Below are 116,495 nucleotides of genomic sequence, written 5' to 3'. Positions count from 1 at the left end.
TTGTGGTGGACATTCTTGTCAGAATTCTATTTTTGCCATGGACATGAAAATGAGGGGACAAAAATATTACCAGAAACACATAAAGAGCTAGCCCTGAATGACCATTGCAGGTCTGTAACGCTGAGTGTACAAATGGACCCAATTGGTTCCATTCGTACACTCTCAGAGTTATCTAAAAAAAAAATATCCCACGATTTTGTAACCCCATTTTTTACACCCAGTGCCAATTGTCTATGTAATCCTGGGCACTACCTTCCCTCTGCCAACCTAGGGAGGCCAGGGACTCTCAGAGTTACAGTATGGTGGTCCTTGAAAATAAAAAAAAGTTTGTGAAACCACTGTACTAGTGAACTCCTAATGTGCCATAGTGTCATAGTGAATCAGTGCCATACATGTTCTGAATAAAACCTGGAGACTGACATTCAGTAATGGGGTCTTGTGATCAAAATAAGAACATTATGTTATGTAAAAACATAATCTATTATTTGCCAGGGACAAGGACAAGTCTTACCACGGACACATTTGTCCGACATATTGATGGACTGGGATGGATACAGTGTTCCTCCACATGGATTACGGCCTCTCTGTGAAACTCCTCCAGCGGCTGACGACTCCATGTGTGTCATTGGAGACATGGGGTTGTCTACCTCAAGACCAAACAGTAGGGGCTGTTAGTAGCAGGGACTGTACACATAGGGTGAATTGGCAATGACTAAATTGTGGAGAAAATGAAATAAATAAATGCATATACAGCAGGCCTATCTACATAAATGTATGAATTAAAAAATAAATCCTTTCTCCAAGACTGTTTATAGTCCTCAAACAGTCCTTATTTCACAGAAAAAACAAATAAATCTAAAAAAAAATGCAGCCCTACTTTGGACCCGACACACTGCGGACGACCTGCCTGGAGATTAGAAAATTTCACAGAACAAATGAATAAACCTACAAAAAAAATACAGCCGTGGTTGTTCTTGTGTAGCTACTTTGGAACTGAAACACTGCAGACCAACCCGCCTGGAGATTAGAAAGATCCATGATGGTGCAGCAGTCCTCTGTGAGGGCAGGGGACGCTCCCGTGCAATGTTGATGAGGCAGCAGGGCAAAGCCAAGAAAGGAACTGTGTGCCTGCCTGCTCCTCAGGGCTCTACACCCTCTCTGAGCTGTCCAGCGTGCCAGATTATATTCTGGGCTCAGATTGGTCTTTTCAGTCATATATGCGCACTTACCAAAACTCAACAAATTGAGATTGCGCCATGGTCAACTTTGGATGGAAGAACAAGAAGTGGAAAAGGCTGCATCAACTGGCATCCTGAGGGGGGGGGGGGGGGGGGAGAAGACAAGAGATCAATTCTAGATTCAGTATCCTATCCTCTAGTTCAGGAGTTCTTTTTCGTGCCAAGGACCCCCAGAATGATATATATTTGGCCGTGGAACCCCATCTGAAAACGTTTTGTGCCAAGGATTCCAAGAAGACAGTTAAAAAATTCAAAATTATTCAATATTTTTCAACAATATTCAAAAATAGCATATGTACAAGCTCACAGCGCGTCACTTTGTGCCGCGCTGTGAGCTTGTATATCTGCTATTTTTGAGGGGATGTATTGTATGTATTTTTGAGTGGCAAAAGTATAAAATGTGGTTAAAATGATTGTGACACCATATTAACACATTTTGCTGGGGACACCTGGGGGTCCCCGGACTCCAACTTGAGAACCGCTGCTCTAGATAGAAAATGTAAGCAGAGTTGCATCAGTTGCATCGATTGTAAAGTCACTACTCACTAAACAAACAAGACAGTTTAAAAAGAGCTTATCTATGCATTCTGTGGCAATTTTGGGTTCGCTGGACATCTCGCTTTGGTTTTACAACAAATGCACGACTTTTTAAATCACTTGAAAAGAAGGCAGTTGCACCGACAGCGTTGCCTGGAGGCTTGGGAGGCACGCCTGAGCAAGTTGCTAGGCAAGGGAGTGCCCAAGTCCCGTGGACAAGCACACCGTCTGAGTCTGAAAAGGAAGGGATAGGTTCATTAAACTAAACCCTAGTCTCTCAGCCATCACAGGGCGTCTGAGTTTTTTTTAATATATATATATATATATATATATATATATATATATATATATATATATATATACATATATATATACACACACACACAGTTGGAATGATTTTTAATTGGTGAAAAATTGTTTAAACTCGTTTTTAAATCTTTTGAAATATTGTTTTCATATATTTACTCGCGACCCGTAAAAACGGTCCGCGACCCAAACATTGGCCATAGGGAATAAATGTTACATCAAGTAATTTCCAAATGAACACTTATGTTCGGTACTGTTGTTGCGGTGCGTTCTATCCAGTGGTGTAAAGTAACTAAGTACATTTACTTAAGTACTGTACTTAAGTACAATTTTGAGGTATTTATACTTTACTTGAGTATTTCCAATACTTTTACTCCACTACATCTCAGAGGCAAATATTGTACTACTCCACTACATTTATTTGAAAACTTTAGTTTCTAGTTACATTGCAGATATAAATTGTGATATAATGAAACATACATTAACCACTTTAGCTCTACTTTGTACCTAGGCTATTCGAAAATAGCCGATCTACAAGCTCACGGTGTGAACGCGGTGTGAGCTTGTAGATCTGCTATTTTCAAATATTTTGTACTTTTGGTACTTAAAGTACATTTTGATGCCAATACTTTTGTACTTTTACTCAAGTAAAAGTTGAATTCTGGACTTTTACTTGTAACAGAGTATTTTTTATATTGCAGTATTGGTACTTTTACTTAAGTAAAGAATTTGATTACTTTTTCCACCACTGGTTCTATCCCTCCAGATGCTGTAACTGCAGATGTTACGTGTCCACTGAACCTGGTCCGCCGGGTCCAAACCCCAGGAAGGTTAAAGGACGCAGGACCTGGAGTGACCATTCTGCAACGTGGTAAAGCTCCCGTTTACTGTTTATAGCACGGTGTGCACACGCACCCACACATTGCCAAACATTTTCAAAAACAATAAATCAAAAATAGCTTGATCTACAAGCTCACAGCATGTCACACCATGATTGACGTGTTGCGAGCTTGTGGATCTGCAATTTTCGTTTGGAAAAGTATTTAAACCCCCGAATGGCCGCTTGGTAATCAAAAGGTTCCCAGTTCGAATCCCCGGCTCCCTGTGGGTATGTGTCAAAGTGTCCCTGAGCAATACACTGAACCTCTAACTGTGTGAGAATGTGATGCAGATTGTAAAGCACTTTGGATAAACCATAGTGTGTAGTTACTCAGTAGGACAAAGTACTGCTGTCCCATCAATAGCAGAAAAGTGTGGATTATGTAGATCATTAAAAAGGCACCGACTGTCCATTTCACTTACAAAGGAAGTCCATAGCATAAAGTGGCACTCAAAGAGGTATAGTATAAAGTCCTTTATTAATACACTCTGGGACAAACAATTAAATCTAGTAATAAAAATAAAAAAAAGTTGGCCTTCATTCTTTTCCATTTTGGAGTAAGTCTGAAAGATAAAGAAAAAACAATTAAAACATTTACACATGAGATCAGTGCATATACCTTCTATGAATGCAGAATACTTATGGCATATTCCCAGGGCAATTTAGGTGGCAGTATTTGGGAATTAAATAAAACAGAATAGTTTTATATTAAATAATGAGATTTCTAAAGAACGAAAGCCAGAGCCAAGATTTAGGCCAAATTAAAGAACATCTAAATTCATTTTATTTTTAAGAGAAATATCAATCAGGTGATCAATGGCGATAAAAAAAGAAATTAAAAATGCAGATTGGCGCTTATAGGATCAACGGGAACCATGACTTGAAAAAGAAAAGACCTGAGCACTCAAAAATGAACGGATGAGGGCATAAAATAATGAATAAAAATTACAAAAGTCTTTTTTCTTGTAATGACATTAAAACCGTTTTAATTTTGTGTTGCAGATTTTCAAATTGCCATATTTGTTCAACGTTTTATAAAAGCAATAACTCACTTAAGACAAACCCCTTAGCCGAGATGTAATGGCCTGTTGAGAGTTATTGCTTAAATGAGCATGCAATTCTGCCATCATGTCACTAGTAAGTAAACAGAACCAGAAGAGGTTTGGGTTGTGAGGTTACCATGTCATGAAGTAATTACCGTAGTCCAATTTAAAGCACAAGACATGTACTTTAAAGCGCATGTCTTGTGCTTTAAACTAGGGATGCCAGAAACTGATCAAAATCAAATTTTAATATTCTACTGCCCTGGGGAAGATCTTTCAACTATTCTGTGCATCACTCTCTGCTCTCGTCTGTGACCCATTGCAGTGCTTTGAAATCACTGCTACAGTCTGTGCGTTCTTGGCGAGATGGCTCAACTAGTGCCTCTGTTTTCGCTTTGTGTCACGCAGCAAACACAGCTGACCTACAAGCCCACACTGTGTTGCATACGCATGGGCTTGCGCTCTGCGTGCAACACCGTCATACAACAAAGTATAATCGAATTTAGGGACAAGAGATGCGGAGCTACCACATGTTGAGGGCCTGGGACTGCTGTTGTGCGAGAAGAGCTCTTCTACTTTAGGCTACAGTTTATACTACTGTAATATCAAATAGCAGACAGTGTGAACAATAAATTAATGGCAATTTACTGTACATATTAGCCTTCATTTTGGCTATAAATGAACCATCCAATATTTTGGGAGACCGCCACGAATATTTAAAAATTTGGCAGGATCTCTACTTTAAACCAGTGAGTTGCAAACCAAATTTGTGATTTTATTCATTAGAATAATTGCTACAAACCATACCTCGTAGCCGTCTGATTTCTTGCCGAGCCTCTTCCAGTTGTCTCTGGACTACAGCGCAGTTGGCACAGTCTGCAAAAACATTTATGACACTTTTATGAGTCCTCTGCAGAAAGATTTGACTAGATGTGAATAAAACAAGACTCTGAAACGATAAATGTGGCTGTTAGATGTCAATAAAGGTCTTCTGCAGAAAAATGATTTGAATCAGAACAGGTTTAGGCTTCCATTATTTGCTGCTAGATTTGGCTGGTATAATTTCCCAAAACCGCAGCAAAAGAGAAAAAGAAAAAAAAAGCGAATTTGCAAGCGAATCGTAAGGGAAAAGACAGGGATACTTTCAACACTTAAGTATTGTCATTGTTTTAATTTAAACCATACCTGGAAGCCTTCCAATTTCACCTAGACACTCTGCGATTTCTTGCTGAGCCTCTCCCAGTTGTCTCTGGGCTACGGCGCAGTCTGCAAAAACATTTGACACTTGTATGAGTCCTCTGCAGAAAGATTTGACTAGATGTGAACAAAAGAAGAAGACTTGAAATATGAAAAGTATAAATGAGGACGTTAGACGTCAATAAAGGCCTTCTGGAGGAAAAACTGATATTTCTAGAAAATGTGTAATCAAAATATCGATTTGCTGCAAAAAAAGAGAATTACATAATACAAAATGGATATACATTTCAGAACGAAAAGCACAACCCTGACTTCAGCTAGTTAAAGGTTAACTGTAACTATTAGCCCATTTTATTTAAAAATAAATAAAAAAACAAGCCATCATTTTCGCTATCAGCCACTATACTATTGTGCTGGTGCGTTTCCCTAGCCTGACTCCAGCCCCTGAATCACAAGCCACGGCCATAAAAATAAATAAAAATGTTCTGGTGACAGTCAAACAAAATGAAAATTCAGGCTGAGTGCCAGGCTAGTGTTTCCCTGCAGGAAGACATCCCTCTAGCTGTATTTTGGTTTTGTGCCACCGTTTGTTGACATTTGTCCCTGTGCAGGGACACCTGTCTGTGGGGGGGGGGGGGGGGGGGGCTTGTGCTAAAAATTAACAAGTTTAACTTCATCTAAAATGCTCCAGAGTAGACATCAGTGAAGAATGCCGGTTCGCCATTAACATTGAATAACAAATGGTCTAACTGATTATGTTTTTGACATATTCTGTTGATGCAGGCATTGAAATGCTAGTAAAAGGAAGACTCCATGCCGGGTCCATTTGTATACGGTCAGAGTTCAGGGGAGACCTTGAAATGTAAAAGTCTAGATTAACACTTCAGGAACCAGTCACACTACCAACTCACCTTGGACTTTGGGAGGCGGCGCTCTCTGGTTGGCTGTAGGTGGCTGCAGGCCTCTACTAGCTGCCCTTCCTGGCTGAGATGGAGCTGAGGAGGTTTTAGGCAGCACTGGATCATCTAATAGCCCAGGGAGAGAAGGAAAAGTTAAGCTCAAGCAGCTTTTTTGTTGTGCAGGCAGATAGATACACAGGGACACTCAAGCGTTAATTTACTGCTGTTAACTTAACTCTGAGAGTGTACAAATGCATGGAGCCAAATGGCAGTAGAAGGGTCCAACCGTCAGTTACAAAAACATCCAAAACAGCTCTTTTAAGAGCCACGCGCTCATTACTATTGAATACAATTCTGGCTGCCATTATTACTGTATCATTTATGGGCAGCAAAATCTGTTGCTGGCTGTGCCTCATCAAGGGCGTATGCGTCGTCGGTTGGAGCTGGATGAATCAAGGCGTGAGTGGCCGTCTTCAACGTCCTCTAAGACATCGGACGTGACCACACTTTTTCGCTTTTATAAAAACTCAGCTTCAGTTGCCAATGCCCACCTGCCCCCTTTCCACGGTGCGACCCATAGTTTGAGAACCGCTGTTCTAGAAAAATAAGGCAAGTAGCCGAGTACCTGAGTACCTATGCAGTAAAGTAGAATCTGGGACAACCCTCCATAACCTGATATGTCTAGCCTGGCAGAATACCTTTTCTTTTGTTTCTAGCATGCCAGTTCCATCCTTGGCTAAATCAGTTTGTGACATTAGTCCATTTTAACAGGAACCAGTCACGAAGACTGCACTTTCTGATTGGCTATAGGTGGCTTCAGGCCTCAAGCTGGACTGAGTCACATGGTCCACAGCATTAGCTATACATGGCTGTGTTTTGAGTGCAACATTTTAGGTTGCTATAATAGAACCTCTAAGATGCTTCAGGCATGAGGTGGAAGGGTGTTAAATAGCAGACAAACCTCTGAAAAAGTTCTCATAAATTGTTGCGTTTTAGCAATGTAGTCATTATGCCAATTCCAAGTTATTAATTTCTCGTATCATTCCTCCCCACAAACACAGCCAATTGGGTTTGTTAAAGCCCATGCAACCGTGGATTAAAACCCCTAGTCTCTGCAGTGGCGGGCAGGAACTTTATCCCTAGGACCCTAATTTGAAACTTTAAACAAACCCTTTATTTACCAATTTTCTTCTGTTTTGCTCCAGGCAAAGCCAGTCTGCCGCCAGGCCTCTTCAGGGTTTGTGATTGGCCAGTCTTCACTGAAGGCAAGGAAAAAGCAAATATGCAGGATTTAAAAGAAAACATGGACAAAAAGGCCCCCTGGTCTCCCACTGATTTAATTCTGAAACTTAATTAAAAACGTTAACCATTCTGATCCCGACATGCCTAATTGGTCCATGTCCGGCTAAGCAAAATGTTATGTGAGGTTGTAGATCAGCCATTTTTGAAATAGGGCTTAATTGGGAAAATGGTCATTGGGTTCTGCACCACCAATGACGGCACCTTTCCACATTTTGCCGTCTCTGTGATATCACAACTTTTCTATGTTCCAAGAGCTCAAAATGAAGCTGTAATTGATGAGGTATGATGACACAGACTTTAGACCTCCAGCGCCTCCTACCTGTCTGGGAAGGCCCTGCAGCACTAGAAGAGGGCACCGGAACATCTAAAAATCACAGGGACAGAAATGAAGTAGGGTTAAGCTCATGAACCCTATTCATCTGAGCATGTGATAAGCTAAGTAGCTTGGCTATTGTGGGCAAAGAGATTTTATTTAGAGGCACAAAAGGAGGCGACCAAATAGGGATCATTGGGGGATCCAGGTGAACAAAGTATATAGGGTTTTAGTGGTTAATTATAATAGTCACTAAGATTCTTGACACATGAGTTGGAAGGGTGTTCAATGCCAGAACTAAAGCTCTACCAGACTGGAACAATTCATGAGACTTTTAACAAAATACTTTATTTACCAATCTTCTTTTTTGCTAACAAAGCAGCCTCCCCACTTGAGGAGCCACTCCTCAAGTCCCTCCTGTTTGGTGGCTGGCCAATCCTCAATAATGGGACGGCAGGGGCTGCATTTGTGTGAACTTTAGATGGAGAAAAAAGCAAATACGCTGGATTTAGAGACAACATGAAGAAAGGTGACCCCACAGACCATATAATTCACTGTTTACAGAACTCAGTGAGAATTCTGACCAGACAAAGACCGGCGCAATTTATTTTTCCCGTTCTCAAAAATCAAAATGAAGCTTAAAGTGAAGAGGTTTGATGGAACATCCCACAAAAACGTGGAACATTCCAACAAGCCATAACAGCTGTGTGTAAAATATTCTTAGAAAGTGTACATTTTTGAACACCACTCACACAATTGTAGCTAGAAATTATATTATTGCAATATTGTCCTTGAAAAAGAACATCATAAACAGACAGGAATGGGTGAGTGTTCGTGCTGGCCAATATAGCTATACGAGTGGTTCTCAACATGTGGGTCGGGACCCCCAAGGGGATCCTCACATGATTTTGGGGGGTCCCCAGATGACAGTAAAGAGACAATTTAAGGAATTTTAATACCCCAAAATGAAAGAAAAAAAAGACCATTACGACATCAAAAGTAATCAACACTATACTTAAAAAAATTGTCAAATATTGGCCAAATAATATAATCTACTATTGATATAATCTGATCTCCAAACTCACGCCTCGCAATTTGTAGATTGGCTATTTTCACAATATTTATCTGTGGAACAGAGTGAGTCAAACTAAATGTAATGCCCCAACTCGTACAATTCCAAGTGCTTGTTAGGGAGGGGGGTCCCCAGTTCAAATGTGATTATTTATTGGGGTCACAGCCTGAAAAGGTTGAGAACCACTGATATATAGATATACATTATATCAATATTGTGAAATGAGACTAGATATTGCATGGTGTTTTAGATATTGTGTACCTGCCAATCCTGCCATGCTTCTTGTCAAAGGGGGTCTGAGAGCTGGCATGGCTCTCTGAGTGGGTAAAGGTAGACCACCGCCCTGACGTTTCCTTAAACCAGCCCCAGGTAGCACAGCTCCTACAGAAGGCCCAAATGGGAAGATGGAGGAGATGGATCAATTCCAGTTTAGGCATTTTGCAAGTGCAAACTCAGAATAAATGGTATGAACCCTGGTCGACCAACAACAGGGTAAACAACGGTCAAGTAGCAGTGCAAAGAGAACAATGTGGTGTTTCAAAGAAACTAAGGATACCAGGTAAATCCAACATCTGACATGCCATCTCAACATTAACATTAGCAAAACAAATAACCATGATTGTGTGAACACGCTAAATTTACTATTTGACTGAGATTTGGGACATAGTGGATACAAACTACTGCTATGCCCGTCAAAACACTTTTTTTTCAAAGCACAGAACTAAATTGAATATTAAGTAATTCTTACCTGTGTCGCTACGTGTGACCATGGTCTTGGGGGTTTCCATGGCTTTGGGGATTCCTATGGCCTTAGGAATTCCTTTGGCTTCGGGGACAACGGACCTGGGGATTCCCGTGGCCTGAGGTAGTCAGCGTTAAGGAGACAAAAAGCACACATTTTAAGGGCCAGGTGTTTTTTGTGTGTACACTTTATCTATAGCCAGATCAAAGGAGAGATTAAACATTCCACTCATACCTCCTTGGGGAGAGCAGCAGTACCGTCAGTCTGGGCCCTCCTCATCATAGGTAGGCCAGTGTGTTTCTTTGAATTGCCACCAGGAATCATTGAGACTGAAGGAGGCAGCAGGTGTTTAACTCTGGGGTTGTTCGGGTTCATGAACATCTTCCGGTCACTCACAAGGTTTGTTGGGGGAACAAACTGCGAGTCCGACTCAACAGTGTTTGTTGGGGGAACAAACTGTGAGTGTGACTGATAAAGTTTCCGTGGCACCACAGAGGCTTTATCCCATACGGTTTCAGTTGGGTGGGAGTGAGGCATGGGTGTAGATTTTAGATTTGCGGGAAATTCTTGCCTCAATTCTAAAGAGTCATCCAGATAATTATTGCAAGCTTCATTAGATGAATACAATACAAGAGCCGGGCTGTCAGATAATCCATCCATCTTTAAAGTGCTTGACTGTGAATTGTCCTTACTGTTACCAGGTCCAGTAACTGCCACGTCCTCAGTTTCAGCTTCAGAGACTGCCCTTACAACAGGCTCAGCTACAGAGACTGGCACTACACCCGACTCAGCTTGAGAGACCACCACTACACCTGACTCAGCTTGAGAGACCCCCACTTGACCTGAATCAGTCTCTGAAGCTGAGCCGGATGTAGTGGCATTCTCTGAAGATGCCACTACATCCGGCTCAGCTTCAGAGAGCGCCACCACACCCAGCTCGGCTTGAGAGAGCGCCACCACACCCAGCTCGGCTTCAGAGACCGCCACTACACCTGGCTCATCTTCAGCGACCGCAACTACACCCGGCTCATCTTCAGTGACTGCCACTACAACCTGCTCAGCTTCAGAGACCACAACTACACCCGGCTCATCTTCAGAGACCGCCACTACAACGACCTCATCTTCAGACACTGCAACTACACCCGGCTCATATTCAGAGACTGCCACTACAACCGGCTCAGCTTCAGAGACTGCCACTACACCGGGCTCATCTTCAGACACTGCCACTACAACCGGCTCATCTTCAGACACTGCCACTACAACCGGCTCAGCTTCAGAGACCGCCACTACACCGGGCTCATCTTCAGAGACTGCCACTACAACCGGCTCATCTTCAGACACTGCCACTATACCGACCTCATCTTCAGACACTGCCACTACACCGGGTTCATCTTTAGAGACTGACACTACACCCAGCTCATCTTGAGAGACTGCCACCACAACTGGCTCATTTTCCTCACAGTCTGCCACTACAACCTGCTCCTCATCAAAAGTCATGTGCAGATCAACCATTTTGGCGTTAAGTTCTGCATCAACTGTTGTATCTTTACATTTTGCAGGGCCAGGTGGGTGGACATCAAATGTGTCGTTTTCAGGGCTAGTGGTCTGGTTAGTTGGCATTGCTGAACTGTCCATGTCAAAGGTGTTCTGTGGGTTAACTCTCACAGGCCTAGTTGAACCGCTAATGTCAAAAGTGTTCTGTGGGTTAACTCTCATAGGCCTAGTTGAACCGCTACTGTCAAATGTGTTCTGTGGGTTAACACCGATAGGGCTGGTAGTGGTCTGGTTAGGGAGACTGGTTGAACTGTCCATGTTAAAGGTGTTCTGTGGGTTAACTCTCGTAGGGCTGGTAGTAGTCTGGTTAGGGAGACTGGTTGAACTGTCCATATCAATGGTGTTCTGAGGGCTAACACTCGTACGGCTTTCAAACAAAGAATGTGTGCTGCAGAGTGCAGAAACAGATTCAGTTTCAAAGGTACTGCCTCGAGCCTCCGATTCAGAGACTGCCCCTTCAGCAGGGTCAGCTTCAGCATCTGTCACTGCATCAAAGGTGTTCTGCAGAGCAACCATTTTGCCAGTAGGGTCTGCATCAGCTGTCACGTTATTACACTTTGAGGGGCCAGGTGGGTGGTCATCAAATGTGTCATTTATAGAGATAGTAGTAGTCTGGTTAGTGAGCTTGGCTGGACTCTCCATGGTGTTCTCCAAAGACACGGTAATGTTCTCGAGATGACTGCATGAACCAATAGCCTGTGCTGCAGCACCATCTTGATTGAAAACAGGGCTGCTGATCGCAGTTCCATCCGCCACACCCTCTATGGTGGACACATCAAATGAGACTTGTGGCAAAGTCTCATCCCTTATAGAAACAAAGTCAGGACAAGGGCTATTGCTATTGGTCAGAACTCTCCGTCTCGAAAGTAGGTATCGTGAAACTGGGGTGATATCGGGTAGCAAACAGGGGGTCTGTGATTTTGATTTGACTCCACCATTGCGGCTATACTGAGCTGGGGTAGTGAAGTGGAAGGCCTCAGGGAGTGGGTTAGCCTCTACACATCGGGGGACCCCATCACGGTGTGGCGAAGGACATTCTGTGGGAGGAATGTTTTCACGGCCTTCATCCATTTTTGCTTCTTTCAGAAAGGGACGTGACGTCTTATTTTCCAGTCTTTATCTGCAGCCTCCTGTGAATGTAGATTAAAAGATTATTTGTAAAGACCGTTTCTTCTTTATAGACAACAGCAAAGCTTTTTAGACCAATCAATGAGTAACTTTAACAAGGCTACCTTTGTATAGCCTTTTGATCCTTGTCTACCTCCAATTTCAAACTGTAGTTTTGCCACTGGGTTATAGTAATGTTAACTACAAGGTGAAGTATAAATAATTAGGGATAGTTAGAATAGAATCATCACAAAAATCTGGAAAGGTATAGACTGTTTTACACAAGGGCTTTCCCTATCTTGCAAATATTGATATGCAGGTATAAGTTGGAACTGAACATTTTTGCACTAAAAAATCCTACACTACATTATGACAGCTCCACACACACACAAGCCTTTATTCAGCCTACATCATGTAACCGTAAGGGTGATTTATAGATGTACGCCAGCATTTGCATATTGAATTTAATATTAGCAGCTACATGCAGCTGATAGATGGAGTAGAGAAAAAAGGCCAATATGGGACTGAATTATTATTTTTTTGGCTGATGACTAAACATGAAAAATCAAATGCATGATCTAAATCTAGCTTTCACAATTCCCTAGCTCTGGTCCATAGCATTAGAAGGACCAGAGCAAACAATTCCCGCTTGCCTGGAAAAAACAAAACAAATGGAATATTTCACAACACAAGCAGTCTGTTTGACTGGTAAGCAAGCACTTGTACATGTTATGGGGATGTAGGGCCATGACACACGCTTCCAATGGATATTGGTACAAATATCAGAATCTATAAACAAAAAAAATCGTCCGAGGATACAATCCAGGGTAATCAAATGTGGACAAAAAAGCCAGGACCCGGAAGTCGCCGTCAACATAGCCATGGATCACACGTCTGTCACGACCGTCATGGATGATCTTCAAAATAATGTTTACACTGTCTCCCTTTTTGGCCCGTACCTCTACATAAACGTTCAAATTTAAAATATAAAGCACGTAACCATGGCCACAGATGTTACAATTCACTTCGGGTGGGTATAAGTACCCGTATTTTCCGTATTGTTCAATGAAAAGCACTTTAATCAGACTGGTGGACATTTTCTCATAAGAGTTATCATGCATCAGGGTGCAATACACCTCCCTACCGATAAGGTCGCGTAGTTGAAGGCATATGGAGAAAATGGCCAAGGATCGGATTAAAATGATTTTTATTGAACAATAATAAATATACGGGTACTTCTGAGTGCCCGAACAAAATTGTAACATCCGTGGCCATGGGGTAAGCACTTAATATTTGAAATCTGAACATTTATGTAGGTGTACGGGTTGTAAATGGAGAAAGTGTAAACACCAGGTCGAAGTTCATCCATGACGGTCATGATATGACAGTCATGTTTCAGGGCTACCGTTAACAGGGCTATACCATTTAGCAGCTAAGCTAACAGCTAAAGCTGTTGCACAACAAACGGTATAGTTTTACTGCCTGCCAGGTTGTTGTTTTTCATATATATTCAAGGCAGTTGCAAAGATTTATGGCACTACGTGTCTAGAAGCTAATGTTAACTCGGTAGCTACATGTCACGAAAACAAACAAATTATGTTACTGACGGAGGCTAATGGATGTGTTGGTCTCTCGGTCATAAAAAACACATTACTGATACATCATAGAAGTGTTGTTGGATAGGTTATAGTATGGATTTAGAGAGAGTTCAGAACACTTACCCAAACACACCAGAATCGCATAGACGACAGACACAGCTGAGCTCAAGGAGCCGAGCCCTCCTCTCTCTCTGTTTAAATCTGCTGCTCCTCATTGGATGGATAGAAAGCAACCAATCACAGGGTAGAAGAAGTCTTCTTCGTTGGTAGCTTAGACCCGCAATACCGCCACCAACTGGACTGGAGTGTGAAATAGGAGATCACATAGCAGGGGTAGGCAACCTTAGGCACGGGTGCCACCAGTGGCACAGGGGAGGGTGATCACTGGCAGTCTGTCACACTGGCATAAGTGTGAGAGAGAGGTTTTTCTTTTAAAATTAAATATTCAAAATAAAAAGTTTAGTCAGTTAAATTAAGTCCCCTCACATCTATATACAAATTACATTAATTAAATGCACAACATTCTACATTCATTCAAACTCCTAACTCTGACTGACTGGGGAGGGAGATATTGCTCTGAGTCTAATGATCATTACATCCTGATGTGAAAGAAATATTTCTAAAATTAAGGTTATGTATAGCCTATGGACTTAATGTTGATATGGCACACTGACTATCAAGAAAATAAAAACTTTGCACTTCATGTCAAAAAGGTTGCCGACCCCTGATATATATATATATATATAGATAGATAGATAGATAGATAGATAGATAGATAGATAGATAGATAATGTACACATACATGTACATGTATATAGATAGATATAGTATGAGATAGAGATACACTGTATCAGAATCAGAATCACATTACAAGGTGGGTTCATTGCAGTTAAAAGATAGTCAACTCATAAAAAGAGAGGAGAGGCATTAAGTGCATAATATATGACTAATCTGCATAATACAATTAATGTGACCAAAGTGCATATTAAATGCATCATGAATGTACGTATATAAATGGAGTCCCTTTCAAACACATTTCATTTCAGTCTGTGCAGTGTCACCAGACTTAGCTCTTGTTCAGCAGTGTAATTGCTGCTAGGTAATTGTTCAAGAGTCTGGTGGTATTGCTACCTATTGCTATATAGATGTAAATATATATTCATTTATTTTTCAAAAATAAATCTACAAGCTCACAACGCGTCCCAATGTTCAATAATTAACAATCTTCTCTCACAGGGGTCCCTGGCACAAAATCTTTTCAGATGAGGTCCATGGCCAAATGCTGGGCTTCTTGGCATGAAAATGTTTGAGAACCACTCATATGTAGCCTACTATTAAAAAGAAGGGGGAAATAAACCATTTAGATTAATTTAACTAAATCATTTTATATTCTTTTTTAATAATGTGACATTATATCTTTCCTGTTGTTTCCTCCAAAAGACCTTGATATCTACACAGTGATATTAGTCTGGCCATGCCAGGCTAGTGTCATATCCCACCAGGAAAATGCCTGGGCAATAACTTAAGTACTCAAACTATCTATTTATTTGGATACTTTCCTAATAATAATAATAATAATAATAACAATAATTTTAACATAACCTTTGACTGTACTACCTATACTGTTAGCAAACTGATGAATAAAGTATTCATTCAATCAATCAATAATTCTAGTTACTAATTCTAGTTACTAATAGGCTCCCTTGTACTTACTGTAAATAACAACAAACTTAGTGCTTCCTATGGATTTCATTTCCCTAACATCTGTACTTTTCCCATGCACTTACCTATAGCAGGTTCCCGTGGAAAACAAAATGACAACATAGCCAAATGAGACATTTTTATTAAAAGCACGGGTAACATTGTCACATCCTCAAAAGGAACATAAATACAAAAAAATATATATGTACATATCATGGCAGTGACAAAGAGGGTCGTACCGGCTAGTTCTGAAGCATGTTCTTCTGTGAGGTGTAACAGGTGTTTTCATAGCAGGGACCTGTTCTTTATCATGTCTCTTTTCGACTATGAAGGGTTAACCTAGAACAAGGGTTCCCAAACCTTTCAGGCCGCGTCCCCCCCAAAATAATCATATTTGAACTGGAGACCCCCCACCCTGACAAGCACTTGGGATTGTAGGCATTATATTTAGTTTGACTCGGTTCCACAGATAAATGTCAAAATAGATCGGCTATCACAATGTTGGCCTTTTTCTTAAGTAATATTTGACAAATTGGCCAATTTGGTATTACAAAGGTCTTAACAGTCGTTAAATTGTAACTTTAGAAATGCGCAGATACTTCACTGTTTACTGTAAACAGTAAAGTTACTGTTTGCTGTTGAGTGACAAAACAATGTTGCACATTAAGCTAATCATCCGGGGACCCCCAAAAAATCCCGACCCCCAGTTTGGGAACCACTGACCTAGAAGAACCTTCCATAACCTGAAACCTTCCAGAACCTGTGAAGTTCTGTGATGTTTTTTTGTTTCTTTGTTGACGTTTACATTATAACCACAACCAGCCCTGAAGGGGGAGGTATCAACTCTTGTAATTCTGCTATTTTTAGCGATTTTAGGAAAAAACATTCTGAAAGTACAGTATATAAGTTCTGACTTCTGGGTTCCCAGAACTCAAGGTTAGTACAGTATGTATCTTCAGCTCCAGGCGTAGTGTGTGGAAAAACACATCTACAACCCGTGAAATAGGTTTCACGGCACGCCGCACGGTTCACTTAGTTTGTGTAGTCGAAAACAGCCGTAAGAGAAATACAGTATATGATCACCACCATGTACTTGTTCACGGAATATTTCTTAGGCTGACCTTTGAGGTACAAAAAGGAGGTGTACACTATAATATTTAATTAACAGTGAGCCCCAAAGAGAGGACAGTACATTTTAAAGATATGTACAGTGAAATGATCATACTTATGTTTCAAACTCACTTGGCGCCAAAAACGGCATTTAATTGAAAGTTTTAGTCTGCACCTCTCTTTGGTGAACTTGGCTGTGCTGTAAGGGACTCGGAAATGAATAGAAATGTACACTATTAGGCACTAATTGCATTTATGATAACACTCTAATCTTTACAAAAAATATTCGCAAAAATATGCAAAGGATATGGTACAGTTAAGAAAAGCTTGTCAATGAAATATGATAAAAGTGCTTAAAATCATTATACTTTGAGCGCGATATCATTATTACAACTTTCTCCTTCAAAATATTCAAGATCAAAGGCTGACTTATATCCCCAAGGGCTAAATTAACTGTAATTTATTAATCAGTGGTAATGTTTGTTTGTTTGATTTTTTTTTACCACAGGGGGGCAGTGTGTCAGCATAGCATTGTTGCTGGCAGCACTCTTCCAGAAGTAAGTCATACACCATCTTAAGTGTCTTCATTTTGACAAAATTGCCCCGAACAGGGTTGCCAGGGTTAATGTGGTTAACATACATTTTTTTAAATACATTTGTTAAAATTGTGATATTATGAAACATAAACATATCATACAATCTGCATTTTCCCAAAAGAAAATGCATGTATTTAACTCAGTCGGACCAGACACAGGCATAAAACATATCCCCACCGGCGATAAAAAATGAATGACTAGAGATGGGGATATCAAAAGCAGAGGCATAGATTCCCCCGATAACCCTAGCAAATCGAACCCTGATTCTGGTCATCAGATTGATGAAAATACCTAGCAATTTATTTAACACTGGACTCCACTTGTCTACTGTTGGCCATCCTTAATACTGTTTATACAACTAACACCAGTGTTCCACATCAATCCATCGTGGTAAATACTCATCATGCACTTATCAACCACAAGACGTGTGACACTTGGGGAATACAATCTGAGAGTCTGAGAAAAATGTTGATTAAGGCATTCGACGGGGTAAACGTCTTGTCTTTTTATGTTAACGTCCCAAAATTACAAAGTCAAACCGTATAGCTCTTCTGTCCCACATGTTCTGGCTCAAATTCTCCTTGATTTCTCATTTTATGTACAGACATTTAAAACGTAATACAACGAGTGACAGCTGGCAGGGCACCACCTATTGCACATGGGATTTACCTCTTCATCGAGAAGGACCGACGCATTCTCACTCCCAACTCGTCACACACACTGACGCTTCGGTCAGGACCCCGTTGCATCACCAGTGAACCCACTGGGTACTGCTTTAACGTCACCTTTCAACATTCGGGATGGTCTGCGTTTACAAAAATAGTAAATAATGATCCGTCCGCGTCAATATGGGACACGAACAGGGCACCGCTCGCGTACGGACGTACCGGACGTGAAAGAAGTCTTGACCAAGCGTCTATATATATATATATATGACGACTTAGGAGTGAGAAACGTGTTGCAAAAACATAGTTAATTTCAAACCCTTCACCTATAGGGTACTTTATTTTCCACTGTATTCCTATTTCTTCAGAGCTTCAAGTCCTAGCTGGAATCTCCGCCGGGGGCCTCGGGATCGGGGCTGTCCGGATCGTCGGAGGGCAGCTGGACGCGCTGCTCGTCCATGCGTTTGGCCTGCACCCTCTGGATGAGGCTGAAGAAGTCCTCGTCAGGCACTGTGGGCGCATGAGGACCGGCTTCCGGCGGGGAGCAGCGCTGGTCGTCGATCCGTGAGGACTGCCAGACAGATGAGGAGAGAGTGACCGAGTGAGAGAGGGTTAAAACGACAAAGACATGAACGTGCAATCAGACATTTTAACCCATTCGATCCGGGAACGCATCTCTGTCATTTTAGATTTCTTTGGCTTTCAAAAATAGTAGATCTACAAGTTTTAATCGAACATTTGTAAAATATTTTGTTCCAGGCCAGAAACCCGCCAGAAGCAAAGATTTGAGTTAGAAATGTTCGCTTTAGAAATATATATATATTCAAAGATTTGCACACATTTTTACGATTTTCTTTTCAAAAATAGCAGATCTACAAGCTCATAGCGCGGCATAGCTCATAGTGTGCCGCACTATGAGCTTGTATATATATATATATATATGTATGTATGTATGTATGTATGTATGTATGTATGTATGTATGTATGTATGTATGTATGTATGTATGTATGTATATATGTATATATATATATATATATATATATATATATATATATATATATATATATATATATATATATATATATATATATATGTATAAATCTAAAGTGACACAGATGCGTTCCCGGATTGAATGGGTTAAAAGTAGTTCAAAGGGCCCCAGTTCTAGAAAAGATCTATGAAATGAATTATTCATTTTAGGCATTCAAGTGTAGCCTAGCGTTAACAACGTAAGCCCTGTATACGACATACGACAAATAGGGAAAATTACAATCTACAAGCTCACAGCTCATTGCGATGTGCTGCAGGTCTGCTATATGTGTACGTATTTATTTATAGAAAATATTTAAAAAAGGAACATTTGGAAAATCTGTGAAAACCTGAAAAAAGGTTGAAAGTGGTTAAGCAAGCTTTTCAGAGGACATTGCTGATCTACCATCAGTTTTCCTTTCAGATGCTAATGGCTGGATGAGAATGCAGCCCTGTCCGTGACCTCACACTTTGCTGTAGCGGGATGAGGTCCTGTTGCGTAACATTCCGCCGCTCTAAGGGCAGGAACAGCGAAAATTACCTTTTTCTGAACATTGTATGCAACATGTAAAAGTCCTGGCTTTCCGTCCATTCCGTCTGAACTACAGACATCTGTTGGATACCAGGACTACCTTTACATAATGGATGTTCACAAACATCGGATCGGACATTTTCCTCAGCCGGAACGTAACGCAGTGGGATCTCATCCGAGAGGTAGAGGGACCACTGGTGGGATGTGAAGAGGGCCCCCAAATAATTGGCAAAACACTGAGATTTGAATGATATAAAATAACATTAATATAACCTTTTTATCTTTTTAAATGTGATACCGAATTCTTGAGATAGCGAAAACTTAAAGCTGCACTATGTAACTTTCCTCTTCCACCCCGGATGTGAACCCGGTTTCCTAGGCAAGTGCTGAAATGTTAACCATAGGCCTAATAGTGCCTACCTGCTTGCTCAGAGGACACATTTAATATTGGTAAAAAAAAATCATATCAGATCCTGTGTCTAGGTGAGACACAATCTAAATGTCTCAATAGAAGAGCAGGGATACAAAATACAACCACCCCAATATATATATATATTATATGCGTATTGTATTAATATACTCTCCCAAACGGATTGGACAAAATGACATTTTATTAATAAAAAAAAGTTACATAGTGCTGCTTTAAAGTATATTACGTTCATTCTATTGATAAATACACATGTTCTGAAAATGTACACAGCACACCCATCGGACCACAAACCACTTTCGAGATTTTCAAGTGGGCCGTGATCCAGAAAAGGTTGGGAATCACTGCTCTAATGAGAAGATACAACCTTTTTCTTTTTACCTTTCAGCCCCCTTTTCTCTAAAAAGCGAGTCTCTTGCACACCTACAAAGGCGACAGGTGTGTAGGAGAAGACCAAACGAGGACCTCAACGCACAGAAAGAAATAACTCCCGCACACGATCTTCAAATGCAATTAAAAAGTTTTAATGAGAATAACAGACCGAAACTTTGCTATTCCCATTCAAACTTTTTAATTGCTTTTGAAGACAGTGTGCAGGATTTATTTTTTCTTTCAACCCTCTTTTCACCCCAATTTAGTCGTTATGCCAATTGATTCCTTGAAGATACAACCCTTTAACCCATTCAATCCGGGAGCGCATCTGTGTAATTTTAGATCTCTTTGGCTTTGGATTTTTGAAAAATCGTGAAAATGTGTGCAACTCTTTGAATATATAATTTTTTTTAAGCGAACATTTGTAACTCAAATCTTTGTTTCTGGGGGGTCCCTGGAACAAAATGTTTTGAGATGGGGGTCCACGGCCGAATACATACTTTTCCATGTCAAAGACCACAAAATGATATGTATTTAGCCACGGACCCCCATCTCAAAATATGTTGTTCCAGGGAAGATTTGCACAAATTTCCCATGATTTAAAAAAGAAATAGCAGATCTACAAGCTCATAGCGCAGCACAGCTTGTATATCTGCTATTTTTGAATAGCCAAAGAAATCTTAAAATGACACATATGCGTTCCCGGTCTTAATGGATTAACTTTGAGTGCCTGTTATTTATGAAGTGTGTTCCCACCTGGCACTTAATGAGCATGTTGAAGAAATCGTCGCTGGGCTCCTGGGGGTCACCTTCGCCCACCAGGCTCCCTAGGTTGTTGTGGGTGATCCGCAGGCCCGGCAGGTTGCCCACGTTAACCCGCTGGTCATCAAGGCGGCGACTCTGAGAGCTGGCGATCAAATCAAACAGCTCCTCTGTCTGGGGCGACGTGGTGAGCGCGGGATCTGAGGGACACATGGGGAGTCCATTTGAGTCAATCTTTGCACAGACAGACTTAAAGACTGGGAAGCATTTCTTCCCTCCCTAGTCCCACTCCCACTTATCCTTTGTTAAAAGAATATTAACCGTGCACCTTATCCGTGGTGGAAAGTAACTGTGTACATTTACTTTAAGTACAATGTCAAGGTACTTTTACTTTAGTTGATTTCCATGTCTTGATGCTTTATACTTCACTACACGTCAGATGCAAATGTACTTTTTACTCCACTGCATTTATTTGACAGCTTTAGTTACTAGTTACTTTACAAATTTAGATGACTAATACTTAAATCAAAGCATTCATTAAATCAAAACCTTTTTCTAAAATAAAATCTATTTTTGAATGGCTAAAGTATAAAATAGAGATTAAGTGGTTCATGATCAATAATTCTAATCCAATAGCGATATATGACTCTGAAATGGACATTCTGCATAATGAATACTTTTTTACTTTGGCTATTTGAAGTATTTTGATACTAATACTTTTGCATTAGCATTATTTTGAATGCAGGACTTTAGCTTGTAACAGAATATGTTCAAACTGTGGTATTGCCACGTTTTGTTAAATCCAAAATCTTCCACCGCTGCATACGATGCAATTATAAGTCTCATGACAGATTAAGTACAGAGTAATTACAATTTGATCACAGTGTCGAGTCAAAGAACACTCCACAGAAGCGGAAGGAATTGTCTTGAGGCTCAGCTGTTCTAAATAATTGTCTACTAAATGTCAGAAACAAAGAGAACACTGTTTCTTATCATTCTGCTTCAAGGCAGTGAATTACAACTATGGCTACAACTATTGACTATTTCCTTAGTGATTAATCTATTGATTCACTTTTTCGATTAATCGCATAATCTAGAAGCAATTTTCTTTGATAATTTGTTTTACTTCTTGACACGACATTGAAAAATTCCAATAGTTTTTTTTTATAATTGACAAAATCGATGAGTCTGATTAACCATTTAAGCCCTATTTTATACTTTGTTGAACAACAGTGTTTCACAAACACTACAAGCTCAGTTGTGAGCTTGCAGATCTGCTATTTTTGCTATTAAAAAAATATATATATACACCGGTATATATATTAAAGGGAAAAAAAGCTAAATGTAATATTTTACCCCAAATCGATATTTAAAAAAAAATCTAAATAGATTGATATTTTTGGCAAATCAATAAAATCGATTAGTTCGATTAAAGGAAGAAAAAAAAGCTAAATGTCAATATTTTCCCCAAAATCCATATTTATTCATTTTCTAAATAGATTAAATAGATTTTTTTTGTAAATCAATTAAATCGATTAGTTTGATTAACTGTTGCACCTGTATTTCCAACTTACCTATCATGTCATTTAGTGACGGGATGGAGTCAGCAGCACCCTCTCCGTTTTGTGTCTCATCAAGATTGCAGCGCTGGTCATCCATGCGGCTGCTCTGGAACTTGCTGAGGAGGTCAAAGAAGCAGTCTTCATCTGAGGGGTCACGACCCAGTTTCTGAAAAACAAAAGAAAAAGAGAAAAAGAAGGTCAAATCAAAGATCACAATCCACCCAAGTGATAAACATTGTTGCTGTCGGGCAAGAAGCCTTGCGTATTATAGTTACTTTTCAGTGAATGGGCTTTTCAAGGAATGGGCTTATCAGGGAATGGGAAAAAAGGACCTGTGTTCGAATGGATCCAATGTAGTTATTATTTAGTCACAAGCTCTCGTTAATCTTCAAGAGTAGTGAAAACGGCATCGCAACGCTTTGTGAGCTTCTTCTATTTTCACTACTTTTGTGTGACAGAGACAAAATGCATTTGACTGGAGAAAAAAATGAATACAGGCTGTTTTTATATCCATGCCAAACAAATACATTGCTAAAAGCATTTTTAAGAGTATTCACAAGAATGGATCAAAATGAGTTGTTGGCAGAATAGAAACTAGGCTGGGTCTCATAGCAGCATAACTTCACATGGATCTCAGACTTCATGTGGCCAGTCTATGACACTTTGATTGATTGATAGATTGGTTGATTGATCGATTGATTGATTGATTGAATACTTTATTAGCAGGTTTGGGAAACAGTAGGGCAGTACAGTTACAAAAGCTATGCTTAAAGGATAACACTATTATTATACTATAGGGTATTTATGGATTTTATTTTGTATTTATTTTTTATGAAATTATTTTGAAAAATGTTTGAGTTTGTTTTTAATTCATGAAAAATGTTGACAAAATTTAGGAAACAAAAAATAAAGGGATATTTACTCGCAACCCATGAAAACCCAAATGGGCCAGTGAAACAGTGTTTGGGAAACAGTGATCTATGCATAGAGTTAAAAAATAATAGAGAGGGCACCCGAAATCCCCTCCCATCCACTTGCATGGAGTTGCTCACCCAGCGCATGAAGCGAATTCACCCCTTCTTCCGGGTTGTGAAATGTGATGGGCGTAGCCTATTTGGGGCCACTGTGACACGTTCTGCGTCACAGAAGTGACGCGTTTTACGTCACAGAGGTGCGCGGCCCCGTGCGCAAGCTTGTGCGCAAGCTCGTGAGTCGAGCCCATTGGTCGAAACCATTTTCGCTCGTACATTGTGCAGTGGCCCCGTCCGTTTAAGCTGCAGTACCTACGAATGGCCAGCATGTCCATTTCGCTTCAATGCAACCACTGGGTTCTGGGGGCTTGGATCTATGGCATACAGTATCTCTTGTATGACTCCATATTTGGGCCTGGTTTCAGCCCGATTCAACCACCATTCACTTCCTTATGGACGGACTGGCTCTTAAAAGAGTCTAGCCAATGACGTCATCCGTGCCCAAATTATGTTTTTTTTTACCTCTTTTTTAGAGGTAATACATACATGGCCAGCTCACATGGGATGGCTTTCTTAGAAGGAGCGCCGTGACCTAGATGTTCAAGGTGGTAATGCAGACCATCTCCCATGATTAATATAATCCATTATAAAAATAAACTACCCATTTCCAGTCCAGTACAAAGGCCCCAGCAGTGATGACCTCCAAAGACGTCTTGGGAATATAATAGGAAATTGCCTTTTGTCAGCTTCACACTTACACCTACTGTAGAGCATTGGTTCTCAAAGTAGGGTCCGGGGACCCCCAGGGGTCCTTGAGGGAGTTCCAGGGGGTCCCCAGCTAAATGATGGATTGTTAGGAACCAAATGCACCCTTATGGGTCTGTAACTCTGAGAGTGTACAAATGGAACCAAATGGACCCGACATTTGTACACCCTCAGAGTTAAATTAACATTGATTTTACAATATGAATTGGGGTCCCAGAGATAGAAATAACATTAAATGGGGGTCCGTGTAGACTAATGCAAAATTGAAATTAAACTGGTTGAGAATCACTGCCGTAAAAATCTTCTCTTATGGGGGTCCCTGGCATTTTTTTGTTTCTAAAGTGTAGTTGCTTATTTGGGCTTGCGCCTAATGTTATCGGTTATCAAACATGTTCATGTCAAGGATAGCAGATCTACACACTCACAACATAGTGAGCTTGTAGATCTGCTATTATTTTTATTTTTTTTCAATAGGGCTAGTGGTTCAACTGATTTTTATGCTATATTCAGTCATTTTTCTGGGGAGTGGGGACCTCCATTCTTTTGGGCTTGTTTTTGTAGACCTGGTTGCTTATTTCTCTCGCAAAATCTGCCAACACTGCGGGGGTGGATGACTGACATGCAGCAGGCCAGGAATCAAACTAAGGATGTTGAACTTATTTGCGTGATACATTAAAGAGGTGATTCTCACCAGTTCTTTTTCATTTTGAGGAGACCCAGATGGATATCATTACTGTCGAACAGAAACCTCATATCTCAATTTTTTCAACTTTTTATGTTTTTTTTCATAAACTAATGCCCTACTACTTGCGAAACGGGGATAGACTCCTGCACTCTGGCCGATACTAGACTGAAAGAACGAGCCCAATCAATGGTCTTGAAGGGCGGAGCCAAACCCAGGCGCTGGATTCCAGCGCCTGGGTTTGGAGCACTCTGATCGGTTAGGAGATAACAAGGTCCTAAGACCAGCGTTCCTGCAAGGTTCTCCCAGGCTTTTTTTCTTTTGAAACAAAAAAAAAGGCATGGGTTTCCGAGGCTAGGCCGATACAGACAATAAGCCTCTCCGACCTACTTCCTCACTACAGTGTCACACAAAATCAATCAATCAATCTCTCTATCCATCTGTTTATCTATCTGTAACTTTGGCAACGCTGGGCAAGCTATTGATAACACAGAGTTAAGCGATGTGTTTCTGCTTGTGAATAATAATGATCAAATGTCTAAAGATGACATTAAAAAAACAATCACGCTCCTTGGAACAAAGGTTTCAGTAAAATCAGCACAGAACCACAGCAGTCCAAGAACTTGTGATTCTGTTAAATGAATGACTTCCTTCGCTTAGCTAATTCTCTTAAAAAGCATGCTGGTTCTCAACATGGGGTCCTGTCCCACTAGGACACTCTCTGAGATAAATTAACACTTTTTACAGGATTTTACAGTGTAAATTGGGGCCCCAGAGATGAAAATAAAATGGGAGCCCGTGGCCTTAATGCAGTGGTTCTCAACCTGTGATTGACACATTATTTTGGGGTGGGGGGGTCCCCAGATGACAGTGAAGAGACAATTGAAGTAAGGACTTTTAAGACCTTTTTAATAACTAGGAAAAAAAAACACAATATTTATCTGTGGCGCCGACTCAAACTAAATGTAATACCTCAAATCCTACAATTTCAAGTGTTTGTCAGGGTGGGGGTGGGGTCCCCACATATGATTATTTCGGGGGTCAAGGCCTGAAAAAGAACCACTGACCCAATGTATATAAAAACTGTGGGTCCTTGACATACATTTCTTTTGAGAATCCCTGTCTTAGCACAACCAGTGCAGTAGTCATTTTTCACATCCTGCACAATGTCTCTCCAACCACAACAACACCAGCAACCACAGGTGAAATAAACAATGCCCCCCTGTGTTGTAAAAGCATCATGTGATGATCTCACATCATCACGGACAAAGAAAATACAATCAAGGTTAATGGAAAACAGAACAGAAGAGAGCCTCACAGATCAATAGAGTCTGATGCCATCCTCCATTATAGAAGCTCTTTGATTACGGCCCCTGAAACAATAATGCTGCTCAGCTCCCTAAAGTGCAACACTAGCAGCTTACAGTACTGTATAGTCAACAATACGTCTACTGTAGTATGTGCCATCATAGCAAGAATAAGAATAATTAAGCACATTCATCCGAGTGTCCCTCTCCTGGGGTGAACATTCGGCCGAAAATAGCCGAAAGACAAACTCAAAGATTGTAGATTGAGCTTGAAGATCAGCTATTTTCAGCACGCAACACCAGCGTTTTTTTTTCTTCATGTGATTCATTTGCACAATTTTTTCTTTTTAAACTGTTGTTTGTGTCATGAGTACATTCACACAGAACACAGCAAAATAAAAATATATTTTTTCACCGCAAATAAAGGCGTCAGCGTGTATAGTTTTAATGCGAAATAGTTGCGTGTGAAAACACCAATATGTAAATCAGGCTTAACATTGCTCACGCTTTGATGCACTACCAACACTTACTAGATCCAAGCAAAATTCCAACCTTCAAGTTTATGCTTCTATACAGTATGGAGCAGCATAATTATGAAGTAGGTCAGCAAAAAACAATGTACTCGTTCAGTCACATTATTGGGAAGAACTTTTAACCACCCTAGTGATCCCTATTCGGCATTCGGCGAAAATTGTCAAACATTTGGCGAAAAGATCTACAAGCTCCTGACGTGTCACAGTGCGTTGTAGATCTTGTAGATCACGATATTTTCAGTGAAGAGATTTGGTCTAGAGGGCAAAAAGGATGGGGCCAAGTATAGCTCCGCTATAGCTTTTTATACACTTAAACTCTCTAGCCTAACTTGCTAAACTGGACCTGAGTTGGCTCTGTACTGAGAGAGCAGTCTTTTCGGTCTACACCAAATCTCGCGCCAAAAATAGCCAATCTACAAGCTCACAATGCGTCGCAATGTGCAATTTCTTTGGCTAATGTTCCCCCCAGAACACGGATGCTGGGGTTCAAGTGCTTAAACTAATTAGCAGTTTTCCTCCTTATCAGACAAAAAGAAACGCAAACAAACTGTGACAAGCTGATAGACTACTAAAACAGCAAGCAGAGACAAAAGTTAGGCGGCTGACATGCAGGGTCACAAACCCACACACGAGTCGCAAAGTCATTATTTAAGCATCACTCCAGTCAGTCACGTTCTTATTAAAGCATGAAGCATCTTACCACCCCGGTTCTTCTACTCTATCCTGCTGCTCTCCGTTCCGTTCGCTCTCCCTTCTCATCCGTCTGCACGGCTGCTTCACACAAACCCTCGATCCCCCTCCTCAATCACCATTTCCCACTGCTCTCTCAGTCCGTCTCTCTAGTGCCCCCTCCCTTCAACATCCCACAATCTATCCCTCCCCTCTCTCTCACTCTCCCTCCCTCCCTCCCCCTCTGTCTCTCACTCTCTCTCCCTCCCCCCTCCTTCCCCCTCTCTCTCTCTCTCTCTCACACCCTCCCTCTCTCTTTATCTTTCTCTCTCTCCCTCGTTCTGTGTGTCACTCCTTGCAGGCCATCATTGTGCCCCAGCTGTAGCCCTGCTCTCCGCAGTGTGGGAAAACAACTCATTATGGGGAACAGGGGCGCGAGGGGTGGGGGTATGGGAGGGGGTCCCTCCGATCAAGGTCACACTGTCGGCGGAGCGAAGGCCGAGGGGACAAACGAGGGGTGACAGTGTACTGGGCTGAGAGGCATTGCAGCCACAGCTACATTCATTCATTAGCATGCCATCATCATCAGTATCTATCTGGCACAGACGCCCGACAACCAGGCAGCACGCTTTAAATGTATGGACCGTTGAGGGAAAACAAAACTGTTCCTATAATAATACTGAAAATAGCAAATCTACAAGCTCACGCTTTGTGAGCCACTGTATCAGATTTGGTTTTTTTAAACTTGTTTCTTACAATTACATGCCCCAAACACGGGACAATTGTGAATAGATTATTTTATTACATTGGCTTATTTTCTTATAATCAATTAAATTGATTAGTTTGATTACACTTACTTCTTTACGATGTTGCATATCACCCGCATTATTACTGCAAGCCCACAAAAAAAAATCAGTATCTCACCAGCAAATCCCCCAATCGATAACGATTATCATTAGCTTGCCCTCTTGATTACCACTGTGCTGTGACTTCTATGCCTGTGTCCTCTACCACCCTTTGTCTCTGATTGAATCTCTGCTTCCCGTGTCGTGACTGAAAAGAGGAAAACCTTGTACAGTACGTCCAAATCCCTTCCTTTTTCATTATAAAAAAAAATTCAAGTAAAATAGTGAAAATAGACGATCTACAAGCTCTATGATCGATGAGCTTGTAGATCGGCTATTGTCATTACTCTCGTGCGACACTCTTGTATGACAAAGCAGGGCATTAACGTACTGGGGAAGAAAACATAAAAAGTTGAAATGTGGAGATACGAGGTTTCTGCCCGACCGCAGCGATGCTTCCTGTCCAGATACTCAATTAGGGCACTGGGACAGAGCACCTCAGAGAGGAGAAGAGATGAAGAGTGAGATATTGTGTGTGAGAGAGAGGGGGGGAGAGAGAGAGAGAGAGAGAGAGAGGGGGGGGGGGGGGTTCTGTGAAAGAAAGAGAAGGAAAGACAGTGAATGTGGGAGGGGCAAAAGGTTCTTCCTAAATTACATCACCGTTGCTATAGGAACCGGCATTCCGGTTCGCACCCTCGACCCTTATTATGGACCCTCTCTTCTACAGCAGTGGTTCTCAAACCTTTTCATTTGAGGGTCTCCCCTTAACTCTGACAGTGTACAAATGGAACCAAATGGACCCGTTACAGACTTGTAAGGGTCAATTTAGAACCCCTAAATGGAACCCAGAGAGTCACTAGAACCCACTTTGAGAACCACTGTTCTACAGACACATTCTCTATCAACTCTGACATAATAAGATGAAAACAATAAATATACGCTGACAGCGCATTTAATGTCAGATTATGCTGATTACTTCATACAAAGATCAAGAGAGGTGCAAAGCCTCGACATGCCTTCCTGTTCAAATCAATATATGAATCTCCAAAGCACTCTCAGGCTTTAAATAATATTCATTTTCATAAACCTTGCATGTCCAGGATCAATTGTAACACAACAGGTGCAGTAATACAGTATATTCCTAATGAAGATTGGAAAAGAAAAACGAACGAAAATTGTGGAAGTGGATCTTGGACTTCATGTGTCCAGCCTATGATGACATCATCATCGTCTATGGCATATCTATGATGTATCACTCCAAATTTGTGCACGGTTCCGAGCCCAATCACAGCACCCTTTGACTTCCATTCTAAAATTAAGTTAAAATATTTCAAAAGGTATAAAATGTGTGTTTTAAAAAAAAAAGGTAATAATGTGGCCTACTGGCAGTAGTGTGCAAAAGAAGTATGCCATTGATCAGTGGTTTGATTAGGTCCAGAGACAGATACACACAGAGACCCTTTTCTAGACCGCTCGGCTCTGAGGAACCAGGCTGTAAAAAAAAAAGAACAAGGTGGCTTTTACAAACATTATGCTTTATCATATTCATATTAAAAGGAAATAACCTGGGGATTTTAAATACTTAGTAATCACTGATCGCATCAGCTGTCCATATTTCTTCCCCTGGCTCTTCAGGTATAAATCAGACTCCTCAGCAGATGCTGTATAATGAGATCTTGTCTCCTGGCCACCTACTGCACCAGCTCACTAAAATCCATTAAACATCTCGGATTTGTCAGGTGGGCGCTTATCGATCGACCGCGTGTCTAAAAGGCATGGAGGGAGTGAGAGGTGGAGGATGAGGATAATGCATTTAGGTGATACACTTTATACTCTGAAGGAACTGGGATTTAACTTGGGGTTTAAGCGATCGCAAGACACTCAGACATCGCTGTTGTCAGCAACAAGCCATGTCTCTGATTACCTTTCCAACCATCAGTCTATGTCTATATAATGCATTATAAACTAATCATAATAGTCTGCTTAAAACACTGTATAATTATAATTATAAGCAATCATGAAAAAATAAAGGTCCATGCGTGTCAAGTAATTATGAAAAAGTAATTCATTCTAAAATGCTTTATACTGTTATTGTTCTAATCTAAAGCACTATGAATATATTTACACAGTGTTTTCTTGTTTTTTTAAAGATTTATTTTGGGGCATTTTATTCCTTTATTATTGATAGGGCAGTAGGCTGACAGGAAATGGAGAGAGAGAGATGGGGAGTGACATGCAGCAAAGGCCGTCGGGATCGGGACTCGAACTCGCTGTCAGGTTACATTGTAGCCTAGGTGCCCGGACCGCTACGACACAGACACAACAGCTTGTACATCTTCTATTTTAGATTTTTTTTTATTATCTTGAAAGTGTTTGAAAAATCTTGAATAATTTTGAATTACGAAAAAGTTTGTGAACTACTGATTCAGAGGGTATTTGTAGAATCGGCCTCAGGTCTTAATGGGTTAATATAACTAATGACTTACTGGCACTGGAGCCGCGACTTGCACAGTGATGTCATCGGCGTCTACGGGAGAGTCCAGCCACTGCCGTTCGTCTGATGACTGGCTGTCAGGATAGCCCTTCCTCTTACCCGGCTGGGACAGCTGGCTCTTGGATCTCCTGGATATACTGTCCATGTCCTGACTGTCTCCATTCTACAGCACAAGCAGTGGTGGAAAGAAGAACTCAGCCTCAGTACATGAGTCAAAGTAGAGATCACTTTTTGCGAAAAGGTTAAAGCTCTATATTCTGATAGTAATTGTTGCTATAGAGTGTTTGTTCAGTCACATGAGTCTCCCCGTCTCTCCATCTCTTTCTAATAAACAGAAAATACACTTGCAGGCAGGTGGGTTGCTAATTTCTTCCAATTAGGAGAGATTCCCCATTTATCAGCTTCAATTGTATAGTGTTCCAGTTTCTATTTTGTCTTCTCATTTCTTTGTGTCATCACTTCAAATCATTACACTTGTTTATCTTGTATCCTGCATGAGTTCTCTCTCCTGATTGGATATGATTGCTACCCTGATACGAAAATTGATTTTCTGTTCACTAAAGAGCTGGAGAGCTCTATATTAATGAATGACATCAGAATATAGAGCTTAAAAACACTTATTTTAACAAAAGAAAAATCACGTAAATTACCTTTAAAAAAACTAATTTTAGAACAAATAAATCACCTTATCTGACGAGTACTTCCACAGTTCCACACTGTCCATGCTGTTTCTCTTGGTAAATTTGGGTCTTGCTCCTATAAAAAAGGGGGGGAGAAAAACTAAATTTGTCACTTTCAACGTAAAAGTTTTCAGTATCTCTTATACACTTTAGTTTGAAACCCTCTCATGAACTGACTCATGTGTATGGGTTTCCCTCGTTTCATTTTTGTGTTGTTCTTTTTTTCTGCGACAGAATGCTATATCAATGGCGCTGGTGGTCCCATGATGTTTGGTAAAGATGGGAGACTTAACTTAGACAGTCAACCGGAGACACAGACTGAATAAGGGACTCTTTGCCTACTCTTCACCCAAGGGAGAATTTTCTAATCTGGGTGTGAATCAGTCCAGGAGAGAACCATCGTGCAACAGCCTTATGTGAGGTAGCAGACAATTTCCTTATCATTGTGTTGCCTTCATGTGTGTACTACTTCCATCCATGTGACTAGAGGGGGACAATGTCAGCCTTTTGTTAGCAAAAGGCCAACTTCTTCTCACCATTTATCTCACCACTTAGGGGTGATCACCTCAAGACGCATGAGAAAACACCATGGGTAAGACAGAGTGGTTCCCCTATTCGCAGGTACAAGGCTGTGGCGTCACTGTAGCTAAAAGAATATTCTGTCGAAGAGGAATAAAGCTTTGTTTCTCATCAAATTTCACATCAAATCACATGGTTGAGAGCACAGCCAGGTGACCAGGTTTCTTTCTAGACCGTGACAATAATGGCTGCTACTAAAATGTGACCAAGCTAATTTAACTGCCAAGAATAACCCATCTAAGAAGCACTTCAATGGCAAATCAATCACAATACAAATCCCACAATACAAGGTCAACAACTCTGTTCCCTTTCTGAACAAGTACACTTTCAATCAAATTATATCAATGCCATCCATTAACATTGATTACTGCAGAACTGTAATTGATATCAATCAACTGAAATGCTGTGCAAATAATAATAATAATAATAATTGGTCTCCAGGACATTTCTAGCATCCAATACATGTTTTAGCAGTCAATCTCATGCACATAATATGGACTCCCACACTGAAAAGAGAGTCGTTAAAGGACAGGTGTGGTATTTCCCCCTGTGTGTGTGTGTGTGCGTGTGCGTGTGCGTGTGCGTGTGCGTGTGTGTGTTGCCAGGAGGCTGTGATGTGAGGAGAGGTGAGGTGAGGTCACAACGCATTGCATTGTAAGCTTGAGTTATTGATCTGCAATTTTTTTTTTCTATTTTTGAACTTCAGCCTATTCTCACCTTGCATCTCAAACTCTGACCCACAGGGTGAAAGGTCACTCTCACTGACTCCCAGAGCATCCATCAGCTGCTCCACGTTCATCCTGGCTGTCAGCTCCCCGTTCCTGTCCCCAATCTGATTGGTACAAACACACATTTTAAGGTTAACATAATATATTACTCTATTCTATCTATTACTTTTTAGATTGATCAAATACTTTTTTGTGTTTTTTTCTAAATCAACGAATCGACACACAAAATTCCTAACAGATTTTTTAAAATAATCAACTAAATCGATTTGTCTGATTAACCACATATGGCCTATCAAGTGTCAAGCATGTTTAATAATTGATAGCTTTTTATCATCAATCAAATTGTTTAGTTTGATTAACTGTCACTGCCCTACACTGTACCATTGGTATTGGTATATCCATGTGAAAATGTCGTACCTCTTTGGAGATGTCCAGATGCTTTCGGGCGTAGTGGAGAGCTTGTCTATGGTTCCCTAAAGACACATATGCATTTCCCAGACTCCAGCAGGCACGGCCCTCTCCAACCCTTTGGATAGATGCAAAAATACTGCATGTAAATACTCGAATGTCTTTAGCAAAATTGTTAAGTTGCAAATAAGAGTGAGTGAGTGAGTGAGTGAGTGAGTGATGGGGCTGTCACGATTATGACATTTTACATGACGATTAATTGTCACACAAATAATTGTGATTAACGATTTAATAGTGTTTTTTGTCATTGAACACTGGAACATAATATTACACATTTCTGTCTGGTTTCTAGGCCTTGAAGTTGCACAGGGCAGATATGACAAATAACTTAAAAACATTAATAGTGGAAATAGCCAATCTACAAGCTCACAGCGCGTCGTGACGCGTTTGAAAATATATGAACATTTTTGAACATGGAAACGATTATGACGATTAAGCAAAAATAATTGCGATTATCTCAAAAAATTGCTATTAGGCGATTATGTAATAATTGTGACAGGCCTAGTGAGTGAGTGAGTGTGTGTCTGAGAGAGAGGGGGGAGGTGCGTGCGTGCCTGTGCGCGCGCGTGTGTGTGTGTGTGTGTGTGCGTGCGTGCGTGCGTGCGTGCGTGCGTGCGTGCGTGCGTGCGTGCGTGCGTGCGTGCGTGCGTGTGTAGTGAGCGAGTGAGTGAGTCTGTGCGTGTGTGGGTGCGTGGGTGAGCGGGTGCGAGCATGCGTGCCCACCTGTCAGTGAGTTCTTGAGCGATGAGCAGGTGTTTGAGGTGGTAGTCTATAGCCCTCTCATATTGTTGTAGCAGAGTGTAAGTGTTTCCCAGGCTGTAGCAGGCCTGAGCCTCCATCACCTGGTCTCTGAGCTGCCTGGACAACTGCAAGGTTTTCCTACAGGTAAACGACATGAAGGGATAACATTGATACAGAAAGAAGGGAGGAGAGAGAAGATTTGAAATAATTAACCACTTGGTGTTTGCCATTTTCAATCTGACGTTTGTCGCGGAATTCGGGATCAATCAGCAATTGACGAGGCAATAGGAGTCGAGACAGTGGTCCGGGGACCACCAGTGGGTGTCCATTTGGTTTCATTTTACGCTCTCAAGAGTTACTTAAATTATTGTTAAACATCTGCATTACAGTTATAATAATTGAAGAATTGTTATTTTGATCAACGTTTGCCTGTTATCTCTCCTATGGTACCAACATCAATACAGCATGGAATTGTGGACAAAATCCTATCCAACGATAATAAATAATGGACCTTGATATGAAAAGGGTTGAAAACCACTGTTCTAGGTGGTGATGGTTATGCTTTAATTTACATGATATCATGGGGAGAAGTACGTTGACACAGATTGGTGGTATGGTAGTTCTTCCAACAAGCACACAGGGCTCAGACCATTATTAATACTAGCTGGACAAGCTAAACCATAACAGACAGGCTGTAACAAAACAAAAAACAATAGCTATCAGGCCTAGCGGCGACATGTTGGCTCCTACAGGCAACCAAATATCATGTCATATCATAATGTATTAAATAAGTACAATAAGTGATCATCAAATATGAAGGTTAGATATAACAACCATAAAAAAGATATAGTATAATGTATAATTCTTCCTCACGTCCCAATTTTTGGCATGTCATAATAGGCAGAATTTTCAAAAAATAAATACATTTAAAAAATATATATTTTAAATAGCACATCTACAAGCTTACTATGTGTCATGATCTGACACCTTATGAACTTTTACATTGGGCTATTTTCAACATTTTTGAAATGTTTTGATAAAATATGGCATCAGAATCCGAATCAATTTATTGTCACTTCCATAAAACACACTCAGCATACATGGGAGAAAAATACTGTTCTCAGTAAACTGATGGTGCTTGTCACAGTAAAAACAGCAGACAAACTTAAGTGGATAAGTGGATCAATTTTAGAATGTAAGAGGAAAATAAAGTAAAAATAAATATTCTTATAATTATTCAATATTGTTGAATTAAAAAAAAGGTTTTCTAAACAATCTGATAGATACAGGCTCAGTCATAAATTCCTTTTGACTACATAGGTGCACCTCTATCATTCCTCCACTAGATGTCAGAACATCCTCTATTCTCACCTGTAGTATTCTGTGGCTGTGTTGAACTGGCCCAGGAATATCAGAGCGTTACCAAGGTTACTGTACGCTCGGCGCTCCGCTGCTTTGTCACCAAATTCTTTGGCAATGGACAGTCGCTGTGAAATGACACAATATCAGTTTCAGTCCTATGTGAATGCAGAGCAGCCTGAAAGGTCATGAACCCATTAAGACCTGAGCCCGATTCTACAAATGTAAATCCTAACCCTAAACGTATGTTGCTATCAGTGGTTCTCAAACATTTTCATGTATTTGGCCGCGGACACCCATCTCAAAATATTTTGTTCCAGGGACCCCCAGAAGCAAAGATTTGAGTAAAGCATTAAAATAATGTATATATTCTATTTGCACACATAAAAAAAACAAATTTAAAATAGCAGATCTACAAGCTCATAAAGTGAGCGGCAAAAAGTGACTTAAATCTAAAATGACACAGATGCTTTCGCGGTCGTGCTCACTGCATCGCTTCATTAACCATAATCACACAGTGTCCATTTTGCTCTTCTGTCATACTAGGGTTGCGGGGGATTTGTTTTTCCTGTATTGATCTGGTGATCAATATACTGATCAATATATTTCATCCATGTTACGTCAGAACCCTAGTCGCATTCTCTGGCGAATGGCTAGTCCTTCTGGATCCTTGTGCCATCTATGGGCCATTTTAGGAATGCACTTAATAACCGTTCATTACCTGTATGCAACTGTTTTAACTGATTGCTTTCAACATGCGAATGTTGTTTTTTCTATGTGTAATCTCAGCATCATTTTAAATGAGGGTCTCCCTCAATGATCTCTCAGAGAATTTTAAATAAAAGGTTGAATGAATGAATGAATATATATATATATATATATATATATATATATATATATATATATATATATATATATATATATATATATATATATAAACAGCAATGGATAGAATAATCATAATAAGGAGATAATCAATAGCTGCGGCCCTGAATACAAGTCGCTTGTTCATGATGTCTGATTCTTCATACATTAAACTTGTGTGACTATAAATCCTGTAATTAACTCACCTGGCGGTGGAACTTGATGGCCTCAACAAAGTTTCCCAGGAGGTAGTGCGTGTTGCCGAGATTACCAAAGGCTCTCCCCTGGGCAGCTCGATCCCCGAGCTCTTTGACCAAACACAGATTCATTCTACAAACAGATGAGCACATTCCTGTTTAGATCAGTGGTTCCTGAACATTTTCATGTCAACGACCCCCAAAATCTATATGCATTTGACCGCAGACGCTCATCTGGAGAGATTTTGTGCCAGGGACCCCCATAAGACAAGATTTGTTGACAAAATGTCAACACTTTAAAAAAAGTAACCAATCTACAAGCTGTCAGCTTGTAGATCGGTTGATTTAGATTATTTCCTAAATAGCCTCGATCTCCAGGCTTTTATTGTTTCGTTTTGCTAAAAAATAAACAATTTCCTAAATAACTAGCCAGTGAAATATAAAAGCTATTACATTTCTTTGACAAAGTCAATTACTGACTGCAAAACTCCTGTCACAACATCTGTGGGATGTGTAATTTTCACCAATGTAAATTGTGAAATTATTAGCAACATGTAGAGACAAAAATATTCTACACAGCAACCGTTGCAGCACTGTGATACCGAACACTTAAGCTTCGTGTGCATCTGTGAATCCACAGGGACGTGTGTATGCTTCTAATGTCCTTTTAATGTAACAACAATTGCAGTTTAATCAGACACTTTGATACAGGCCTGCTCTGAATCATAGCAGGCACTTTCACCTGTACTGTGCCCGTTAATTGCCTTCAGCTGGTAGTGTGTGGGTTTAATAGGCGATAATGGCCCCAGTATGAAGTGTTTATTTAGTGTGAGTGTGTGTGTGTGTGTGTGTGTGTGTGTGTGTGTGTGTGTGTGTGTGTGTGTGTGTGTGTGTGTGTGTGTGTGTGTGTGTGCGTGTACCACTGCTTCTTAACATGGGGTCCGGGGACCCCCACGGGTCCTTGAGGTGGTTCCTGGGGGTCCCCAGCTAAATGATCGATACCGGTAAGATAGGAACCAAATGGACCTTGTTTTGGTTATTGTTTTGGGTACAGCTTGGTGCCGTTCTACAGTACCTGCTCAGAACGTGTTGCGATGCGACAAATGTTTCAAAAATATTTAAAATGTGTCACTTTTTCCCCCCAGATGTTTTTTTGAAAATAGCAGATCTATAAGCTTACAACGCGTCGAATCGAGACGCGTTGTGAGCTTGTAGAAATAGCCGATGTATACAGGTTTAAAGTGATCATGTGTTAGTCGCTTCTTTTGGGCTTGTTTTCATACACCTGGTTGCTTATTTCTCTCGCTAAATCTGGCAACACAGACAGTATATTGTCATACTTACTCGTAGTAGCCAGTAGCCCTTTGCAGGGTGTCTCTGACATCAGGAGGGAGGTCTCCAGGTTCTTGCGTACAGCCCCATAGCTGCTGCTTGCCCTTGGCATGGAACACGTTCCCAACGTTGTACAAGGCTCTAGCCTCTCCCACCTAAAGCCACAAACATTAACAAGACATGCGTTAACATCCTGCAATAGGAGAATCACAAACTGCAACTGAACGTCCATCGACGGTCAACCAGCTGTTCTGTGGCCAGTACAGTAAATGTTGTCCATTTGGCTGTATTGTGTTATATATGTCTGCAACCTTAAGCCGGAAACTGTGTTTCCACTGTTAGCTTGCAAGTTAATGGCTAACCAAAACAGCTGACTCCAAATTTGCATATCATTGATGTCGGGTGCATCATTGCTGTGTGTGTGTGTGTGTGTGTGTGTGTGTGTGTGTGTGTGTGTGTGTGTGTGTGTGTGTGTGTGTGTGTGTGTGTGTGTGTGTGTGTGTGTGTGTGTGTGTGTGAGCGTGTGTCATACCTTGTCACCCTGCTCTTGAGAGATGTCTAGGTGCCTCTCACAGCACACAGCTGCCTCATCAAAGCGCCCCAGCACCTTTAGCGTATTGCCAAGGTTACCGCTGGCCTTTCCCTCACCTATTCTGTCTCCTATTGTCCTGAAAGTGAAAGGAAAATGGTGCAAAAGTAAGGACACTGAACTGTCTTGTTATGTCACTGCCTCTCAACTATGGTGGCTATCAAAAAAATGCATCGCAACACGCTGTGAGCGTGTAGAACGCCTATTTTAGAAAACAATTTGACAAATGTTGACAAATCTCTTATGAGAGTCCCTGGTACAAACTATTTTCAAATGGGGTCGTATACATGTCAATTTGGTGGTCCTTGACAATATTCGGATATCAATTGTCTATGTTATAATTAATTAATCATTATTTATTCTATTACATAATAATAATCTGATGATGAGCAATTTTTTTTAAATTCTGTCAGCTAAAAGGTTGCTTCATTCCACAGAGCAGGTACGAGTGATCCTGCTGGGAATGTGATGTAACAAGTTAAATGCTCCTGCTGGCTCTAATCGCTACCCTGCTGGAACACCAAATGCACACCTCTCGGCAGGGGAAGGGATTACCGAGGTCACAAAATATCAAGCCGGTGGTTGGTCAGCGTAAACTGTTTCAAATCCCCCGTCACCTTTTCTGGGACACCGGGGGGCATAATTCATACTTTGTCGCACATCTGTGTCGTTGATTTACATCTGTGTCGTCGATTTCCAACAGAAATGTTAATACATTTGGAAACATTGTATATCTGCATATAATTTTAATAGCAGATATACAAGCTCATAGTGCGTCACTTCATGCCGCACTATGAGCTTGTAGATCTGCTATTTTTGAAAAATCGTGAAAATGTGTGCAAATCTTTGAATATATATTGTTCAAAGCAAACCTTTTTTACTCAAATCTTTGCTTCTGGACAAAATGTTTTTGGGATGGGGGTCCGCAGCCAAATACATATAATTGTGGGGGTCCTTGGCATGGAAACGATTGAGCACCACTGACATAGACATTTTTTTTTTACTGTTACGGTTACTGTGAAAAGTGTTACTCAAGAGAATCAAGAGGGATTTATTAGTCAGTACAGAGTCATACAGGTACAAGCAGTGAAATGTTGTTGGGACATGTTCCACAGACTGTGCTAACACAAGAATACAATAGGCTATAACAACCAGATAATAATAAAAAATGGTAAAGACAGAAACAAAGTTAAAAGTACAGGTAGAACGACAGGTCTGATAAACCTCTTATGGCAGGTATATCTTTCACTGAAGACAAGTTATTTTCGTGACATCGCCATATGACGAAGTATACATTATTAAGAATGTTGCAATTCAGCTTCCATTTCCCCTAATTTCTAGTAATTATTTTTGCTATAATTCAATACACAAAAATGTGGAGATTTGGACTTGAAATCAAACCGGCTTGCCTTCAGAGCAATAAATCACAACATGCATCATGCACACAGTGTTCAGTTATGCACATTATGCGCATATCTTTTAACTGCAAAATATGCATCACATTCTTTCGGTTGAAAATGTGTTATCTGCGGCATGCCACATGGCCATGTATGAAAAATAAATGAGCCTTAGAAATCGTGTCCTCACCTGGCCAGTGTGAGGTCATGTTTGTGGTACTCCAGGGCTTTGCCGTACTCCTTCAGGTAGAAGTAGGCGTTGCCCAGTTGGCTGTAGATGGCACTGAGGGTCTTCAGGTCTTCTGTGCCCACCTGAACGGCTGCCTCGAAGAACACTGTTCCGCCTTTAAAGTCCCCCGCTTTACACAGCCTCTCTCCTTCCAAGGCCAACTCCAAACACGACGCCTCCATCCTGTATATACACACACACACACACACACACGCGCACACACAGAAGTGGGAGACAGAAAGTAGCTTGAATAGGGTATCTTCTTGGCAAGATCACCATAGCAACAGGGTCTGTAGTGTAGACATGTCAATGTTTCCTTGACAACAGAGTCAGACATCATTCTGACACGATGAGCATCATGAAGTTGCACTTCCAGCTCATTCTACCTTTTTTTTTTAATGGTATGAATCTGTAGGAGAGCCATCTATAAGAGTGTCTGTCTGTCTGTCTCTCTGTCTGTAAGGCGCTAATCTCGAAACCCGCTGGACCGATCAGCGCTCGGTTTCTTGTTCACACTGCCAGTGGATCAACACGTTTAATATTTTTGTTGAATATTTAACTTTTATTTGATAAGAGAAGTCAATGGCGGTCAGATAAGGCTGAAACCGTGTGTCATACATGATAGATATGTAATGATATTAGAAGGTATTAAGATTTCTTCCCGAGATCTAAAAGGGCAAGTCGACCCATTTTTGTCCACCTTTAAAATAGGCTTGCATTTTGTGTAAAAGACAAGGATAATACAATTGATTAGAATACAAGTTAACCTGCAGTTGTAGATACAGTATGTTACTATCCCTGCTGAATTAAAATAGAAGGCATGTACAGTATGCATGCCAGAAATAACTTAACAAAAGAGCAGGATCAGACTGCTTCAAGGGAGAGGTCACTGTGTATATATATATGCGTACAGTATAAACTCTTCCACCCACCTCTAGAATGGCTTGGTTACCATGGCAATGCCTTGATCAGCAAAGCCAAGTTAGTGTGTGTAAAAGCCTTAAGGGGCTATCTACTCTCTAGTCCTGCGACAAAGTCTCTATACTGTTAGATGTCGGCATTATTTAGTTTAGTTTACTTGAAAAGCAACAACGTCACAGTTAAAACCATCCGAGGGTGCGACACAATAATGTCCAGGACTTATTTCCATTGTGGTCCTCATACACTTACACAAAAACATATCCGACAGGGTGACAGTCATGTACAATAGAAAAGCCATTGTACAATACAAAGGAATTTGGTTTCACAACTTTCTCTCCAGGCAACTCTTATGGACAATCAGCACAAAAACGATCATCTGAAATCATGTTTACAGCTTAAGTAGTAAGAATATGATCTCCAACATTACCTGGGCTTTAGCTTGACTCGTGTTTTCTCCACATATACCTGTAGCTCCAGCCGCAAAGGCTTGAGCACAGCTTGGGGCCGAGGCCCATGGTGAACTAATCTACACACTGCCCTTTCTGCCCCCGTCAGGGGGCAAGACTCAGAGTCCATGGGGGGCACAAGCTCAAAAAGATCAATATCAAACTAGACTTAGTATTAAATCCATTCCATCACCATGCCTATCACTGATTAAGGTATGTATAGTGAAGCACTGCTTTAGATAAATCAAACAACAGAAAAATAGAAGAAGAAGACAAATAAACTTATCAATTGACTTTTTGCTTTCTGGTTAGAAGCTAAACACAGAGTCCCACGACAAGGACCACATCTGCCTTTCACGTTTCTTCCAAAATATATTCCAAATATTGAACTTCAACAGCCAAAGGAGCCTGAAACCTGAAACTCCCACACAAGGATGTACGCTATCCAGGCGTTGCGAAAAGCCACATTTAAACCAGAATCCCAACGTTTATGTTTCCAGCAAGTTGAGTTCCGTCCAAGTAAACAATTCAGTTGTCAAAATCTGGGAAAATGACCAGCTCTCACAGCCCTTCAGTAACACTTTATTCTCCTCGCTGCATGTGGATCCTCTCCATCCTTCCAAATGTCATTTGAGGTGAATTGCCCACCAAGGAAAGATCCTGGGTGACAGCGGGGGAGATGTGTGACAACAGAATGACGCCGGCACCTCACACACGCACGAACAAGACAGTGATGGGTGAGGGCGGGGGTGGGGCGGAAAGGCATCTGGCCAATCACTAATCCAGAGATCTGAACCTTCTCAGAGGACAGTGGGTGAATATCCCAGACTAATCCATCTGTCTGCTGACTCCGCCACTGACATTATTATGTTACCAAGAAAGGCACAAGACTGGCCCCGTAAACCACCTTCAACCTGCCCGTCTCTATTTTGGGCCGTGTCAACCGTCAAAAATTGACGATCTACAAGCTCACAACATGTCACATCGTGATGCGTTGTGAGATTGTAGATCGGCTATGTTCGCTATAAGGCATATATGACAATTAGTATATCTCCTATATAACTCCTATATAACTAACTTTCTGTATCTTTGTCCGGATGGCATGCGTGAAAAGTGACGATAGAGAGGATGATCAGTGTCATTTGCCATTGTGAGTGCTAAACATGTGATGGCTTTATCGTTCATATCAGAAAGTGCGGGTGTGGGAAAGCCCACAATCTTAGAAGCAATATGGGTAATACACCAACATGTTCCGACCACAAGCGGTCTTCATCAGGGCTAAATTTAGCCCTGATGAAGACCGCTTGTGGTCGAAACATGTTCGAAATAAAGGCTGCTCCCTCCTTTAACTCCAGTGCCCGGATCTCCCATTTTTTATCTGTTGTCTTTTCCCGTCTGATCCAAGAGCACCTTCTTCTATTTTAACTCTGTTGACTTTTACGTCTCCGGTGAGCATCTGGTTGCCTTGCTCTCAATGCGGGTAATACTGGAAGGTTTGTTTTTGTTAGACATGGTCAGTATATTGAAAAAAACACGAGGGGGGGGGGGCAATACAACAGAACAGGCATAAATATAAGGACAGACGGGTACAACCGGTACTCTGACAACTCGTACAATGCATATTACATAACAGCATGTTTAATAATGGACTGTACCGAAGCTGAAGTGACAAGCAACAGAAAAGTTTAGTTTCTCCAGAAGCCCTTGAACCTTGGATGGAAGACAGTCGGTGATGTTAACAAAACAAACTGCTTGTGTCAGGACAAACTCCAGATTCATGCTGTTGACAGGCACTATTCATTCTCTCTCTCCCCCCCTCTCTCTCACGCACACACACACACACACACACACACACACACACACACACACACACACACACACACACACACACACACACACACACACACACACACACACACACACACACACACACACACACACACACACACACACACACACACACACAGCTATGTCACCAAACTCTGAAAGAGTATTCTCTTTGATCACGATGCAACTATATCGCCTCTAGTGAAGGCTTTGAAGTCCACAAATGAGATCATAACAACTGAGAGACATTTCCCTGTTTCATGTGACCTAAAACTACCTAGCCTTGTCACTCATTTCAGCTCATTTAAACTTCATGGGCTACCAACCTAGGGAGGATTAGCAGCATTTCAGTATTGTATTTGATTGGTATTATTTAAGTCAGGTTCCGAAAATCTGACTTTAGGTGACAACCACAATATAAATCACTAGTAGCAGCAAAATAATTAATGTACAATATCAATTATAACAAACGTACAAATATTGTATCTCTGTATATCTATCTTCCTATTGCTGTGTCATATGGATTTAGCATCTATAAATAGTTCCTAATCTATGATTAAAAAAACTTTTTTTGGAATCCTGTAGGATTGAGATAACTAGCCATTACTTAGACCAGAGTAGAACATGAGTAGAACATTTCATAGTGGAGATGAAGGTGAGGACAGGATAGTGAAGCCATGACCTAAAGCTACTGTACAGTATACTATGTTCATGACAGAGTGCGGAGGCCCCATTTACTGTACAGCTGACATAATAATACTGTAATACCAGCCAAAAGGCAGGCAAGGCAGATCCATGTGATCGAGTCACAATAAATCTGGAAAAACGTAAATCTGTTATACTCAAACAACTGTACAACCTGCTGAACATGTTGTCTGCAGGTTTTCTGACAAGCACATGGCAACAACAACAAACAAAAAATCTGAAATCCTGGCAAGAAACATTTCAAAATGTTCAACTATTTGGTACCAATTCACTAAAAAACAGGATCAAACAGTAATGCCCGAAATTGCACAAGATTAATTCTGATGACCCTGCGCAATGCGCATTATACTGCATCACAAATTGTACATGAAAGTCGATGTCTTCATCTGCAAATGGATCATGACTCTAGCCTAATCCCTCCCTTGAAGCAGAAAACATGCTGCAGCTGCCATTGAATTCCGTTTGGGTTAAACAACTCAGGATGGTCTGGGATCTGAGAGTCAACAGCCAAATCTGTGAGAAATGCCAATGCTCATCAAGGAGGCAGTAGTTCAAGAAATTGGCAGACTAAAAAGACAGTTGTCATAGTTGGCCAGTTCCACGTGGGAAGACAAGAACTTGGATGAAGGAGAGCTGTAAACAGACATGAAAGACATTGGATCAGACAAAAATGAGAATATATTTTGACAATGGCCTCTATTTTGAGGGCAGTAAGTAACGTTAATGTTTATCTGCAGCGCAATTGATGGGTTTGCAAGTCTGACACAGCACCACAATCGGTACATTAAAACCACTTAAAACCCTACATACTTTAGTTGACTGGGGTCCCCCAGCGCTCTATACTAGCCCCCTCCTTTTTCCCCTCTATATAGCAAATCTATTCGCCGAAAATAGCCAATCTATAAGCTCACAGTGGGTCCCATTGAGACGCGTTGTGAGCTTGTAGATTTGCTATTTTCTGCAAACGTTCACCTATTATGACATGCCCAGAAAAGGGACGCTAGGGGTAAAGTAGTTCAAGGACACAAAAGTTGGTCTAACCCTAAAAAGGACTAACCTGACCCTGCCAGAGGTGGCGGTATTGAGTAACCAGGTTCCTCAAACAATGTGTGGAGCAAGCTGTTTGGATCTGGTAGCGTCAGGTTAAAAAAGGACAACCCACCACAAGATCAGTGGCTGTTATTGCATTTTATTTCGCACTTATTATCAGTTTGTGCACTGTATCCAGTCTGAATGGTTCTCTAAAGGGCTTATAATAATCATTATATTATAGTTAGGTATGACTGCAAGGACTATCTTCAACACATTAATCACGTTAATCCTAGCATCCCTATTCTGCGCATGTCATAATAGGCGAGCATTTGGCAAAAATAGGCACTATTTGAGGTATGACAAATATATAGGGATCAACATACACAGCTTTTGACATGGGATTCTCAGCACTGTTGGGAGATTTAATGCATGCCTGCTTGGAACCCGGAGAAAACACTGCGATGGGTAGTTGTCATCCCAGTGTGTCCGTTTACGGCCCTCAAACTGGAGGCCAATGGGACAACGCTTATCCAACAAAGCCATTAGCTTCTTTGATTACAATGACAGATCCTATAGCCCAGAATCGGCGTCTTAATTACAACCACACGTGATGATACCCTTCCCAGACCATACGACTTACTCACAATTTATCACCATGTAGTTAGTTATGTGACAATGTTATGTCACTGTCACCTTACAACATCCTGAAATGTATGTATGTACACATCATATTAGACAGGAAAACTCTCTTAGTTTGCAGTACATATGGCAGCTGCCGTCTATGAGCCGATTCACAGTGCCGTAGGCTGTGACAGAGCAGCTTCTGCAAGTGTCAGACAAGTCTTCCGGACAAACAATCACAATGTGTTTCATAAAACACTGCCACTGAGCCGCAAACAATGCAAAACATTTAGTCTAAGGGAAGCCTGGAGACCGTATTTGAAGATTTTGAACATGAAGCTGTATAATTCAAAACAGCAGAGTCCATTTTCTCACTAGTAGGAATAGCGGCCAATGGCCAATTTGGCCATAGTAGTCAAGAGGATGTACATCAATTTAATCATGTATGAATATGAGTATATGCAATTCTATATCCCATATGCATACATAACCTTTCCTCTGAAAAAGGTGGTCTTTGGGAACAGTTCAGTTAAAAAAGAAAAAGAAGTTAAGAAAGAAGTTAAAGGGATATTTCACTTTCCCAAAAAGTTTGGGACATTTTATCATCTACTCAGACTTTTGTGAACACCCCTGACAGTTTTTAAGTTGCTCGATTCAGTATTTAGATATTTGATATTCATTTTTCACACGCCCCTTCCTATACAAACCCATTGTAACTTCAAACTCTATTTTAACCATGAAAGAGTCATCGAAAATCGAGCAACTTAAAAACTGTCCGGGGTGCTCCCAAAAGCCTGAGTAGACTAGACGATAAAATGACCAAACATTTTTCTTTTAAGTGAAATATCTTGTGATAATATCCCTTTAAGAAAGGGATATTAGTTCAAACTATAGTCAACAGAAACATAAGAAACAAAGCTAAATAACATAACAAAAAACAAAGCAATACGGAAGTGAAGTGGGACAGAAAAAAGTTTTCATCTGCCAGACATTTAAAATAAATTAAAGACGACAAGAGACAACAGCAGAAAGACACAAAGGAATTAGTCTCTGCAGCAAGATTCTTCTTTTTTTTTTAAAGTTTACTTTTATTCTTGCCATCGTTGTGGCTGACCCAAAGAATGCCTCTGTGTGGTACAGTCTGCCATTCTCTCCTCTGCTTACCACTCTAATTGGTCTGTTTGGGAGACATTCATCCCATAATAGGCTGCCTGTGGTCTAAAGGAGACAGTTCTTCCAATACAGTCACCATGGCAGTACGGGGGGAAGTACACCCGTATTGGACAGGTTTCAGGAACCAAAGTTAAAGTGAAGTTCTCAGTGAGGTCTGACAGTTAAGCTGAACTTTACCATGAGCCATAATGTATGCCCTTTCAATGAAAACAGCTTAGTGTGGACTGTGAGCACACACACAGCCCCGCCAGATGAGGAAGATTAGTCATTGTTATTTCGTAATAACTAGTACTTGAGTCGGACAACATACTTTCTTATAGCATACCAGCCACAATAACTGACTTTACTCTGACAATTTAATAAAGTGTGTGCTCTTGTCAGTGGTGTAAAGCAACTAAGAACATTTACTCAAGTCCTGTACTTAAGTAGTAAGTACAACTTTGAGGTCCTTTTGCTTTACTGGAGCATTTCCAATTATCAGTACTTTTACTTCTACTCCACTACATCTCAGAGGCAAATATTGTACTAAATACTGCACTACAATTATTTGAAAACTTTAGTTACTAGTTACTTTGCAGATATAAAGTATTACATTATAAAACATACATTTACCACTTTAGCCCTATTTTATACATAGGCTATTTGAAAATAGCCGATCTACAACCTCACAACTTTTGTGAGCTTGTAGATCTGCTATTTTCAAACATTTTTGTACTTATACTTTTGGTACTTTAAGTACATTTTTATGCCAAAACTTTTGTACTTTTACTCAGGTAACACAATGAACAGAGGGCTTTAACTTGTAATAGAGTATGTTTATATTGTGGTATTGCTACTTTTACTTAAGTGAAATATGTGAGTACTTCTTCCACCACTGGTTATTTTGTAATAATAGTACTTGAGTCGGACAACATACTTGAAAATAATGTAGCATTCTTATAGCATACCAGCCACAATAACTGACTTTAACTCTGACAATTTAATAAAGTGTGTGCGTGTATAACTATTTACAGAGCAAGACTAAAAATGCCTATGTAAGCGACTTTTTTATATTATGGTATTGTGAAAAAAACAAAGCAAAGCAAAGAAAAAGAAGAGAGAAACATGAATCCAATGTGGAAAGTGAAAGGCCCCAACAAAAGGAATGCTTTTAACCATAGCTGTTTGCGGTCCCACTCCACACACCACTGGGACAAGAGTGTGAGTTGATGTTGACAACAACAATCATTTTAAAGCCTTCACACTTTTTTTCCACAGTGGTTTGATAAACTCTTACAGCACATAATGTGATACACATTTCTAATCACTTTGTTTTGAGCAGAGCTAGTAAACAAAATTGTATTGTTAAATAGCTGCAAACAGGAAAGTCATCAATATTAAAAGCAAAGGCCGCAATGCCTCATTTATACTTGGCCCACGCCGAAAATAGCAGATCTATAAGCTACAAGCTCAAAATAGCAGATCTACAAGCTCATATCTGCAGATCTATAAGCTTGCTTGATGTTCTGTGAAAAGCACATTGAATTGCCTTGTTGTTGAAATGTGCTATCCAAATCAAATTGCCTTGCCTCATAACGTATCGCAATGTGACGCGTTGAGAGCTTGTAGATCTGTTTTTGTCTTTATTTTCGGCTCAGTCAGAAGGCGTGCCACAAGCGGACGGACGCCCTTTTCCGCCAGCACCCAAATGCGTCAGTGCCCTTATTATTTTCTCAGTGCATGATAATAAGGTCATATACAATGTGAGCATGAGCCTGTAATATCAGCCTTAACCCATTAAGGCCTGAAGTCGATTCTACAAAATGTCTTCTAAATCCTGTTGCTATATCAGTGGTTCTCAAACCTTTTCATGTCAAAGACCCCCAAAATGATATGCATTTGGCCACGGACCCCCATCTCAAAATATTTTGTTCCCGGGACACCCAGGAGCAAAGATTTGAGTTACAAATGTTAGCTTTAAAAATATATGTATATGTTCAAAGATTTACAAAAATAGCGGATTTACAAGCTCGTAGCCGCTATGAGCTTGTATATCTGCTATTTTTGAATAGCCAAAGATATCTAAAATGACACAGATGCGTTCCCGGTGTTAATGGGTTAACTAATCGCCACAGAATTAGCACTGTCAGAAATGAATGTGTTACTTCATGCAATGTCAATCCTGGCCATACTGATTATGGCTGAGTGTGTTCTGTTGCCCCTCTAGGAATACCTTCATCACGTGATATGGTATTTCGTTTCAGTTGTCCTTGATAGGGGTGATCGGGACAGGTGAAGCATTGTAGTTGATTTAGACACTTGGGAGAGAGTGCCCTTGTACCAGAGAGGATAGAAAATAATTGACTCACAAATTTTACCTAAGGCCCTGTCTCCTTACCTTCAGAATTATAACAGTATGTTCATTGATTTATCAGATCTCTCTTGTAAAAATAAAAACAATTCTCCAAAATAGATATTCTATTCTGTTGTTTTTGGTCATTTTCATTGTCAGGAGTGGATGGACTGCACGTTCTCACCCTGGCGTCCCTATAATTATAAAAGAAAATGTAAACTTTTTCAGGAATCGCGAAAATAGCCGATCAACAAGCTCAACAATGTGTCGCGATACAACACATGCTAAGCTTGTAGATCGGCTATATTTGCGTGACATCATCCCACCAGGAAGTATAAAATAGGGCTTAAGTGGTGATATTGCCCTACAGTATATTCAGTACATGTACAGCTCTGTTGGAGCTCTTCTTTCATTAGGGATTCTGTACTGCTGTTCCCTTTGGCGGAGTCCTGGCTTAGCCCAGGAACTATGTCCTCAGAGTACTAATCCAGCCCATAATTACAGAGCGCCAAGGCTAGTTGTCAGGGAAACCAAAGAGAAACTCTCTAGGAATGTTTTTTGCCGTGTTGTATGTCTATGTCAATCCAGGCAGAACCTCTATTGCTCTATTCTCTCTTTCTGTTATATTGCATTTTTTTCATTCTCATATCTGCCTGTCTTTTCTTCTATATGGTGAAGAAAAGATAAATGGTGCATTTATATAGTGCCTTCCTCCAAAGCGCTGTACAATGGATTACATACATTCACACACATGCACACACACACACACGCACGCGCACACACACACACACACACACACACACACACACATACACACACACACACACAGTGGAGGAAAGCACTTGCAACTTGCAACTTGCTTATCAGGAGCAGTTATAATGGAGTTCAGGTCTTAAGGACATTTTCGACACAAAGTCAGGAGGAGCTGGGAATCAAACCGGCAACCTTCCAATTCCAAGACGGCCACGCTACCCCCTGAGCCACTGCCCCTTCGCCCTTACTGCCTCGATTAACCACTTAAGCCTTATTCCGACATTTTCAAGCTACTGCTCAACAAACAAGTCATACGAGTTCAAAAGGTTAACGAGTGGAGCGTTACCAAGAAATACAGACATTTAAGGGGACTATGTCATCAACACCCATAATTGGGTCATTACATAATTATATTTTCCCCTGCCTCACAAAATGAATTGTGAAATTTAAAGACAACACACAATGGTGATTTTGCGTTTGTCCTAAACCGAGAAGTTCACTGAATTAAAATGTGCTCTTTTGATTTGTAATAAACGCGGTAATAACAACCTGGTTATTCCAGTGCAGAGTCTTGAGTACAACTCATCCTCTAGTCCTGCTGCTATTAGACTTTAACCACAATACCCTAGCATCCCTATTCTTAGGGCGAACATTCAGCGAAAATAGCCAGCGTTGTGGGTTGGCCTGTCACAATTATTACATAATCATCTAATCACAATCATAATCGTCATAATCGTTTCCATGTTGAAAAATTTTCATATAGTTAACCCAAGTCAACTAAGTGTATAGGGTGTACGTGGTTTTTATCACATTTAGACATGGTGAACACAGTTACTTCAAAGTCAAATGTTCTCCTTGTTGTTGAAATTGAGCTTCTACCTCAAAGACAATAAAGAGTTTCTGTTTCTGATTCCTGTGTTCATAGAGAGAAAGGTGGCTTTCTCTGCTGGACTGACAGACTATGGTAATGTGGGACCCTTCGGCAATGACACCACACTGGTTTTCAAAAACATTTTGGAGCAATATGTTGACATTACGCAAACTACCTTTAAGTTGAGGCTGTTTTGTTTCTTCATCTAGCAAGGGTTTTGATACTAAAATATGTCTAAGATACAAGTTACGGCATGTTATTTATGTAGGTACAAAGGGACTTGGAAGTTGTTCAATCAATCATGCCTGATATTGTCATAACTGTGAGAGCAGTGTAAACAAAGCTAAGTAAGTACATACTCAACATACTCTATGAAGAAGCTGAACATACAAAGTGGAAAAATAAAAACATTAGAGGCCCTACATGGTAAATAAATCCTTGGAAAGACAAAGAAGACAGCCATTGCACTAAAAAGGTTATGGATTGACACTGCGTGGGCTGGGAAGTATAGAGGGAATGCTGTGACAGTAGGCAGGCCTCTATGGCCATATGATGGAAACAAAGCAAAATACAGTAAGTGTGTGCATGATGTGCACGCGTGCGTGCGTCTGTCTGTTTGTCCCAGGGGCATGATGACCTCACGGGGCTTGTGAATGTCAATTCACAACTCAGCAGCCATTAACATTCCCAGCAGCCCCTTCTGTGTACACAGCCTGTCCCTCAAGTGGCGTGGGGTAGTAATTTCTACAATAGCAAGACATTGACAGTGTTTAACTTCGATATAAATGTTTGTCCAAAAGTGGATAGGTTTTTGTAATGCTGAGTAGTGAGTACACATCAGGTCACGTCAAAGTGCTGGCTGAGTGTGTCACATTTTACCCGTAAGAGCCAGTGCACACACACACCCACACTCACTGTCTGTCACCATAAGCGAGATTTGTGAAAGACAAAAAAAACAAAATCACATCACACAAAACAGATATGACTCATCAACTTAAAGCAGTGTTAAAATGTTTTAAATGAAAATAATTTTCACATCAATTATTTTAGAGTATTATGCCCGATGGAAACAAAAACAAATATTTGCCAGCCCAAAACTATTAAATGTACGTACAGTAAATATAATGTTCCTACAGTTTCATGATGTGCAAACAGGCAGCAGGGAAATGCAAGAATATTATGCAGACAAGGCGATTAAGAAACCTTTTGCTATTTCCTGTTATATTATTATATACTAATAACCCATTTGTGTCACTGCCTGTTATATACACGTCTGTCAAATCACAGCAGTCAGGTGTGTAGTAGGTCTGTATATATATCTCCATCATCCTCACGTGTGTGTTCTTCTGCACTGTATTTACACGTGGTCGTGGTGTGATAGTTCACCCATATGGTGTGTTTTAAAAGAACAAGCCATGTGTGAGTGAGTCTGTCTCTTCCCATTCCCAGCCAGACAGACAGCCAGCCAGCCAGAGACACTCCTTGCTACATCCCACCCATCATGTCAGTCCACGTCTTATACGTGGCTCCCTCCAGTCTGCACATTCCAGCCACCACAGTCAGACCAGCAGCAGTTCAGTTCACCCAGAGCTAGGCTGAGATCTCAGGGAGCCAAGCCAGGAATGAGGCTTAGAACTGGGGCTGCTTTGGGCTGAAGGGAACGGAAGCTGTGCCTGGGTCTTTCTTTCTTGGTGGCTGAGTGGCTCTACAGCACAGGGAGAGCTGGTTGGGCCAGCTTTCCTTGCCTTGCTCCTCCTCAGTCAGTCATGCATAGAGCCGGGAGACAGTCCTCGTCTGCCTCCTCCTTCTCCTCCCCACCCTGTGTCTTTCTCTTCCTTCTATCCTTTGACCCCCTCCTCCACCGGTAACAACAACAGTTAACCCAAGATCAGGCTACAATTAAAGCTGTGTCTCCCAAAAGTCTCCCCATAAGGTCATACAAAGCTAAAATCTCTGTCTCCCCCATAGGATCCTAGAAAGCTAAACATCTGTGTGTCTCCCAAATTTCTCCCCCATAGGGTCTTACAAAGCTAAAAAAAATCCGTGTGTCTCCCCCACAGGGTCCTACCCATAGAGTTAGGTCCTACCTTGAGTGGAGCCTCTTGCTTGCCAGATCCTGGTCCATTATAGTACCGTTAGCAACGGACTGAGCCATGGAAGGAGCTGCTCTATCTTAACTGGCAGCCTCCTACCTGCCTCTTCCGTCTGGTTCTGAGGACCCTTCAGATTACCTTCCTCCTCCGCTAACTATTCACCACGTCTTTTCTTTTGTATGCCTCTCTCAGCTGCCTGTCTCTCCCATTGGTCTCTCTCTCTCACTCTCTCACTCTGTCTATATACACACACACACGCACAGTAATGGCAGCTGCTGCTGTGCTGAGGAAGTGAGGTATTGTGCAAACACAAGCCATATAAAAGACAGCCCCTCCCCCAACGTGACATCATCAGAGGCTGGGGAGTAAAAGAGAGAGTGAGTGTGTGTGTGTGTGTGTGTGTGTGTGTGTGTGTGTGTGTGTGTGCGTGCGTGCGTGCGTGCGTGCGTGCGTGCGTGCGTGCGTGCGTGCGTGCGTGCGTGCGTGCGTGCGTGCGTGTGTGAGTGAGAGAGAGTGGCTTTAGGAGTAGGACAGTGGTGAAACCCAGTGGTGGAAAGTAACTAAGTACATGTACTCAAGTACTGTACTTAAGTACAATTTTGACATCTGATCTACAAGCTCACAATGCATCGTGATGCGACGCATTGCTTGCTTGTAGATCTGCTATTTTCAACAACAAAAAATTACTTGTGAAATGGGACATTCTGCATAATGAGTACTTTCTACTTTTGGTACTTGTCTTTAAGTACATTTTGATACCAATATTTTTGTACTTTTACTCAAGTATTTTTTGAATTCCGGACCTTTACTTGTAACAGAGTATTTCCGTAAGAAAAACATTTGAGTACTTTTTCCACCACTGGTGAAACCATACTGTCTTCTTTCACTTCATATGAAAAGCACACATGCATGTGAAGAGGACGGTATGATGGGTTACATACAGTACATAGCCAACTACGCCACCTATAGGGAATTGCACCCTAGGAAATAGTTATAATAATATATGAAGACATGGCTGAACCACATGAACCCTATTGTCCCTATTCTGGAATTCTGAACATTCAGCAAACAGCATTAATATCTCACAAGCTTTTTAGCGAAGAGATTTGGTGTAGATGGAAAAAAGGAGGGGGCCAAGTAGCCTATATTTAGACCCCGATCAACAAAGGATAGGGTTGAAACTTTAAACTACAAAGAAAGGGCACTTGAGTGCATAATGGAACTTGCCACAAGGTTTGTACAGAGAGGCAGATCTGTGTGTCAATTGCAAGAATATAAACTTGCTTTATTTTTGTACAATTTTACAAACACGTATTAAAAGGCCACCCGATAAGTCACAGTGGCACAGTCATACATGTGTCCAAATTGGGGGGTGGGGGGCCGGGTGTACCAGTGAGTGGACATGGGCTGACCAGCGCAGGTCTGGGTCAGCCTAATTATTGTTTTCAGATAACACAATAATAAGTATCTTGGGCAATGGTTCTCAATTTTTTTCATGTCAAGGACCCCCAAATTCAAATTTATTTGGCCACGGACCCACATCTGAAAATATTTTGTGCCAGGGACCCCCACACAAGATTTGTGTTCCAAAAATATGCCATTTTCCTTTTTTAAATAGGAGATCTACAAGCTCACTTATAGATATATTTCAAATAGTCAATGTACTGTAGGCCTATAGTGGTTGAACTGATTTTTATGCTATATTATAATATTAACTACCTTTGTTCAGGACCCCTAAGGACCCCTGGGCGTCCCCGGAACCACTGATCTTGGGCACAAGGTAGGCCTAACCAAGGGTGAACAGGCCTACTGGCCCAGGCCCAGGGGCCCAAGATCTCAGGCTTAAAGTGACATGTTATTATCTACACCAGGCCAAAGGTTTATGTTTTCAGGACTAATGAAGTCCAAGATTCACATGGGAACCACGCCGTTAGACTGTGTGCACTATGAATAGCCTGTGCACACAATGTCAGCCCACACATGATGTTGTTGTCACCTTGTCGGGCAAAAACCTTGTATCTCATGGTATATCATGAACGATGTGTCTCTCAGAAGGTAGGAAATCATGTAGACATCCTGCAGTACTTTAATGAGAGCTGTGTCTAGGCCAAATAAGATGTATTGTACGTTCCTGCTTCACAATAGTACTTTCCAGGATACTCTTATTTAGTTGCTTGTTTTAGAAGAGAATGCACTTAATACTTCTGGTGATAAGTAGTTTCGTTCCCTACCTATGTTGAATGCACTTATTGTAAGTCGCTTTGGATAAAAGCGTCTGCTAAATGACTGTAATGTAAGGACTACTAGTTGTATACAACATCCTGAAAAGTGTCCTTTTTACCCACCTATTTAAGTACAATATATCAATTCATCATCAAGGGAGGAGAAAAGGTCAACAGTAGGTTACTGTGTACCTGTTCTTCTCAGCTTTTCTTAGTATTGCGAGCAGCTTCTGGAACCTAATCTGACCACAATGTCACATACAGTACAGTGAGTATACTGTACTATTAGGCATGTGCACATATAAGGTCACTTTGGTCCCTCTAGCCTCTTCTAAGTAAGGTGTTAAATCCACACTGCTCAAGTAAAGCACACGCCTTTCACACATCCATCATGTCAACATGTTTAGAGCTGAGCAGAACTTTCCAAACATAAATGTAGGTGGGTTGATGTCAATTAGAGAGACCTGAGAGATCAGGTATTACCTTGTGTTGTCCTTGCTTATTGTAAATCGCTCTGGATTAAGAGCGTCTGCTAAATGCCTAAATTGTAAATTGGACACGTGAGATCCCTTTCATGAACATAAACTATTTAGAAATGTTTATTGTCTCCACCAGGAGACTATGTTTTCGTTCTCGTCCTTCCGTGTGTCCACCAAGCTAACATTGGTCAAGCTTCACGTGACACGTGACAATATGTTGAAAGGGTGTGCTTTGATTGGCTAGCGAGACGCATGATGAAATAGAGACCTATAAATAGGTGTGTCACTTCAAAAGATCATTTATATCTTTTGAAGTGAGGTAAGACAGGATTAATCAGGAACAGTACTGGCGGAGACCTGAGGAGCACATTTTCTAGTTCTTATTGTATTCATTTTTCAAGAAAGGGAGGCTTGTGTCAGCTACAAAGTGATTTTAGAAACTGGTCGATTGAGGTCACAATTCAAGAACAAGGAGACGGGTCTCACATGTGAGGTCAAGATTAGCTCAATCTGTGTATAGTAATAACTATATGTTTCTTTAAGTTAACTGTGTTAAGTGCTTTCTTCTGTCACAAGCACACTACTGCTGCTGCTCTGGCTCGCGCACGTCAAGTGGATTAATTGTGTTTCCGGTATAATAATTTCATCTGGGCATTATTCCAAAATGCCTGCCGCAAAAGCAATAAGGACTCTGAATGTATTTGTCCCCAACAGTTGGGGGACATTTAAGTGAATCAATGTCCATCCATGATACCTTTTAGCCAGAAGCAAATTTTCATCTGTAGTCCCTGAGCAGGCAGTTAAAAAGTGGGGATAAAACTATCCATAGAAAAACAGACATATCAATACAAGACAAGACAAGACAAGACAAGAAGACATAGTACATGAGACAATTACAGTAAAGTATGAGAAATGACACCAGTGACAACATCATGATCATGACCCAAGCAATCTACAGTATCCAATGTAAACTTTACAGTGCCACCTTGAGGTCAATGAGCGTCATTTAATGTGCCTGAGTGGGCGGAATTTGCAAACCAACTGCCAATTGTGGTGTAATTTTAGGCCATACTTCTTTATTTTTTCTTTTAGTGGATAGAAATAATGAGAACAAAAACAGTGGGGTTTGGAGGGCTTCCCTACTGGGACCCCTAATGAGTATGCAAGAGAACAGGAGTGTTGTTGTTAAAGAAACCTCTCATTTATAAAATATAAGGGTACAGTATAAAAGTGCAGATTCAAGTGCCAGGAAGTTTATAAACCTCTACCCATCTGATTTATGTCATACAACATCTATATATGAGTGGTGATTTGATCACGGATTGACAGTCCTAAATACGATACAGCTGTGGACACAAAAAACTGCCACACCAGTCTCTTATAGACATGGCATGACCTATTTTTGCAATTCTTATCCAACAGAAGGAAAAGTTTCAGCAGGCGCCATTCATCCAAGATGAACCCAGAAGCAACACAATAAAGACAGAAAATAATATTTATCTGAGTTAAAAGTAGTATAGGCTAGTACTGGTGAAGTACTCGTGTCCAGGGTTGATGCTAATAGAAATGTGCTGTTTCACATCCTGAAAGGTTGGCCTTACAGTTTCAGCTGAAGAAAAGATGTGTGCAAAGTTATTTATAGTGATATCATTGATAGCGATGATGAGGATGTATCAATGCAAATGAAGCATTATTCAGCTTGTACAAACACGGTTGCTGACCAAACGTCCATCTGAATTGTAGGCTATATGACACATTTGTTTGAAAGATGCCCCCCAGGGCAAGCTGTACATGCCATGTAATTCAACCTTTGGTCACTAGATGGTAGCAAACTTAATCTATGAATGTTTTCTACATGCAGTAACCTCTTTTTTTTCCTTCCTGATTGCTAGTGATGTTTTGGCAGAGACCGTTTTATTCCCCCCCCCCTTTTTTGCTCAAGTAGACATGTTGGGCATTAGCAATATGATATAATAGTAAATATAAAATACACTGTATATAATAAAAAAAATATGGTGCTAAAAGCCTCCAAAACATTCCTCCCTCAAAATGTTTCTCTTAATTTTTACATCAAACATAGATGTGTATCTTGTGTTGTTGAGCATGAAGTGTGAATTGTAAAATGAAATTCATAAGACAGAAGCAGGTCCATATTTTCATGATGTTTGACAATTCATAGCTTTTTTTCTTTTAAACACACCAGAAGCCAGAAATGGTGCATGAAAGGTTGGGCATGGGGCTAGCAACCCCAACCCGTAAAAACCTAAAACACTGCCCAGGCAGGGTGAGCTTGAGGCCCCATGCTCCACCTAGGATACAGGATAAGTCAAGTATTTTATTAAAGCATGTACTTTTGAATATTTTTAAAAGCAAGTACTCCAGTACATTAACCCTATAAATTTGACTGAGCAACTTTCACTTGTAGTTGAGTCACATTTGATCAGGAGTATCTATACTTTGACTTCAAGTAGACTACTGGGTTGAGTATTTTTTGTTGATTTGTAAAACTAGGGGAAAAAAAGAAGCCTTTGGGTCTTTGGACCCCTATGTAAGCATAGCCCTGTCCTGTTGTTCCCCTGCCGCTGAGCCTGGACCTCATGTGACTGCTGTCCTTCTCCCACCTCCCCCCGTCACCTTTGGGTGTCACATTGATGACAGGGGTTTTTTAGTCTTGCCCAAATACATGGAGGGACTTACAGTGGTTTTGCAAATTATTCCAAATACGAATTAAAAAAAGAAATTGGCCTGTAAGCAACGTTCACAAGAAACGTTGCGCTGATATGAATGCACACGCACTCCTGACCTAAAGGACCTCTGGGGGGTCCCGGACCCCACTTTGAGAACCACTAAAGGCCTTGTCAGAGATGTCATGGTTCCCAAACACCATCATGCTGTCCCACAGGTTCTTGACAATGTCTGCTGGCAACTTGTGGGATTAGCAGAGAGATAAATACATGATGGATGGTCTAGGCAGCGCACTTTGTCCACTCCACTAAGCTTTCAGATCTCTGATTCATAGCTGACAGGGCTTAGCTGAGGAAATAATCTCAACTGTTCTCTACTACTCTCTGTAGACCACTTCTACCACAATAAGACAATAGATGTCTCCTGTTAATGATCAGGTCTACTGCTCTGCTCACTGGCACAAATTGAGCCAACTGTTTTTTTGTTTTTTGTTTTTTGCTGTCATGTTTAAAGCAACGATGAAGATGAAATACAGTGTAAACAACTGAAGCAACTGGGCGTTATATGGGGATCCTTGTGCTCAGACAAAACACATTTTTAAAGGTGATTGTTGTGACTGTTCTTTGACATTTTTTATTTTTGTGACTCAAAAGCATTGAGAGTCAGCGGAAAATGGCATTCTAACATGCCATTTTCCGCTATTTCCTTTTTTTTCTTTTTCTTTTTTTCTTTAGAAAGTCTCCTTCACCATGTGTTTGTTGACAATAGCTTGGTTCAGTGAGTTCAGCTGGTTTGTCCATTTGTCCAAAGCAGTGTAGCGAGACTGTCTCTTCTTATGGTCCAGTAACATTAGCTGGTTAAGCTGGTCAATGCGGCCCTGGATTGTATTTGCCAGTATGCAATGCACCAGCAAACTCTCCACATCACATACATCAATGTTCAGCTCCTTGGAGATAAAGGGGATGCGTATTCTTGTGTATGGTTTGATGAGTTTGATAAGTACTTGAGTTCTGATGTTCCGCAGGAGTTCCTCAATGTGCTCTTTGATGAAAGTGTCCTCCATTATGTTACTGCGATTTAAGATTTTCTCGAATCCAGCGATGTCATTATTCTGGTAGGCGCCTAACAAGTTTGTCATCACTAGGATCTCGGTGTCATTCTTATAGGGTTTGGCCTCCTGAGAGTCAAAGGGGTTGATTCCTGACTTCATCAGCATACTGGCAAGGACCAGGTACTTCAGGCATGTGGTTCTCCTTGGGCTCCCAGACTCGTCGTAGTTTTTGAAGGCCTCAAAGAAGTCTGTGTGAGACTTCTCAAACTCGCCCTCCCTCAGGTGCATCTTCCCCCCACATTCTCTGATGAGTCCCATGATGAGCGGGTGAGGGATGGCTGACTTGATGTTAAGAGATAGCTTGTACAGGGCCTTCAGTTTCTTGTTGTTCTTCTGTGCGGTGTACATCTGGATCTCCAGAGCGTATATCTCTAAGAGCTGTGTGCCTTTCTTTAGGTCATCCTTTCCACTGTCTGTATGACATGACTGGTGCAGTTGTTGGACTACCTTCTGTAGTTTTCCATATTCCTCACTCTCCAAGTACAGTTTCCCCAGCTTTGAGTTAGTCTTAAACCATGATCTGTCATTCTTTGCATCTTTCAAAGCCTCGAGAGTAGTTTCATAGAACTTCTGTAGCAGGTCCATCTGTTTGGCGGTGGAGATGTAGTCCAGAATGGAGTTGATGGACCTCTCTGAGTAGTTGCTGGTGACGGCACTCCTGATATATGTCAGCAGTTGCTTGTATCTGTTCATCATTTCTGGAAAGTTGTTCAGCTTGAAGTGTATTTTGACCATCTGTTTGAGTGCTTTGAATCCCCATTCTCCTTTCTCTCCTTCTAGTTCCAGCACCTTTTCAAAACTGCCGAGTGCTGCTTTGGGGTCATCCTCCTTGAGACCTTTGGAGTTATAGTACTGGTTCTCCAGGCCCACATTGGGTCCAGACGTGCTGTCATCCGATTCCATTTCATAGTCTTCTTCATCGTCGCACATGAAGTCATCTTCCATGTCAGACATCGTGATGGTTTTCCTTGCTTATATCAAAAGAAAGCAAAACTGTAGCTTAGATTGAATCACAAAAGTTAGAGATTGTTGGAATGACTCAGAAACTACGATACCTGTTGCATGCTATATATATATATACCACTGCAATGACGTATGAGTATACATCACTAGCGCGTCATGAGTGCCACGCCTGTTAAAGCTGCAAAGATTCCCAAAAGTAGTGTTGGGAACTGCAGAGGCAACAAATTGTATTTATTTATTTTCCTATCTCTATAATTGTTTGCCCAAATATGGAAATAACTGATAGTAGTCATAGTACTGATGTCATAGATGACTAACGTCATAGACTGGCTACAGCACTAGACTAGCCTTCAGGTCCTTCGATAAGGTGCTGCACAGGTATTGGGGGAAAAGCACAAATTGTGTTTTATCATGTTTGTCATGTTGGCTAGTATATGGCCACAGTTCCATACAGAGGAAAGAATATCCCCTCCAATACAGTATGTTACAGTAATTCTATTCAATCATCATCATTTATTTAATCTAATTCAAATGCGATACCCGTTAAGAGAGTTCTTGGACGCCAGGTTATTACGTCATGTGTGAAGCACAACAACTTGGGACAGTTCAGGGATCTCCATATATAGGCAACGCGTGGACACAGCCACACACACAGACAGACAAATTCCTGAATTTATAGGTAGATTGATTATTCAGAAGCTCATCTCCAGTTTCTTGGAGTGGTACCAGATGAGCTCTGCATGAAAATGTAACTGAAAAAGGTTACTGTCTGTGCTTATGCTTTGTTTATTATGGTTCTACTGTTTTAAAACACTGCACAGAAACCTCAGAATAACACTAGTGTGTATACTGTACTTTATTAGCCTGGCATGGCCAGACTAATATTTTGTGTATGTTTTTTTAGCACTGGCAGATTCGTCTGATTTCCAGGCTATATAGTACTTTATTGCCTTTGCATGGTCATGCAAATTAATGGTATAGAATGAATTGCTACGGATAGCTTGAAGTCAATATAAAAAGTGCAGAAATGTAAATTCTGCACCTCTCTGAACCTTGTTTATGAATTTGTCCTGGCTAATGCCCTAGTTTCACGTTAGTGATCATTTAAAACCAGACTACGATATTTCCCCATCAATGGGGATGCTGTGAGAAGATTTGACCATGAAAAAGATGTTTCCTCCCAGATCAACCCATAAACACGAGTTGGCAAAAAAAAAAAGAAAGAAAGAAAAAAGAAGAAAAGGAAAACCGTTTAGTTTTTCCTCAGATGTGAGCATAGTTTGCAGATAAGACTTCATATCACCTGTCTAACACCATATTGGGGTCCGCTGACCCTTACAGTTATAGATGGATGACACATCCTGCATTAAGTCTGCCAACTTGTTACATGTCACATCCATGTCTCAGTCCTGCATGTTTCTGTCCTTGCTTCCTCATTTCTTTGTCTCCTCGTCCTTTTTAGCATCTGGCTTGTTTCCTGGCTGGGAAGCCAGCGCGCTGATGGCGTTACGGATGGCCTCGTCGTCGAGGTCCACGCCGGGCAGGCTCTCCACGACACTCTGAAGGTACTCTGGACTCACGTCATTGTCATCCTCCTCCCTGGTAGACTCCGCAGTAGTGTCCATGGGGGCTCCTGTGTCCATGTCCCCGAATTCTCCTCCTGAAAGAGACATCTGCAGGGCATAGGCTATCTGCTCCTCCTCTGTCATGTTGTTAAAGTCGGGCTGAGAGTCTGGCTGAGAAACAGACATCTGAGACGAGGCCTCCTCGGATTCGCCTGCATTGGGTGCGGGCATGCCTGCCTCGGCAGCAGAGGCAGCAGCTGCTCTTTGCTCCTCCATTGACACGCGTAGGGCCAGGGCCAGCTCTGGATCGTTACTGGGGTCCACGCCGAACTCAAAGTCATTGGCTCCCATGCCCATCATTGAGCCTCCTTCGCCGTCCAAGATGTGTGACGAGACCAGGGCATCGGCAAGGTTGGCTCCAGGTGGGACAGTGGCCAAGTGGGAGCCTGTCCCTTCATTGCCATTCAGAGTGTTCATGAAGGCAGTAAGCTTTTCTGTGTTCAGCTCCTCTTCTCCAAAACTGATAATATCCACATTCACCTTCTCTTTTTTCAAGCGCTTTGCCAACTTAACAAGGTCTTTCTCGTTATCCTCCACAGGACTCCCCACGAAGGCAATGATTCTCATCTTGTGGTTTTTCCCTTGCCTGTGCTTTAGGGCAAGATGAGCCACTCTAATGGCTGTGCAAAAGGAGATCTTGCCACGGGGCTGGACAGCATGTAGTTTGGACTGGAAGCGGCCAGTATCAGGATTATTCTGTAGGGTCATCAGGACCTCACAGTTATTTGCCATTGTGAGGAGGCCCACGTTGTTCTCTGGGTTACTGCGAGTTTTGGACTTGCAGACAATGACGACGGCATCTTGCTGAGCCTGTAGCCTCATTGGCAGAAAGTCTCCATTTCTCATATATTCACTGTTGTCCACACAGAACATAGTACTTTCAAGGACCATTTTGAAAACCTGATGCTCGACTGAGGGATCACCTGTCTACTATATATATTATACTGCCACAGTGACGTATGACCCACATACAGTCACATACATCAGTGCAACGTCATGAATACCACGCCCGTTGTGGGGGAAGACCGGAATAAGTCATCATGGTTACAAGACGGGGTCTAATAAAGTCTAATAACGCAGTGGCTTCCCTGATGTCACGTTAATGATGTCATACATTGATGACATCAGTGTGGAACTCCATATTTGGGCAAGACTGATCGGTGGATCGGCAGGGCAGAGGACCTGAGATTATGTATTCCAAAAAGGCTCTGCTCTGGATGTCAGTTTTTATTCATTTTATATAAATTGAAATCATTCAATTGGCTCTCAATTTCCTTCTAATAATCTTGAACTGATTGGATTATTACCTACTAATGCACATCTGCTTTTATGATGGTTGCTGTGTCTTTCTTATAGGGCCATTTCACAGATTTTGAACCTGAATCCCCCTTTTATGATGTTGAAGACATTACATGATGTGATATAAACTTGGACTAGTGGATTACAGTCATACATACAGTCCATGCTTCCTGTAGTTCCAGTCTGACTGGCCCCATGCCCAGCCCATGTTATACTGTCTGAGTGTCTGTCTGCATCTGTATCTACTGTATGACCCAGCCCCAAATCCAAATTGGACTACATAAGATGTAGTTCAGCCTCTACCAACACCTCCACTAGGGCACGTGACACTCTCACATTACCTTTGGAAGATATCTACAGCAAAAATATTTGCAGACACAATACAAATGACTATTTACCTAATACAGGTTAAAACAAATGCACAATAAACTAATGACATACATACCAAACAAAAGCCAAACCTTCAACAACAAAAAACTCCAACCGCACCCCGGCACTCTTTCTTCCCTGCATTACCACTTGATGCAGCCTGAAAAGTAATTGACATCAGCTGGAGTCACAGGCTGCATTCTCATGTGAGTAGCCTAAATCACACTCCATTACACAGCTCCCAGAAATAGACCACATAAAGAGAGTGATTATTCCCCAAAATAAAAGCACAATTGTAACCAAAATTAAGTTTCTATTAGCCGGTTTAAGGGGGATGTTCTCACCTCCCCGCTAGTTGTGGTTTTGGAGGGGAGTTGCGCAAGGCATGCATGATGCTGATAGTTGGAGTAATAGACAGTGGAAAGCAATCCAGCGGAACACATACTTATACGCTATTGTTATTCTATTTCGGTAATAGGGTGCCAATTTCAAATATGAATACTCTTTCCCACTATGTTGCAGCTTCTTCCAGCGGTGAAATGCTCCTTTAGTCGTGCTAAACAAGCGGCTAGTAACTAAATAACCACTAGATGGTGCACGTGTGCTCAGGCCCCAATATTGCTTTTCTGGACCTGCTGCAATTAGATAATGTTGGCATGGTTGGCAGATCATTCAGAGCTCATTTGCTGGCCAGAAGGAGAGGCAGGTGCTGTCATGGTGGAGGCAGTAGAGGAAAGCTCACTGTTTGACAAGGATGCTGTAGTACTAAAAGAGGCTTCCCTATGATTACGTGCCAAAGAAACACTTTTAGTGCTATTTAGCACCATTTTTATAGTGTGACTTAATGTCTGAGAAATTGCATACCTTTTTTTTTACTTAAGCCAACAAGGGGATTAGTCATTTTGAGAAATGACACAGATTGGGGCTTTAACTAGTGGCATTGCCTAACCAACCTACTAAACTAAAACACAAAGTTTGGAAATTTGTGTTCGGTAGATTTACAGTATACTGTCTCTGTTGCTTCTTGTCTTTATACCACTGGAAAGGCTTTTTATTTCCCTTTTAAATGGTGCCCCGTTTGGAACATGCATTTGTGGGTTGAGCAGCAGAGCTGAATAAGCACAATAACCTATTTGGCAGTGAAGATTTGGCAAATATTTCATGGGCGCAACCCAGTTACCCACATACTCAGCTGTGCTGCTCATCCCACAAATGCATATTCCTACAAATGAGGCACCATTTAAAAGGAAGATAAACAGGCTTTACAACAATATAAAGGTTATTGCCAAGAACCATTGTTACAATATAATCTATCAAAGATTTATTTTTGTTCAATGTTCTATTTTGATCACCGTACATTTGGACTTTTTGATTGCTCTGACCACCTTATTGAAAGCCACTATTATCATAATACAGAAATACATAGTTACTTATGCTATTTTTGCCCCATTTGAACTCACACACACACACACACACACACACACACACACACACACACACACACACACACACACACACACACACACACACACACACACACACACACACACACACACACACACACACACACATACACACACACAGATGTGCATCAACCTCCCCATCACACATTATTTACATATACTTCAGCTGCTCCCCGAGCGGATAAATATATGAACAAATATCAAATATGTCTGATAAGCTTAAAGGATCATCATTCGTCAAGCATGTCTAATGATGATCTTTTGTAATTATTATTATTTGGTATTACCGGGCTTTGGACAAAAGTAACAGACAGCACATTCTATGAGGAAGGAATAAATGTATTAATTTAATTGTTATTAATTAATTTGACTTCTTTGAATTCAGACTTATACAATGTGTCATTCACATTATGATAAAAGATCAGTTGCTCGTAGTTTTACAGAAAATATTTAATTAATAACTTGATGATTAGGTATTTTTCACACAGTTTATATTTCCTATGCTTTCATTGCATTAATCAATATGCGTGAATGAACATCAGTGTTCATTCTGAGACTGCCAAATTGCTCATAATGCTGTTGGCCAGTGCCCATGCTGGTTTTACAAAATGTGGGTTAGGCAGCTCAATTAGGAAATTAATGTAGCTGCCTAGCAGAGCAAGCAAGTGGGCCAAATGTTTAGGGTTAAGAGTACGGTCATAATTGCATTCGCATTTGAGTTAAAAGCATGTTTTGTCTTTTTTTTAATATTCTTCCAATAGAAACCACTTATATTAATGAGACATATTTCTTTTCCTTTTTCCAGACTTGTTGTTTCATAAGCTCATAGAGACACCTATTTCATCACTCTTAAATTCTGTTGTCATCTGAGATAAACCAATAACATACTGTTGCCCCCATGTCCTTTGATTTATTCTGTTTTATTTTTTTCCATTCATTTATTTGTTTTTGTCTTTAATCCGCAGACCATAATACAACATCATTGGATCATTACTATTAGTAAGAGCAGTTTATCATGCCTAATCGCGCACTGAAAATAGAAGATCTACAAGCTCACAATGCATCGCATCCGCGACGCATTGTGAGCTTGTAGATCAGCTATTTTTGGTGCCTCGTACACCATCGTACAAGGAATTATACATCAGACTTTACAGGCAGTAAACTGCTGAGGCAAAATGAGATTGCCATAAGCTGATTTTAGATTTATAAACTTAGATTTTTTTGGGGGGTACTTTGTTTGCCTGCATGTGCTTTTCAAAAAAACAAAACCATCTGTCTTTTCCAACTATCATGTTTATACAGTTATACTGTTGTCTCTCAATGAGACATAACTGTATGTTAGTTCCGATGAGCAAGTATTTTATTCACATTATTTATTCTATTTTATTCACATTCTACTGGTATTTGCAAAACCACTAAACATCTTATATTGGTCTTGCTCATGTTTTATTCATGTGTGACTGACATTATGTATATCTTGAATGCATGCCAAGTGTCAGTGTCTGCCATATGGCATAGGAATAAAGAACGCCACACGTTCTGTGACATAGAGGTCAAGCTATACATCTGTACAGGGCGACCATCCTTAAGTAAGTGCACATAACATATCAATAGATACAGTAAATTGATCAATATATCAATCAATCAATATAGTTTCTGTGCTTATCGATACACCATATTGAGCCCATATTGTCCAGGGAAATAAAGTAACTAAGAGGTCTGGTACATGTGCAAAATAAAATACAACTTTTTAAAATGTTGAATCATCTACAGCTGTAGATAAACAAAATGCCCCCTCCACATTGGAGGTTAGTATGCCTCTATGATACAACATTTATCATAGGTATAAACTATTACGCCCTGATTTGTGTTTAGAAGCAACCATTAGGTGGGTTAGATGTTCTCTATTTGTAAAATGGGCAGGGATCTTTTTAATTTGTTTGTCCTGCTCTCAGTACTCTCAGTACTATTTATACAGTATTCCACAACAAATGTATAAATCACATAGAAATGACCTATCTATAGTTCCAAACATGGCTAGACTGCTAAACAATACCCGCGTGGTGTAACTCATTATAGGAACAAATGACATATGTATTAGATTAATCCTGATTAACATCACTTGACCTGTCATGTAAAGAAACATGAAGATTACATTTGAATGCTAAATCTTTGACCACATCTATTGTATAATTGATCTTTTTTTCTTATGGTATTCATACAGTCCTTCGACTATCTTGACTTTACAACTTCAACTTGATTTTGACCACTTAAGCCCTATTAAAAATATTCATAAAGTAACAGATCTACAAGCTCGCAATGCATTGCATCACGACCCGTTGAGGGCTTTTTTTTTCACTTAACTATAAATCTATATAGTTTCAATTGACTATAAATCATTTAGCTGGGGACCCCTGGAATCCCCTCAAGGACCCCTATGGTCCTTGAGGGGACCCCACTTACAGTATAGTCCAGCATATGGCTTGATCCTTTAAAGTAAAATGTTTGTTCCACATTTGTCTTCAGGACATAGATTTTTAGGGCCCATACACTCTTGTTATGCTATTACAGTAGGACACTACTGTACTTGCAGATAGTTTCTCCATGTCTAAATAACTCCATTGATATCTTAGAACAGTGGTTCTCAACCTGTGGAACCGAGTCAAACTAAAATGTAATGCCTCAAGTCCTACAATTCTAAGTGCTTATCAGGTTGGGGGGGTCCCCCAGTTCAAATATGATGGTTGAGAACCACTGTCTTAGAACACACACTGACAAATGTGCGATAATATAGGCAGCCCATGGAGCTGATTGCATGGCATTGGGCCTGTGAACAGTTGTAATACACACTAACTACATTTTATGTGCCTTTTGGCTCTCAGCAAAACCTGAACTATGCCAGAGGGTTTGGGAGAGGAAACACCAATTAGCATGATGGAAAAGTCAGAGCAAATCTTCACCCAGACCGTCGCTTGGGAGCTTTGAGAATACAGGGAGAGAGATGGAAAAGTAAAGGATGAGCCTTTTAAATCTATCCCATTTTTGCTGTGTGTCTGAGAGATTGAGCTGAGGATCAGAATCAGAATCAGCATCTATACCCTAAAACCTTTTTGAATGTCTAAAAAGCAACAATTTTCAACACCTTTAATTTAAAGGACCCCACAGTTTGATATGCAGTAGGCCACAGACACATCGAACACACTGCAAAGCTCTATAAAAGTCAAAATAGTTAAAGGACAGTAAATCCCACTGAACAGATTTTCAATACAATAGATGAGGTCAAAGATTTAGCATTAAAATGTAATTTTCATTCGTCTTCACGAGAGGTCAAGTGTTGTTAATCAGGATTAATCTAATACATTATGTCTTAATGAGTTACACCACGTATTAGTTAGGACTGCAGTCTAGCCATGTTCATTTCCATGTGCTGCACTGTGCAAATAGTGTGACTGTGAATAGCTGCTGAGAGCAGGACAAATAAACAAACAAATATTTTGCAATTTTACAAAGAGAGCAAATCAAAACCACCTAATTCTAAACATAAAATAGGGTGGGATAGTTTATACATCTATGATAATTCAGAATAAATTTGAATATGGACAGATTTTGAATAGGGAAATAGGGACATCAGGATTAATGTACTTAACATTAAATGCAAATTAAATTGTTATTATATTATCAAACATAAATATCAAACATATCAGTCTACCTTTCCCCAAAAGGAAATGCATGTATTTAATTCAGCCTGAAAAGAAGCAGGGATAAAACTATCCCTACCGGCCATAAAAATAAATGAGAAGAGAAATCAAAAGCAGAGGCATTTTAACCCTGCTACAGCCTTTAAAGAATTATGCATAGACAACTCTATTTAACATGTTTTATAGTTCATGACTATACATATTGTAATATATCAGATGTCATTTCTTAGAAGCACTGTGTATTCTGTCTGACTACCACAGGAGGGCAGTGTTGTTTTATCATGGGTGCATTTCTGTTGTGTTGTTTATAGCTTGAAGCTAAATTGAACAAGTAAACATTTTCAATACGTTTTATATGATATTTATTATTATTATTATTATTATTGCAGTGGACTATGTCATAAATTACAATGTCCCTAGAGAAGTCATGATTTATTCAGCTGTTTGTTTGTGTACACATTATCTATTCTATTACTATGTTGGATTCGTGTTCATGTGTGTTTTCAGACATTTAACCCCTTACCACCTTCAATACCCTCAGCCACCCTCAATACTTAATGAACTTGACCTTTGGCTCTAGGGTGTGATAGATTTGGAGTACCCTCTAGTCTACTCCAAATCTCTTTGCCGCAAATAGCCGATTTACAAGCTCACAACACAAGGGATGCTAGAGTTCACGTGGTTAGCTCGAGGCCCAAAGGAGAAATTTGATGTATCCCTAGGACCCAAACAGTGAAAATAGCCGATCTACAAGCTCACAACACGTCACGATGCGACGTGTTGTGAGCTTGTAGATCTGCTATTTTCAATACTTAATAAAAGTATCTTTCCCCCTCTACTTAATGGATGTTTTCTCTTTTTTTTGTACGGAATTATTTTTGAAAAAAACGTTTGAATTAGTTTTTAACTGGAAAAATAATAATTCAAATCAAAATCTAGGAAACAAAAAATAAAAGGGGTATTTACTCGTGACCTGTAAAAATTGGTCCGCAACCCAAACATGGGTCCCGGCCCACTGTTTGGTTACAGTGCTGTATAGCATTACATGTGACACGGGTGTAAGGTGGAGGTGGGGTCTGCTTTGACCAGATGCTGAATGAGCAGAGACACACTGACGTTGTCCTCAGTTCCACCTGTCTTCAAGGTAGCAGCTCTCAAACACCATGGTCTCCATGGCGACAGACCGTCCTCCTCATAGCGAGGTCTATTGTCACCACACACACACACACACACACACACACACACACACACACACACACACACACACACACACACACACACACACACACACACACACACACACACACACACACACACACACACACACACACACACACACACTTTGTAAATGTACTTATAGTACCAAAAGTAGAAAGTACTCATTGTGCAGAAAGTCCCATTTCACAAGTTTTCAAATGTATGAAATGTATAAAAATCATTTGAAAATAGCCGATCTACAAGCTCACAATGCGTTGCATCGCGGCGTATTGTGAGCTTGTAGATCTGCCCGAAATGTATATAGGGCTGAAGTGGTTAACTCTTCGCCTGCCACTGACGCGATTTCTCGGATATGTTTTGTAATAATAATCAAAATCAAAAAGTAATGAGATGTAGTGGAATAGAAGTAAAAGTACTGAAAATTCTAAATACTCAAGTAATGTCAAAAATTCCTCAAAACTGAACAGTACTTGAGTACATGTATACTTAGTTACTTTACACCACTGATTTTGCAGTACAATTCCATGCATCCTGAAACTGTTTGGACCTACAGTAGATCGGGCCAAACAAAATGCATGAGTCTCAGAAAAAACAAAACGAAAATAAAAACAGAAACATGAGCAATTCATTCAGTATTTCACACTGTGTATACAAGAGCGGGCTACAAGTGGCTGAAAACAGCATATGGGGGAGAGATTTAGAAAATAAATATTGATTTGTTCACAGCTTATACTTAGCCCCTCTTGTATGACTGTAAACAGGGTCTTATCTCCCTTTTGGCTGCAGCACACTCATAGAAAGTTGTCCTCTAATCCAATGGTTCTCAAAGTGGGGTCCGGTGTTCCTTGAGGGGGTTCCAGGGGGTCCCCAGCAAAATGAGGAACAGTTTAACAATTTTATCGCTTATTTACTTAAAACCCTATTTGATACTTTGGCTATTTTCGAAACATTTTGAAAGATTTAGGGAAAATTAAGACATTTTGAAATCATTTGGAAAACAACACTAATCTTCTCTTATGGGGGTCCCAAGCACAATATTTCTTTCAGATGGGGGTCCACAGCCAAATACATATATCAGTTTGGGGGGGTCCTTGACATGAAAGCGTTTGAGAAGCGCTCCTCTAATCTGTGAGACCTGGAATAAATGGAGGAGATGAGATGAGATGCTCTAGACAGCCTTCCACTGTCAGACAGTGAAGGTTGACTGATGCATGGTAATGTAGCAGTCAACAAGGTCAGGGAGAGGTTGGAGAAGAAAGATGCCTAGGAGGTGGTGTGCGGGTGTTTGTGCGTGTGTGTGTGTGTGCGTGTTCAGCCCTACAGTATGTATATACCTTTCGGCCATTTGAAAATAGCCGATCTACAAGCTCACAATGCGTCGCGATACGACGCATTGTGAGCTTGTAGATCTGCTATTTTCAAATGTTTTTTATGAATGTCATACATTTGAAAACTTGTGAAATGGGACATTCTGCATAATGAGTGCTTTCTGCTTTTGGTACTTTAAGTACATTTTGATATCAATGCTTTTGTACTTTTACTCAAGTAAATTTGAAATATGGACTTTTACTTAACAGAACAGAGTATTTCTACATTGCAGTGTCGATACTTTTACCTGTCTGTCTGTCTGTCTGTCTGTCTGTCTGTCTGTCTGTCTGTCTGTCTGTCTGTCTGTCTGTCTGTCTGTCTGTCTGTCTGTCTGTCTGTCTGTCTGTCTGTCTGTCTGTCTGTCTGTCTGCCTGCCTGCCTGCCTGCCTGCCTGCCTGCCTGCCTGCCTGCCTGCCTGCCTGCCTGCCTGTCTGTCTGCCTGTCTGTCTGTCTGTCTGGTTAATGTCTTGTTGTCTGTATATATCAGAGTTTTGCTTTGTCCGTGTTAGATTTCCCTGATGCATCAACTATTGAGAGAATCAAGAATTAATTTGTCACTCATTCGGTCATAGCCTACTACAGGTACAAGCAGCAAAATGTTGCTGTGACATGGACCGCCTGAACGCAAATACAATATACACACGATTATAATATAGTACGGTAGTAGAGTATAATCTATAAAATAAATAAAATAGGAAATAAGAAAGCAAGATAGCAGCAACAGGTAATTATACATACAGTATGTACATCGAGTGCAGTTCTTGTGTATATCTTTGCAGTACACTTGTCTATGTACAGTACATTTTGTGCAAAGCAGATTTCTGTGTGTGCGTGTGTGTGTGCGTATGTGTGCGTGTGTGTCTGTGTGTGTCTGTTGGCAGCAGGTTGCATGCGTCTCTGTTGTGCCTCCTTGTTCTTGGCCTAGTTTTAGAAGAGGTGAATTGAGGGCAACTGGAGTCTATAAGGGGGTAAGGGGATTAGATCTCCAAACACGCTCCTCTCCAGTTTGGGATTTTGCTGTGAGTATAAGCCAGACACCTAAAAGTCTGCCAGGGATTAAGATAAAGAGAGAAGTAAGACAAGCGTGTGTGTGCTGTGTGGTGTGAGTGGGGAGATGTTTTTAACCACTTTCAACCTGGAGTCCCACTTTTGGGCATGACAATATTTTGTCATAGCCTACATTTTTGAAATCTTCCAAGCTTTAAAAAAAAATCAAAGAAAATACATTCTAAACCATTAAAAAAAAATCAGAAATAGCTGATTTACAAGCTCACAACCAGCTCGCTCAGCTATTTTCCCCACCTTCGTAATGACACTGTTGCACGACAAAGGATAAAATATAGGACTTAGGTGGTTTAAACTAAATTGAATAAAACAAACAGCCGGTGTAACAAATACATAAAACAAGATATGCTGTCATGATATGATCTAGCATCACCAGTGCATAATGGTGACCTATTTGCATGGGGCGCGTGCCGCGATGCTCATCGCGTGAATGTTTTCCAGGGATAATACTTAATACAGGAGAAGCTGTTCTTTTCATCTGTTATATTGATGGATGGTCTGTGCTCGATTCACTGCTTTAATTAAGAAATGGCTCAGATTTACCCCGTTTTTTGTTTCTCCATTTCCTGATTCAGGCAAATAAGTCCCTGGTTCATCTTGGTGGTAGAGCATCCAAATGTTCAGGGCAGTGGTTCTCAAACTAATTGATCGTTAAATAGATTAATACAAATTATCATTAAGAAAATAATTGATAGTTTCAGCCAGAAATGTTCTGCTGAGACGAGTTCTTGAGGGAACATCTCTTGGCGGGTTCTCTGTCTTATTTCTCACATTCGTAAATCTCAAATATTGCAGTATTTCCAAAACTTTACAGGTATTTTGTGCTGAGAACTGATTTGTATATATCTAGTGGTGGAAAGTAACTTTGTGGTGAAAAGTACTATACTTAAGTAACATTTTGAGGCAAATATTTATTTTTTACTCCACTGCAATTATTTGGCAGCTTTAGTTAATAGTTAGGTCTACTTTGTAGATTTAGGCTATTAATAAACATACATTAACCACTTAAGCCCTATTTTACACTTCAGCTATTCAAAAATAGCTGATCCACAAGCTCACAACATGTCGCGATGTGACATGTGACATGACCTGGTACTGTAGATTTGCAATTTTTGAAAAAGTTTGACAAATTGTGATACATTTTGAGTACTTTTACTTTTGCTCTGCAGGTATATTTTGATGCCAATACTTCTGTGCTTTTACTCAGATACAGGCCTTTTACTTGTAACAGAGATATTTATACACAGAGGTATTGCTGCTTTTACTTTACAACATCGGAGTACCTCTTCCACCACTGCATATGCCTTTATTATATTGAACCTACTGTACAGTATAAGATCATCAGTCTGTGGATTTAATGTTCCTGATGCTCTTATGTGGTTTACTATGGACTGTCTCCATCTCTTTGTCTTGAGGAAGGGGGGGGGGGGTTCCTCCACCCCTCCAGCCTGGCCTTCTGGAGGTTCCTTGTGGGGTGAAGGGGTGAAGCTCCATCTTGTTCTTCCAAGAAAGTGGGTCATGAGTCTGAGACAGCGGGATTACCGACCGTCAGGCAGGCGTGTGCCGCGCTGCCTCTTATCCATAATTCTTAAATCTGCCCCTCCGCCGTGCACTGGAAAAGAAGCACACACACACACACACACACACACACACACACACACACACACACACACACACACACACACACACACACACACACACACACACACACACACACACACACACACACACACACACACACACACACACACGTGCCCTCTGCAATTAATCAGATGCTTGTTAGTCTAAGAAAATTCATAACTGACCCCCTGACACCCCCCTACCCCACCACACCCCACCGCACCCCACCCCACCCCGTCCCAGCTGGTAGAAGACCCCAAACAGTAATCAAGGTATCTTCTATGTCTAACAGTCTCTCCGAACCAACAAAACAGGCAGAATTGCACAAAAACAAACAAATAAATAAATACATACAGAACATACCAAGGAATGCCACACACACAAACTCGGCCGCTATAGCTCTTTCTCCCCTCAGAATTTATGTCATTTGCAGACTGTGTTGCCAGTGAATTGTTTTCTAATTTACAGAATCAAGGCCAGCTCAGCAATAATGATATCTAATAGTGACACCTTGATAAATGCCAGCTTTTAAACACCTGACCCCCATGATCCTGTGTGGCAGGCCATCCAGTATGGCTCTGACACAGAGTATGATTAATCCGCAAATAAATTACTAATAATAAATACATTCATTTTGGACTTGAATGATTACATCCATCATTAGGGGAGCGACGTTGCCACGTATAACACTCGCCAAGCGATGTCAGTCTCTGTTTACCTCCATGCACCTCTTCTTCCCATCGCCCTCCTGCTGATCATCATGTGAAGCCCGATTTTTAAGCCCGATTTATACTGTGTCGTGCGATGGAGTCGCGCACTGAAAATATCAGATCTAGAAGCTCACAACGCGTCGCATTCGTGACCGTGTTGATGATGGCTTGTAGATCTGTTATTTTTGGCACGCGACAAGCCGTACGATGAACTATACTGTAGATACACTCTATGGCTCTCAAACTTTTTCATGTCAAGGACCCTCAAATTGATATGTATTTGGTCACGGACCCCCATCTGAAAATATTTAGGGCCAGGAACCCCCCATACAAAAAAAAAACATAAAGAATATTCCAAATGTTAAACATTTTTGCAAGATTGTTTTTTGAAAATAGCAGATCTACAAGGTCACAACACGTCGCAAAGAGACGCGTTGTGAACCTGTAGATCGGCTATTTTCAAATAGCCAATGTATATCGGGCTCAAGTGGTTAAACTGAATTGAATTCAAAATGTACTCATTTTGCTCGGAACCTCCTGGTGCTCCCCCAACGACCCCTGGGGGTCCCCGGACCCCACTTTGAGAACCAATGCTCTAACACAGCCCAGTTAGAATATATGAGGACCTTCAATGTTGTAGACAAGGGACCATGACTAACCCCCTCATTTCATATGTGGGGACCAGGCATGGAGGATGGGTGGCTCTGGGTTTGGTGAGGTTCATCAGGAGGTAGAGAGAGGAGGGCAGACCACAGATATCAAATTAGAATTCAATTAAACTATCCACAGGCATCCATTAACCTTTTTGTTAATTCCCCAGTGACACAACCTTGAATATGTCACATGTGTATCATCAGTGGTGTAAAGTACTGTAACTAAGTACATGTACTCTCAATACTGTACTTAAGTACAATTTTGAGGTTTTTACTTTCTTCAGTATTTACAATTTTCAGTGCTTTTACTTCTACCCCACTACATCTCAGAGGAAAATATTGTACTTTTACTCCACTACAATTCAAACTTTAGTTACTAGTTACTTTGTAGATTTTGAATTTTGAACATTATTTCAAAACACATTAACCAATTCAGCCCTTGATATATATTTCGGCCGTTTGAAAATAGCCGATCTACAAGCTCACAATACATTGTAAGCTTGTAGATCTGCTATATAAAAATGTCAGTACTCCTTCCGCCAACTGTGCATAATTCGCAGCCACGTTGTTCATGATGTAACTCATTTCCAATGATTAATTTAGGTCAACCTTGAAAAGAATATGTTTTTCATGACAGCCTTGTGGAACTGCTCGCCTCTTTGTTGTGGCTTTTTGGATCCGGCCTACTTTAAAGAAGAGATGAATTGAGAGGACAATTATGGATAATGGGATCAAATCTACGTGTTCATGTGACAATTAATACTGAATGTCAGCCTTGTAAATAATGTAGCCTATTCATAATAACTGCTAACGTCAATAGTTGGTCGGGGAGAGAGTAGACAACCAAATACCTCCTCGAATGAGTCTCTCCAGCCTCTGCTTTTCACCTGACAGTGAGGTGTTTCACTAATACAATCAATGTCACGCAAACAGAGGAACACGCTATGCCTGCCCGTTCAACTCCCTGTTGAACAGAAACCCTGACCGAACAGTAGGAGTAGCCACTACAGCATTCAACTAGCCTCGTTCCCAGCCTTACTTAGTCTCGCGTGGCCAGACTGTTGTCTCCCACAATTTTCAAATGTTTCTGGTCATCAGTCTGGGACTCGGAAGCTCTGATCATGATTAGAATACAAACCGGATGTGAAGCCTCCTCCCCATTTCCGTTTCGTCTTTACAGTCGCGCAAATTTATCCTAATATAAGTACAAATCATCTAAGTATATTTAGCTTGCTGCTTAGCAGAAATGGAAATAAAATAATAAAATGTAAAGATATTTTAAAATATATTTTCGTGAACGGAAGTGCCAGCTTCCTCTCTCGGATTTCGGGAGTTGTAGTTCCAGACTCTATATAGCATTCAGAGATTGTGGAATAGTTGTCTGGCTACGCGAGACTAAGCCTTACTCATCTGCGAAGAGAAAAGCCTTGTCACGACCTAATGATCACATCACTTGTTTCATTTACGGAGAATGTTAACAGATTTGTAAAGCGTCAACGTCATTTCCTTGGGCGGCACTTCCGTCAAATTCCGGTACTTCCATTTAGACACTCAACCGGCCGTGTATTCAACAAGTTGTCTGTGGGCTTGTCTTGCCTGTGTGACAGGATTATGCCCAAATATGGACATATACCCGTATATGGAGATCCCTTACGTCAGCACAAATCATTGTTATTCATTGTTTTCTGTTTTCTGTGATCGTGTATCCGTGTATGGGGGTCCCTGACACAAAATCCTTTTCAGACAATAACATATCAATTTGTGGGCCCTGGACATGATTGAAAACATTTGGGAACCACTGATTTAGGATCTCTGTATACCAGCACCTCTGTTGCACCAGTCACCATGATCTTGTCATTCATCTTGCTCTGCTGGCTGTACAGACTATAATGCTGCTCAGTCAGGTTCTTCCTCTCAAAACCGTTGACTTTGTAAAAAGGGACCTCACACAGTATATCAGTATAGGCCCCAAAACCCTTGGGATGATGCCATTGTTGGATATTGAAGAAATAATGTTTGTATTCCTGTGTGTCAGTAAGTGTAGAGTTAGACACTGCAGGCCCAAAGCTATTTTGAGTGGAGTGAGCCATTGAAAGGCTAAACCCTTCAGAGGCCTTAGTGTAATTCAGAGGTTCCCAACCAGTGGGCCGGGCCTGTGAGGACATTGCAAGTGGGCCCCAAAATAATTGACAAAACACTAAGATTTTATTGCTAATATAACAATAATATAATACATTAAAGGACGACTTCACCCATTTTCAACCTTCATATAATTGGTCCTCACTAATGCTCATGATAAAATGATTTTTTTTATTGTCTACTTGGTCTTTATTTTCCAAACAAGATTTAAGTGTTTTTATTTAGATTTGTATTAACGTGAGAAATATGTCTTCTATTATAGCATGCTAACTTTCCAGGAATAGAAAGCCTGCAGTTTCTATTTGATTCCCAATCTATGATGTCACTGATAGGCGGGTTTCTGAACTGTCCACAGCCCTCCTCTGAGACACAGACGGGGTAGACAAAAATGGTACCGTATTATCATGAGCATTAGTGAGGACCAATTATATGAAGAAAGGTTGAAGACAATGGGTCAAGTCGTCCTTTAATGTAAAAAGAAAAAAAACAATGTCATGGTATTTTTTTCTTGAAAACCCTGAGAAATGCGTTTCTATTGAGATACCGATAAATAGGAACTTAGAGTATATTACGTTAGCTCCGCACTGATTCAAGCCGGAACACAATCGATTGATTGATCATTAAAATAAACAGGCTCTGAAAATGCACACGGCCCACCCAGATGAATGGGCTGCAAACACTTTCTAGATTTCCAAGTGGGCCCTAGATCTACAGTAGAAAAGGCTGGGAACTACTGGTGTAATGCAGATAATACAGCACTGATACTTCATGGCTTCTGTGTTGAGTTATTGGTGTTGCATCATTTTCTCATCTTTCAGCCAAAGCGGCTTTGGTGGAACTGCTTTCATTTATATGTCTGGGTCTGAGGTACTGTATCAACACCGTAGTTTATAGACAGTTCCCTCTTAAATCCCTATCACCATGGTGATAGATTCAGGCCTTGGACATTCCCTGCAACGCTGATTTGTCTACAGCTGTCAGCCAAGACATTAGGTGTTCATCATACAGCATATATATATATATATATATATATATATATATATATATATATATATATATATATATATATATATATATATATATATATATATATATATACGCACACGCACGCACGCACGCACGCACGCACACACACATACACACACAGATATATAATCAAACATAGGATATTTTAAAATATCAAATAAGAAACTTTAAGGTTGTGGGTAAAACGTTAGTATAACGCACTTATATGGTGCTATAAAACACAATAATACATCTCCTATTAACACTTCCAAGGTTGATGAGTTATACAGTGTCAGGCCAAATTGATAAGCTGATTGTTAAAGGAAAGGTTTCCAATATGTCTGGCTAGATATCCTATAAAAACAGGCATCTATAAGCCAGACAGACCCCACGACAGGTCGACTCGGCATCTACCAAAGGCTATAGCTGGATCGAGCCTTAACTCTGCCCGAGAGCTTTGAACTCTGACCTCCACGACACTGAGTCTAGCTCTGGCCGTGCCTTATCGTTGCACTGAAGAGCAGATCCTCTCCACTCAGAACAAAGCAGGGTAAACTGCAACAAAACCAGCCGTGTCCCCAGAAGGTCAGTCCCAATGGAGGAGAATCAACCCCCATAAAAAAAGGAATGGACAGTTGTTGGCCTTCATTGTCTGAGCATGGATCTAGGGACACATGTTGGGTTGTAAAAGTGTCAAAGGCTGACTGAAGGGCCATTGTACTCGGGTCCTCTGGTAGCAGTCAGGCTTTGTTCCTAATGTTGTTCGGCATTAGCATACCGATATTCAAAGGGTAAGAGGCTGCAGCCTTCTCTGGGCCAGAGTATACACCCAAATGCATAGATGCTGATGAATTGCATTCATCTCTTGAGGACCTGCTGTTGAGATAGAGATCATTGATAAGAGAGGAGTCAGTGTGATGAATGATAACTGACTCACACACTACTACTGAGTCAAGTGGCTATACCGTATCATTTGTCGATATATAATCTCATTCCCGCTAAGACAATGGTTCTCAAACTTGAGAACCATTGTCATTGACCCCATCTGAAAATATTTCGTGCCAGGGACCCCCATGCAAGATTTGTTTTTGTTAAAATGTTTAAAAAAAAAAGAAAGATTCCTAATTATTCCACTTCCCCCCCCCCCCCCCCCCAAAATGTTTTGAAAATAGTAGATCACATAATAACAGAACACTTTTTGACCCATTTCTAACCACCCGCCCTCACCCTTAAACTTCCACTGGAACTCTTGAGTTGAGTAACATAACAAAGGGGCACGGCTAAAATGGTGTCACCCCTCCTACACCCCTCCACACACTTGGTCCCCCCCCCCCATCACAAGCCAGCTGACCCCAGGACTGGTTGTCCGGAGGACAGCGCGCGCGAGTGTGTGTGTGCGTGTGTGTGTCTGTGTACATGCATACGTCTCGGGGGCAGAGCCGCCAGAGAGTGTCGGTTACTCGGAGGGCCAAGCGGAAAAGCGGTTGGGCAGTTTAGCCAGCTGCTGACTGAAGGGAGCAGCCATGCAGCCATGGCTGAGGGTCTGGTCAGTGAAACCTAGCCAGATGGAGCCAATTCAAAACAATGAGAGCCGCTTGTTGCTGTGGTTGAAGACTTATAGAGGCAGTGTTTCCTTAACAGTAAATATTTATTTTTTTCTCAGTTTCCTACATTTAAAAAAATGAATGAATGAATACGAAATTCCATAAATGTTTTAAACTTTTAAGAAGTAGTGAAAACAGCAGACGCAACTTGTAGAGCTTGTAGATCAGCTATTTGCACTAGTTTGGGTCTCGAGCTAAAAAGTTTGGGAACCACTTGTGGCTCAGGGGGCTGAGAGGATGGACTGCTGTGTACAGTAAGAGGTGTTTGAGGAAATCTGATGAGTTATTTCAGTAGAACAACATAGATTATTAACTTCCCTGTTGTAAATACATAAATAAATAAATAAATGTGGGGAAGCAGCATTTAGTTTTTATGCACCACATATCTGGAACAAACTCCCAGAAAACTGCAGATTCGCTGCTACTCTTATTTCTTATAAAACACAACTGTTTGCCGCTGCCTTTGATTGAGTTACTGTTCTTTTTTTTCTTTTTCTTTCTCTTATGCACTGTAATTGTATCTGTTATTTTTTACTTCTTTTGTTATTATGCGTCCTAATTTTATAATTGTGTTTCCTTTGCTTGATGTTCCGTGTAAAGCACATTGAATTGCCTTCTTTATGTGCTATACAAATAAAAGGCAATGGAAGATGTCACAAAATGTCACAAAATCTGCTACATCCTTAAGTTACCATGTATCACCTCTTTTAACCACATTAACATTTTTGATTAAATAAATAAATAAAGAAGATCTATAAGCTCACGTTTGTAGATTAAGCTTGCGTTGTGAGCTTAATCGGCTATATGTAACTACTTTTGTACAGCAAAACACATATAGGGGCTTAAGTGGTGAAGTCAACATAATCTTAAATATCACCACATGAACATTATCTGGATGATGCTCTCCTTCTTTTCACCACCCCCACCTCCAACCTTTACATCTATGCACTGTTATAGGACAACATAAAACCCCAGAATATATTAGTTGTCAGTGGTTTATCTCCTCCCATCTTTGAGCCATGGACTTACGTCGGACTAAAAAAAGGCCCTTGTTGGTCATTCCCTCTCTCTCTCTCTCTCTCTCTCTCTCTCTCTCTCTCTCTCTCTCTCTCTCTCTCTCTCTCTCTCTCTCTCTCTCTCTCTCTCTCTCTCTCTCTCTCTCTCTCTCTCTCTCTCTCTCTCTCTCTCTCTCTCTCCCCCCTCTCTCTCTCTCCCTCTGTCTCTCCAGACAGCAACAAGCTGAGGTGTCCAGGGACTGGTCCACGGCTGGGAGTAACCAAGCCTGTCTAATGAGGCGTGTGATTGGTCCCCTCCCTCTGGTACAAGGCCAGTCATTGGAGGACATGATTGATCATGACAGGACAACAATGGTGACCTGGTGTCAGAGAGGTGGCATCACGGGCGCCCACGGACCCCCCGCGGTCGCACCGAGTTATCCGGCTCAGCTGTTGCATAAACAACCGCACGCAACATGCATGCATGCATGTGGTTGCATACAGTAACAGTGCGGGACAGTGCACACACACACACACACACACACACACACACACACACACACACACACACACACACACACACACACACACACACACACACACACACACACACACACACACACACACACACACACACACTGTGGACTCACGCCACAACATTTGGGGACACATGCCACATGTTAATATCGTGCACAAAAGACTACATGTAAATAAATAAATAAATATACAAAGTATATATACACAAAGCATATACAGTATATGTATGTATGTGTGTAATATATACACACACATAATGTGTGTGTGCGTGCGTGTGTGTGTGTGTGCGTGCGTGTGCGTGCATGCATGCGTGTACATTTGTGAGAGCAGACTATATACTGTATGTACATATACAGTGCATCTATTTGGAGATGGATAGATGTACATTATTGCACAATGTGGGCAAGACAAAGGAAAATCGAATGGTACCCTTATTAGTTCAAATGCATAAGCTAACTATGTATAGTGGGCCTGGGTTCAGGTATTGATACTGGCACTCTCTGCCGGTCTGGGAACATAATTCTGTGACATAAACAAAACACCACAGTTGTGGGAATACTGCCAACTTTCTTCCACTGAGTACAGGAGAATGTATCATAATACATTATAATGTCTCCTTTGAAAGTGGAGCAGCAGTATATAGAGCTTTGCTCCAAATGATTCACTCTCCTGCCTGTATTAATGTTGCTCGACTCCCTGCAGTAATAGCAATAGGTTTGTGGTCCTAGAAAGCTGCCAATAGCCTTTATTTCGCTGAATCGACAAAACTTGAAACAGAACCTGCAACAGAAAGATGAGGACATCTTTCTGTTGCAGCAAGTTGCAGATCTTCAAGCAAGTCGCGGATCTACAAGCTCACAAGGTGTTGCACCGCAACGTGTTGTGACCTTGTAGATTAGCTATTTTCAGCGAAGACTGTTTAGAAGAGAAAACATGTGCGTACCTATAGAGCTCTATAGGGGGTCAAGTATAAATTAAGTGGTTAAAAGAAACCAAAATGTTCAATAAAGAATTGCCTTTTCCCAATGTATATATGGCTATGTATGAGACAGTTGGCAGAATATGACATTTTCTTCAACACTTACACTTTGTTACTGTGTATTGTATAATTCATCACTTTTGAGGGAGCCATAAATTTGAAATAGCTCAGCGATCAATATTACCATGTCATAATATGCTGGTTGCATATGCAAAGAGCTCACTGCCTGGTATTGACAGGGAAGAAAGATGAAGATTTAGTGAGCACATAAAACTTTTCTCCACGCTCATATTAATCATATGTGCAACATTTAGCCACACACATACATTAGTAGGGAAAGAAACGAGAAATCATCATATTTCATATTTGCCTTTCAATACTTGCAAGTCATCGTTACAGATTGTTAAAGTGATTTGTGGCGAGTGTTCTGAGCTCAAGCTCTTATAAATTTAACGCTTGGTGCATTTTTACACAGTAGGTAGAAAATGGAAGGAAATCTCTGCCGTCCATAGTTCTGATTCAGGATTTTGAATATAAAACAGGGTTTGTTTCTTTTTTAAATCCAGTCCTCCAGTAAACAAAAAAGATCCTCCATTATTTCCCATTGTTCCACACTGAACAATAATGTTTTTTTGTACTAGAGTATATTTACTGAAGAGACACAACCAGTCTGTATGTTTCCTCTATTGAGGATGCAAATATACAAGCACAATAATATTCTTGCAAAACATTGCATCCTCTCTTCAGCTAACCACCACCGTCTTAAACCCTATATGAAGCAGTTGACCGGAGTCCAACAGGGGTCAGTACTAGCCTCCCACTTGTTTCCACTCTACACAAAATATCCTCAATTGCTGATCTACCAAGCTCACCAAGTTAACACGTCATACTGCAACGCGTTGTGAGCTTATAGATCGGCTATTTTTGCACAATGTTTGCCCCCAGAATGGGGACCCCAGGGTTCATGTGGCTAAGTACCTCTACTGAAAGGATTCAATCAGATCAATCCTCTCCACGTTTGGATCTGTTCTGTGCGGCAGCAAACATGAAACAAAATTGATTGAGACAATGCAAACCATTTTGTTCCTTTGAAGCCACCCTCTGCTTAGCAGGAGGGGTGGGGTGGGGTGGGGGGGTATCTAATGTGCAACACTGTCGTGAATCCTTTGACACATTCAAGCTTCACAGCCCACTGAGCCCTGATCCAGTCCTTGCAGTTCAGGTTCGGGGTGAAAAGGCTTGTCTGTTTATGGAGGGCCATTAAAGGCTGATTGCAGCTGCTCTGTCAAGTGGGACCCAGGTGGATTAACATTTTACCAATCTCCGCTGATGATGCTCTTCTAGGTTGCACCCAGAATTGTTGGAGAGCAGACAGGGGCAGAATAAGAGCATCAGCGATTTAAAAAAAAAAGAGCAGTGGTTATCGAAGTGGGGTCTGGGGACCCCCAGGGGTCAGAGCAGTGGTTATCGAAGTGGGCTTCGGGGACACCCAGGAGTCCTTGAAGGGGTTCCATGGCGGTCCCCGGCAAAATTTGTTAACCCAGCATCAAAATCACTTTAACCACTTCAACTGTATTTTATACTTTACTTTGGCTATTAGAAAATAGCCGATCTACAAACGTACAACGCACATGCAATGCGTTGTGAGCTTGTAGATCTTGGTTTTTTTTTTCATCTTGGGGGTGCCTGGCACAAAATATTTTCAAATGGGGGGTCGGTGGCCAAATCCATATCAATTTGGGGGTCCTTGACATGAAAATGTTTGAAAAGCACTGTTTAAAGGGCCTTCATGAAATTCATAGCAGAGCTATGAGGGCCCACCACTAGGCCTAGATCAGTGGGATGGTTGAATAAATGTCTTCCATATGATGCTCTCATAACTTTGTTAATTGTCTCCTTCAGTTGAGTCGTGAGATCAATCTCTGTGATCAATTGCTGTGCAATTCCAGCTGTATAGCAAATGACAGAAGCAAGGCTTTTGTTGTTCTATATATATCGGGGGGGGGGTTCCATTGTTAATATGATCATGGCATATACTCACAGCACCTGAGTCTTCAGCATTATGCCTGGTTTATATTGTTGTTGTATATGGAGGAGTAGCTATAAATAATAAGAGATATATAGACAATCTGAAAAGGCACTGGTTGATATGGGATGAAAGGAGGAAAACAGCTCTTTATAGTAGCCTAGGCTTAGGCTGTCTGTTGTTATGCGGCAGACCTAAGCTCCTTTGGCTGCGGTAGGCTTTAGAATCCTAGTTACTCGGCACAGCTCCTTCCCAGATTTACAAACGGTCCTCCTTTAATCTCCATGAAGAGATCAAACTGACTTGTTGACCCAGGGATTACTTCACAATACAAAAACTCACTTCTATGAGGAAAACAACAAGAATCCATTGGCTAATACCCTGGTAAAATCTCAGTATCTAACCACTTAAACCCTATACACTTTGTTGACTGGGCTTGTAGATCGACTATTTTTGACAAATATTTGCCTATTTTTGCCTACATACCCCCCAGAATATAGGTTTCAAGTGGTTAAATTGATGGATGGAAATGGATGGATGGAGCAAATGAGAGCAAATTGGTACACAGTAAAATCAGGAGTGTTAATTTAACTCTGATGGTGTAATCTTTTTAATTAACACCATATAAAGGCATTGGCAAATAAGAACAAGATTCAGAAAGCTGGTTGGTTTATTTCAGTGAAGTTTAAGAGGCCTAATTGCCCTGTGTGAACTAATGAATGGATAGCTTGTTCTAATTGGCTTAAGGCCACTTGCTGGCGTGCTGGGCGAGTAAAATTGAATCAAAGCTGTAGGTCCATGTCAGAGGATAGGGGCGTCAGGGTGATAATTGGCATAAGGTCAAAGGTATAGAGGTGCCTATAGGTCGGTATGCAAGCAGACTTATGATTTAGGAAGTATAGAAACTGAACCTTTGGGGGGAAAGTGGAAAAACATAATTTTTAAAGGAAAGGGGGTGAGTGAGTGAGTGAGTGAGTGAGCGAGCGAGTGAGTGAGCGAGTGAGTGAGTGAGTGCGTGCGTGCAATAATATTTCAAGATTTGCTGATGAACCATTTGAAGTCATTTAAATTGTAGCCACAATACATTTATTTATTTCCCCAAAAACAGTTAATGAAAACCTGTTAGCCTTATTTTCTAAGCTAAACCTTAACATATCAAATCAAATAAATACAATTAAATAAATTAACTATAAAATCTATTCGGTAGGCCTATACTTGCTTACCAATGTAGCCTACTTTAGCTTTAATATGCATTCATTAGAAGATTCAGACTGTATAGCCAAGTAAAAACCTATACACAATTTATTGAAAGTGGATTTTAGGCGTCTAATATAACATTGGTTCTCAAAGTGTGGTCCAGGGATCCTCAGGGTTCCTTGAAGGGGTTCCAAATGGACCCTTGCAGGTCTGTAATTCTGAGAGTGTATAAATGGAACCAAATGGTCCATTTGGTTCCATTTGGTTCCATTTGTACACTCTCAGAGTTAACAGGAGAGTTAACCCTTGAAATTAAAAAAAAGTTTGAGAACCACTGTTTATAGAATAGAGAACTTTCCTTAGTGCGACGACAGACAGCCTGTAACACAACGGTAAGTGGAACAATGGCGCTCCGTCCACTTGTCTCATTCTCTTAACCAAACAAAAGAGGGGTCACAGCAATGGAAACGGATGACAACAATGGGCCCGACGACGAATTTCCAATTGCTCCATTGTGCGCCCTGAAAGATGGACACGTGCACCTCTATGCATGGATCTAATACAAGGAGGAAGGGCGAAGGCGTGTGCGGGGGGAGGAGGGTGTGTGTGTGCAGTGTGCTACTCTGTTACAAGTAAGAGTCCGGAATTCAAAATTGACTTGAGTAAAAGTACAAAAGTATTGGTATCAAATTGTATTTAAAGTACCAAAAGTAGAAAGTACTAAATATGCGGAATGTCCCATTTCACACGTTTTCAAATGTATAAAATGTATACACATCTTTTGAAAATAGCAGATCTACAAGCTCACAATGTGTTGCTAGTAGATCTGCTATTTTCCATTGGCCGAAAAGTATATAGGGCTGAAGTGGGCAATGTGTGTTTTGTAATAATAATCAAAATCTATACAGATGAGTAGAAGTAAAAGTACAGACACATGGAAATACTCCGGCAAAGTAAAAGTACCTCACATTTTTTTAAGTACAGTACTTGAGTACATGTACTTAGATAATTTACATCACTGGTGTGTGTGTGTGTGTGTGTGTGTGTGTGTGTGTGTGTGTGTGTGTGTGTGTGTGTGTGTGTGTGTGTGTGTGTGTGTGTGTGTGGGAGGGGGGGGGGGGGGGAGGTGTTACTCACGCGACACACACACGCCTCTATAGCCCCGTATAGAGAAACTCCCCTTTCAGCACTCTGGACAGCGTCGACGCTCCACCACGCGCGCATCGCTGTTACTTTTGTTATGCAAAAAACCCCAATACCGGTCGCATCGTAAGGTCAGCTGACGCCGCTAATGGTCAGATATCTATTATCCCACTGCCACCCGCCCCCCTACTACCATACCTCACCCACCCACCCACACAGCCTGCCAACAAACAAGGAATCAAACAGCAACTTGCTGCATTTTAAAGTTCCAGTGCACCGCGGCGGTGACCGACGCAGGATACAATAATAGGTCGGCAGAGCGGCAGACGTCCTTCTAAACATCTGTAGACGTTAAACTCTGCAACTGATACGAAACGAAACCAACGCTTTTCGTATATGAAGGCTGTTTTTTTTAATGTATTTTTTATTGACAATCTTATATTTAAAGTCTGTTCAGAGGGAAGCTTATAGTCGGATGACACGGTTATTTTTATAGAAGGTCTTATTAAAGACGTGCAGTTCTTCAGATCAGAGACGCGAGTTCCTTTCCTTTCACGCTGTTCCGTTGCCGAGAGCAGCAGGTAACCTCGTCCTCCATCATCAAAATGCTGCTGGAACACCCGGGGTCAAGCTGTCAAAATGCAGGGAATTACTCCCGTTATAACTCTGGACAAGGTAAGAGCTAATTTTACTTATTCTATAGCGATCATTATGTTTATGTTTATTAAAGGATCGCCATTAGAGACACATGAATGAGCCTCTATGGTCTTCCTGTGGTCCTGAACAAAGCAAATACAATACAAATGTAGCCTACAACAAAAAAATACAAATTAAAGTAAAAAAATAAAAACAATAATGTGACGAATCTGTTCAGCAATTATTTACAGATTTGGGAGACGTTCGTTGCTCTCTTGGGTTCAGGTTTAGACATGGTGGTCAGTGAGGCTAATGGGCCATAATTAGGCATGAAATAGGGGCGATAATATGGCAAATCAGCAGCACAGCGGGGTGGTCGAGGCAGGGGTTCTTCTCAGTTTGTAATGACAGCGAGAAAGTGTGACATTCTGTTCGAAAACAAAACAAAACGAAACATTTAAGCACTTGTGCACCTCAGTAGGCTATACAACCAGTGGTCCGGGGACCGCCAGTGGTCCTTTAGGGGGTTCTAGGTGGTCCCCAGCTAAATGATGGAGAGTTGGTAACCAAATGGACCCTTATTAGATCTTTCACTCTTGAGGGCGTAAAATGGACTCTTACGGGTCCATTTGGTTTCATTTCAATTCAATTCAATTTCATTTCACGCCCCCAAGAGTTAAATTATTGTTAAACATCTGCATTACTTAATTAAAGAATTGTTACTTCGATCAACGTTTGCCTGTATACAATATCAATACAGCATGGACTTGTGGGCAAAATCGTACCCAATTTGGGGTCTGAGAGACTCTAAATCTCATCAAATGGTGGTCCGTGGCTCAAATGCCAAATAAATAATGGACCTTGATATGAAAAGGGTTGGGAAAAAAAACACTTGGCAATAGGAATAAATGATATGCGGTGTATTCAAGTTATTAGGTATTTCAAAAGGTGGCTTCTTCTGTGCAAAACACGTATATAAAATCATCGAACTTGGGGAAAATAGCCATATATAGGCTACCCGCAATAACCAGCAAAAATAAAGAAATAATTCGGACCGTGTATTCATCGTCGTGCTTGTTGAATCTTTTACGGCTATTTATTGTTCCATGAGTGCGTGCGGGAGACGTTATGAATACGTAATGAGTCCTTATTGTTGGGAATCATACTAACAGATGTTCTGCGCCTGCTGTCATCTCACACCAGCCACCGGAGCCCGTTTTACAGCCTCTATACAGCAGTGGATCTCAAAGTGGTGTCCGGGGAGTGCGGGACCCCCCTCCCCACCCCCCAGGGGTCCTTGAGGAGGGAATTCCAGGGGGTCCCCAGCAAAATGAGTTATTATAGCATCAAAATACATTGACAAAAATGTATTTTAAAAAAAAAATCTTGAAAGAATATGCGGGGGGGGGGGGGGGGGGGTCTACACAAATTTTGTAGATGGGGGTCCCTGGCACAAAATATCTCAGATGGGGTCCGGGGTCCGCAGCCAAATAGGCCTACATATTCAAAGGGGTCCTTCACATGAAAAAAAATGTGAGAAGTGCTCTACAGGGCAGGCAGCGGCTGCCCTGTAACCCCCATGCATGCAGTCTACCGGGACAAAGTGCTCAACAGGTGTCACGTTCCCTTTCGACAGGTGGGGCACCGGGGTGGCTCTAAGAGACAGAGACACACAATGGAGAGGGAGACATCGAAGTAGCTGGTCGTCGGTTTGCGAAGCTCTTCGTTTGTTATCCAAAGTGATCATCAGTATATAGGCCTACAGTATAACTTGAAAAATATTTTAGGTCAGAAAAAAAACGAAAATTCACCTTAAATTTTGTTATGTCTTCGGTTAACTTTCCACGTATTTCGTTTAGTAACGGTTGGCCTGTTTTTAGCCTATAGTTTAATGTATTTAGCTATTGATGAGGCAAGCATGGAACAGCCAACTTTAAATACCTAAACATTTTTTATTCAAACGAATATGTATTGTACGTTTTCCACCATAACAAAGATGACGTTAAATTTGTGTTTTTTCTCACTCTCTGACTGACCAGCAGTGACCATTACTTTGATGGTCATTTTATCGCAGTGTGTTTCCCCATTACTGTCGAGCTACGCCCTTCAAAAGTGAGCGATCAATAAGACATAAAACATATTATAAAACTGAAAAGTAAAAGAGGGGGGACACCGGTGAGCCCCCCCCCCCCCCCACCTCACCAAAACGTCGTTCATATAGGCCAGTGGTTCTCAACATGTGGTCGGGATCCACATGATTATTTGAGATGACAGATGACAGTAAAATGACGATTTAAGGAATTGCAAGACCTTTTTAATATCGAAGAAAAACTGAATAAAGTCCATTACAGCATCAAAAGTATCCATTGGCCAAATTGTCAAATAATTTAAGAAAGAGACAAAAATTGTGAAAATAGTCGATCTACAAGCTCACAACCCCTCACGTTGCAAGGCGTTGTGAGCTTGTAGATCTGCTATTTTCACAATATTTATCTGTGGCACCTATAGTCAAACTAAATGTAATGCCTCAACTCCTACAATTCCAATTGCTTGTCGGGGTGGTGGTGGTGGTGGGGGTGGGGGTCCCCAGTTCAAATATGATTATTTTGGGGGTCCGCCGTGGCATGAAAAGGTTAAAAACCACTGATATAGGCCTATATACTGTAGAAATACATGGCGAACAGGACATTGATTTTAGATTCATCAGACCTCTCTCTGGACGGCCGTGGCACTATACCGGTGATTTCCCAAGGCGCTCCTTTGTGCCAAAGATCAGTGTCAATAAAATTCATCTGGTGTTCAGCTCGATCAACATGTTATTGAAGGGCCAACAATCTCTCACCTAAATAAACACTTGTCTTTGGTGAACACACTTGATACGACTGAGTATCTCTCTCTTTCTCTCTCTCTCTCTCTCTCTCTCTCTCTCTCTCTCTCTCTCTCTCTCACACGCACACACACACACACACACACACACACACACACACACTCTCTCCCTCTTTCTCTCTATTGCGCTCTCTCTCTTGCGCGCTCTCTCTCTCTCTCTCTATCTCTCTCTCTCTCTTGTAAAATATATTTTTTTCAAAGGCATCAAGTTTCAACAATTATTGAAATTCATGCTCTTGCCTTATCTTTTTTCTTTCTTTCTGTGACACCGAAAATAGCTTACAGTTATAGTATAATAATATATCATTTGCTTAAAGATTTATGATAGAGAGTTTTTTTTTAGACAAATCATTATCTAGGCCACTTTAAATCTAAAAAAGAAGAATGCATCCAAATGTATAGCCACTGTGTAGCCTATTCATTTGGCCTCAGTTTCAGGCCATCAGTGAGTTCTATGTAGCCTATATTTCCACATAGTCTATGGATTAAAAAAAGGAAAAGAAAAAAAAGCAGTAGGCCTATAGGCCTATTACTGTTAAAGCGTTTATTTTTCACTGAAGGAAATAAACCATGTTCTTTAATCACTCTTCTCAAATCCCCATGCATCTGAGAGGACAAATAAAACATATGGTTATTTATACTTTCAACAAGTCCCCCACACAAAGTCATAACGACAAGCAGACCTAGTGGAAGTATTTGTAACAAGTATATATAGGGTAACCGTAAACTAGGACCACCTTCATTCTAAACAACCTGTAAGGAATCATTATATAGGCTATTCATGGTGCTGAAATTATAAAAGGGAATTGCAGTTTGTCCATGCCTATATGTAATTAGATCATGAATATAGTGGGATCCAGTGTGCTGAAGAAGTATAGCGTAATACATCTCACAGGGAAAAAAAACAGTGCAAAATGAAAGCGTTGGTAAAATTCCATTAAATTAAAATGAGTGTTTTAAAAGAGAAATGACTTTTCTGATCATCCCATCCATGTATGTTGGGGTATAAGACATGGTACCCAGTACCACACACATTCCTTTCCAAGTGGCAGCTTGGTATGGTGATGATAATATATCCAGTGGTGGAAAAAGTACTCACATTATTTACTCAAGTAAAAGCATGCTGCAAAGTAGAAATACTCTGTTACAAGTAAAAGTCCGGAATTCTAAATTGACTTGAGTACAAAAGTATTGGCATCAAAATGTACTTAAAGTAGGCTACCAAAAGTAGAAAGTACTCATTATGCAGAATGTCTCGTTTCATACGTTTTCAAATGTATACAAATCTTTTGTAAATAGCAGATCTACAAGCTCTCAATGCATTGCATTGTGCATTGTGAGCTTGTAGATCAGCTATTTTCAAATGGCAGAAATGTATAGGGCTGAAGTGGTTACTGTATGTTTTGTAATAATTAAAAAATCTACAAAGTAACTAACTATTAGGTTTCAAATAATTGTAGTGGACATTTGCCTCAGTAAAAATACTGAAAATTGGAAATGCTCCAGTAAAGTAAAAATACCTCGAAATTGTACTAAAGTACAGTAGGCTACTTGAGTAAATGTACTTAGTTACTTTACACCACTGAATCTATCTCACTCCTTGTCGTCAGGGTAACGGCGGCGCGCCATAATCCTGCGCAGAACTCAACACGAACACGGCCACATACAGACAAGCGCACACTTCGTGTGGGGTTCTCCTTGTGAAATCGTGTGTGTGTGTGTGTGTGTATTGTGTATGTGTTTGTTTGTTTGTGTGTGTGTGTGTGTTGTGGAGCACATAATAGCCCATGTGCTTATAAACATTAGCATATACATATTTATTTTATATACACCACCACACGCACGCGCCCAGGGTTCTGATAGCTCTAAGTCATGAGCAATGGATGGACTTAGTGGACGGAATAACTCTCCAAAGGGGGCACCTAGTAATAATACGGAGATGCTTCTGGCGTTATTGGCGCAGAGTGAAGAACTACGAAAAGGTAATTTCAAATATTTAAAAAAAAATATTCAAAATATATTTCAAAAATATATTTCAAAATATTCAAAAAATATTTCAAATATAAAATCAAATAATAAAAAAAGTGATTTCAAACAAAAAATGTAACCAAACGATCTGTAATGAAAGGGTAGCATAAGGTTATGTCCCTATTACAGCAATTGCTAAACATTTAGGCCTACAGCTATTCATGAAGATAATGTTTCATTGTAACGGAGTCAACGGACAGTTGTTGATATTATCCACACACGTCGCAATTCGTTTTAACACCTTTTTTCGAAAGCAGCGGTCTTCTTTTTTAATTATATGTTGTTGTTGCTTTAGCCAATATACTTTAATTTGTTTACGGCTGTGAGTATTTGTGTTTCTCATCTCTCCTGTGCGACTGTAAATAGCCTAATCGCTGACTGGAAGTGGAAGCAGCAAATGTATTCAGTCTCGTTAATTGTTCTTGGACTCGGCAAACCTACTTTTACGCACGAGGATCTAAACATGGATTTGTCTGAACCTCTGGCGAATTTGAACCACCGTTCAACTCGCTAACATTAGAAACATTACGTTTTTATGGTACCATTCCAGGTCAATATTCTAGTCTTATTCTAAACTCACAACTTGGGCCCTTCCTATTGTGTCAGTCTGGCTGATGACCTAACTCAGTGGTTCTCAACCTTTTCTCAACCTTTTCAGGCCGTGCCCCCCCCCCCCCAATTCATATTTGAACTAAGCTCTTCCTCTCTTATATTATTTGACAATTTTGGCCAAGGTTTGACCATTTTTATATACAGTTTGTTGATTACTTTTGATGAAGTAATGCTATTTTTATTGAATTCATTTTTCTTATAGGTATTAAAAATGTCTTAAATGTCCTTAAAGTGTTAAAATGTTCAAAGATCATGTGGGGACCCCCTGGGGGTCCCGACCCACAGGTTGAGAACCACTGACCTAACCCCATTACCTAACGAGGTTTGGCTCTGAATTTACGCAATATAGATTTCAATTGGCCTCTTATATAGGACGTATAATAATACAATTGTAATATACAAGTTGAGAAAATTAGCTTGGACACCTTGGACTGTGGCGTGAGAGACAGACATGGCCCTCTATAGCATTCTGGTTGTACGGAACCCATTGAATTAATAATGGCCTGGATGCACCTGTTCGTGACGTGGCTCCTACACCACACAGCACTTGTGCATGGCTTCATGCGTATGGCCGGCACCAGGAGAAATGCTGCATTAATAATGTTTCATCAATTGTCAACAAACGCAACAATAGGAACGTGATTCCTTAGACGGATGTAATACGAAGTGGTGGGGACTGTTTAATTAGTAATGGAGCAGAATGGCAACATCTTAGCTGGTGTTTAGAGTGCTGCTGATGTAATGGACTCGAGGCTATAATATATGACATTACATTTCGTGTAACAAGTATTAAAACAAAATTAAGTTCATTCATTTTAACTGAAATGAACAATCATCATATAGGCTACCTATTTTGGAAGGAGTTTGCACTGAACTTATGTTTTTAGTGATGGATGTAAAGTAGCCTATGTCATAGTAATACATTGACGAAATACAAAAGTAGGTCCTGTGCTTTTCTCATCCATTTATTTATGTATTTATAAGACTTCAATGTTGTATTTTGGGTGTCTAATAGTCTCTCACTCACACTCACGCACACACACACACACACACACACACACACACACACACACACACACACACACACACACACACACACACACACACACACACACACACACACACACACACACACACACACACACACACACACACACACACACGCCTCTTTGGGACTTAGCTCTTTTAGCGAAATGACAATTCTATGTTTCAACTTGCACTAAAAATAAACATATATATATATTTTTTAAACCGCATGGAGTAGGGTATTAATACAGTTATTTAATTTGAGCTATTTAATCAGCAAACAAAGCACATTATATTATATTCCTAACGTCAAATAGGATAATAACTAATCGCATGTGTGGAAAATATACCTGAATAATCCTTTAAGTCTCTGTATCCTGTGTCGTTGTGGTCATTCAGTGAAAAAAAAACTCATGTCTAAATTATTTCAGGACCAGGTGCTATAAGCACAGTAAAATCCTTTATGTGTCGACCCATTTGGTTCCATTTCCTATTAACTCTTCGAGGTTGAATATCACTGAGGATTTTACTGTGAGCAAACGCACCACAAGGATCTTGGGGCCTGTAATTTTCGTGCCTGCTGTATTAACCCATTAAGACCTGAGGTCGCAAAAAAGCAAATATTTGAGTTAAAAATGTTATATATTAAAAATAACCTTTTCTTTATTCATGTGTTTGCTATTAAGGATGCATTGATCATATTTAAAGTGTGATGTGAACTGTAACATTTTGTATTTTTAATAACATTTTAGTCTTAACATTTCTACAATTGCTATACAAACCTGCAGTCCTTTTGGGCATAAAGAATAAATCGAAGGGTATAGGTCTCATAGCCCAATGATGTGCCGTGCATGTTCAAATCATGATAGGCTACTTTACATTATTTAACACCATTTATTCTTTTTTTTTCATGTTTTATTTGCATTTTGGAACAATAGCCAATTTAATGTAGGTGCCCACTTAGGTGCCTACTCAACCTGTATTCATGTGAACGACTGGTGACATTTCTGACGTCATGAAGTGTCTCATGTTTACTGTATCTGATGGTGGCATTTGGTGACGTCATGCTGACACACTGTAACGGGGTCTTTGCTGCCATGGAGCATTCATTGTACAGTTTCATTAGATTGGCCTGTAAGACAGTGGTTCAAAATTTTCCATGTCAAGGACCCCCAAATTGATAATTGATAAATTGAAAATATTTTGTGCCAGGGGACCCCAGAAGAAAAGATGTATTTTCAAATATTTACAAAAACAGCAGATGTAGGATAGATCTGCTTTTTTTAATATGTATAATAGCCAACATATAAGCTGTTTTTAGAACGATATGTTGATATATATATATTTGAAATCGATGGGGAACATTGGGGATGATGGTGTTGGAAGGAAGGGGACGATCTAGCATAATCTTCTATCAAGATATAATGATTGTGTTTTATATCGGTTGACGACGTCAAGGAACAGTTTTATTTTATTTTAGAAAAAAATAAAAACAGCTTAAATCGAAGTTTAGCCTACAAGATTACATTCATTGCAAGCAAAAACTAGAAAAAAAACACCCTACTTATTTGAGAAATATAATAAGTCCATAGGGTATTCGTGGAATAGGCTATTTGTGGAAAGGATGTAAATTGTAAAACTGATCAAACAAATAAGAATAAGAATAATAAGAAAGAAAGAAATATGCTAAAGAAAAAAGAAAGAAATTAAGACAAATAAAATAAACCGGCTGTAGATTCACATTCTCACACACACACACAAAAAGCATCAACGTTCTGCGTGCTGATATACCTATAAATCTATTTTACCGTTTGTGTTTAGGTTAAGAATGTGCGGTGAGCTGAACTGTGTTGTGATGGCTGTCCCCTTCCAGAGATCCCAGTGTGTGCGGGCTGCAGCCAGCACATCGTGGACCGCTTCATCCTCAAGGTGCTGGACCGCCACTGGCACAGTAAGTGTCTGACATGCAGCGACTGCCAGTCACCGTTGGCCGACAAGTGTTTCAGTCGAGGGGACAGCGTCTACTGCAAAGAGGACTTCTTCAAGTGAGTATATATAGCAGTGGTTCTAAAAACCTTTTTCTGATATGTATTTGCCTGCCTTGAATATATAGGACCTCAATAGAAACACGTCCACTGGACTTTTTTTTGTGTGTGATCCTTTTAGACTACATGACTCTACTCGTGCTGTTTGCATTTCTGATTAATAAAATACAATTAAATCAATCAATCAATAGCTCTATATTCTGATGGTGGCCTCCTCATTGCTATACAGAAAATGCATTTGGGTCGGGATATATCTATTTTTTTATCCAATCAGGAGAGAGAAAACACGATTGATTGATTGATTGATTGATTGATTGATTTAATACTTTATTAACAAGATATTAATAACAAGTGAAATTGGAAGTGATGACACAAAGAACTGACCAGACAAAATTGGAATTGGAACACATTAAAACTAAAGCTGATAAATTGGTTCTCTCTCCTGATTGGATCAAATTCGCGACCAACCCAAGAAAATATCACTAATAGGCTACACTACACATTTAATGACACAATTAGGGTTATTATTGCCTTTCTGATATAGCCTACATTTGAGAGTGTGTGACACGGAAAGAGGATTGATCATATCGTTCCTTATCTTTTCCCAAAAGGAGATTTGGGACCAAATGCGCCGCATGTCAACAAGGAATCCCTCCAACACAGGTGGTGAGGAGGGCCCAGGACTTCGTGTACCACCTGCACTGCTTCGCCTGCGTGGTGTGCAAGAGGCAGCTGGCCACGGGGGACGAGTACTACCTGATGGAGGACAGCAGGCTGGTCTGCAAGCAAGACTATGAGACCGCCAAGCAAAGAGGTAAAGGACAGGAGGGGGTCAGGATACAGTGGGCACTATATAGGACATCTGGGCACCTCGATGTAAAATTGGCAATTTTGTCCAAAATGTTAAAAAAAAAAAAATATTTGAAAAAAGGTCTTAACTCTGTATACATGATGTGAACAAGCACGGTAGCCTGCCCTACACCATTATTAGACTTAATTGTACCCTCAACTTCTTGTTTACGCCCCAAAATGACTGGATATACAGGTTTTGTTTGTAGCAATCCATAGGACTCATGTTCCCCGGGCATTGTTGCTTGTGAATATTGGTAATTTCGCGTTATTATGGACTCAGAGAGTGTACAGAAAGTGCTGTTTCAATTTGATGGTGTTGTCACAGACATCATTTAGCGGGGGACTCCCTGGAAACCCACCAAGGACCCCTGGGAGTCCCCAGACCCCAAGTTGAGAACCAGTGGTTAATTCTATTAATAATTCATCATTTCTGTGACCTTGCCTATGTAACAAAGATACAGGTGTACGCTGATAAAATGATGCCTGACTGCAGTGCATGGTGGATGAAGTAGGCCTACTCAGATATTGTACATAAGTAAAAGTAGCAATACCACAGTGTCTGTTACAAGTAAAAGGCCTTTGTTCAAAATGTTACTCGAGTAAAAGTACAAAAGTATTGGCATTAAAATATAATTAAAGTACCAAAAGTAAAAGTATAGGCCTACAAGTTATCATGTCTAAAATGTATAAAACATCTTTTGGTTAAAGTATGTTTTGTAATAATAATAAAAATCTATAAAGTCCCAATAGCCTATTGGGTTATGCACGTATAGGCCTATACGTAACGTTCCACCACAGGTGTTTTTTGCATTATTAAGCAGCTGCTCTGAGTTGTGTATTTGATGTGACAATGAGGTCACCCATAAACCTTGACCCAGCTGTGCTAATTGCATCGTTGGGGCCGCGCGACCAATCGATAGATGATAGCAACCTGCACAACATGGACATGGAACTCACACACTGTTGCCAGATATTGCGAGAGAAACAAGCAACCAGGTCTATGAAAATAAGCCCCAAATAAGCCCCTATTTGAAAATAGCCGTTCTAACAAGCTTGTAGATCTGCCATTTTAAAAGTAAGAAAATAATAATCTTGGGGAAAAAAGAGGTAGTCCAATTTTGGAAATGTTAACAACACAAATCTTGTATGGGGGTCCCTGGCACAAAATATTTTCAGATGTGGGGGTCTGTGGACAAATAGCCTACATGTTAATTTGGGGAGTCCTTGACATGAAAATGTTTAAGAACCACTGGTTTAAACAACATTTAGGAAACAAGCCAAAATGAGCAACTACACTTTAGAAACAAGCCCAAACCCCCACATTCACTTATAATAAGCGGACATGGCAACGCTGAACTCACACTTGCACTTGAAATGACGACGAGTTTTGAACCGCTGTGTGTGTGTGTGTGTGTGTGTGTGTGTGTGTGTGTGTGTGTGTGTGTGTGTGTGTGTGTGTGTGTGTGTGTGTGTGTGTGTGTGTGCGCGCGTGCGTGCGTGCGCGCGTGCGTGTATCATTTATTACTGAGACACCTGCAGGTGTTGTTATAATATTAACTACATTTTCTATAGGCTACATGAGCAAGAGACATAATTGTAGCCTAAAAAGTTTAGTTGGTTCCATATCTGCACCATCTGCACCTGTTTGTATACCTGATTTGCCCTTTACAATAAAAACATGTAATAATCTTTGGCATGAACATTCATTGCTCAAAGCTAATTTTATTATTATTATTAATGAGCCTATTTATTTATAGGCTCATTAATAATAATTTTAAAAAGTCTTTATTTATGGGCTGAAATAAATGGACTGATTAGAGGATCCATGTTTTTTTTCCAGCTATGGTGCATGTCAATTATTATTATTATCATTATTATTATATACTATTATTATATATCTCTTTTATAACTACTGAAAAATAATAACAGTGGTGAAAAAATATGTCTAGCATAACTAGCCCAATTCAGTAAAATATTATTATTATTAATTAGTATATTGCTATACTCGTTAATAATTCAAATAACCCACATAATAAATGTGTTTTACAGTTATTACATAAAATGTAAAACTGAACACTGCATAAGTTATTTGAATGTACTGTTAAGAAATTTGAATGAGATCTGTTAATATATTTCTTAATATGCATGCTGTAGCAGTTGTCAAATTGTCTTGCATTTCACACTGTTATCTCACACGCACGCACGCACACGCACACACACACATAAACACCAAAAATGTAAAGTGATATGCTACTGGTTTAAACAAACGTTTTATAATACATTTATGCAAATCTCTTTCAAACCTAATGCAGTAGTATCCTATGTTGTTTATGTATTTCATTGTGTGTTTATTTTATTCTAATTAATTTAGCCTAGTAATTTATTGGGTGATATTGCATTTGCATACAGTGTCAATTTCACTAGAAATTGCATCAAAGTGCTAGTAAATCTGCCACTCTGTGAAGATATTATGATTATTGATAAAGAGTGAAACATGTATGGGGACATTGGTCTGTAGGCTATAGGTTTCTCCAGCCAAATGTGTACTGTGCAGATCTAAATATGCTGGGTTGGTTTACGACTATACTGGCATACAAGACAAGTTGCAATAAAAAACATTAAAACAACACCCCTAATCTAAACAATAAAACAATTTGCATGCACGATTAAAAACTTGAGCAAAGATTGAGATAAGTTATCAAATGTATAGTTTAGCCGGATAATCAATAATTACATTGAAAAAGCATGTTGATTAACAAACTCAGCAAAATCCCTGTAGACTCTTATGGTGATATACATACACCATGGGCTTTGGTCAAGTTTTATCTACCCCATCTGTTTGTTTGAATTTACTGCCCCACACCAAGTGCTGATTTATGCAACGAGTTAACGCGAGTTTTCGAGAAAAACACACACGTTTACTTTACTAATGAGGAGCGCAATTATGTGGGCAGTATCCATTTGGGGGATGGTCTTACATTTTCTGATGTAATTGCTTCATTGGCCAACAAATGCACTGACAAGAAGCAATTACATACATCTCTATTAAATAAAGTTTTAGCTATTAGACAAAAGAGAGTTTTAAGTCTCCTAATGCACTGGTTCTCAATGTGGGGTCAGGGGACCCCAATGGGCCCTTGAGGGGGTTCCAGGGGGTCCTCAGTTAAATGATTGATAGTTAGGAACCAAATGCACCCTTACAGGTCTGCTAAATTAATAGGAGGATTTTGCAGTGTAGATTGGAGTCCCAGCCGCAAAAACTTTATTAAATGGGGGTCCATGGCCTAATGCATATCAAACAGTGGGTCCTTGAAATAAATAAAACAGGTTAAGATCATTGGCTAATCATAATGCATTTCACTAACTGTAACTGTTATGTTGACCAACTATTAGAATTTTTACATTTAGCTACTTATACTAAACATTCTGTTCCATAAGATAACATAGATTTCTCAACCAGCATCCTTGCCATTTACCTTTCAGAAGCAGATTCGACTGCAAAAAGGCCGCGAACGACCATCACAGCCAAGCAACTGGAGACCCTGAAAAATGCCTACAATAACTCCCCCAAACCCGCTCGCCATGTCCGGGAGCAGCTCTCATCGGAGACGGGCCTGGATATGCGCGTTGTGCAGGTAAAGTACATTATTCTCCATTAAAGGCTATTCCATTAGTGGTCCCAGTTCATTAATATCAAAAGGATGAAGTGGCCTGCACTAGGAGGTGTGTGTGTGTGTGTGTGCGTGTGCGTGTGCATGTGTGTGTGTGTGTGTATGTGTGTGTGTGCGTGCGTGCGTGCGACCGTGCGCACGTATGCCATGCCACGCATGGAAACACACACATGCATACGCGTGCACGCAAGAGTGTACGTCTATGTTGGGCGGATTTACGGTTAGATGGAATAAAATGAAAGTCAGAATGGTGTAAGTGCAAGCTCGTTAACAATGCTAAGAGGGTCCCTCGCATATTGTCTGTGAAAGCGTCTTACTGTAGCTCACTATGCGCTGGCCATATATATTGTTTTATTTGCAAGGACAAAAGTAGAGATGGAAGCCACTAAAACGCTGATCATTATTCAGTGAGGTGGAAAGGGGTGAAGAGGGTTCATTTAGGGTAACATATCATGTAAAACCGCTTCTCTGCTTGAGAGTCAGTTGGATTAGATCTCTATGTTGGCTGAGCCATAATGAAGAAATAGCATTTTAGTCAATAACCTGTGATTTACATTGAAATTTACAAAACTTATACTCAGATCTTATAAGCCAGCATTGGATACAATTATAGTTCAAATAGAGAATGCTTTGGTCGTAGATAATTCTGAATGATCAACCCCACGTGAACTCCTATAGCATCCCTATTCTGGGCATGTCATAACGGGTGAACATACAGTGTAGGTGAACATTTGGCAAACATCTGCAACACAGCGTGGGCTTGCAGATCTGGTGTAGACTATGGAAAAAAGGAGGGGAGCAATTATAGGCCCCTGGGGGAATGAAGTATTAAAGGTTTAAGTGGTTAAAAGAATGGTCAAAGATGAAATGGAATAATTAAAATCAATGGCCGCACATGAGCAGGTCTGTGAGAAGGGGTTTCAGGAAAGGAACCTGACTGATCCTGGGGTTAAGGACAACTTGTAGCTGTCGTCCAAGTTAATTACGTGTGTGATAAATCTACTGCAAGGGAACGCTGATCTCAACGGGTTTCATTTCACTATTTCAGTCTCACCACTTAGAATCAACAAGACGTGAATTGGTCTCCCGATTGTCCTTGAAAATTAATGTTTTTTAATACTTGAATGCACTGTGGGGTGCACTAGAAGAATATAGCACCATACTGTGTCTCATACAATATAATTTGCAAATGTGCAATGTCTGTCAGGAGAAAGGGCAACAACAGCAGGCAAAAATAGATGTATGGTTGCTTGAATGTTTCAGATGCAAAACATTTGGGCTGCTGATCAATTCAAAATAATGTTACCCCAAGGAAAGGCCAATATAAGTGTACTAGTATTGAAAATTAGTATATGCATATCTATAAAGCATTTTATACAGAAAGTGCCACAGTAAAATGCACTACGAATACGTATGGATACCTATCAAATCAGGATTAGCCTACTCCTTCAAAGCTAAACAAAAATAATAAATTTTTCTACTTACTACGGCAAACACAATAATGTGAATGAAGCAAGAAAGAAAATGCACTTCAGAACCATCTAAAGCTAAAACCTCAAATGCCATTTTCAATGCATGTTTATTTTAATGCTCAATCGACCTATTGTATTACAGCTTGGACCAATGGCACTTAGTTTCTATTTATCGCTATCACAATGAATAATAATCAAACATTGTGCCGTGTTCCTCCCTGTGCAGGTGTGGTTCCAGAACAGACGAGCTAAAGAGAAGCGGTTGAAGAAGGATGCTGGGAGGCAGAGGTGGGGGCAGTACTTCCGCAACATGAAGAGATCCCGGGGGAGTTCCAAATCAGACAAGGACAGCATCCAGGAGGAGGGCTTGGACGTGGACAGCGATGCCGAGGTCTCATTTACAGGTACATACTTCACATGATAGTGACTCTCGCCGGATGTATCATGTTTTAAGGTTGTACATACGTCTATCGGTCTGCAACATCTCAGGAGCGCTTAAAACAAAAGAAAAGGGAGCGCTGCCTGGGTTCAAACACAGTGGCTCAAAACAGGTGCTCTTCAGTGGAACAGGTATAGGCATAGATGCAAAGGAACCCAAAGTTCTGCTTGTGGTGAGGCAGACTATAGGGTAAACATACTGAGGCACTCCGACTTCAGGTGAAAAAATGTAATAATTAATTTCGCAGATCAAGGCAACATCTGATCTCAGGAGTGCAGTAAGGGAATTTCTTCCTATTTTGTACAAACGTCCACTTGGTCTCAAGGATGAACAGATTAGAATTGGGTTGTCAAAGGTCAAGGTCACTTGTTACTGACAAATTAGACATGTTGCCCAAAATACTACGCCTTTTTTAAAAGTCTTCACTACATATATATCTCTGGACAGACATGGATATAAACTGGAAGGCATACAACCGCGATGTGGTGTTTCTAGTTTTATATTAATGATTAGCAACTTTGCAGAACTTTAAGTAGTAGGTTAAGTAGTCCAAACAATCACTCAAATTGTTGAACACGTGTAAAAATGTCTAAAATGTTAATCTAATTAAATTAGCCAAATCATTAAACCGAGAACAACTTAGATATATACAGTATGAGGAGATAAATGTGGAATAAGAAATGAATTCAACTCATCATAATAGCAACATTTATAATGTTATAACTAGTCCTTTGTTCCTTATGTGTACAGATGAGCCACCCATGTCAGAGATGAGCCACACCAACGGCATCTACAGCGGCATGAGCGAGTCCTCGCCGGTGATGGGGGGCCGGGGGCAGGGGGGCTCCTTCCCCCTGGAGCACGGCGTGCCCTCCCAGGACCAGTTCCACGACATTCGCTCCAACAGCCCTTTCGGCCTTCCGCAGTCACCCGGCTCCATGCAGGCCGGCCTGCCCAACAGGCACCAGCCTCTCATATCCGGCCTGGTCTACCCCGACTCTGGCCTGTCGATCATGACCCAAGGCAGTGGTGGTGGTCCTGGGATGAACCCGGCCATGAGGGGGGTCTCCATGGGGGGAACGAACGGTCCCAGCTCGGACCTCTCCACTGGCAGCAGTGGAGGATACCCAGACTTTCCCGCCAGTCCCGCCTCTTGGTTGGACGAAGTGGACCATGGGCAGTTTTGATTGGTCAAAACTAACGAAGAATTGGAAATGTGTTTTTTTTTCTTTTTTTTCTTCTTCTGTCTTGTTTGGGAGGGGTTTATGAATTGGAAAGAAAAAGAGAAAGAAAACGATAGTCACACAGTGATGGGTAAAAACAGTGGTTCTCAAAAGCGGGTTCCAAATGGACCCTTACAAGTCTGTAACTCTGAGAGTGTACAAATGGGACCAAATGGACCCTTACGGGTCCATTTGGTCCCATTTGTACACTCTCAGAGTTTCAAAGTTTGAGAACCTCTGGTGTAAAAGACGATAGTGTGGACAGTTGCTGTCTCGCTGTCTTTTGGATCACCTCGTTATTATCTTGAACATCAGGTTAATGTTTGGACTGGATGGAAGGACCAACGTTGTTGAGAAATATCCTTGTGGGGGTAAAAAAAAAAAAGCACTTCACCTGAAAAGAATGGTCTATGAGTAAAGCTGTATAAAATAACTTTGGATGGTAACTGTTGCCATTTGTAAAAGTCGACAAGATCAATCCACAAAACTCCGTTGTCAGATCCAGCTATAAGCTTTTTGAAACAAGGTTGAGATAACAGCTAAAGCAGTGGTGGAAAAAGTACTCAAATGTTTTACTTAAATAAAAGTATCAATACTGCAATGTAGAAGTACTCTGTTACAAGTAAAAGTCCGGAATTCAAACTTTACTTGAGTTAAAGTACAATAGTATTGGTATCAAAAAGTACTTAAAGTACCAACAGTAAAAGCACTAAAATGTTTGAAAATAGCAGATCTACAAGCTCACAACGTGCCGTGATGCGACACGTTGTGAGCTTGTAGATTGTCAATTTTCAAATAGCCTACAGTAGGTATAAAATAGGGCTAAAGTGGTTATTTTATGTTTTAGAATGTAATAAATTATATCTGCAAAGTAACTTGTAACTTAAGTTTTCAAATAATGGTAGTGGAGTAAAAGTACAATATTTGCCTCTGAGATGTAGCGGAGTAGATGTAAAAGTACTGGAAATTGGAAATACTCAAGTAAAGTATAAATACCTCCAAAGTAAATGTACGTAGTTACTTTCCACCACTGCAACTAAGACAACTAACGCCTGATTCACACTTAGTCGCGAGTTGGTGTCACACGGCAAAAAAATAGCAGATCGACAAGCTCACCACACGTCATATCTCGACTCGTTGTGAGCTTATAGACCTGGGCCTTTTGTGAGCTCGTAGATCCGGCCATTTTCGGGCATGTGACACCAGCCGTGCAACTAAGTATAAATTAAGCATAACTACTAACTACAGTCTAACTGTTGACTTCAGCGTCTCTCTACCCCCTCTCCATTTATCTCTTATTTCAGAGTGTTCAGAAGCAACCTTTGGTTCAAAGTTCAGAGTCTTTTAAGTGTCTGGTTGTTGCCAAATGTCTATATATAATAGTTTATCATTATGGAGACTTTATTTTTATACAACCCCCTTGTTGGACATAAAATAATAACCCAGATATGAGGACTTTGTACATCCATGAACAGAGACATATAGGCAAAAATTGTAGATGTCGTCTCTTTAACTGGCTCTTAGGGGTCTAGGTATTTCTATGCATTCGTGTGTTCTCACTTCTCAGATGTATATCTTGTTCATTTTGTTCTACTGAAAATGACCCCGTAGGACGCATTGCTGCAACACCCTCGGGGTCCCGGTGTATGTGTTTGTTTATGTGGAAGCTGTTTTATGTCTTATTTATTCCTCTGATAATGATGATTCATGGTTAAGTGATGCAGGTCTTTAATAAATTTGTCAGCTAAATCCAAATGGAGCATTTTGCCTCTGACGTTGTACCTTCTTTGGTTACCTTCGTACTTCTTCGTTTGATAACACAATCAGATGTTGTGCAGCACCAGTATATAAGAATGATACAATGCAGTGTGTAACTTAAAGGATCCTTACTGTTCTTTTTTTCACATTTGGTTCCATTGTAATCAATCAGTCCAAAATATGACTATGAAAAGTATGGCTACAAACACAAGAATTCCACTGCCTTTACCGTAGACATATGTTTATGTCGTTGTGAGACTAGTATCATTCCACTTAAACTTGCCATAGTGTGAATTCACAGGGTGCAAAAGTGAAACCTAGAGTGAGAATAGAGAAAATTTCTATTTGAACCAAATTAACACTGGTGACCATTATAGATGAACAATTTCCCCCAAATTCATTTTAATGTTTTTTTTGTGTTGTTGTTATAATAATAATAATAATATATTGTAATAATTGTTATCATTATTTTCAATTATATCGAAATAGCTTCTACAAGCTCACAGTTAGCTTGTACAATAGATGGACTATATTCGCCATTTGACATAAAATTGAAAAAAAAAAGTATATAGGGCTTATTGATGCAGTGCAGTACAGTATTTGAGTTTTTAGCCATTTAATCACTTCCATGTTTTGATAATGGGGAATAACAGTGGAACCAAATGTGGGGAAAAAAGAAAGAAAGAAAAAAGAAACACTATTGGTGTTAACAGAGGTTAACAAAACACTAATGCCTTTACCAGATCATCTAATATTATTGACTAATGAATTCTAGGAATTTTCTCTCTCTTAATTCTTGATGAAGCTTGAATTTAACCACCTCACAAACATTTCTTCCATGAGTTTTGGACAGCATTTCTACTGATCTATACTTCAGCTGTGTGTTAGATATATCACATAATCACCTCAAAACATGAAACCAGTAGAAGATGCGGCTGCATGTGCCAGCAAATTGAGCATCTGGCCAGCCACCAACAGTGTATCAGGAGTTCAACGGCTCTTTAGCAACGAAACGTGATGCAGACGAGGAGACAGGTCATTGATTTAAAGATAACTGGGACTTGTTTGCCCAAATGCCCGACAGGATAGGAATCCTCAATCCATTAGCTGAAGAGGTATCTAGTGCCCCTTGTGAATTTCCTCATTTGTTTAGTTATTCAACGTCGGGTTCAATTAAAGAGATTAAACAGTGTCTTGGAACATGTGTGCGTGTGTGTGTGTGTGTGTGTGTGTGTGTGTGTGTGTGTGTGTGTGTGTGTGTGTGTGTGTGTGTGTGTGTGTGTGTGTGTGTGTGTGTGTGTGTGCATGCGTGCGTGCGTGTCTCTGCACGCGTGCTCGTTTATATACGTGTGTAGTATGTATGTGTGTGGGTGGATGGGTATGTGGGCACTTGTTTGTAATACAAGTCTGCACGCATATATATACTGTATGTGTGTGTGTGTGTGTGTGTGTGTGTGTGTGTGTGTGTGTGTGTGTGTGTGTGTGTGTGTGTGTTTCTGTGCATGCAATTGTGTGCAATGGATGTAAAATGATTAGTAATGCACTTAATGACTATACAAAATCATTGTACATATGTGTGTATTTGTTCTCTCTATGAGAGACAGTATAAAAAAAACATTGGCCAAATTGAAATAGGCCAATAAGAAAAAGGCTTTAAAAAAGAAATAGCCGACAAGCTCACAGGCGCTGTGAGCTTGTAGATCTGCTATTTTCACAATATTTATCTGGAACAGAGTCAAACTATATGTAATGCCTCAACTCCTACAATTCCAAGTGCTTGTCAGGGTGGGGGTCTCCAGTTCAAATATGATTATTTTGGGGGGTCGCAGCCTGAAAAGGTTGAGGACCACTGGCCGATGGGACCACAGACATTACACTCACGTAAATCCCATGTTCCCCTCTGAAAAACACCAATCTAGGGTGACTTACCGGGTGTTTCAAAAGGCACCGAACCACTTGTGTTTCAAACAGGATATCAGATTCAGACACATTCAAACCTGGTGAATCATCCCAAATTCGTACAAGTAATTGGAGGCTGGATTACATCGCTCAATTACACCCAAGGATAACAACAATAGTAGTAGGCCTATTATCGCATGAGCACACAGCATCTCAGTCATGGGAAACTAGCCATGTGTGCATTAAACAGGGATACCACACACACTGTCAGACATAGCACTTAGCATAATTACTTTGAGTAAAAATTCCTCACATGGGGGGCTGAGGTATTTTTCAGTGTTTCAGTGCATTGCTCCCTCTGTGTGAGTGTGTGTGTGTGTGTGTGTGGGGGGGGGGTGTGTGTGCATGCGTGTGTGTGTGTATGTGTGTGTGCGTGTGTGCTTGCGCAAATATTGTGCAAAATGCTTTGATCGTTTGAATAGAAACCTCATCATACAACAAATAGAAAAAAATAACTGACCTACAAGCTCATAGATAGCTCACAAGCTTGTAGATTTGTAATTTTAGCAATTTTTATGTTTCTTTAAGAGAAAAAGGTAAATATTTTGAAAACATTTCAACATTTTTAATGTGAAATGTTCACTTGTAATGGCATGCCCAAAATAGAGACGCCAGATTGAAAGTGTCTAATTGTTCGGTCACCTCTGTATTGACAATAGTAGGGCCTACAAGAAGAATAGGGATATTCAATTGAATTCTTCCAGCTATCACTGCTACCTTTCAAAAACAACGGGCGTGTAATCCAATCCCACAGTGTTTGGTAAAGCCAGTCCAGAGGTGAAAGGTAAGTGTCAAAGGCTTTGTTAATCTTACCACGATCCCTGTCTTGGTCAGTTTACTAGGCAGTGTCCATTTGGGGTTAGTCAGGTGTATTTGTTACTGATGTAGACAAAACAGTTTTATGGTGTTAAGGTTTGTTCATACTTCACATCGACACTTTTGTCTGTTGAAAATATGAAATTGTATGTCGTATGACGCTGTCATGCGACAGAATATTAATTAAGCTAGTCTATCTAAATAACAGGAAGAAAGAAAAGTCAGATTCCAGGACAGCAATATCAAATGTACATACGGTACGTGTTAAAAAAGAAGAAACAAGTCAAGTGCAAGTAAGAGACATCTAGCAGCACATATCAAATAAGTGATTATGCCAGTCCAGCAGCAATGATTATTGTATATATATATATTCACACAGTAGTCATAGTACATGAAGTGATAATGCCTGAGTGACGACCTCTGTCGCTAAGACTGACATGGCAGCATGGGGCTCCGCATTCGTTCAGCAGTCTGATGGTTGACAGGTGGGAACTGTTCCATAGTATGGTGGAATGGCTTTTGATACAAAGGTATCTCTTGCCTGTCTAGCGGCAGGGGTGTGAACAGACTGTGGCTGGGGTGGTGAGCAGTGTTGCCAGATTCTGTGAGAGAAACAAGCAACCAGGTCTAGGAAAACCAGCCCAAAAGAGGCGACTATGGGCCACATGAGCACTTTAACATATACATCAGCTATTTGCGGCTATTTTCAAATAAAATATTGCGGGGAAATTATAATAAGCAGATCTGGCAACCCTGGTGTTGAGCGTGGTCTGATGATCTGCTCAGCCTTGGCCATGCACCGCTTCTGGTATATTCAGGAGGGAGGGAAGCTCACCTCTGACGTGACAATGTGTATGGCCTCCATACCAGCTTGTTTGGCGCTTTGTTGTTGAGGACAGTGCAATTCCCATACCCATACTGTGATTCTGTGGTCCTGTTGCCAAAAGTCCACCCATGAAAAAACTGTTGACAAAATGTTATTGCACTATAAAATCTTTTTTTTAAAAGGACCACTACACCCATTGTCATCTTTATACAATTGGTCCTCACTAATGTTCACTATGATATGGTACCATTTTTGTCTATTCAGTCTCTGCCTCAGAAGAGGGCTGTGGACAGTTCAGTCACCCGCCTACCAGAGACATTAATGCAAGAACAATAGCTTCTAGTATACTAACTTCCCAGGAATAGAAAGCCTGCCGTTTCTATTAGCTTCAATTCCCCATCGATGATGTCACTGGTAGGCGGGTTTCTGAACTGTCCACAGCCTCTGAGACACAGACCGAGTAGACAAAAATGGTACCATATTACTATGAGCATTAGTGAGGACCAATTATATGAAGATAGGTTGAAAATGGCTCACGCAGTCCTTTAAGTGTTTTTTTTTATATGCCATATGTTTATTATGCACAGCAGGTGTGAGGAACTCATGAATGAATAAAATATTTTGTGACCATGGTATGAACCTTTCTAAATAAGCAAGTGGATTTATGCCTCACTACTCTTCCCGAATTGACTTATTCAGTACTCACAAATATTTTAGCAGAACAAGCTACAGGAATAGACAATAAAACCGCCTACGGAAACAGACGATCCAGCAAACATTCAGGGAGACAGACACCAACAGTTTCCAAGTGTATAAATACACTTGGAAACGGACTAGACACAGTTGATCTCAAGAACAATCAACACAGGGATTGGATGGGCAAACAGCACATAGATGACACAAATTAATGTGGTGAAATGATGCCTAAACCTCACAAAAACTATGCCTACACCTAACCTTAATCCTAATAAAACAATTTGCAACGCATTTTAGATATAATAGGCGGAAAATTGTGTTTAGAGTGGAATTCGATCCCATGATATTGACATTGGAAGCCTAATGCTTAACTCGGCAAGCCACCGAGGCAACTGTCAAAATTGTATTTTGAACCTTACCTGGGACCCTTTTTGGTAGAAACGGGCAGTTCCTGTTCTTTCATTTCAACCAATCAGAAGAAGGTATGGGTGATTCTTGGCACAACACTGCCGTCGTTTGAAATCACGTGTGACGCCTACAAGAGAAAGCAGGAAACACAAGACTATTACTTCAAAATAAAGTACAGAAACACAAAAAACACTTCTAAATAACACACACACACACACACACACACACACACACACACACACACACACACACACACACAATAGGCATTATATCATATCATTACATCATATAGCAGACTCTATTGAGTGACTCACAATAAGCAAAGTATAATCATATACATAGAATGCAAAGAGACACTGTAGTGCCTCAAGAAACTAGGATCCCACGTCAACCAATCCGTCTCAAGACTAAACAGTATAATATCAAAATAACAATCTGTACATTGACACTGCAGGATACCAGGTAAACAATGAACCTAGCACACACACACACACACACACACACACACACACACACACACACAAAGAGTGTGCGTAAGCGTTTGCATTCACACACAGAGACATAAACATATACAGTACGTACGCACACACACACACACACACACACACACACACACACACACACACACACACACACACACACACACACACACACACACACACACACACACACACACACACACACACACACACACACACACACACACACACACACACACACACACACACGCCCCCAGCCTCGTGTCAGATGGCACAGAGTAAATCAGCCCTGACAATAACACCTCCCATGGGCCTCACACGTCACTGCTACAATTCAAACCTAATGGAGCAGCAACAGAGGGCTGGTTGCTCAGTGTGCGTGTGTGTGTGTGTGTGTGTGTGTGTGTGTGTGCGCGTGTGTGCATGTGTGTGTGTGCGTTTGTTTGTGTGTATAAACAGGTTGGTTGTCTTTGTTTTTATTCTGGGACCACTGTCACCTTAGGAAGGAGGGAAGGAAGGAAGGAAAGAAGGAAGAAAGGAAGGAAGGAAGGAAGGAAGGAAGGAAGGAAGGAAGGGATGCAGAGGAAGGAAAAGGAGGAGCTCAGTGGAGTGCCACCACTCATCCAAATATCAATCAATTAAGGCAAAGTGTTAAAGCGATAGTTCACCCCCAAAATGAAAGATTTCCTATATCGATTAGTCACCCTATGGAGACTTGAATTCATGGATATTTTTGTTTTTTTGTCGCATTCCTAAGCCAATAATTTGATGACCGGCAGCGGTTCCGGTAGGAGACACAAAGAGTCTCCTTTGTATCTCCTACCGGAACAGCTGCCTACCGGTCCGCTGGTCATCAAATTATTGGCTTAGGAATGCAACAAAAAACAGAGAGTCTCCATGGGGTGACTAATCGATGGAAAAAAAGCATTTTTTTGGGGTGAACTATCCCTTTAATGAATAGAATCCTTTGTGGTTGTGTAGAAGGCAGGTGTAGCGGTTCAGAGGCTGAGCAAAGGGACAGTGCTTTGTTATGGTGCTGGGATAAACATTTTGCTGGAATCAGTGGCTCACTTGCGCATATACTGCATTTCATACTGTATGAAGCCCGATTTATACTGTGTCATAGATCTATAAGCACACAACGTATCCCATCCACGATGCGTTGTGAGCTTATGGATTGTCTATTTCCGGCTATTTTCTCCAACCTTTCCTGTCTCTCTCTCTGTCTCTCTCACTGCCACTATCAATGAAGCAGAAATAACCTAAATAAAAATAAAATGACTGGAATTGGCAAAAGCATGATGATGGAAATATGTATCAATTCATTCATATTTGATTGGTGCCTATATGATTTTAAGGGGTGCTTGGTAATAATATCCATCCACGCATTTGCCCACATTTAGTCTTGTTTAAGAAGAGAGAATGTCTTTTAATAAATTGGAGGCGTCATCCTTTTTCCAAAACACACAACACGATAAAAAGCTCAGTCTCAAACCTGGCTTTAATTTTGTGTGAATTCATTTCTATTGTTATGTATCAATAATAATGAGACACCACAGTGTAAGCAATGTAACAATACGGTATGTACCCGAGCAAAGATGCACGTCTCACATGCACACGCACACGCACACACACACACACACACACACACACACACACACACACACACACACACACACACACACACACACACACACATTTGTATTACTACGCTTGTGAGGACATAAACATTTTAGGACAGCATTGAAAATGCCAAGAAGTAGTGACACAACTAAGAATAAAACCTGGATCGCTGGCTTAGCGGACCAGGCACTTAGGCTCTAATATATAGCCTGACAGCACGTCGCAGGTTAGGGTCCAGTTCCCGACGACCTTTGCAGAGCGTCTCTCCCCGTCTCTCTCTCTCTCTCCATCTTCACTGAAAACTATCAATAAAGGCAGAAAAGCCACACAAAAAAATAACATAAAAAGGAAAACTCTAACCCCAACACCTAAACCTAACTTCTAAATGCCTAATCCTAACCACAATATGTTTCTAATTGTAAACCTCAAAAAACTATTTTTTTTTCTTGTGGAAAATGGCCCTCACAATGTCTATTTCTCAAAATTCTTCTATACTTTTGGGGACATTTGGTCCTCACAAGTATAGACACACGCACACACGCACACACGCACACACACACACACACACACACACACACACACACACACACACACACACACACACACACACACACACACACACGCACACACACACATGCACACACACACTGAGACTGAAGATACACTCAGAAACATACAAACTGCAAACACAGCAACCGGCCAACAGCACACTTTTGTTTATGCTGCAGATTAATGGCAGCACCATCATTAAAACGATCCAACTAATCAACACGGCCATTAGCGTGTGTTTTCACTGACGACTTTAATCAAATCCATCACGGCTCCGCCTCTCCATTACCCGCTGGCTGCATAATTATCTCTTCATTTCATTCTTTGACTGGAGCGCAATATCTGGTAATCTGTCTGCAATGGTTGACTGAAATGCATTCAGGACCATTCATATTGAGAATGTGAGGACCATAGATCACGCTTTAGCTCTTCCTTTCTCGGCGTGGCATTTAAATGTCTTTCATTTTTCATGGTGCCTGCAGAAGGCTTCAGGCATTACACCGGGTAATGCAACATGTAACATAGCATTTAGTAGTTCCTGCTCTTGTTTTGGAATTCCATTTCTGCGAGGAGGCATTTCCTACCTATTAGCAAAGGAGAAGTACATTTATTGCCACACATTATAACTGTTAAACCCGATTTATACCTACTTCAGAGCGTAGCGCCTTTTGAGCTTATAGATCAGGTATTTTCGGCACATGACAGACACCAATGCACAACAAAGTATAAATCAAGACTTACAGTTTTGAAAAATAAACGATAACAATATGCGGAAACACCCGACTGTGAATATTTTGCATCAAAACTATTCATAACATTGATGCCTCATTCATACAGGTTGATGCCTTTAGTCGCGCGGCAGAAGCTCAGAAAAATCAACCTGGTTTCGAATAAAAATGTAGGTGGGGTTTTAGCCACATAATATGCTTTCTGTGTGGATGTACTACTCATGACAACAACAGTTCGAAAACATATATTTGCATGCACATTAATCACACATGAAGGAACATTTACAGTTGTTCATTTAGTATTATGTGGAATTATTGTCATAATAACACACCTGAAGTTTTGCAGTAGCCTACGATGCATTTATGATGTAGGCCAATTATTCAGAAACTCGTGGCATGTAGAAATTCATAACTCCATCCCGAGTCCACCGCAGCTAAAAACCTGAGCGGACGGTCCATGCACTAGATCACGTATTTCAATCATCGCTCGAATCTTTTTCTTTTATCGGACATTCATAATGACAGAAACCTCGCCACACTGTTTTTGTCCCAAACGGGCCGCCGTAGTGTTTACTAGCGGACTTGGATGAAATCACGGGTGAAATCTCATCTTGCGAGACTTCCAGAAGAGCGCATCCAACACAAGTCATTATGTTATCTGTCATTATGAACGTCAGATAAAAAAAGAAGCGATTAAAATACACAATCTAGCGCATGTACCGTCCACTCGAGTTTTTAGCTGCGGTGAGCTCGGGAAGGAGTTTTCTATTTTTTCTACTGTACCACTCGTCCTGGGATATAATAATATCATATAAAGGTAAGAAAAAGGTAGGCTAGTCCGGAATTCTCCTTTAATACTGTACACTACACCGCAGAATGGTAAAAGTGAGTTTAACTCTGAGGAGTGTAACATGGATCCTTATAGAGTGGGTCCATTTTACACTGTCAGTTAAATTAACAATTCAAACACCTTTCTGAGTAAAATATGTTTCTTGTCCATAACATTTTATGGACAAACGCTGCTGCTTTTTCAATCATGATTCGTTTTTTATTTTATGTCTAACAACTGGGTTTTCTTTTCCCCATGTCATACCTCTTCCGTTTTGTTGCCATCTTTTTCCATTAGGATTCATAATTGAACCTGTTTATTTTCTCCACAGTGGGATAATCACCCACTTTCTTATTAAGGGCCCCGTCCCTGGTAAAGACCGTCCCTGGGGGCCCTTAGCGTCTATGAGGTGTTAACAGCTCCCCAGGGGTGCTTGTCTGGCTCGCACATAATCTCTCTCTCACACACACACACACACACACACACACACACACACACACACACACACACACACACACACACACACACACACACACACACACACAACACACACACACACACACACACACACACCACTCAGACTCACAGATGGGCCCCACCAGCAACAGCCGCCCACACTTTTCAATTACCACTCCAGCCAGGCGAGGCGATGCCTGACGTAGTGACACACAAGAGAAGAGCGAGAGAGGAGAGAGAGAGAGAGAGAGAGAGAGAGAGAGAAAGGTGGAGATGGAGGGAGAAAAGGAGGTACATGAGGACAGAGGGATACAAAAATAAGCAAATAAGAAGAAAAACAAATAATTTAAGAGCATGAAGGATTATCACCAAAATGGGCACAAACACAATTTTTCAATTCAACTAAAATGTATTATAGTGACAAATCACAACAGGTTGTCTCAAGATACTTTACACATAGCCACCCAACATTTTCCCCACTGAGCAAGCATTTGGCAACAGTGGCAAAAGTACTTTTACTCAAATTGTAAATCGGTCATTTTAGTGTGTGTGTGTGTGTGTGTGTGTGTGCGTGAGTGCTTGTCTTTAAGTGGCGCATGTGTTGCACTGTCTCCTGTTTATGTTTAATAAGTGTAACTGGTTGCATCTTTGTGTTGCAATCAGCTGCAGCTGTTGTTGCCGTGCTCATACAGTACATACATACGGACATACAAACACACTCGGTCACTTGTTGGAGCGGTTGGCGCCGCTCAAAAACTCCCCTTTAACTGGAAGATATCTCGAGCAGAACCAGGCTCTATAGGCACTGGTACAGTATCACTCCATGTGCCCTAATTTCTTGCCGAACAGGGCAATAAATCACTTAGTGTAATTGTTACTTTTGAAGCCAGGGGTGAGAACGGAAGAAGGTCAGAGTTGAGCATGGAGGAGGGTGAGGGTGAGGGGGCAGACCATCATCTGCTATGAGATGGAGAGACAACAGGGGAGTTGAGGTTAAGGGGGTCCAGGGAAGCATCGGGGGGCTCAGCTGACACCCGTGCCTGTTCAGTGTTCAGACATTAGGTTTTTAATTTGAATATTGCTTCTTGCCCTACGCCCCCCCGCCCCAGCAAGTGCTGTCCTACAACACATGCTTCTTCTTAACTGTAACAACGTGTAAGACCTCCAGACCATTGAGGAAATTAACCACATGAACACCAGCGTCCCTTTTCTGGACATGTCATAATAAGCGAACCTTTGGCAAAAAACTGATGAACATTCAACGAAAATAACAGATCACAACACGTCACTTTGTGACACGTTCTGAGCTTGTAGATCGCCGATTTTCAATGAAGTGATTTGGAGGAGAAAAAGGAGGACCCGTAAGGGTCCATTACGTTACATTTGTATACTTTCACAGTTGCAAATCGATAAATTAACACAGAGGATTGTACTGTGTGTGTATCACACATTGAGAAATAGTCAATATTTGAACCTTTAAAAGGCGCCTTAATAAAAAACAACAATAAAAGTATTTAAAACGCTGCATTTGCTGTGAGGTTCATCTTGCTGTCATTT

The 116,495-nt window shown here is 40.7% G+C and overlaps 5 protein-coding genes across 5 annotated transcripts; 1 reads left to right on the top strand and 4 right to left on the bottom strand.

The window, feature by feature from the left end:
• Positions 1-3,420: 3,420 nt before the first annotated feature.
• LOC311038444 (uncharacterized protein) lies at positions 3,421-13,966 on the bottom strand. Its single transcript, XM_084047975.1, has 11 exons — positions 13,912-13,966; positions 9,764-12,213; positions 9,536-9,647; positions 9,049-9,168; positions 8,071-8,190; positions 7,722-7,766; positions 7,282-7,359; positions 6,113-6,226; positions 5,190-5,270; positions 4,812-4,880; positions 3,421-3,524 (listed from the first exon to the last, which is right to left on the bottom strand). Exons 2-11 carry the CDS (start codon positions 12,152-12,154, stop codon positions 3,499-3,501), a joined length of 3,156 nt encoding a protein of 1,051 aa, XP_083904101.1. The 5' UTR covers positions 12,155-12,213; positions 13,912-13,966; the 3' UTR covers positions 3,421-3,498.
• A 1,649-nt stretch (positions 13,967-15,615) lies between these two features.
• gpsm1b (G protein signaling modulator 1b) lies at positions 15,616-53,020 on the bottom strand. The gene is made up of 14 exons (XM_084046874.1): positions 52,743-53,020; positions 39,936-40,157; positions 38,292-38,427; positions 37,772-37,914; positions 36,437-36,560; positions 35,379-35,494; positions 33,990-34,145; positions 33,216-33,324; positions 32,788-32,902; positions 31,497-31,567; positions 30,804-30,974; positions 22,558-22,711; positions 20,978-21,183; positions 15,616-18,431 (listed from the first exon to the last, which is right to left on the bottom strand). Exons 1-14 carry the CDS (start codon positions 52,808-52,810, stop codon positions 18,240-18,242), a joined length of 1,983 nt encoding a protein of 660 aa, XP_083903000.1. The 5' UTR covers positions 52,811-53,020; the 3' UTR covers positions 15,616-18,239.
• Positions 53,021-58,864: 5,844 nt separating this feature from the next.
• On the bottom strand, positions 58,865-60,199 carry LOC311037847 (COP9 signalosome complex subunit 2-like; the record flags this gene model as incomplete). Its single annotated transcript, XM_084047137.1, has 1 exon — positions 58,865-60,199. One exon carries the CDS (start codon positions 60,197-60,199, stop codon positions 58,865-58,867), a length of 1,335 nt encoding a protein of 444 aa, XP_083903263.1.
• Positions 60,200-61,641: 1,442 nt separating this feature from the next.
• On the bottom strand, positions 61,642-62,724 carry LOC311037481 (26S proteasome non-ATPase regulatory subunit 4-like; the record flags this gene model as incomplete). Its single annotated transcript, XM_084046656.1, has 1 exon — positions 61,642-62,724. One exon carries the CDS (start codon positions 62,722-62,724, stop codon positions 61,642-61,644), a length of 1,083 nt encoding a protein of 360 aa, XP_083902782.1.
• Positions 62,725-87,526: 24,802 nt separating this feature from the next.
• lhx3 (LIM homeobox 3) lies at positions 87,527-103,775 on the top strand (the record flags this gene model as incomplete). Its single annotated transcript, XM_084046678.1, has 6 exons — positions 87,527-87,596; positions 95,983-96,154; positions 96,766-96,968; positions 100,490-100,641; positions 102,376-102,553; positions 103,339-103,775. The coding sequence occupies 6 exons, from the start codon at positions 87,527-87,529 to the stop codon at positions 103,773-103,775; spliced, it is 1,212 nt and encodes a 403-aa protein (XP_083902804.1).
• Between the last annotated feature and the right edge of the window lie 12,720 nt (positions 103,776-116,495).

Source organism: Gymnoscopelus microlampas (assembly GCF_963454915.1).
Source record: "Gymnoscopelus microlampas genome assembly, chromosome: 21".
In the NCBI taxonomy this organism is placed as follows: Eukaryota; Metazoa; Chordata; class Actinopteri; order Myctophiformes; family Myctophidae; genus Gymnoscopelus; species Gymnoscopelus microlampas.
This window is presented reverse-complemented; position numbering and strand designations above follow the sequence as displayed.

What these genes read in the sequence shown, in the direction of transcription:
- LOC311038444 (XM_084047975.1), bottom strand. Translation starts at nt 12,154, where the DNA reads ATGGATGAAGGCCGTGAAAACATTCCTCCCACAGAATGTCCTTCGCCA. An exon ending in TGCAGGGCCTTCCCAGACAG is followed by an intron (nt 7,360 to 7,721) that starts GTAGGAGGCGCT and finishes CCTTGCCTTCAG; the next exon opens with TGAAGACTGGCCAATCACAA. An exon ending in GCCGCCTCCCAAAGTCCAAG is followed by an intron (nt 5,271 to 6,112) that starts GTGAGTTGGTAG and finishes ATGTTTTTGCAG; the next exon opens with ACTGCGCCGTAGCCCAGAGA.
- gpsm1b (XM_084046874.1), bottom strand. Translation starts at nt 52,810, where the DNA reads ATGGCTCAGTCCGTTGCTAACGGTACTATAATGGACCAGGATCTGGCA. An exon ending in CTCAAGAGCAGGGTGACAAG is followed by an intron (nt 37,915 to 38,291) that starts GTATGACACACG and finishes TTGTGGCTTTAG; the next exon opens with GTGGGAGAGGCTAGAGCCTT. An exon ending in GTCACTAAATGACATGATAG is followed by an intron (nt 21,184 to 22,557) that starts GTAAGTTGGAAA and finishes TGTGTCCCTCAG; the next exon opens with ATCCCGCGCTCACCACGTCG.